This window comes from Mauremys reevesii, linkage group 6 (genome assembly GCF_016161935.1).
Source record: "Mauremys reevesii isolate NIE-2019 linkage group 6, ASM1616193v1, whole genome shotgun sequence".
NCBI lineage: Eukaryota > Metazoa > Chordata > Testudines > Geoemydidae > Mauremys > Mauremys reevesii.
Genome location: NC_052628.1, coordinates 13,464,873 through 13,586,768, shown reverse-complemented (window position 1 = coordinate 13,586,768; position 121,896 = coordinate 13,464,873). Strand labels below are relative to the sequence as shown.

Sequence of the window (121,896 nt, the reverse complement as noted above, 5' to 3'; positions counted from 1 at the left end):
GTTAATCCAGTACAACTGTGGTGCGTAGATGAGGCCTTCAGTATTAAGTTATTTGCGTATCTTAAGATGGTTGTATTAATTTACCCACGATAATTTTACAGTATGAACTGGGAATGTGAATAAATATACTCAGTTATTTTAGCTACATTATGCCTTTCTTTTAATAGATGCCACCTTTTACAGATAATGTCTGGCTGTTTTGTCTAATACCTTGATATTCAACAATTCATTACCTTTTTCTTAGGGCTTACTGTACATTGTTAGTCTCCAACTGGTTCATATTTCAGAACTTCAGTGAAGTAAGTCTTTGTTTTCTAAATACACACAATAATAATTATACAATTATTCAAATAAAATATTTATTAATAATAATACTTTTAATATAGTGTTCTTTACATGTGCATGGTGCTTTATAAATAAGGGAAGGACATGATTTTATAATTTGAGCATACAATCCTGCAAAAACGTATTCAGGTATGTAACATTACATCTATTTAGACATAAATAGGAGAAGGGGCATCAAGACTTAGATAAGGGTTCTCAGTTTTTTCACTGTGTGACAGTTTCCGTCCCATCTGCGATCACATAGACTACCTCTTCTCTAGTTTGCAATCATATAATAAACTTATGGGCAGCTTCAGCAAAACTGTTCATGTGAAATATTGGGAAAATATTTATATATATTTTTAAAAGAGCTGGTTTAACATAATGTTGCAAACTCTCGTGAATAAGGAGATTTTGGCCCCTGCCACAGGTAGTCCTGTAATAACTTGAAACGTTCCAACCTTCACGCCATTAGGGTGGCCAGATGTCCTGATTTTTATAGGCACAGTCCTGATATTTCGGGCTTTTTCTTATATAGGCACCTATTACCCCTCCACCCCCTGTCCTGATTTTTCACCCTTGCTATCTGGTCACCCTACACACCATTGGGAGGGAGTAATGAGAGAGATACTTTTCTCACATAATTCCAGCTCTTCCAATAAACGATGTTAATGTTTCTAGGTGTTTCACAAGCCTTAGCAACCTTTGGGTGGGGAGAAATTACCTTGCAACTCTCACAGATAAAATATCAGAGAGCTTCCGTAACATCACTTAAGTCAAGTAGGTCATGTCTACACTACAACTTTGGCTGCCACAAGTTATGTCGTTGAAAAGCTGCAGACCTTTGCATATCACTCAGGTGCATGAATACTTATCTGCTTGCGTCAGTGCTGCAAATACTAATCCCGAATGCTTGTGTCAATGTAAAGAGCATTGCACCACAGGTAGGTAGCCCTGTGTGCCATGTACCGTTGTCCAGTAAAATGCCTTTTGGGTCATATTCACAGTGTTTTGTTGGACAATAACCATTCACACAGGGATGTTCCCAGCATGCAAGTTTCTCTACCTCATAATACATTCCACATCCCATAATTTTTGTGCTGTTTTTTGAAAATCCCACAAATCTGCACAGCGCTTTTCAGTTTCTGCTATCTCTGCCAGAAGCACGGAGCCCACAGAACTCATGAACATTCCAAATACAGGAGACATGATTCTCCTGTTCTTGCAGACTTTCAGGAAATACCGCAACAACTGTCATTGCAATGGGGGTGATGAGGAGATCTTTGAGGACATAGCAAAAAAATAAATAAAAAAATTCCAGGTTGCTAGTAGCATTTGTGGACTGCTGCTTCTGGGCTGGGGAAACGAGCAGTGACTTGTGATATTACATCACAGTATAGATCTGGGTTGATGAGCAATGGCTGCAGGACTTCTGGATGCAAAAGACCACATTCCTGGATTTGTGTTCTGAGCTCGGCCCATCCCTCCAGTGCAGGGACACTAGAATGAGGATGTGATGTCCTGGGTCTGTGAACCAAGGCCTGTGAGTCCCTAGAGAGCTGCCACATCCTAGGTTCCACCCAATAGCTACTGAAACCAGCTGAGCTGGGAAACTGCTAGGGCTATAGCTCCAACCAAAAGACCACCCACAGAAACTCTGATTGGAGGATTGCCTGTCTTCACCAATTGATTCAACTATGCCATTTAAGCCAGGAGGAGGAAGCGGGAGTTTGTGTGAGCAGCAAGGTGGTTTCCTGTTGTGGCTGCACTGGATCCTGTTTGTGCCTGCCTCCTGCACCCAACCCTGTTCCTGGTTCCCACTCTGCTCCTTGCTCCTGCCTTCACTCCTGCTGCTCCCACTATGTTCATGCTCTGTGCTTGAGCCTTGCCTCTCCTCCTGCCCTTACACCTCGCCTTCAATCCTCAGTGACCAGTCCTAGCTCCAACTTCTGACCTTGACCTGGCTTGACCCTTGCTTCTGGCATTTGGTATTTGACCTCAGCACTGACTCTCAGTTTCAATTCCTGGGTCTGATTCTGGCTTGCCCCCTGGCTCTGGTAACTGGCAGTTGACTCTGGTGATGACCCTTGGCTTCGTTCCCCACCCTGGATGCCTGCTCTGACTACTAGGCCAGACTGTTTGTATATTGGTCCATGACAGTGGAGAAGCAAGTGGCAATCACACTCTGGAAACTTGTAATGCCAGAGTGCTATGGGTCAATGGGAAATCATTTTGGAGTTGGATTCATTCAAGTGACATTCAAGTGGGTAGGGCCATTAATCATCTCCTTCTACACAGGGTTGTGACTCTGCGCAATGTACAAGAAATAGCGGATGGATTTGCAGTGGTGGGGTGACAGATGGAACACATTCCCTATCATGGCACCAGCCCATCTTGCAACTGAGTACATCAACAGAAAGGGATAATTTTCCATGGCTATGCAGGCACGAGAGGATCACTGGAGATGATTCATCAACATCAATGTTGATTGGTCAGAGAAGATGCATGACACTGTCTTTAATAACAAAGGATTGTTAAGAAAGCTGCATGCAGATAAATTATTTTATCAGTGGGTTGCTGTGGCTGATATGGAAATGCCAATAGCATTTCTGGGAACCCAGCCTATCCTTTGCTCCCCTGGCTCATGAAGCCATATACTGGCCATCTTGACAGTGTCAGGGAAAGATTCAACTAAAGGCTCAGAATGATTGTGGAATGTGCTTTTGGTAGATTGAAGGGTTGATGGTGTTGTTTACTCACTAGATGAAATCTCGGCAAGAAAAATATCCCAATGGCTATAGCTACACATTGTGTACTGCATAATATATGTTAGGCAAAGGGGGAAAAGCTGCCGCCAGGGTGGACATAGAGCATCAGGCTGCTAAATTTGAGCACTCAGACACCAGGGCTGTTACAAAAGCCCAGGGGGAAGCTATGCATTTGAAGGAAGCTTTAAAGGTTCATTTACACCAGTGGCTCTCAACCTGCGGCCTGCAGGCTGCTTGCAGCCCAATCAGCACAGAGCTGCAGCCCATGTGACATTCTCAGGGCCATACAGGTAGTATTGGCTGCAGCCTACAATGGTAAATGGGTTGAGAACCACTGGTTTACACCTTCAGCCACATTAGTGTTCTGTCTTGAGATAATGTCTGTCTTGTGTTATGTAAATTATGGGTTGTTGGTTTTTTTGCCATGAGTATTTATTCTGTTGTGCCTGTTGCAAGTTTATAAATACTGTTGGGGCTAGGGCCTTGCCTGCCAGTATGAGTTATGTGGTGCTTGCAGTTCACTTATGAATATGACTGAGGGTTTTCCTGAGGCTATGAACTCTGTGCATTTATAAATACTGTTTGATTTCTTGCTTACTGCTATGCATTCTTAAATATTTGTTGTAAGCTAACAGATTTTGATTCTCCAAAAGTATAAATTTATTGAGTGGAAAAATGCAATGCACACAAAGTGCAAACAAACATACAATGTCATACAAACTTCAAGCTCTGAAGGCAGCAGCGCAGAAGTAAAAGTTGGCAATACCACACCATGTCATCCTTACTGCTGCTGGCAGCAGTTCTGCCTTCAGAGCTGGGCTCCCAGTCAGCAGCCACCGCTCTCCAGCTGCCCAGTTCTGAACGTAGCGCTGCAGAAGTAAGGGTAGCAGTACTGCAACCCCCTCCCCCGCACAATAACCATGCGACCACCCCACAATTCCTGTTTGGGTCAGGATCCCTGTGAAATTTCAGATTTAAATAGCTGAAATTAAATTTACTATTTTTAAAATCCTCTGACTGTGAAATTGACCAAAATGGACTGTGAATTTGGTAGGGCCCTATTTATGACTCTGCCACTGGTTTGTAAGAGAGCTGGTTCTTTACCTCAATTAGTACAGAGCAGGGATTGGTAACTTTTGGCAAGCAGCCCGTCAGGGAAATCCGCTGGTGGGCCAGGTTGGTTTGTTTACCTGCAGCGTTGGCAGGTTCGGCCAATCGCAGCTCCCACTGACCATGATTCGCTGTTCCAGGCCAATGGGGGCTGCGGGAAATGGCGGCCAGCACAACCCTTGGCCCACGCCACTTCCTGCAGCCCCCTTTGGCCTGGAACGGCGAACCGCGGCCAGTGGGAGCTGCGATTGGCCGAACCTGCCAATGCTGCAGGTAAACAAACCGGCCTGGCCCGCCAGCGGATTTCCCTGACGGGCCACGTGCCAAAGGTTGCTGACCCCTGGTATAGAGGCTTTTTATATCCCTAGGTCCCAAGTTCAGTCCCACAGCCCTAACAGGGATGTTCCTACATTTGACTGTGCTGTTCGTAATCACTAGATCACAATCTGCTCCCAGAACCAGGAATGGAATGGAAAGCACATGGAGGGTAACAGCATGCTTTCCCCCAAAACCAGTTATTCCCAGAGCTGAAATAGGAGCAGTCTCTGTGGTGGATCTAAAGGTGTGAGTTTAAACTTCACACATGACTAGAACTGGGCAAGAAACTCATTTCCTGTCCAAAATATTTTTGGAACTTCCTCAGTTTTCTCATTCTACGTTGGGACAAAGCTGAACTTTTGATGTGTTTAATGAAAGATATATATTAGCTAGGGAGCCCAAAGTATCCAATAGCATAGGAGTATGGCACTCACCTCACCTTGGATGTGGAAAACCCAGGTTTACATCCCTGATTTTGATACTTACCTGGGATGTCAAAAACCTGGGTACAAGTATCCTAAGCCTCTGGCTATTGGCTACTCAGGAGCAGGTCTGTTTCAATCGCTCCTGTTTGAGCTGTTCCACTTTTTACAAGTACCGGTAATTAAATATTGATGAAGCCAGAGCGACTGACTCTATGACCTGGAGGTTAGGGCACTCGCATAGGTGTGGAACTAGGTTCTCTCCACTGCTCCAATGAATAGTCTAGTCTCTGTGGTTGTCATATTCTGATTTCATTTGGGTTAGCATGCTGGTGTTGGTGGCCTGTGCTATACAGGAGCAGGCCTTAAGCTTTGACTCTAATATTTAGCTTTTGTAGTTTGGTTAATGACAGCTGTCTCTTTAAGAACAGGGTGTGCCAAACTAAGAGTATTTGAGATCAGCCTGTGTGGGGAGATATTGCCTTTTTGTCCAGCATTGCAGAAGGTCAGAATTTGATTTAATACATTTATCTTTCAAGACAGCAAGGCTCATTCTCAACTGTGTTATATTTGGGTCTATGGGGGGACCATATACATCGGGGCATTGCTAATTAGCTGCAGAGCCTTTCACCTGTAAGTCCCTAGTGTAAATCCTGCCCAGCTCAACACAGATTACATTTTATTGTTCCCATTTAATGGATCTCATGCAATTTAACAAGATTCAGAAAGAGACTGGATGCTTCCCTGGATATCAAGAACAGCCAGGCTTATCAAAATAAATGATAAGAAATTTGGAAAGCAGGATGAGGAGGGAGTCAGATTATTCCACATCTGCCAAGAATGGGAGTTTTACACCTTAAGCAACAGGCTCTGGGCCGTGTCAGGGACAAGATGGACTTGGGGTCTGATCCACCGTAGCGATGCCAGTGCTCCTAGGTGGTCAGGAGATGAGATGAGTTGGCTGAGTCCTGGTTCCATCTCTGATGGCACAAACTGGCCCCCGCCCTGTTGGGCACGTGCACGTCCCATCGTAGCATGGTGGCCTCCCCATTGGTAATGTATTTCCCAACTCGCCCCCACGCCGTTCGCAGGGCTAGGGCTGCCCGTCGAAGGGGGTCGTGTAGCATCTGACCGGCGGGGCAGGCCCCCATCCCGACACTTGCTGTGTGAGGTAGTGGGTGCCACAGGTGCGCGTGGGGGAGTTTGGAAAGCACAAGACACAGCCCCCCCTCATTGAATCGGGGGGTGGGGAGGGACTAACACTTTGGGGCCCATGCTGGGGGAGGCCTGACTCCTGGCTTTTAACTCGTGCAGTGCCCAACACCGCGAGCCCCCCCCCCCCATCACTTTTAACCCTTGAGCGGCCACGGTGTGTGTGGGGGGGGGCGTGGCTGGGAGCCGCGCTTCCCTCTCGGTGGCGGGTTGTGGGGGGAGGGGTATCAGAGGGCGCCGACCCGGCTGTGGGACTTGAGTACTGACGGGGGGGTGGGGAAACTATTTCTCTCTGCTGGAATCCGCTGCCGCGCGGAAGGTTACTAGCTCGTAATGCGAACGCCCCGACCGCTTGGCGGAAGGATCAGCGCTCTGACTCAAACTCGGTTATTCGCTCTCCTTTCTGCGCAACCTCCCCCCGGGCGGGGAGTGACACAATTGTAGGCCAATCAGCGAGTGCCGTTCCCGTCACGCTGATCGCGCACTCCGCCCGGAGGTCTCCATCACGACGTTTCTCGCCGCCTTTCGCCGATTGGGCTTAAGGCCCGCCAATCGCTCAACTGGGCGGGACGTAGCCGCTCTCGTCCATCCGCCGCCCGCTCTTCCGACAACTGACTTAAGGCAGAGCCAACCTACGGGGTCGCTGCGTGCGCCTCGTCGCCTTCATTAACCAATGGCGCGGGGAGTGGGCGGCGGCAAAGAGGAAGCCACTAGCCAGCGAGAGAGGCAGCGGTAGCGGCGCAGCTAGGCGAGGAAGAGGTTGGTCTCTGGCCGGCTCTGGCGTTGGCCAGGCCGGGGCGGGGGGTGGCCTCGCCAGTCAAGGCGCGGATGCTGACCGGTGGCCCTTGCATGTGTGGGGGGGCTCGGACCCGGAGCTGGGCATGGCAGCGCCCCCCCTTTGTTGTGGTGGGAGGAGGCGGCGGCGGCTGCTGTGGGGTTGGGGGGGGAGAGGCTCGGGTTGGGGGGGGGCTGAGGCTGGCGGGGAGTGTGTGTGTGGGGGGCCAGGCTCCTTACACTGGGCCCGGTTCTCTTTTTGCCTCCCCCTGTCCCCAGTACGGTGAGCAGTTGGGCCCTGTTCCCAGGAGATAAACATGGGGGTGCGCCTGTCTCTCGGGGACAGTATGATTTGTGCGGGGCTGGGGTTGCAGGTCAGTATCACTTAGCCACTTTCCTCCTCCCCCAAAAGCCTTGGGAAAAACTCTAGCTCAGACTTTGCTAAACAAAGATCTTTACACAGATTAAATGTGGAAAGTTACAGCCGCAGAAGCCAACGTTGTATAAAATTGTGAGCGATCTGAAAATAAAACTGGGGGGATGGAAAGTGACTTTCAGCCTTAACTCCAGTGGGTGTTACCTAGGGGTTGACCCTCTCTCCCCTGTTTGTAGGCAGTGAATGCTCATCCTCTTCACTTAGATGTAAGCAAACGTCTGTGAAGTATATAATCTCATACACAAATAAGCACATCATACCCAGTTGGTGCTATAATTGATGTACTGTAATTGCAAGTAGTGGTCATTTTAGCAATTTTGCAAAATTCCCACTTGTAGCACTATGTATATGTGTGAGGGGGGAAAAATAGCTAAGTAAAATCATTAGTTTATACCCTGTATAAAAGATGGTTTGGTAAGAAGACTTTCTTACAAGGCTGTTTGAAAGTTGAGTTTGGGATTCAATTTCAAATCTAAATTCACTCTTGTTTGTTTGTTTTTTGTACTCTCCTGCTTCACAAACCAAGCTTACAGCTTTTAGGAAAACATCCTTGACAATTACAATATGGAAGTTTAGTTAAGATCTATTCCAGATACAAACATCTACGAGACAAATACTGTTTGTATACTGTGGGTGACTGGAAACATTTTCTTAAAGTATATCTTATGTGAGTGCTGAGATGTACATATCTCTGATGCAGTGTTTTAAAGCTATAATAAGCAGCTCCTGAGTGTATAGAAAATAATGAAGATATGGTCGTATCAAGAAGCTTACAGTGAAATAAGCCATTTAAATTATTGCATTTGATCAGAGAGGGTGTCTTTAAAAAAATAAAATCTTAAGCGACCTTCTCTTATCTAACAAATGGCTGCAGTAAGGACAGTTTTATATACTTCCAATTGTTTACAATTGGCTAACTGTTTAATTGTGGGGTGATCACAGTGTGTCAGATTTAGCAAAATGCAAACTTAAAAAGTGTGTCTTTAAAAAATATATATATTTTTTATATATATAAAAATATGTGGCCACTCATTTTTCACCCCAAACTGATCAGGTTCCTGTAGCTGAGAGAAAGGGGCCCTTTCAATCAGATAAGATTCCTGTTTTAAATGATTTTGAGACTTTCCTTCATAGATATTTTTGTTCCCTATCTGGCATTAGAAAAAAGAGGATTATATTTTGCTCTTCAGGGGTTAATTCTTCCACAGAATTATTAACTGTCTTCCAAGAATCAAGGGAGGTAAAAATCAGTTTGATATATTACTCTAGTTATAGCCTTAAATTGCTAGGATTGCTGTTGTGATGTTAACTTTATCATGAGGTTAACTCTATAGTAAGAGAGTGTAGAAGTGAAGTTCTTGGCAACCCCCACCCCAAACCAATTTATAGTGCACACTCCTACCCCTCTCCCCCCCCCCAAAGAAAAGTAAAGGTGTAATATGGTATTAACCCTCAATGAGACTCAATTCTTAAAAAATAATTTGATTATTTAAACCCAATTGTAGGCATTTCAAATTGATGTTTAACAATGTATTGGAAGATGTGGTAGCTTACCACTGCACTGGATTTCCTTTTTGAAGCCCCATACAGTTCAGACTCAGAAGTGCAGATTAGCAAAAATAGTGTGCAGAATTTCAGAGTTCTTTTGATAGTGAAGACTAGAATTGTGGATATTCTATGTAGTGTCAAACTTACAGTAGGAATAATCAACTCTAATGAGGTTTAGAAGGTCAAATGGTAATTAAAAAGACTTGCACTTTGTAAGGGTTTAGTTCCTGTCTAAATTGACCTCTTTCTCTTTTCTCTCCCCTTACCTCTCCCCCGCCCACATCTTGTTGATTTTAATTTGTTCATACAATGAGAATTTCCAAACTAAAAGCCCTCCTGGATCCTTCTCAATCCTCTTATGTCAACTTGATCTTTCCAAAGTGCTGAGCACCTGTAGTTACCATTGAGTTTAATTGGGGCCTGTGAAGACTCAGTATGCTGAAAGCTTGAGTGATGTAAACTCTTCCCATCCCCCTGCCCCCCCCCCCCCCCCAAAAAAAAAAGGCTTAGGAGAACCAACCTTGCAACATGTCTGAAGGGTGAGGAATTGGAGAGGGAGAAGAGAGTTCCAGATTCTGTCTCAAAGAACAGTACATGATGAAACTTTAGTTATTGTAAAAGTATTTTAGGTTTTCAGATGTATTAATATTGTGTTAATGGGCTGCGTATGTAAATTCTCTGTAATTGAAAGCATCCATTTATGAGACTGACTTACAAAGTGAGCTGTGAATTCCAAATTGGATGTAATGACTTTTTTATCATAAAGCCACAAACTGCTTGTGAATTGTGAGACGCAAACAATACCTAAGATTACTTTGCCAAAATATTTGTAACTGTTAATTTGTTAAACTGAATTGCTGCAGGTCATGCGATGGGATTAGTGGTTTTTTGTAGTAGAACAGAGGGTACAGACAGTCCTGTGTTCAGTACTATCTGGGCTAGAAGAAATTGAGGGAGTGCAGGTAATTCTGAAAGCTGAAAACAACTGGTTTCTTTGAAATGTCACTGTAAAAAGTGCACTACATAGGCTAAGGTTTCATTCCTCTTGACATTTTACTATGGTTTATGGATAACTGACAATAGCACTAATTATACTGTGCACAACAAGAGAGCAGTTAAGGGAGTGATTTCTTGCTATCTGAGCGGCTTCAGTTGGAACTTCTGTTTCATCAACAGATCTCAACTATCTATAAATAATGACTGAAGACTCAGTCACTTCAGGACAGTGTGTGTGTGTGTTGATGGGGGGAACTTGTTCACTTTTATAAGATAAACCATAAGCGTCATTATTTTATCTGTTTGATCCTTCTGTTACTGCATTTTGTTGGCAGACTTTGCTTGACTTGCATGAAGAACTAGGTAGGGTTCTTTTTGGTATTACAGTCTGCATTGAGGGGGATTTCAGTGACTCCTGCCTACTAGTTGTCAGCATTCTACTGGTTTATATTTTATAGTAGAATATTTATATATTTTATCATTTATATAGCTTAGCAGACTTTTCTTCACTCTTGATTTCTTTTGTTGTTAACTCTTGTTACTTCTAGTGGCCATTTTAAACACCATTCTCTGATAAATGTGCACATCAGTGCATTTTTAGTATCAAACTGAGATTTGAATAGAATGCATAAAAGCCTCCATGAAACAGGCAGAGCAAATATGAAAAATACTTGCATAATTGCCATAACATTTGGAACCATAACTCTGCTTCTGCTGAAGTGTGGAGACGCACGCGCACACAACATTTCAGCAGAAGCAGAGTTATGGTTTCAAATGTGCACGCATGCTCTCTCTCTTTATTTAGCTTTGATAGCAAACAATGTAATTCCGAAAAACTTGCTTAGAGTATTGGGTATACATGCAGTGAGTAACTTAAAACAGATGAAGTGATGAATTAAGTGAAGTGTAATATTTGCTCTCTTTATAACTTTACCTAGGTTGCTAAAATACTTCTGCTCTGTTAGTCATATTACTAAGGGTATGTGTATACTTAATGCTGCTACTGCACCACTACAGTGTAGATTCTGCCTACTCCAATGCAAGGAGCTCTCCTGCTGGTGTAGGTAATCCAGCTCCCTGAGAGGTGGAAGTTAGGTCAATGGAAGAATTCTTCCATCAGCCTAGTGTTCTCTACACAGGGATTTAGGTTGGCTTAACAGTGCTGCTCAGATTTTTCACACCCCTGACCAATGTAGTTAAACAACCTAATTTTATAATGTAGACCAGGCCTAAGATCACTAAAAGTGACTCTTCTCCTTTCTCTTGCCTCCAATTTTTAATACCACACAAAAATGGTCATTTCTATCAATACATTAAAATTCCTAATAGTTAACCCCGTCTTTCAACTCTAACTCCCCAGAAGAGCTGACAATATAGCTAATAAAACAACAAAGGAAAAAAGTTAGGCTCATGTCTCTAATACTTTAACTTGTAATAGCCCGTAGTATTTGAAAGAAAAGATTTGGCTTCTAAAAACATTCATGATTCATGGTAGGCACTTGAGTTTCTCATAATACCTTCATTCTAAGTATATTAAGCTTTATAAGACTTTTTCTCATTTGTTTCATGAAATGAGTGATAGGAAAAACAGGCTGTCTTGCTTCTTAAAAAAAAGCAATGACGTGGCAATGGTGGCTCTTAAAGTCATCACTCTATGCAGAGTTCTAACTTTCAATCACTTTAAGGCTTCAGAGGCATGTACATAGTGTCATGGGTCTACCCTCACTTGAAGCTGGGGGGTTTCAAAGTGAGGACCAGCATGTCTTCCCCCACCCCAAAATCCTTAGGGTAGGTCTCCTTCAGGCTGCCACCACTCGGTCGATTACGTGGGCCGAGACACCCCTATATTCCCCCTCCCACTCCCCTTTCCAGAGACGTTCCCTGGGGAAATACAGATCCACTCATCGGAGGGAAACCTCCCCCCCTCTCTCTCTCCTAGCCACTGGAAAGAGATACCTGATTCAACTGTTTGAATCAAACCCAGGAGGAACCCTCTCCCCCCTCCCTTCTCTGCCCGGAGATAAGCCTGTCTCACCACCGAGAGAGTGTCTTCGCCCCTCCCCCTATCCACAGTGGAAGGGATTTAATCAAGTCTTTATAGAAAGAATTTATTAAAAGAAAAACAAGAAAATACAGAATCTCTATGAGCCCAAGCTGGCCACTCATAGGGTATAACCTTGCTAAGTTCTGGAGAGAATCCTCTCTCTTTCTCAGTACAACAACACAGCAGAATAAGAATAATCAATAACAAACACACAGAATTGCAAGCATAGGATTATTAGGTGAGGACACAACGTATCTTTCTAATACTCACTATCTTGACTAGAAGAACTTAGTTCAGAAAGGTGGAAACTTGTAGACTTGATTAAAACATCTGGACTCTTGTAACTCCAGACGGCTAAAGACAAAGACCCCCCCAAACAGAGGGAAAAGTTCCTCCTAGGAGTTTCAAATTCTCTTCCCTGATTGGTCCTCAGGTCAGGTGCCCACCAGGTATTATACTTTAACCCTTTACTAACTATTCATGACACGCCCCAAATCGTCACAGTGGGATCCACTGGCGCGATTTCCTCCTAGAACTGTAAAACAACCAGAGTAATAAAACACATGCACTATTACATCGACTACTAAGCATGAAAACATTTTAAGAAAAGTTTTTAGCCACTTGATTCTGGGAAACTTTCACGAGAGTGCATCAGCAACTTTGTTGGAAGCTCCTGAAATGTGTTGAATGTCAAAGTCAAAGTCTTGGAGAGCTAAGCTCCAGCGGAGAAGTTTCTTGTTGTTTCCCTTGTTGGTGTGAAGCCACTTTAGCGCAGCATGGTCAGTTTGTAGCTGGAACTGCCGCCCCAAACGTATGGGCGTAGCTTTTCCAGGGCATATACAATGGCGTAACATTCTTTTTCACTGATGGACCAGTGGCTTTCCCTCTCAGACAGTTTCTTGCTGAGAAATACGACAGGATGGAAGTTGTGATCCGGTCCTTCCTGCATGAGTACCGCTCCTACCCCACGTTCAGATGCATCGGTGGTAACTAGGAAGGGTTTGTCAAAGTCTGGGGCCCTTAAGACAGGGTCCGACATGAGTATCGCCTTAAGCTGGGTAAAGGCTTTCTGACACTCATCAGTCCACTTAACTGCATTTGGCTGGGTTTTCCTGGTCAGATCAGTTAGTGGGGCAGCGATTTGGCTGTAGTGTGGTACAAATCGCCTGTAATATCCGGCCAAACCTAAGAAGGATTGGACCTGCTTCTTTGACCTTGGGACAGGCCACTGTTGGATAGCCTCAACCTTGGCCTGTAGGGGGTTGATGGTTCCTTGACCCACCTGGTGTCCTAGGTAAGTCACTCTGTTTTGGCCTATTTGACACTTTTTGGCCTTGACAGTAAGTCCTGCCTGCTTGATGCGCTCAAAAACCATTTTCAAATGTTCTAGGTGTTCGGGCCATGAATCAGAAAAAATGGCCACATCATCGAGGTATGCAACTGCACAGTCTCCCAATCCCGCTAGTAGACCATCCACCAGCCTTTGGAAGGTGGCAGGTGCATTCCGTAATCCGAATGGAAGCACATTAAACTCATACACCCCTGCATGGGTGATGAAGGCAGATTTTTCCCTGGCGGGTTCATCTAGTGGTACTTGCCAGTACCCCTTGGTTAAGTCAATGGTAGAGATGAACTGGGCACGTCCCAACTTTTCCAATAGCTCATCAGTGCGTGGCATTGGATAGTTGTCTGGACGAGTTACAGCATTTAGCTTACGGTAGTCCACGCAAAAGCGTATTTCCCCATCTGGTTTGGGAACCAGAACCACTGGAGATGCCCATGCACTGGTAGAAGGGCGGATGATACCCATCTCCAACATGTTGTCAATCTCCTGTTTAATAGCAACTTTGGCATGAGGTGACACCCGGTAGGGTGGGTCCTAATCGGGTGAGCATGACCTGTGTCAATGGAGTGGCAGGTTTGCTCAGTCCGTCCTGGGTTGGCTGAGAACAAGGGCGCGAAGAGAGTGCACAGCTCCTTGATCTGTTGCCGCTGCAGACGTTGCAGGGTTGAGGAGAGGGTCACCTCTTCCACACCACCATTTCTTTTACCTTCGTAGTAGACACCTTCAGGCCACTCGGTGTCATCTCCTTCCTGAACTGTAAAGTGACAGACCTGTAATTCTCTGGGATAAAAGGGCTTTAGAGAGTTAACATGAAACACTTTAGGCTTTAAAGAGGAATCAGGGAATGTTATGAGGTAGTTAACAGCTCCCAGGCGCTCCTGGACCACGTATGGTCCTTCCCAGGATGCTTCCATCTTATGGGCCTGTTGCGCCTTCAAGACCATGACCTGGTCTCCTACCTTGAAGGAACGCTCTCTGGTGTGTCTATCATACCAGACCTTTTGCTCCGCTTGAGCATCCTTTAAGCTCTCTCGAGCAAGGGCCCAAGAGTCTCGGAGGGTGTTTTGAAGGTTGTTTACAAAGTCCAGAATGTTAGTCCCTGGGGAAGGTGTAAACCCCTCCCATTGCTGCTTTACCAGCTGTAATGGCCCCTTAACCTCATGGCCATACACCAGCTCGAATGGTGAGAATCCTAAACTGGGATGTGGAACAGCCCTGTAGGCAAACAGCAACTGTTGTAACACTAGATCCCAATTATTGGAGTGTTCATTGACGAATTTGCGGATCATGGCCCCCAAAGTTCCATTGAACCTTTCCACTAGGCCATTAGTTTGGTGATGGTACGGGGTGGCAACCAAGTGATGCACCCCATGAGTTTCCCACAGGTCTTTCATGGTCCCTGATAGGAAATTTGTTCCCGAATCTGTAAGAATTTCAGAGGGCCAACCCACCCTGGTAAAAATGTCAGTTAAGGCCTGGCACACAGTGTTAGCCCTGGTGTTGCCTAGAGCTACTGCTTCCGGCCATCTGGTAGCAAAGTCCACAAAAGTCAGTATGTACTGCTTTCCTCTGGGGGTCTTTTTTGGGAAAGGACCCATAATATCCACAGCTACTCGCTGAAATGGGACCTCAATTATGGGAAGTGGCTGGAGAGGGGCCTTGACCTGGTCTTGAGGTTTCCCTACCTTTTGGCATACCTCACAAGACCGGACATACTTGGCAATGTCCTTGCCCATCCCCTCCCAGTCGAAGGACCTTCCCAACCTGTCTTTGCTTCGGTTCACCCCAGCATGGCCACTGGGATGATCATGGGCTAAGCTTAAGAGCTTTTCCCGGTACTTCGTCGGAACTAGCAACCGTTTTTGAGGATGCCAGCCCTCCTGGTGTCCACCATAAAGACTTTCCTTGTATAAAAGTCCTTGGTCCACCACAAACCGGGATCGGTTAGTGGAGCTGAGAGGCGGTGGGTTGCTGCGTGCCGCCGCCCATGCTTTCTTGAGGCTGTCATCGGCTTCCTGCTCTGCTTGGAACTGTTCCCTTGAGGCGGGAGACACCAGTTCCTGTGGAAGCGATGTAGGTGATGAGGTTGTTTCCGTTGACTGTGAACCGCGCCCCGCTGGTGCACAAAGTGTCATTTCAGGCTCCGGCTGAGCCTCTTGGGTAGGGTTGTCTGCTGCTTCTGCCAGTTTTGGCCCGTTGTCGCCCTCCGGCGGTGGAGTTGTAAGCGCTGGCGTCGGTGCTGGCGCTGGTACTGCCGCTGGTTGCTCTTCCAGTTCCGGTTCTGGGACTGGATGTAGTATGGCTGCTGTAGGTGTTGTCATGGGATCCGGTTCCACCACCTCTGTCTGGGTCCCTGTTAACACAGACGGGGTCTTGGTGGATGGCTCAGGGACAGGGATGGCTGCAGCAGCTCGTCTGGCTTGGCTGCGTGTAACCACTCCCTCTGTTTCTGGCGGCTCAACGTGATGGGCTAAGTGGTTGCCCAGAATCATGGGGACAGAATAATTGTCATAGACAGCAAAAGTCCACGTCCCTGACCAGCCCTTGTACTGGACAGGTAACTGCGCGGAAGGTAATGTCACAGGTTTTGACATGAAGGGTCGAACAGTCACTGTGCTTTTCGGGTTGATGAATTTGGGGTCCACGAAGGTTCGGTGGATAGCTGACATATGTGCTGCAGTGTCTCTCCATGCGATAACTTCCTTTCCGTCCACTCTCAAAGTTTCCCTAAAGCATACGGGTATTTGAGATATATCTAATTCCGGGTTTCCTTGGTGTGCAGGTGCAAGGAGTTGGACCCGGTTCAGGTTCTTCGGGCATTTGGCTTTGATATGCCCCAGTTCATTGCATCCAAAACATCGCCCACTTGATGGGTCACGGGGTTGTGTTGGTTTACTGGAAACTGGTGAGGTAGAAGAAGAAGTAGGGTGTGACTGTGCTTGGGTTGTAGGTGTGGGCTTGATTGGCCCTCGATGGTAAGGTTTAGTCTCGGTGGCTACCTTGTGTGATCCGCTCCCTTTGGCCGTAGCTTTCGTGTTGTCTACCGATGCCATCCATCTGGCTCCAATCTCCCCTGCCTCAGTGAGAGATTTTGGTTTACCATCTTGTATGTAGCGTCTAATGTTCTCCGGAACACCATCCAAGAACTGCTCCATCATCATCAGGAGGGTTAGCTCGTCCATGGTTTGAACATTGGCTCCTGCTAACCAGGAAGAAAAATGCTTTTCAATGTAGGAGGCGTGTTTTGGAAATGACTCCTCCGGTGTCCATTTCTGGTTTCTGAAACGCTGACGGGCGTGATCAGGGGTGATGCCCATTCTGAGTCTGGCCTTGGTTAGGAATAGTTGAAAGTCGTTCATTTGGCCCAGAGGCATTTCAGCTGCCACCAGGGATAATTGTCCGCTGAGCTGTGACCTCAGCTCCAGCATGTATTGATCTTTAGGAAGATGGTATCCAATACAGGCCCTCTCAAAGTTTTCTAAAAAGGCCTCAACATCATCCCCTGCCCTGTAGGCGGGAAATTTTCTCCGAGAAGGTTGATCAGTAGGTTGAAGAGGGATTGGATTGGGTGGAGTTTGCTGTTTAGCTTTTTCTAATTCCAAAGCCTGTGTCTGGATTCGTAGCTCTAACTCTTTGGTTGCCCGGTCAGCCTCTTTGGCTGCCATTGCCCGCCTGTGTTCTGCCTCTTTGGCTTTCTGGTTAGCTTCTAGTTTTTCCATCTCTCTCTGATGGGCAGCTTCCTCCTTCTCTTTTTGTGCCTGTAGGATTTTTAAATTTACTTGAGCAATTTCCAGTTCGGTCTTTGAGTCAGTCATGTCTGTGCCTTCAGGTGCTGGCCACACCCCTCTGCAGTCAGTGAACTGTTTGTGTTGCTTGACAGTCCCTACCCCTGCCTATGATAACTTGAGTAAAGAAAGAGAAATCAATCCTTTGTATAGCAAATTGTGGTTTGTGTAATGTTACTGGTTTGTACTGAGAAAGAGGGAAAGAGTAAAAAAAAATATTCTCTGTCCCACTCTGCTCTGAGTAGCTGTACTCAGCAGCCCAGCTGAAAGGCTGCTGCTAACAATACCCCTGAGAAAAATCTGGTCTATTTCCTCAGAGATCTGTGTTCTCAACACAGGGAGAAAAAAAAACCTGGCTGGAGGGTTTATCTCTCCCCCCCCAAACCTGTTTTTCCTGTTGGATGGGAATGTACTTTGTTGAGCACTTCCCCCCACCTCAGGAATCCTGAGTGATATCTCCTCTCACAATGGACGAAAACAGCACTCCACAGGGGCTTTGTAACAGAAAGCCCTGGAAGAAACTGAAAATCTTCTAACCCTGAACCTGCTTCAAAACCACCTTTTCCTCAAGCTGCCTGTCCAAGCAACAAGAAAGAAAAGAGCTCCCTTCAGCGTAGCCCAGCTGAAAAAACTCCTTCGAACAATGGGTTCGAACTCCGCTGCCACCATGTCATGGGTCTACCCTCACTTGAAGCTGGGGGGTTTCAAAGTGAGGACCAGCATGTCTTCCCCCACCCCAAAATCCTTAGGGTAGGTCTCCTTCAGGCTGCCACCACTCGGTCGATTACGTGGGCCGAGACACCCCTATATTCCCCCTCCCACTCCCCTTTCCAGAGACGTTCCCTGGGGAAATACAGATCCACTCATCGGAGGGAAACCTCCCCCCCTCTCTCTCTCCTAGCCACTGGAAAGAGATACCTGATTCAACTGTTTGAATCAAACCCAGGAGGAACCCTCTCCCCCCTCCCTTCTCTGCCCGGAGATAAGCCTGTCTCACCACCGAGAGAGTGTCTTCGCCCCTCCCCCTATCCACAGTGGAAGGGATTTAATCAAGTCTTTATAGAAAGAATTTATTAAAAGAAAAACAAGAAAATACAGAATCTCTATGAGCCCAAGCTGGCCACTCATAGGGTATAACCTTGCTAAGTTCTGGAGAGAATCCTCTCTCTTTCTCAGTACAACAACACAGCAGAATAAGAATAATCAATAACAAACACACAGAATTGCAAGCATAGGATTATTAGGTGAGGACACAACGTATCTTTCTAATACTCACTATCTTGACTAGAAGAACTTAGTTCAGAAAGGTGGAAACTTGTAGACTTGATTAAAACATCTGGACTCTTGTAACTCCAGACGGCTAAAGACAAAGACCCCCCCAAACAGAGGGAAAAGTTCCCTCCTAGGAGTTTCAAATTCTCTTCCCTGATTGGTCCTCAGGTCAGGTGCCCACCAGGTATTATACTTTAACCCTTTACTAACTATTCATGACACATAGACACAAGCTTGCAGTGTGTCAGGTAGATGGAGATATTCATGTCTTTATGATTGGACAATAGATTAAAGTGTGACATAGCAGCAGGGTTGGGATTGACTTCTTACAGTGGTATCCTGAGGTGCCAACTAGAATCGCATGCCATGGTGCTAGGGAGTCTACAGGGATGACATTCATGCAGCCTCAAGTGGATTTGCTTTGTAGCCTTAAGCAAACTGTACAGTTGGATCATATCTTAACAGGAGATGGGGAATGTGCTTCAAGACTTTCACAGAAGCTACAAAAGTACAGTGTTTCTACTGATGAACAAGTATTTTGGGAGGCATGGTTAATGCTCCTTTGCATAAGAATGCAAAACTTACTTTTAAACAGTGGGTGTTTTAAATTGGTGGTACTTGCAGAATCACACCTTTTAAAGTTACCCTTAAGTTAAACTGTCTTAAGAGCAGGAGGGGTCTGCCTTAAGCCTCAGCAGCTGATGTGGAAGCCAAGGAGGGTCCTTGGCTCTGCCACTTGGGGCACTGGCCCATTAGCTAGCCAGATGGAGCTTGGGACCAGTTAACTGACCAGATGGAGCTTGTTGGGAGGCGAGCAGCTTTAGAGCCATTCCCCACTGCTGGCCTAATTGGCTGAAGAGCTGAAATGGGGCTGGAACTGAGTCCATTGCTCAGCAGCCTGGATTCTCCCCTTCCCCCGTCCCCTCCCCTGCAGTGGGGAGGGAAGGGTGTGAAACTGTTCCACCTGCCTAAGACATGGGGTGTGGGAGAGGGACAGGAGAGAGCTGAGGCTCTTGCTTAGTACATCAATCTGTTCTTACATGTGCAGTTGCTGTTCAGAACCTATGCAGCAGCACTAGAAGGAGGCAGGCTGAGTTTGTCCCATGTCATGAATCCAGTGTTGAATTAGATCATACCCACTTCACCTCTCCCTTATTGCATATGCTAATTAGTGTCCCAAAATTCCAGAAGTAGTGGAGAAAGATAGATGTGAATTATATGGCTCTAGGGCTCAATTGTTTTGTTTTTCTTTGGTATCCAACTATTAACATTAGATTGGTAGCCAATGTGAAGAGTGTCATCAGATTAGAGGCTCCTTTCATTTCGGTTCGTTTTCTGCAATCTAAGGTGAATGGGAAAAACTTCCATAAATTTTAAAGGCCATGTGTTCCTAGTGGAATTTAACAAAATATCTTCCATGTTTGCGATAGAAACATGGTTCTATGAACTTGGAAATCAGTGTTTTGTTTAAATGATTCTTGTTTAAGGTAAGATTGGGGGGGAAAAAAAATCAGATTCACTGTTTACTTTTTGCAAGCTTCTCACTCTTAATGCTGTATTAACATAAGATACATTGTAAACATTTTCCTTTGTTGAATGCCCTATTAAAGCCTCAGCTTTCAGAATTATGTAAGCTAACTAAAGGATTTTTAACTCGTCTTACATATATTAAGCTTCAGTTAATTACTTAAACGTGACAGTGTACTGAATTAATATTAAAGTTGACCTATGAAGGGGACAGGGGAGCTGCTCCTCCTGCCTACCTCACTGTTTCTTATTAATTGAAAGAGGCCTAAAACTTAGCATCACCTTCCAATGTTAAAAGTAGACTTTGTCTATTGTGGTCTTCTATAAAAGACTGATCATATGACATCAAAAAAAGATTTAGAGAGGCTAAGAGTCCATTTTCCTCAGATTTCACTTCTCATCTTTTTTGAACTCCACAATGAGTCTTGAGAGAGTGTTTCTGGAGGTGCTCAACACCCTTGCTTTCTTATCTAAGGGTATGTATACACTAGTACTTATTGTTGTATAGCTTTCATTACATTGTCCTAAGTGCTGGTGTAGACAATGGTATATTGGAGGGAGAACTTCTCCCACTGACATAGTTACTGCTACTCATGGGGCTGGAGTAGTTAAGTCAGCTTAGAGTGGTTACATTACACCAGTGGCTCTCAACCTTTCCAGACTACTGTACCCCATTCAGGAGTCTGATTTGTCTTGCGTACCCCTAAGTTTCACCTCACTTAAAAACTACTTGCTTACAAAAGACATAAGACAAGTGACAGCACACTATTACTGAAAAATTGCCAACTTTCTCATTTTTATCATATAATTATAAAATCATTTAGAATATAAATATTGTACTTGCATTTCAGAGTATAGTATATAGAGCAGTATAAACATATAATTGCATGACACTTTAGTAGTACTAACTTTGCTAGTGCTTTTTCTGTAGCCTATTGGAAAAACTAGACAAATATCTAGATAAGTTCATGTACCCCCTGGAAGACCTCTGCATACATCCAGGAGGATACATGCCCCTGGTTGAGAACCACTACATTAGAGAGTTTACAGTGGCACAGCTGCATTGCTTCAGCTCTGCCGCTGTAAACTCTCTAGTATAGCTGTAGCTAAAGAGTGCTCACAAACCAGATTCCTTAGAATTATAGTAAATCCTCCAATAAAACTAGGGAAGATCAGATTTTTATTTCATCTTGTGATCTGAAATTTTTCAAACCTTGTACATCATGAACAAAGTGCTTTTGTTTCTAGAACATCTCTAGTGCTACTATAAACAGATTTTCAGACATTCAAGAAGGTACAGCCTTTGTCCTCAGGATTTTAGTCTCTTGCATGTCAGCTGTAAGGGTCCCTCTTCATCTTCTATGCTTGGTTGTTGCCAGGATCACTGGCTTATCTTTAACACATGTGCAACGGTACTGCAGCAGAATGAAGTAAATTAGGGTTTAGAATAGCAAACTTGACTTCAAAATAGTGACTTAGAAGTACCACAATTATCAGCTTTTATTCTGCACTGTTAATTCATGTGTATGTCAGAAAGCAGAAATATATTTGCAGCTAGATAAAATTGGAGTTCTTTCAACTGATAAAGTTTGCGGATGACACCAAGTTGGGGGGTATTGTCAATTCGGAAGAGGATCGGGATATTCTCCAGGGAGATTTAGATGACCTTGTAAACTGGAGTATTAGTAACAGGATGAAATTCAATAGTGAGAAGTGTAAGGTTATGCATTTAGGGATGTCTAACAAGAACTTTAGTTATAAGCTGGGGACGCACCAGTTGGAAGTAACGGAGGAGAAGGACCTAGGAGTCCTGGTTGATCGCGGGATGACTATGAGTAGGCAATGTGATGTGGCCGTTAAAAAAGCTAATGCGGTCTTGGGTTGCATTAGGCGAGGTATTTCTAGTAGGGATAAGGAGGTGCTAGTCCCGTTATATAAGGCGTTTGGTGAGACCTCATTTGGAGTATTGTGTGCAGTTTTGGCCTCCCATGTTTAAGAAGGATGAATTCAAACTAGAACAGGTACAAAGAAGGGCCACTAGAATGATCCGAGGAATGGAAGGCCTTTCGTATGAAAGGAGACTTGAGGAGCTCGGTTTGTTTTCCTTAACCAAAAGAAGGATAAGAGGAGATATGATTACACTCTTTAAATATATCAGAGGGATAAATACCAGGGAAGGAGAAGAATTATTTCAGCTCAGTGCTAATGTGGACACGAGGACGAACGGATATAAACTGTCAGTCAGGAAATTCAGGCTTGAAATTAGACGAAGGTTTCTAACCATCAGGGGAGTGCAATACTGGAACAGCCTACCGAGGGAAACAGTGGGGGCAAAGGACCTCCATGACTTTAAGATTAAGCTAGATAAGTTTATGGAGGGGATGGTATGATAGGATAACGGGCTTAGTCAATAGGTCAATTAAGTGCCACACTGGTAAATAGTACAATGGGTCAATGGTATGATATAGCCTTTTCCAGAGGGTTTGGCTGGAGAGTCTTGCCCGCATGCTCGGGGTTCAGCTGACCGCCATATTTGGGGTCGGGAAGGAATTTTCCTCCAGGGAAGATTGGCAATGGCCCTGGAGGTTTTTCGCCTTCCTCCGAAGCATGGGGCAGGGGTCGCTGGCTAAGGAGTGGGTGGATCGGCTTATGTGGCCTGCATCTTGCAGGAGGTCAGACTAGATGATCATAATGGTCCCTTCTGATCTTGAATTCTATGATTCTATGAACTCCACATTTAAAGAAGGATAATTTACCTCAAGTAGGCTAACTCTCCTGGTAACCTGGTTTTACAGCACTTAGCCTAGAGGAGCGCTTGCTATTACAAATGCATGCGTAGAGTGCTAGGTCCTGCCAACACAGCAGGATGGTGGCCATACCCTTAGGTCTGGTCCAAATGGGGGTGGTAGTGTTGGATCTGAGGGTATGGCTACACTTACAAATCTGCAGTGCTGGTAGTTGCAGCGCTGGTCGTCCAGCTGTGCAGTGCCAGCGCTGGTGTGTGGCCGCATTTGCAGCACTGTTTGGAGTGATGCATTATGGGCAGCTATCCCAGCATTCAAGTGGCAGCAACGGTGCTTTTCAAAAGAGGGGGGTGGGGTGGGGCGGGGCGTAGTGTGACAGGGAGCGGGGGGAGAGAGAGTGGATTTTTGGAGCCAACACTGTGTGTTAGCTTCCTGACTTGAAAAATCAGAACATGTTCCCGATCCCTTACTCTTAACTCTTAACTGCAAACAGCCTGCATCCAACACGACTCCCTTTCTCCTCTCTGCCCCTGCTGTTTCTGTCAAGCCTACACTCACTCCCTGCCTGCCTCATTATCTCATTTGATTGTTCACAGATTGATCACAGCAAACAGGAGCTGTGTTTGTAGATAAACAGCACGGAGCTCGGAGTTCACAACAAAACAAAGAGGCTGCATAACAAAACAGAGTAATTTATAAAAGCATTCTGGGATACATCCTTATACCCTGGAGGCCAATCACAGCGCTGGTGTGTGGTCACACTTGATGACCAGCGTTGCAGCACCAGCGCTGGAATCCTTATTCCCCATGCTGAGTGAGTGAGGTGTACGGCCAGTGCTGCAGCCAGGGAGTTGCAGCGCTGGAAGTGCCCTGCAGGTGTGGCCACTTACTAATTGCAGCGCTGGTAGAGGCTTTCCAGTGCTGCAACTCGCCAGTGTAGCCATACCCAAAGTTACGCAACTTCAGCTACGTGAAAACCTGAGACAATTGACTTGAGCTCACAGGGCTCAGGCTGTGGGGCTAAAAATAGCCCTGTAGACCTTCAGGCTCAGGCTGGAGCATGGACTGTGAAACTCACCGAGGGGGAAAGGTCTCAGAGCCTGGGCTTCAGCCTGAACCCAAATGTCTACATGGCCGTCTTTTTAGCCCTGCAGCCAAAGCCCCCTAAGTCAGTTGGCCCCAGGCTCTGAGACTCAGTGCTGTGGGATTTACTTTGCTGTGTAGACATACCCTGAGACACAACAGAAATTGCAGTTTGAGACGCAATGTGCAAAGGATGTGGAGAGGAACAAAATAGTTAATGTAACTTGCTTATTCCTAATTGCCTCTGTACTTGACCAATATTAATTCAGTAATTTTATTGTGCATGTTTCAGAAGTGCATCTAGTGGCCTGATGCCTCGTTATAGGGAGTGTGTTCAATGTGTTGGGGTAGTGTCAGAATGTAGCTAGTTATGTCAGAAGAGGACAAACTTTGAGGATGTAATGGTGGGAGCAAGGGACAGACAATGGAATAAGAACAAATGAGTGGGAGATTTGGTGGAAAAGAGTTGCGGGTGGGAGGGAGGGTGAGGCAGCTTTTAGTTGCATTTCTTAGAGTGGAATAGGCAGTGTGAGGTATTATGCAAGCCATTGATTGAAGATGCAACCAACAGCATGGGAAATGGTTGCATTTTAGGTGTGGGCATAGGTGAGATTCTAGACACTTTGGAGGGAAGCTGTATGAAGCTTTTTAGACATGGGGGTAGGATGTGGAGCATGGCACTCTAAGGGGGAGAGTAGTTGAAGATGATGCCTAGATCATGAGCCAGTGACAAAGGTTGACATTAACAGTGACTGTATAGAATGAGGATATATTAAGAGGAAAAGTCAGAAGTTCCATTTTTTTAACCATATTAAGCTGACACCAGGACTTCAAGGAGATGTTGGGCTGACATGGGACTGGCTCTTTGGCGGTGGGTTGGGATTGTAATAGACTTGAATCATTGGCATAGTAAACATTACTATGTCCAAGTTGAGAGTGCTAAACAGGGCAAATAGTGAAGTGACAGTGGTCTAGAATAAAGCCAATGGACTCCCTATGAAGGAATGGAAAAGTTGAGCTTTTGCCAGAGTAGTTTGTCAGCACAGCATAGGATCAGCATCCATATTGTTGTTAACTTTGTTTGCATCAGTTTTCCAGCCACAATTGTGCTTCACTTGTAACTCACCTTAATGTGCACCAAGCAAAAGGCCACAACATTAATTCCTGTTTGGACAACTTTTGGATAATGTGAAAAGATGTAGGTAAAGAGGTCTGGATCACAATCTGATGGCACTGTTTCAGAATTTGCAAAACTTACAGCTTCTGAAAGCTTCCATGCTTGGCCTCAGCCTAAAGGTGGCTTTTTATTTTTAAGCTTGCAAACTTCTTTCAGCCATTTTGATGGTGGCAAATACACTTTTCTTTACTACCAGTTCCTCATGTGCACCCCCACCCATCAGAGTTGACATCTGTGCGGTCAGACTTCATGTGGTAATAGCCTCTGCTTTGTGGTGTATCTGATTTTGGGGGACAGTGTAGCTTTACAAATAAAGCTAATTGAGCATATTCAAAAGAGACTTGAAAACTTCAAACCAGATCTTGATGGTTTTTTTTTTTAAATCAACACTCCTGCCCTACTCTTGTCACACTTCTCTGTGCTCTGCATGACAAATGTGTAGGTCACAGGTGGAATAACTTGCAAGTAGACAAACTGTTGTTGAAACACAACTAAGCTCTGATGTAATATAACAATGGCTAGGAGCAAGAAGCTATCTTAGGAAAATTAAGCATCCCAAAAATTTAAGAGGGTGTCATGAGTTTTGGAATTCTTCAGTGTTAAAATTCTGAAGCTTTTCTGTTCAGAGAGAGCCTTCACAGTACAAACTGATACTCTAGAAAAGCCGTTCGCTCATTTTTTCATTCTTTCTTCCCTCCTTCCCGAATGTGGCTACTCAAAGCCAGTTGCCATTGCATTCAAAATCAGGTACTGTTGAGACTTGAGGGTAGCAAGTGTATTTATATTTAAAATTAGGCCCTGGAGGACTGGACCAGTGAGCTTTCACTTGTACCTGATGAACTGTTTGAAACTATAATTAAAAACAAGCTAGAGCTAGAAGATCCTGTTTGGTTAAGGTCTAACCAATATCCTTTCTGCAAAGGAAAATTGTCTAATCCTTTCTTGGACATAGCAGAATGGATAAAGGAGTCTGATTGATTAGCTTAATGTTGATAAATGTCAGGTAAAAATTATACTCAAGCACAAAACAGTTCTAAGTCAACGAAAGACTCAAAGGGACCTGTGTGTTGTGTGGCAGAGAGTGAAGATGCACCTCTACCCCTGTATAACACCACCTGATATAACAGGGTAAAGCAACGCTTAGGGGGAGTGGGGCTGCGTGCTCTGGCAGATCAAATCAAGTTCAATATAATGCGACTTCAGCTATAACGCGGTAAGGTGTGTGTGGTGTGTGGTTTTTTTGTTTGTTTTGCTCCCGAGGGCTGCGTTATATTGGGGTAGAGGTGTATAAGCTAAATGTGCAGCTGTCTTCCCAAAACAACAAACAAAAAACCCCCACCAAAAATAAGGCTGAATAAAGAATAGCAGTGATTTACAATGGCATGTCCTGATGGAAAACACTGTGCGGTATTGGTTACCCATCTCAAAAAGGATGTTTCAAAATTAGAGAAGAGCAACAAGAATGATTAGGGGCAAGTAACAATCCATCTCTTCTTAGAGTTTTACCTTACAGGCAAATAAGAGTATGTTTGTTAGTGAATTAAAGGTAGGTTGTTTGCACACTGTCTTGTAACACAAGAGCAAGAGAACATTGGTTTAAATCAAGGCAATTAAAATTGGTGATTAAATCAGGAAGCAGAAAACCTTGATGTAAATAATTGATTTGTCTTATTTTTCATGTGTGGTGGTGGTGGTGTTTTTCCCTAAAGAGAAGTTGATTCTCACTGAGTGTGATTTGCAACTAAATACAGCCTTTATGCTAAATTTGGTGCTTCTTTTGGGTAACCAGGACAATACACTCATTCATATATAGTTTAGTTTAGTTTTTATTCAGATTCTTAACTTTTTTAAATTTATTTGTTAAATGGTGAATGATGGATTTTTATTGTAGTTTGTGTCACTATCTAGTTGAATTGAAATGCTCAAATACATGAGAAGAATACTTTAAAACTTCTATTAAATAAAAATGTGCCAGATTAAAAAGTTTCAGAACAATGGTTTGCATAGCTAACTGATGAAACAAAAGAAGTAGTTAATGAATTGAACAGATTATTTCTTGTGGTCATATTCGTCAAGATTTTAGAACTTGTAGATCTTATCCTCACACCTAATTTTTATGCACATGTTGGAAGGGGGGGGGGAAGAAGATTTCCAGTCTTTTAAGCTCCCTATTAATTTCTTAACTTTGACTGAACTAGTCATTGAAGTGAACTAGTTGAATAAACTGAACTCAAGAGATTCTCTTGGCACCTGCAGCAGAATCTATAGCTGTCAAAAACGCTGCTTTAGTACTTCCACAAACTCTGGTTCCTGGTGCTTAGCCTATGACTCCCAGCAATTTCGTGTTTTGACTTTCTTCAGAACTTCAGCAGCAAACATGTATTGCTCAATATTATTTAAATTATTAGTCTAGTAAATTTAGGCCTTAACATGGGTTGTAAATTTCCTATTTAATTTTAAATGGCTTTATTTTTAAAAATAAGCCCGTGTTTGTTTCAAATAACCATAGACTTTTAGTCATGCTGCTGACAGGTGGCAAATTTTAAAAATGATTAAATTCACTGCAGAACGTCCAGGACAAGAACTTGGCAAGAGTTAGAGGGGTTGGAGCCTTATTTGAATGTCAGTTTTAGCTAGCTAAAGTTTTGAAAGGGAGATAAAACCTTATGATTCAGAGTTTGACAATGTTAATGATTAGGATGAGACCGTCACGGGAGTCAGATTATCCCTCATCTGCTGATTTAGATTTCTTGTACCTTTTCTGAAGCATCTGGTTGTGGCCGCTCTCAGACTAGTTGGACCTTTGGGCTGATCAAGTATAGCTGTTCTTATGTGAAGTATAAAGAAGGCCAAACTAAGTGCCCTATTTTATGTGTGGTTTCTTTTCCTTTTTCCTTATCAGATGATGAATTCAGTCTTCTGGACTCTCAACTGGAAACCTAGCTCCAGTAATGGCTTTATTTTATCATAATACGTGGAGAAGATAGTGCTGCAAAATTAATGCACTAATGAATTAATTTCAAATCAAGAGTAGACTAATGGAAGGACAGGAAATGTTCTCCATCTTTATATATACCTTATACAGAGCTCAGTGTGTACAAGCCAAAATTGGAAGACAGGGTTTTCCTCAAATCTGTTTTCATCCAACAAAGTCAGTGGAGCTAGTCAATGGTACCTGTGTAACTAAGATTGTAATTTATAATTTAAGTGTTGGGAAATTGATCCTGGTGAATATTCACCAAGTATAATGGTGTTAAATTGTAACGTAATAAAAATGCATGTTCAGTGAAAGCAAGTTTTCTGTATCCCTGTAAACTCATTGTTTTCAAAATGTGAGATGTGAAGCTTTCATATTGAAGTATATGAAATCAAACTAATATGGTTGTTAGCTCACATGGGAGAAAAATCAATTTAAATCAGTTTTCCATTAATATAAGGGGAGTGGGTGTGCATGGAGGCACTGGTTGGGGATAATGTAGATTATCTTAAAACCTCTGATTTAGTGGACCGACTTTTAGGTTTGGGAGCCAGGAGGAAATGCTGAAGTCCCACAGCTCTTTGAAGTAAGGAAACATTACAGGTGAGGGAATTGAATCTTAGTAGTTAAGTGGTTTGCTGAAATTCAAACAGCAAGTCCCTGCTGAAAACACAATTAGAGCCTATAGTTTCTGACTTTCCAGTCCCATGATTTATTTACAAGACTGTCCTTAGGAAAGTCACAACACTTGTCTGTCTGCCCCCCAAACTGTGTAGTTGGTTCTGAATTTATATGGATTATCCAAAATTACTAAACACGAATAGAAATTAAGAATTCTTTACAATAGTTAAAGCAAATACAGAATAGTCAAACAGCATCAGGCAGGGTGACTTCTAAGTAAGGCATGCATTTTTAGTGTCCTTTCCAGGCTTGCAGCTATATAAACCCACAGACATCCTGTTGACTTCTTTTTGAACTGATAGTGGATATCAGATGAAAGACCATATGATGCAAAGATAGATCAAACTACTTCTGTTGCAAGCACCAGTGGACAAAAGCTTGGATTAAATACAAATAAAGTTCTTGGTATTCTTACTGAATGTTGGCAGACTTCATTGCCCATGTTTACACATAGCTTGCAGAAAACCAATAGTATACCACCCCCTTAGAGGTCAGTTTATAAAACAACTGCAAATTGATTGCATCCCTTGTGCAAATAAAATTTGGTAGCCATTTAAATATTCTGGTATGGCAGCAAATGGCTAGCTAAAAAGTTGGCAGAAGACGTCTTCTATGCAACAATGATAGTGACATGTCCAAGTCGTGAATTAAGTAAGCGACATCTTACTCCAAGATGGACAAAATGTACCTTGGTGTATATCTTGCTGTCAAATTTATCAAAACTTAAAGTGAACAAATGAATTGGGTTTGTATAATCCGCTCAGTTTGGAGGATTATTCTGTACTATGTCCTCTTAGTAGCATCTAGATGAGTCGCTCCTTTAAAATTCCATTGTATTTATTGAACTGCTACCTGTAAAATGAGTGGATTAATTTTTTTAATATTAACTTAACAAGTGGTATCAAAGTGGGAAAACTATATAGATCTAATGCAAAAACAAACAGATTTCTGCACTAGTCACAGGCAAGTTATAGAATGAGACATTTTTCTGTTTAAATCCCTTGCCTTCATTTAAAGAGCTGAGAACAGGAGTGTATTGTGACTTTTAGAACTTTCACAATATGGTATGAGAATGTCATAGGCATATGGTGTGGGTTTGGAGGGAGAGGATGGATGGTTAGCTACTGTTTACATATGGGGGGGGGGGGACTTGTACCTGACTGGAATCTAGTCTGTGAAGGTAACATAGAAAGTTAATGCTGTCTTCTAGTTAAAAAAAACAAAAAACAAAAAAAACCCAAACACTTCAATTGTTGGACTAGGCATTCTAGAATATCCCCAAGTTCTGCTGCATCTGGGTGTAAGAGTCTTACCAAGGCATCCACCCCACTAAAAATGAGGTGCTAATGTGTTGTTCTTTCTTTCCCTAGATTGGATAGGGCAGCTAACTTATTGGACACAGAGTGCTGTTTTGGAGAACATGTCATCCATATTGCCATTCACTCCACCAGTTGTGAAGAGACTGCTGGGGTGGAAGAAATCAGCTGGTGGTTCTGGAGGGGCTGGTGGTGGTGAGCAGAATGGTCAGGAGGAAAAATGGTGTGAGAAGGCAGTGAAAAGCTTGGTCAAGAAGCTCAAGAAAACAGGACAACTAGATGAGCTTGAGAAAGCAATCACCACTCAGAACTGCAATACAAAATGTGTTACAATACCAAGGTAAGTGCAGTTGGGTTTGAAATAATTTCAAACTACTTAACGAGTGACTGATTAGACACCTATTTTAAATCATCCCTACAGACCATTAACTGTGTAAGTAACATGCTTCAAAATATTTAACCTTTTTTCTTTGAAAACTAGTAGCTTAACATGTCTCTCAGTGCTTATTTTAATATTTACAGTTGAACAGTGTGTTCTTCATAAAATCTCAATCTTCCATAGGACAAATATTTTAAGACGTGCCAATTAAAATTACTATCTTGATCCCCCACTTATGCAGAATGGTTCTGTGAGCTGTTAGTTTGTAGCATTTTCTTTTGATTCTTTCAGTTAACAGCCCTGGAAGGGCCTATAGAACCTTCACTTCCAGTGTAAAATTGACTGTTTTTCCTTGGTCAACACTTCAGTCAGCTAATTGTGTGTAAAGGTCATCTTTAGGTGTATGCTAAACTCATGTCAGTTGTACAATTTGCAGCGCCGCCACCACCCCCTCTTGGATGGGAAATCTCATATGCCCTGAGGCATTTTGCTGTGAGAACTTACTGTGTACTTAACTCTTTCTTACCAGTTAATGAAAGCAATTCCTATTAACTTGGAGTACATCTCTTGTGCTTTATATTGATATATGGGTGAATTACTTGCATTTTTTCTCCAACTTTCTCAATTGTATTCATAGGAGCTCCTGTGCGAAAGGATCATACTTTTGTTGTAGATCCATATTATGTGTAATACCACTGAGGCATGTGCATTATTTTCATTAAACTCTTTTCAGAAAGTCAATATGGGAGCACTTCACAGGTGCCTTGTTTTTCTTGCTCTGAAAAACTTACTACAGGACCTTATGAAATGGGAACGCTCTAGGCACATAGGAGCTCTATTAAGACTAAGGAGCTACTTAAGCAAGAGTGTTGCTCCTGTTTTTGAGAGGTTGAATTCTGTTGAAGTAGGTCACGTGGGCTGGAATATAAACTTAAAACTGCATACAGCTCTTAATGCACAGTAGAACTTTGACTGTTTAATGGATGGCTATCACACCTCAACAGCAGATTATAACCATTATGTCGTAATAGCTTTTACATCCCTTGTTGCATATGGCATAGCCTTTTGCTCACATTTTAGGCCTACTACTATTTTTATCCCCATTCTTTTTTCTTCCCTGCAGCAACTCACTTCTGTGGACTTCATTCCCATCCCTTTCCTCATGCAAGTTAGTCTAATGAAATGTATCTTGTCTTTAGTAGGCTCGGGTAGAATTCATACCCTTTGGAGCAATTAAGTGGCTTTTTTTTTTTATATCTGTTTGGCAATTTGCAATCAGTTAACTTTTGGAAAGTCCTCTGCTACCACAAGGCCTAGAACTTTTTTAAAATGAGCTTTGATTCTTCAAAATCTGATTATGCCATATGGGTCTACATTGATTAAAAAGTTGGATTCAACTTTTGGCCAAATTATTAATCTTTGAGACACCTCTGGTAGATTTCTAGAAGGCCTAACACTTAAAACGTAAAATGAGTTGTCCAAACCTCTTGAACTAGCTTGCATTTTCTAGCTTTGGGTTTATGTACTTTCATGTAAGATGAGTATTTTAAGTAGCATGTCAATTTATCACTGCATTCCTTAGGATCTGCTTGCACCCCCATTCAGATAACTTCTCGTGTTTGTGCACCCTCTTTGTGACAGAGTAGTAACTGAAATTAGTCAGCGCTTAATGAAATACCATGGTAACGCTGGGTACAAAATATATAGGAATGGCAAAGTAGGTTGTGCTGCTGGGGCAGTGGCACTATGCTATATTTGACTCTGCTTTCTTTTAGATATCTTAAATTAATCAAACAGTGCCATAGAATCTCTCTAGCTAGAAATTACATACATGAGTATAACATGTATAAATGAGTATAACAGTCAGAATATGCTAGTGACCACCTGACCAGGATAGTGATGGTGATTGTGAAATGCTCCAGGAGAACACCCAATACTGTGGGATTTCTACTATCCCTATATTGACCAGGTAAATATCACCTCAGGACAGGATGCAGGGAACGATTCTAGACACCATTAATGACTGCTTCTTGGTGCAGCTAGTTCTGGAACCCAAAGGGAGAGGCAATATTTTGATTTAGTCCTAAGTGGAGCATGGGGTCTGGCACAAGAGGTGGAGATAGCTGAACCATTCAGTAATAGCAACCATATTGTAATTTAAATTTAATGTCCTTGGAAGGGAAGATACCAAAGAAACCCACCACAGAGTCATTTAGCTTCAAAAAAGGGAACTACCAAAAATGAGGATTTCAGTCAATTATAAATTGTCAAGTGAAATGTCTGCAAACTGCATGGAAACATCTTAAGAATACTGGAATAGAGATTCAAACTACATGTATACATTTTTTTCTTTTTTAAAAAAAGCATGAGGACTAAAAATACCACTACAGCTAAAAAGAGGTTGTCAGACTTCCTTTAAAAATTGGAAGTCAGATCCTAATGAGGAAAACAGAGGAGCACAAACTTTGGCTCGTGAAGTCTGAAGGTATAATTAGGCAGGCCAAATTTTTTTTTTTTTTTTGAACAAGTAGCAAAAGACAATCTAACTGCAGTGTTTTTAAGTACAGTTCATCAGAAGCGGGAAGACTGCTAAACAGTCAGCGGGGCCACCAGATAACTGAGGCGCTAAAGAAGCGCTCAAGGAATTCAAGGCCTTTGTGGAGAAGCAAAATGAATTCTTTGCATCAATTTTCACTGCAGAGTACGTAGGAGAGATCCCTCCCCCTCTGCCCCCGAGCCATCTTTTATGTGACAGATCTGAGGAGCGGTCCCAGACTGAGGTGTCACTAGACGAGATTTTAGAACAAATTAAACAGTAATAAGCCACTGGGACCAGATGGTGTTCATCCAAGAGTTCTGAAGGAACTCAAATATGAAATTGCAGAACTAACACTTAACTGTGATATGTAATCACTTAAATCCGCTTCTATACCAGATGACTTGAGGATAACTAATCTGACTCCAGTTTATATAAAAAAAAACACACCAGTTCCAGAGGCAATCTTGGCAATTACAGGCCAGTAAGCTTAACTTCAGTATCAGACAAATTGGTGGAAACTATAGTAAAGAACAGAATGATCAGACCTGTAGATGACTACGATATGTTGAAGAGTCAGTGCTGCTATTGTACAGGAAAATCATGCCTCACCAATCTTAGAATGTCAACACACACGAACAAGGGTGATCCAGTTAGTATAGTGCAGGGGTCGGCAACCTATGGCACGCGTGCCAAAGACGGCACACGAGCTGATTTTTTTCTTTTAATGGCACGCTGTTGCCTCCAGGAGTCCCGGCAGGCAGCAGTGTGCCATTAAAAATCCTGCCTGGCCCAGCCTGCTCTTCTCTGCCCTCCGTGCCCCTCACCTCCCCCCCGGGGGGGTAGGGGGCAGAAGCTTGGTCCTGCCAGCTCCCCTGCCTCTTCCGGTAGTGTGCTGGGTTCCTGCCCCTCTCCGTCCGCGCCCCCTCCCTGTAGGCTGGTCGGCTTGCAAGGGAGGGGGACAGGAAGGAGCAGAGTCAGTGTGCTCGCTGCTCCTGGCAGAGGCAGAGAAGAAGTCGTCAGGGAGGGCCTCGGGGAAGAGGAGTGGGGGGTGAAATAGGGGCATATCCCCTCGGCCTTAACCCCCCCAACACTCACCACCCAGGCCTGAGCCCTGTACCCCCTCATACACACTCAGCCCTCTGCTTGACTCCTTCACTCCCCCCATACCCAGCCTCCCCACTCCCTGCCCTGACACCTGCACCCCTCACATGCCCCCAGCCCTTTGCCCTGACTCTTGCACATCCCTACCCTAACCTAAGCACCAAACGGGAGCTCCTGCACCCCCCCATTCCCACCTGCACCTCTTGCACCAAATGGGAGCTGCCCAGGTAAGTGCCCCACACCCAAACTTCCTGCCCCAACCCTGAGCCCCCTCCCTCATTCTAGCTCCTGGCCAGACCCTTCACCCCCAGCCCTGTGCTCAGTGCACTCGCACGCCCTCAGCTCAGTGCAGAGAGAGGAAGAGAATGGGCCAGAACCAGGGAGAAGGTAGGTACCCACTGTATGTGGGCAGGGCCAGACCTCAGACCGGCAGCGGGCTGAGCGGGTCTGGCAGACGGGATCCTGGCTGGCAGGAGCCGGCGGATGGAACCCTTGAGCGCTCAGCCTGCTGCCGGTCTGGGGTTCTGGCTGCCGGATCTGTGCCAGCCGAAGTCCCGGCCGCAGGTCCCGCTCAGCCCGCTGCCGCCCTAGGTGAACAGAACCCCAGACCAGCAGCGGGCTGGCGGCGTAAGATCAACATTTTAATTTTAAATGAAGCTTCTTAAACTTTTTGACAACCGTGTTTATTTTACAATACACCAATAGTTTAGTTATCTAATATATAGACTTAGAGAGAGACAGACCTTCTAAAAAAACATTAAAATGTATTACCAGCACGTGAAACCTTAAATTAGAGTGAATAAATGAAGACTCAGCACACCACTTCTGAAAGGTTGCTGACCCCTGATATAGTGTACTTGGACTTTCAGAAAGCCTTTGACAAGGTCATTCACCAAAGGCTGTTAAGCAAAATAAGCAGGCATGGGATAAGTGGGAAGGACCTGTCATGGATCTGTAACTAGTTAAGATTGGACCATTTATTCCTACTCTTTGTTTCCTTTCTCAGAATGGAGAGAGGTAAATAGTGCAGTCCCCTGAGAATCTGTACTTGGGCCAGTGCCCTTCAATAAAACAATAAATGATTGGGAAAAGAGGGTGAAGGTTGAGGTGGGAAAGTTTGCAGATATAAAATTAGTCAAAAGGGTTAAGTCCAAAGCAAATTGTGAAGAGTTAAAGGGATCTCCCAAAACTGGGTGATAAAATAGTGGATCAATTCAGAGTTGATAAATGCAAAGTAATGCACTTTGGAAAATATAATCCCATCTATATATACAAAATGATGCTCTAAATTAGCTGTTAGCACTCAAGAGATCCTGGAGTTATTGTGGATAGTTGTATGAAAACATCTGCTCAATGTGCTGCATCAGTCAAAAAAGCTAACAATGTTAGGAACCATTAGGAAAGGGATAGATAAGACAGAAAATATTATGTCCCTGTCTAAATCTACAGTATGCCCACATCTTGAATACTGCCTGCAGTCGTGGTTGCCCCCTCTTAAATAAATATACGAATTGGAAATGGTTCAGAGAAGGGGAACAAAAATGATGAGGGGTACTGTAACTATGCTGATTCTGGTGGGACCCAACTGAGTGCCAATTCAGGACAAATTGCTTAGCGCAGGGCAGTTACAGCCCAAAGCTGGGGTTTTCCCACCTCTAAGGCAAACCAACCCAGCCAGACAGAGAGGACTTTGGTTTTACCCCACTGGCTAACCACAAGCAATTCCCTTTAGACGCACCAGTTTCCCAGTATCACCACCAGTGCCACTCATTATGGGGATGAATGATTTTGAAAACTAATACCCCAGTAAAAGAGAGAGGTTCTCCCAATCCCAAAGGACCAAGCTCCGGACAAAGGTCAATATACAAATTAGATCTTACCCACAAATCACACTGTTGCCAATCCTTTAGAATCTAAAGGTTTATTCATAAGAGGAAAAAGATATGGATGAGAGCTAGGATTGGTTAAATGGAATCAATTTACATACAGTAATGGCAAAGTTCTTGGTTCAGGCTTGTAGCAGTGCTGGAATAAACTGCAGATTCAAATCAAGTCTCTAGAGTACATCCACAGCTGGGATGGGTCCTTCAGTCCTTTGTTCAAAGCTTCAGTTTGTAGCAAAGTCCCTCCAGGGGTATGAAGGAGTATTGAAGACAAGATGGAGATGAGGCATCAGCCTTTTATAGTCTCCTCCAGGTGTAAGAACACCTCTTTGTTCTTACTGTGGAAAATTACAGCAAAAATGGAGTTGGAGTCACATGGGCAAGTCACATGTCTATGTGTGACTCAGTTTTTACAGGCAGCAGCCATTGCTCACATGATCCCAGGAAGACTTTTTATGTGGTTTGGAGTTTTCCAAGATCCATTGTCAGTTAAGTGTTTCTTGATTGACAAATGACTGCAAGAAGCTGGGACTGGATGGTGGGATGGATCACTTGATAATTGCCCAGTGCCAGAAAAGAGGGTACGGGACTAGCTGGAGCGCTGGTCTGACCCAGTATGTTCCTATGTTGTTAAATCCTTTGTTGACTTGAGCCAGTGGTCCCCAACCTTTTCCGGGTGGCAGGCGCTGGACGACGGGCCACTAAGGACCATGGCTGGCAGACAAGCATCAGCCGAAATGCTGCTGAGAAGCGGCAATGTCAAGAGGCGTCGCTGCCAAAATGCCACTGAATCGGCAGCATTTCGGCAGTGACGCCGCTTTTCAGTGGTGTTTTGGCGGATGCTTGTCCACCAGCCAGTACCCAGGCACACATAGATGCCCTGGTGGGCGCCATGGCACCCACATGCACCACGTTGGGGACCTCTGCCATAAGCAGCCGTCAATCAAACTGAAGTGCAATCTCTGTATTATTGATACCTGGCGCATTCAGAATGTTCCAAGTTTGTTCTTTAGAGTACTGCCTCTGTGCCTCCTTGTTGTCCTAGCACCAACTCAAAACTCACTGGGAAGCAGTATCCATGCACTCAGCATCTTTGCTTGTCTGATTATAAAAATAAATAAGACTGAATAGTTGCATGGTCCCTTCTGACTACCTTAGGAGTAAGAATCTGGAACCCAGAGAGATGTTCCATACTGTTTAGTTTCCTAAACCCTAGTTTTATGAAGTACAAGTGGCCCATCCACTTCTGGGACTAGAAGATTGCAGGCTTATGGGCACTGAGGATGCTCTACTCCCCAGAAAGTGTATTCCTTACTGGAAATACCTCAGGTCTCCCCCACCTACTAAATGTGGTCATCTTAGAGTCCCAGAACACTGCAGTTGCTGAGATGTCTGAATTAAAAAAAACAACCAAAAAAACCCCTAGACGATTATACTAAAACTGCTGAATAAGAATTTCTTTTTTTAAAAGTTGACTTTCTGAATTCAGCTATTCTGTCTTCTGTGAACTCTACCACTACAGTGTTACAGTTCTTCACTGCAATGCATTGTAACAACCTCCTCTGCAGAATCTGGATCTTCAGCTTTAAATTGGGGAATGGGATGACTGCCTCTTTACACACTGATATGTAATGTGGAGAAAGAGCTGCATGATCATGAGCTTGAGTGATATGCTGAAGGTCTCATGTGGCCAGTACTAAAATATCTTTGGAATATCTAAACATTATAGAGGTTTCCTTATGCAAAACACGTTGTTGTAGCCAACACAGGGGAATTCTTTTTTAACTCTGTGGTCGGTTACTATTTAACTGCTAAGACAAGGCTAATAAAACAGTATCTTAAGCACAAGTGAATAGGACGTGATCATGTGTATAATGTGCAAGTAGAATAAAGTCATATGTGTACTTTGAAACTGGCCGTACTAAAACACCAAGCTGAAAACAATTGAGCCAGATCAGAGAGGAAGAACACATTTTTCTGAATAAGAACAATTGGAACCATATAACACTTACCTCGATGCCACAGTTGAGGAAGGAGGCCGCCATATTGTTTAAAAAACTGACCGGGGGTTAGAGGGGAAGTGAAGGCAGCTTTTGGAAGTGTGTGGTGGGATGGGCAAAAGGTGTATAACAAATGTAAGAAAGGGGAAGTAATGAATCTAAATCAGAAATTGGGAATTATTGAAGATTGAGGGAAGCCAAGGGCCACAAGGAGAAAACTATGACCACTGGTCCATTGCAGTGCTCGCACAGCCTCTTCTTCCCATAGGCAGAGGAGATCCAATATCTCCTGTCTACTCCAGACGCACTTGGCTTTGGCACATGTAGTTAGCATGGTTAGTTGGGCAGTTGCTCATGACGACAGAGAGCTGCTAGCTGTGCTTGCCAAGCTGGATAATCAGGAAAAGGCGTTTAAAAAATGTGGTGGGCTTTAAAGGGGAGAGGGAACTTCTGGTGTCCAGGACCTCTGGGCAGTGGAGTTTACATTTGTCAGGCATTGTGATACAGCTGCTGGAGGGCTCTTAGGTTTGACATCAGTAACACGGTGTGAACTCTAGTGTTGCCTTGACCTCAGTACAGCAACCCTGGCTAAATGCTGTTTTGGGAGGTGGTCTTACTGTGCGTGTAATGGGGATGTTTACGTCGGTGGGAGACATGTTTAAGTATAGAAACGTGCACAACTAGGTCAATGCAAGGTGGCTTACCTCAGCCTAACTTTGTAGTGTAGACCTGGCTGAGTTTAAATAACTTTTTTTTGTTTTTGTTTTGTCAAGTAGTATCACAAGACTGCATACACTTCTCAAATCTTGTTCCTGGAACCAATTTTAATTCTTACATCTGGTCTGTCAAGGTGGCTGTATACTAATTAATCTTCATATGAATGTTTTATAACGTACAATGTTCATTGAAAAGCTGTTTATGTAATTTAAAATAAGTTCTATCAAACTTAAGAGTTCTGAGAAAGCAGAAACACATGTAATGCATATTGGGATTGCACAGCGGGGATGCTTAGCCCTTCGTAAGTGGGTCAGTAATCTAGAGCAGAGGCTAAATAAGTGCAGAGTTCCTTATGATGCTAGTCACCTAGTAGTTTGTGGCTAGCTGGCTGAATACTCCAAACAAATCAGTGGGATTTTAATCTTTTTAGTCTTTAAGGAAACAGTAGGTATTAAATGTTGCCACCTGTGATCTTTATTTTCTAAAATCCATAAGCGTGTTCTGCTTTCAAGAATTTGGTTTACAAATATGCCTGGGCTTGGCAGTTTTAAACTAATGTCAAACAGCACAATGTAGTACCAACAGTAGTAACAGTACAAATGTAGAGTGCAAGAGAATGAATTTTATATGGAATTCTTGTGAAGAAGCAGTTTCTTCATGGTATTCAGAAAGGATTTTTAAGTGACATGGATCAAGTGAAACCAGTGTCATAATATAAGAATGGCCCTACTGGGTCAGACGAAAGGTCCATCTAGCCCAGTATCCTGTCTTCTGACAGTGGCCAGTGTCAGGTGCCCCAGAGACAATGAACAGAACAGGTAATCAAGTGCTTCATCCCCTGTCGCTCATTCCCAGCTTCTGGCAAACAGAGGCTAGGGACATCATTCCTCCTCATCTTGGCTAATAGCCATTGATGGACCTATCCTCCATGAATTTATCTCGCTCTTTTTTGAACCCTGTTATGGTCTTGGCCTTCACAACATCCTCTGGCAGGGAGTTTCACAGGTTGACTGCGTTGTGTGAAGAAATACTTCCTCTTGTTTTTAAACCTGCTGCCTATTAATTTCATTTGGTGATCACCTAGTGCGTGTTATGAGAAGTAGTAAACACTTCCTTATCTACTTTCTCTACACCAGTCATGATTTTATAGACCTCAAGCATATCTTCCTTTAGCCGTCTCTAGTCCCAGTCTTATTAATTTCTCCTCATAAGCTGACCAAAACTGAATCTTGTATTAGTGTTAGCTATAACTGAAATCAAACCTTTAACAGACCAAAGCATAACACATGGTGAACAGTCCAATGGCTTATTCCCCTACCTAAACTGCATTTAGACTCGGTATGTCTACACTACAAAATTAGGTCAAATTTATAGAAGTTGTTTTTTAGAAATCATTTTTATATTGTTTGTGCATGTCCCCACACAATGCTCTAAGCGCATTAAGTCAGCAGACTGCGTCCACAGTACCGAGGCTAGTGTCGACTTCTGGAGTGATGCACTGTGGGTAGTTGTGAGTAGCTATCCCATGGTTCCCACAGTCTCCACTGCCCATTGGGATTTTGGGTTGAGATCCCAATGCCTGATGGGGCAAAAACAGTGTAGCAGGTGGTTCTGGGTAAATGTTGTCAGGCCCCCCTCTCCCTCCCTCCCCTCCGTGAAAGCAATGGAAGACTCTAGTTTCGTGCCTCTTTTTTTCCTGGGTTACCTGTGCAGATGCCATACCATGGCAAGCATGGAGCCTGCACAGCTGACTGTCACTATAAGTCTCCTGGTTGCTGGCAGACCTGGGACTGCATTGCTACACAACAGCAGCAGCTCATTGCCTTTTGGCAGCAGACAGTGCGTTATGATTGGTAGCTGTCGTCGTATTCCTGGGTGCTCTTTTAACCGACTTCGGTGAGGTCAGTCAGGGGCGCCTGGGCAGACATGGGAATGACCTCGCTGAGTCACTTCCATCTTCTGCCGAGCACCGAGGAGATGGCTAGCAGTCAAACGGCACCATCTGCTGCCACTCTAAAGATGTAAAAGCTAGATGGAGTGGATCAAAACAAGAAATAGACCTGATTTTGTTTTGTATTCATTTGTTTCTTCCCTCCCTCCGTGATATCAACCGCTTGCTAAACCGAGGGTTTTGAGTTCGATCCTTGAGGGGGCCATTCTGTGTGACAGTTGTCTGTTTCTCCTTGATGCAAAGCCATCCCCTTTGTGGACTGTAATTCCCTGTAAGCCATGTCGTCAGTCGCCCCCTCCTTCTGTCAGAGCAGACAATCGTTTAGTGCCTTTTTTCAGCCCAGACGCCATAGCACGGGGATCATGGAGCCCGTTCAGATCACCGTGGCAATTGTGAGCATTGTAAACACCATGCGCAGTATTCTGGAGTATATGCAGAACCTGCCAAAGCAAAACCAGGCAAGGAGGCGACAGCAACGCGGTGACAAGACTGATGAGGACATGGATGTAGACTTCTCGCAAAGTATGGGTCCCAGCAATGTGCACATCATGGTGTTAATGGGGCAGATTCATGCTGTGGAACGCTGCTTCTGGTCCCAGGAAACAAGCACAGACTGGTGGGACTGCATAGTGTTGCAGGTCTGGGACAATTCCCAGTGGCTGCAAAACTTTCACATGCATAAGGGCACTTTCAGGGCAGGGGAAAGCAAGTCAAAGTTCCATTAAATGCCAGAATACCAAGATGAGAGCAGCCCTCACAGCTGAGAAGCGAGTGGCAATAGCCCTCTGGAAGCTTGCAACGCCAGACAGCTACCAGTCAGTCGGGAATCAATTTGGAGGGGGCAAATCTACTGTGGGGGTTCTGTGATGCAAGTAGCCAAAGCAATCACTGAGCTGCTGCAACCAAAGGTAGTGACTCTGGGACATGTGCAGGTCATATTAGATGGCTTTGCTGCAGTGGGATTCCCTAACTGTGGTGGGGCGCTAGATGGAACCCATATCCCTATCTTGGCACCGGAGCACCAGGGCAGCCAGTACATAAATCGCAAGGGGTACTTTTCAATGGTGCTGGTGGATCACAAGGGACGTTTCACCAACATCAACGTGGGATGGCTGGGAAGGGTTCATGACTCTTGCGTCTTCAGGAACACTAATCTGTTTAAACGGCTGCAGCAAGGGATTTACTTCCGAGACCAGAAAATAACCGTTGGGGATGTTGAAATGCCTATAGTTATCTTTGGGGACCCAGCCTACCCCTTAATGCCATGGCTAATGAAGCCATACACAGGCAGCCTGGACAGTAGTCAGGAACTGTTCAACTATAGGCTGAGCAAGTGCAGAATGTGCTTTTGGACGTTTAAAAGCGCGCTGGCGCAGTTTACTGATTCAGATAGACCTCAGTGAAACCAATATTCCCGTTGTTGCTTGCTGTGCGTTCCACAGTCTCTGAGAGTAAGGGGGAGACGTTTATGGCGGGGTGGGAGGTTGAGGCAAATAGCCTGGCTGCAGATTACGCACAGCCAGACACCAGGGCGGTTAGAGCACAGCAGGATGTGCTGTCCAGAGAAGCTTTGAAAACCAGTTTCATGACTGGCCAGGCTATGGTGTGAAAGTTCTGTTTTGTTTCTCCTTGATGACTGCCCCCCTTTGGTTCACTCTGCTTCCCTGAAAGCTAAACACCCTCCCCTTCCCCCTTCGATCACCGCTTGCAGAGGAAATAATCATTCTTACTTCACATTCATGCATTCTTTATTAATTCATCACACAAATAGGGGGCTAACTGCCAAGGTAGCCCGGGAGGGGTGGGGGCAAGGGAAGCGTGGGGTGGGGAAGGGAAGGACAAGGCCACACCGCACTTTAAAACTTATTGAAGGCCAGCCTTCTGTTGCTTGGGCAATCCTCTGGGGTGGAGTGGCTGGGTGGCCGGAGGTCCACCCACCGCGTTCTTGGGCATCTGGGTGAGGAGGCTATGGAACTTGGGGAGGAGGGTGGTTGGTTACACAGGGGCTGTAGCGGCGGTCTGTGCTCCTGCTGCCTTTCCTGCAGCTCAGCCATACGCTGGAGCACATCAGTTTGATGCTCCAGCAGTCGGAGCATCGACTCTTGCCTTCTGTCAACAATCTGACGCCACCTATCCTCTTCAGCCTGCCACCTCTCCTCATGTTCCTGTTGTGCTTTCCTGCACTCTGACATCATCTGCCTCTGCACATTCTGGTGTGCTCTGTTTGTGGGCGGACAGCAGTAGCTCTGAGAACATCTCATCCAGAGTGCAGTTTTTTCACCTTCTAATCTTTGCTAGCCTCTGCGAAGGAGAAACATTTGCAGCTGGTGGGGAGGGAGATTGGTAGTGAAAGACACATTTTAGAGAACAGTAGGATCACTCTTTCCCGTTAAACCTTGCTGTTCACATTACACAGCACGTGCTTTCGTTACAAGGTCTCATTTTGCCTCTTATATTGAGGGCCTGCCGGTGTCGTGTGAGAGATCACTCACGCAGTGCCAGGCAACAGAATTCGGCTTGCAGGCAACCCTGGTAAGCCAGTCTTTTGGCTTCTTTAACCTTCATAAAGTGAGAATGGTTTCAAACAGCAGCGCCCTCATTTCCCATACCAAGCGGCCGTTGGGTTGGCCATTTAAAATGGGTTTGCAGTTTAAAAGGAGGGTCTGCAGTTTGCAGGTTAGCATGCAGCACAAACCCAAATTCTCCCCCCCCACACACGCAATTGTCTGGGATGATCACCCCTCCCCCCCACCGCGTGGCTAACAGCGGGGAACATTTCTGTTCAGCACAGCCGAGCAGGAACGGGCACCTCTGAATGTCCCCTTAATAAAAGCACCCTATTTCAACCAGGTGACAATGAATGATATCACTCTCCTGAGGATAACACAGAGATAAGGAATGGATGTTGTCTGAATGACAGCAAACACCGGGACCATACGCTGCCATGCTTTGTTATGCAATGATTCCAGACTATGTGCTACTGGCCTGGCGTGGTGGTGTCCTACCATGGCGGATGGAATAAGGCAGCTCTCCCCAGAAACCTTTTGCAAAGGCTTTGGAGGTATATCCAGGAGAGCTTTCTGGAGATGTCCCTGGAGGATTTCCACTACATCCCCATACACATTAACAGACTTTTCCAGTAGCTGTACTGGCTACAAATTCCAGGGCAGATTAATCATTAAACACGCTTGCTTTTAAACCATGTGTAATATTTACTAAGGTACTCACCAGAGGTCCCTTGTCTGCCCTCAGGCTCCAGAAGCACGCCTTGGGTGGGTTTGGGGGTACTGGCTCCAGGTCCAGGGTGGAAAGGTATCTTGGCTTTTTGGGGAAACCGGTTTCTCCGCTTCTTTGCTGTGAGCTATCTTCAATCTCTTCATCTTCCTCATCCCCAAACCTGCTTCTGTGTTGCATGATTCTCCATTGGCAGAGTCAAAGCACAGGGTTGGGGTAGTGGTGGCTGCATCCCCCAGCATGGCATGCAGCTCAGTGTAGAAGCAGCATGTCTGCGGCTCTCCCCTGGACCTTCGGTTTGCTTCTCTGGCTTTGTGGCAGGCTTGCCTTGGCTCCTTAATTTTCACGCGGCACTGCTGTACATCCTGTTATGGCCTCTGTCCTTCATGCCCTTTGAGACTTTTTTTCTAATGTTTTGGCATTTTGTTTACTGCAACGGAGTTCAGCTAGCACGGATTCGTCTCCTCATATGGTGAGCAGATCCCATACCTCCTGTTCGGTCCATGCTGGTGCTCTTTTTGCGATCCTGGGACTCCATCATGGTTACCTGTGCTGATGAGCTCTGCATGGTCACCTGTGCTCTTCACGCTGGGCAAACAGGAAATGAAATTCAAAAGTTCGTGAGTCTTTTCCTGTCTACCTGGCCAGCACATCTGAGTTGAGAGCGCTGTCCAGAGCGGTCACAATGGAGCACTCTGGGATAGCTCCCGGAGGCCAATACTGTCGAATTGTGTCCACACTACCCCAAATTTGACCCAGCAAGGTCAATTTCAGCACTAATCCCCTCATCGGAGGAGGAGTAAAGAAATCAATTTAAAAAGCCCTTTAAGTTTTAAAAAAAAAAAAAGAGGGCTTCATCGTGTGGACAGGTCCAGGCTTAAATCGAGGTAACGCTGCCAAATTCGACCTAAAATTGTAGTGTAGACCAGGCCTCAGTTTGCACTATGCTGCAACTGCAGTAATAGGTTACAACAATAGAGGAATGGTCAAATCTGAAATATTAGCATTCAAAGCATAGGATTGCCCCTGGGGTACTGCCATTTGTCAGAACTATTTGACAGAATAAATGTCCTTGAGAGAGAGAGAACGAACAAGCAGGAATATTTCTGGTATCAAGGATTTATTTTATAAAGCTGAACTGTCTGTGGACCAGCAGAATTCATAGCACCAACATCGAAGTGCTTGATTAAAGCAAGCTGGTGTTTCTCAGGTGAAGACTCTCCATCTAATCAAAACTCCTTTAGGAGTAGAAACCTACAATGGGACTTTAAGGGATGCCATAAAACCAACATTGCTTGGTATCTGTTCCACTGCGTGCTCAAGGAGTATGAATAAAAGAGGTGGTGGTGTACTTAAAGGCTACCCTGAGTAGAATCTGTTGTGCTCAGGGATTCTACTTTTTGGATTCTAAACTTGTATTTTCCCTATCTAGTCTGCATGACATGACTTTCTAGAGGCAGTGGAGAAGCTTCATTATAGTAGGCTCCATGGCTTTGAGATTACACAGGATTCTAATGAAGTGTCAACTGGTCTGGTACAGACTCAAAAGTAAACCGCCTTTTACATAAGGATTTCCCAGTAAGTAGCAGAGCTAGCCACTGCAAACAAATTGAAGTAGGTTTTATAGAGTACTAGATCAAATGTCTCAAGCAGTGGCACTAAAGAATATTTTACAAGTAACCCTGTAAAAATGGCCATTGAGGCTCTTGTAGGACTCTCTTTACACAATCGAGCTGTTAAGTAGTCACAAGTCTCTCTTCAGAATCTTGGTCTGAATATAGATGTGGGGGTGTGTGGGTTTTGCTAATAGCCACAAGCTTTGTGTGAAGTAAATCTAGGCATCCAGAAGCTTCCCAGAGCCACACTTGTCTTGAATCTCATTCTAAACATGTGCCCTTTTTCTTCCAGGCATAGATGTTGGTTCGTTATGATAGCTGAATGTCGTAGATCAGAGATTAATGTTTCACTTCCAGTTCTGTGAAGTTTCCTCTTTATGCAAAATGTGGGTTTTTTATGGAAGTTTAACCAGTGCATTTTAATTCTGTTGTGTTTCTAATATGCCCTATGCAAGGGTTTATTAGCTAAGAACTGTAGAATCTGGCCTTGTTCTGTGAATGAATTCACAGAACAACAAAAGGATTTGGACAATAACTATCCAAAATCTTAGCATATGCAATAAGTTCTCAAGCACATCCATGTATGCTGGTACTCTACACCTGTAGTTCCCAATGTCTCTCACACTGCAACCTTTATCCCCTTCCAATCTGGAACCCTTTGCCTTCTAGCTGTGATACATCCCTTCCTTCCCATATTGCCAATTGAGGGAGTTGGAGAGGAGGAAGGGCAGGCTGGTCACTCTCTCAACACCTGTAGCTGACTCCCAGAGTGAGAGCCTATGTCATAGTCTATTCATGTGGAGAAGTGTCTGGAGCAAGCAGTGATGGTGTATGATAAAATCATAGCCTTACTACTTTAGTCCATTTCAGTGCAGGTGGTCAGGGAAAGATCATGTCTCTGGATGGGGTGGTTGGAGAGTGAGACCAGAGGGACAGGGAAGAATACATGCAGCTGCTGAACAAGCCTCTCCTGGCCTCTGGGGGTGGGTGGAGAGATGCATGGCTAGCAAGCGAGCCCCTCTTGGCCTGGAGGAGGAATATATATGCAGCAGGTGAGTGAGCCCCCCCTTGCAATGTGGTGGGGAGAGGGAGTGGAGAGACACACAGCTGGCGAGCAAGCCCACCCTGTCCCGTTGCAGTCAGAGAGAGGACAATCCTGGTTGGGGAGAAGAGGCTGGCGCAGAACAAGTGCGGCTGGTGAATGAGCCCACCTTGGCCCTGGGGAGGGGGTTGGTACGGAACATGCGCTGCTAGAGCATTATGCGCTAGGTTGCAGGTTTACTCAGGTTAGCGCATTTTTTGTCCCCCATCCTAATTTCCATCTGCAGAGGGGCAGATGTGCCAAAATAGAGGGGCGCTGCAACAATGTGGGCCATGTCGCAATGCCCAGAGCTGGGACCACAGGAGCTGATGCTGCAGGGGTCATAATTTTTTTAAAAAAGTCTAACGATTACTATGAACATGCCAAAATTGCAGCCTTACTGATTAGTGAAAAATACATATATATGAGCAAGGGCAGAGTCAGATTTGGCAAGGAAAAAGTCTTTACAATTAAACAAGCAATTCAGAACTGCCATGTTAGTGTCAACAACCTTTGTGGAAGAGGAACTTCTGATTCTGAGTGCCAACTTGTTCACATTATGGTGAAGAAGCATGCTTATAACAGGCTTAGTTTTAGTGACTGCACAACTTTTACAGCCTTAAAGTGCCTCTTCACGTCTTGTAGCACTCTCGTGTTCGGTTCACTAGGAAGCTTTGTCAGCCAAGTGGTCAAATGGCATGGGATCCCATAGGCTGGATTCTAGTCACTGGGGTGCTATTGTCATGTCAGTTTGGGTACCATGAGTGCAAATGAGTCTACAGAAAATACCAAGGCTTGTAACTGGGGTAATAGTTTACCCCCTGTATCTTGATCGTGTTAATATTATTTCAGAATCTAATGTGACCAACGAAGTCAAAACAGTCATCCGTTCTGTCCCCACCCACTTTATCACCTGACAAATTCATGACATGATGTAAATGTCAGAAGACAGCAATTTAGAAGAGTTCAGGAGAGCCAGTGGCTCTCATTACAACTAGATGAAGTTACGAACACACACTTTCTGCCCAATTTAAGATTTGTTGAGAAGGAAAATTTGGCGTATGAGGACTTTATGCATTGTTGTCCACTGACAGGATGCATTTTGGGAAGGAATCGTTGGAGCCTTCCAACAATCTGTTCTTGCAACTAGACTAGACAGGCACATCAGTGATGCCAGCAATGGTGTTTGGAGAACTTCAACATAAAGTAGACACAGAAAACATTGGGTACCCAATTGCAGCAAAATGGCCAGTTCCATGGCAAAAATACTGAATTGTATAGTATATTTGTGTGTGTGTAATGCCATTTTCCATGGCTGAAGAATTGCATAATCCACAGGGCCTTGATTGACATGAACAGAGCACTCAACACTTTTTTGGATCTTTTTGTTTCTGGCTTTTTTTCAGATTTGGGTGAGGCACCATTGCATTGGTTTACGATCAGCTGATGTCTGATCACTTTTAGCAGTGAAGAGAATTTCAAACAATCTTTTCCCCTTTAAATTTAAGCATAAGAAGGGGAGCAGGTGGTCACATCTCTCTCCCACAAACAGCCTTTTCAGTATCCTCGGAGGGCATCATTACACACTGATTGAAAACATACACTCTAAACTGCACTGTAGATTACAGGTTGCTGGGTGAGTCTGTGATGGAATGCACCCCTATATTCACCCCCCCACACACTATTGTAATAATTGTACAAAATATGCCTTGTGCAGTATTTGAAAATGTGTAACTTCCTGGTCAATAATATCATGTTGCTACATACTTTTCACCATGTGTAAAGTTATCAGTCATAGTTTCAACTTTATGTTGATATGTGGTTACCAGACAAGTCTGGGGAGTGGATAAAACCTTTCTCAAAAGACAAAGGACAAACGGAGACCTCTAGTCAGGTGTCATCAAAGTTGATAGGCAATCACCTGTCAAGTGGCCATTCTTTGGCAAAGAGGTGGGGTGGAGGGCAGTAACAGATCAATCTGCATTTTAGGGAGCAGCATGGAACCTCTTTCACTACATGACTCCAACCCTCACAGCAGGAATTAAGTTTATCTAGGGGTTACCTTCAGGAAAATGCATTTCAAAGGGTGACTGGACCATAAAGTGAGGGCAAAAACACCCCCCAAGATGATCTTTCATCTAAGAAAACAAAGGAAGGAGCCATTTGACTTTCGGTGCAAATCCTGAATTGAGAATTAGGTCAGTAATGTTGCTGGGAACCTGTAGTAAGAATTTTACTTTCAACCAAGTTTAGTTTTTTAGAAGGCGTCTTATCTTTATTTCTCTAGTAACCATTTCTCACTTCAATGCCTTGTACTCGCTTAAAGCCTTATATGTGTACTCACTTAAAACATATCTCTTTGTAGTTAAATAAACTTGTTATATGCTTGAATCAAAACTAATCCAGTGTTGTCTTTAAACTGAACTGTGTGTAACTCCATTTAAAGTAGAAAACTGTTGTGCATTGGGGGGAGGGATAGCTCAGTGGTTCTGAGCATTGGCCTGCTAAACCCAGGGTTGTGAGTTCAATCCTTAAGGGGGCCATTTAGGGATCTGGGGCAAAATCAGTACTTGGTCCTGCTATTGAAGGCAGGGGGCTGGACTTGATGACCTTTCAAGATCCCTTCCAGTTCTATGAGATAGGTATATCTCCATATTGACTCTTCACAGGGGCAACAGACCTAAAATACCTGAACAATCCAGGAAAGGGCTGGACAATGCAGAACACATTTTGGGGTGGGGGGAAAAATTCAGGACTAGGAGTGTGTTGCTATCACCCTGCAAGTGACAACCAAGTCTGGTGGAAGCCAGTCACTGGAATATGGTGGCAGGCTGCAGCTATACACACACTTGGAATGTGAACTGCATGCTCGTTGACTGTTTGAGCAGCCCAGGTTGAGAGCTACAGCAGCAAAGCATTGAGAGGCACTCCAGGTTGCAGGACAGATGGTGACACAACCCTTCTCTGGTCTGGATTGCACTCCAGCATGTGACAACATCTGTAAATGCTGAGTGGACATTTGGTAGGAACTCTATGTAGTCTTCTATATCAGGTTTTGCCTTCTAATCTGTGGGAAGCTTAAATTCTGAACTTAAGTTACCATTATGGATCTGTTGGGGAGAAGATGCTTAGAAATAAGCCTAAGCACTTGGAGTTCTTCCTTTTGGAAGGCTGTAAAACGTGCATGCACCCTTGCATTTCAAAGCTATTTAAGTTGTTTATGAAACTTCCTCTGTCTTAAAACTGAGACTCTGAAACTAAGACTGCAGTGACAGTTTTGGTATAGAGGAGTCTCAAGGGGTTGGTATGCTAGTTAGGAACTTACTGAGAGAACAGGAGCTTAAACAGGTTAAAATGAAGTGAAAATAACCACATGGGGAAATAATTGGCATAGCTGGCAATAAAATCCCCAAACTAACTTTTCAATGGCTTCCTGAAGTATGAGGATCCTTAAGTTCCCTAATGCCCTTGTCATTAGAAACTGGCTTTTTTAAAAAGCTGCAAAATAGCTCTGTTGCAACATTCCTTCAACAAAATACTATGTTTGGGGTATGCTGCCATTGGAAATGGTCAAAACTTGTTGGGAGGATAAAAAGCATCTGGAATTGGGACTACAGTATGGACTGCCACATTTATGTTGCTACGGCTAGCTTCATATGTCAACCTTTTGGTATGTGTCACAGCCCTAGCTGAGCTCTCCCTTCTGGACACTCACCAGGCTGCTGTATTTGGGTCCCAACACACTGGGTCCATATGTTTTCAGCTTCCTGAGTCTGAGCAGAATCCAGACATTTGCCTCTGCCTTTTAGGTGCACATTCAGGGTATGTCTAGTCTGCAATTAGACACTCATGCTTGGCCTATGTCAGCTGACTCACGCTTATGGGGCTTGGGCTAAAGGGCTGTTTAATTGTGGTGTAGACATTTGGGCTTTGGCTGAAGCTTGGGCTCTAGGACCCTGCAAAGTGTGGGGAGGGTGCATTCCTAGAGCCTGGGCTCCAGCATGAGCTCAAATGTCTACATTGCATTTAAACAGCCCATTAGCTCAAATCTCACAAGCCTGAGTTGGCTGGTGCTTGCCAGCCGAGTCTAATTGCAATGTATACATACCCTCAGGATGCAATTCCACTTTTGTAATACCTCTTTTTGAACTGAGACCTGCCCCTCCCCATTCCAGCTGCCTAGATCTTGTGACTAGCCCTGCTTCCATTTTGTATAGACAGCCCTCCATTGTGTCACTACCTGCTGGAATTTCAGTCTAAAGTGGAAGTAAAAAAAAAAAACATCAGAGAAGGCAGACCCACCTTACAATGAAAGTGGAGTTTGTAGTCTGCTACAGGTACATAGTTAATAAGCAAAATCCATAAGTTGTACATAGTTCCCCAGTCATCACATCCCTCTATTGCAGTCATTTCTACTATTCAACCAGTTTTCCCCATGGTACAGCTAAATGTGGCCCTTGGTGTTTCCTTGCAGGAGGGGATAGGTTTTAAGAACAGGAGGCATAAGTTCAAAGTTCAGAACTGCATCTGGGGGATCCTTGATGCTGACCTGAAGAAATTTACTCTGGCATCAATATCTGCAGTTTGCTCTGCCTTCCTCACTTATGCTGCTATTTTTGTTTGTTTCTAAACTCTGTCTTAATGGCCACACAGGAGGGGGCAAGGATGTGTTGGGTGCCCAAAGCTTAGAGATTGGGAACACCTAATAAACTTTTGTTAATCCAGATAGGCAAAGACTTCATTAAAGGAATGCCATCTTTTCTATCAATTATGTCTTTTGATTTCCTATCTTCTGCCCTGCTTCTCTGCCAAGGTAACCAGTCACATTATATGTAGTCCAAAGTTGGGTGTTTGATCTCCATTATGCTTACCTGATTCATTGGAATGTTAGTGCTTACACACAGGTGTGTAACAGTGTTCCTGCAGTGGGATATTAGTGTCTCATGCCATGTTCATTTTATCTTCCTCAATCATTCACTATTGTAATTGCAGCTTTTGAATATGTATTTCAATTGCCATATTTTTCTGTACACCTCTTGATGTATTTGCCAAATACCTGTCTGGGCCACTTCATAATAGGGCTTTCAGCCTGATGAAACAAAGCAGAGGGTATATGGATTGAGGAATTGGACTTCACAGTGCAGTAGTCAAACCATGCATCCTTAGATGGTGAGTTGTAAAAAGTTGTACAGTTTCTTATAGGCAGCATCCAAAGCATTTTTATTGTAACAGCTGTTAGAAATAAAGTAATGCTGTCTGCTTAGAGGTATTCTTTCCTTTTTGGTTCTGTGCAAGGCTATGGCTGCAGTTAACATTCTAATCTTGTCTGGCTGGAACTGTTGAATCCTCTATATTAGGGGACCATTACAGTTTAGGTTACACCATCATGTAACATCACTGTTCAGGCAGTCCTGCAAAAAAAGGAAATCTTAGCGTTAAATCAGACTGAAGTCTGCCAATTTTAAGATCCCGCTATTCAGGAAGTCAGGTGATTAAATCACCACATCTGCTACAGTGCTCATAGATTCAAAGGGCTAGTGTAGTAATCTAGTCCAATGGTTCTCAGCCTTTCCAGATGACTGTACCCCTTTCAGGAATCTGATTTGTCTTGCATACCCCAGAGTTTCACCTCACTTAAACTCCTGTATTTTTATATCTGATTTTGTAAGCAAGGAGTGTCATAGCACACTATTACTGAAATTGCTTATTTTTCATTTTCACCATATATTTAAATCCAATTTATTTTGCACATCAGAATAGTCTGTAGACCAGCATAAATAAGTCATTGTCTGTATGAAATTTTAGTTTGTAGTGACTTTGCTAGTGCTTTTTTATGTAGCCTGTTGTAAAATAAGGCAAATATCTAATTGAGTTGATGTATCCCTGGTTGAGAACCACTGGTCTAGTCTGACCTCCTGTGTAATGCAGGACAGAGCTTCTCCAAATTGGTGTACCAAGCAAGCAAGAAGGCATTGGCATGTCAGTTAAACTAATTTGCATGCAAATATATTTTAAATCTATGAACTGGTATTTAGCTGTCTTACCTTGCACTATTGACAAAAAACCTTGTATTTTGAGTCAGTGGGAAGCAAGGATCTGATATTTCATAGTAAAAGATTAGGCCATTTTTCTGTCTCAGATGAAGTACCAGTTCCTGTTTCTTTAACAAACAAGCTTTAAAGTATTGCTATTTCTGTCTCCTATGACTGGGAGTTGCTGGTAGAGGGAGGATTCTCCTATTTAAAGAACCCAAAACTCTTTCCCAGACTTAGAACAGGTGGTAGTCTTCACCTGGGAGATGAGAGGATCGACAGTATTTTACAGTAGTAAGAAAGAAAAGAGGGTGTTAAGAGATAGGAGAAACACAACTACATTTGGTATCTGTTTGGCTAACAAGATGGCCTACTGAAAATATAAAGGAATTGCCAGTGTCTTCCTATACAAGTAAATGCTTGGAAGTGGCTAGTGATAAAAACAAATCACAGCTCCACTCTGATGCAGTAACTGCTTGTGATCCCATTAGTGGCAAGTGTCTTCCTAACCGTAGCAGATGCCAGTGAAGGAGTTGTACTCTAGCCAGGAAGAAGTGTAGATGCATCTTCAAGCTATGACTAATACAAGGTCAGTTTGTCACTCAGAAGCTGACTACTGTGCTTTAAAGCCCATACTGGAGCCCCAAATTACTCCATAAGTAACACTTGGCTATTTTGATGCAATTTGGGATTGAAAATAAGGATCCAATATGCATCTACGCTGAATCTGTATCTATAGCTCAACCATGCACTTAGTCTGATATGAAGACACTAGTAGACAGGATTCTTGTGTTTTACTACTCTGCCATGAAAACCAGATCATCAGTTTTTCACGATACCATGGCAACAACTCTTGAGCATTATCTATGATGATGTTTGCTTTCACTTGTATGGATGCATTGAAAAATGTTAGTGTCATCACATCTTCCCAACTCTCTGTAGCTCCATGCACTGTAGGGCTAGTCTACACTAAAGTGCTACATTGGCGTAGCTGCACTGATGCAGCTACACCGCTGTCGTGCATCTGATAGAATCTCTGCTGGTGGGAGAGAGTTCTCCCATTGGCATAATAAATCCACCTCTGTGTCAGCAGGAGAAGCTCTCCTGCCACTGTAGCCCTGTCCACACTGGCGCTTAGGTCAGTGCAACTTGTGTTGCTGAGGGGGACGGCTTATTCACACCTCTGAGCAATGTAAGTTATACTGAAGTAAGTGGTGGTGTAGACCTGGCCTCAGGTCAAAAAAGAGCTCTAGTGTAAACAAGGCACTGGTATTTTTAGGGCTGTCAAACTATTAAAATAAATTTATCTCTATTGCACGATTAATCGCAGTTAATAATAGAACACCATTTATTTAAATAGTTTTGGATATTTTCTACATTTTCAAATTATTATAATGTAAACAATGTAATAGTTAAAATTACAACACAGAATATGAAGTGTACAGTGCTCACTTTATATTTATTCTTGATTACAAGTGCAAACATTTGTAATAAAAATATAATATCTTTCAGTTCACCTAATACAAGTCAAGTACTGTAGTGCAAGCTCTTTATCATGAAAGTTGAACTTACAAATGTAGAATTATGTACAAAAAATAACTGCATTCAAAAATAAAACAATGTAAAACTTTAGAACCTATAAGTCCACTCAGTCCTACTTCTTGTTCAGCCAATTTCTCAGCTAAACAAGCATTACAAGTTTGCAGGAGATCATGCTGTCGGCTTTTTGTTTACAATGTCACCTGAAAGTTTTTATGGCAGTGTTGTAGCCAGCATTGCAAGATATTTATGTGCCAGATGGACTAAAGATTCATGCTTCAACCACCATTCCAAAGGATGTGTGTCCATGTTGATCATGGGTTCTGCTCAATAACCATCCAAAGCAGTGCCAACCGATGCATGTTCATTTTCATCATCTGATCATTTTATCATTCAGGTGCCACCAGCAGAAGGTTGGATTTTTTTTTTTTGGTGGTTTGGTTTGTTTCCACATCAGAGTGTTGCTCTTAAGACTTTTGAAAGCATGCTCTACACCTCGGCCCTCTCAGATTTTGGAAGGCACTTCAGATTCATAAACCTTGGGTCGAGTGATGTAGCTATTTATTTATCACAAATCTTACATTGGTACCTTTTTTGTGTTTTTTGTCAAATCTGCAGTGAAAGTATTCTTAAGAACAGCATGCTGGGTCATCATCCAGACGACTAGAACATGAAATATATGGCAGAATGTGGGTAAAACAGTAGGGGACATGCAATTCTCCCCCAAAGACTTCAGCCATAAATTTAATAAATGCATTTTTTTTTTAAATGAGCGTCATCCACATGGAAGCATGTCCTCTAGAATGGTGGCCGAAGCATGAAGGGTCATACGGATGTTTGGCGTATCTGGCACATGGATACCTTTCGATGCTGGCAATAAAAAGTGCCATGCGAATGCCTATTCTCACTTTCAGGAGACATTTGTAGGTAACAAGCGGGCAGCATTATCTCCTGTAAAAGTAAACAAACTTGATTGGCTGAATAAGAGGTAGGACTGAGTGGACCTATATGCTCTGAAGTTTTACATTTTTGTTTGAGTGCAGTTATGTAACAAGTCTACATTGATAAGTTGCACTTTCACAACAAAGATTGCAGTAATTGTATGAGGTGAATTGAAAAATACACTGTAAAAAATGGCAAAGAAATAGTAATAAAAATAATATAAAGTGAGCACCGTCTACTTTGTATGCTGGGTAACCGAAATCAATATATTTGAAAATATAGAAAAACATCAAATTTAATACATTTTAGGGCTGATTAATTGCAGTTAACTCTCACAACTCAAATCGTGATTAAGTTTTTAATTGCGACTAATCTGTTTTAATTGCACTGTTAAATTTCAATTGGTATTGTTAAATATTTTGGATCTTTTTCTAAATTTTCATATATTCTATGTTGCAATTGAAGTTAAAGTGCATATTTTGATATTTGCATTGTAAAAATGATAAAAGAAATAGCATTTTTCAATTCACCTCATACAAGTACTGTAGTGCAATCTCTTTATCATGAAAGTGCAACTTACAAATGTATATTTTTGTTACATAACTGCACTCAAAAAATAAAACAATGTAAAACTTCAGAGCATACATGTCATAGAATCATAGAATTCAAGATCAGAAGGGACCATTATGATCATCTAGTCTGACCTCCTGCAAGATGCAGGCCACATAAGCCGATCCACCCACTCCTGAACTAATTCTCTCCCTTGACTCTGCTGTTGAATGCTCCAAATCATGCTTTAAAGACTTCAAGTAGCAGATAATCCACCAGCAAGCGACCCCTGCCCCATGCTTCGGAGGAAGGCGAAAAACCTCCAGGGCCACTGCCAATCTACCCTGGAGGAAAATTCCTTCCCGACCCCAAATATGGCGATCAGCTGAACCCCGAGCATGTGGGCAAGACTCTCCAGCCAGACCCTCTGGAAAAGGCTAACAATATCCCAACATTGACCCTTTGTACTAATTACCAGTGTGGCATGTTATTGACCTATTGACTAAACCAGTTATCCTATCATACCATCTCCTCCATAAACTTATCCAGCTTAATCTTAAAGTCATGGAGGTCCTTCGCCCCCACTGTTTCCCTCGGTAGGCTGTTCCAGAATTGCACTCCTCTGATGGTTAGAAACCTTTGTCTAATTTCAAGCCTAAATTTCCTGACTGACAGTTTATATCCGTTTGTCCTTGTGTCCACATTAGCACTGAGCTGAAATAATTCCTCTCCTTCCCTGGTATTTATCCCTCTGATATATTTAAAGAGTGCAATCATATCTCCTCTTATCCTTCTTTTGGTTAAGGAAAACAAACTGAGCTCCTCAAGTCTCCTTTCATACAACAGGCTTTCCATTCCTCGGATCATTCTAGTGGCCCTTCTTTGTACCTGTTCCAGTTTGAATTCATCCTTCTTAAACATGGGAGACCAAAACTGCACACAATACTCCAAATGAGGTCTCACCAACGCCTTATATAACGGGACTAGCACTTCCTTATCCCTACTAGAAATACCTGGCCTAATGCATCCCAAGACCGCATTAGCTTTTTTAACGGCCACATCACATTGCCTACTCATAGTCATCCTACGATCAACCAGGACTCCTAGGTCCTTCTCCTCCGTTACTTCCAACTGGTGCGTCCCCAGCTTATAACTGAAATTCTTGTTAGTCATCCCTAAATGCATAACCTTACACTTCTCATTATTGAATTTCATCCTGTTACTAATACTTCAGTTTACAAGGTCATCCAAATCTCCCTGGAGGATATCCCGATCCTTTTCCAAATTGGCAATACCTCCCAACTTGGTGTCATCCGCAAACTTTATCAGCCCACTCCTACTTTTGGTTCCGAGGTCAGCGATAAATAGATTAAATAAAATCGGACCCAATACCGAACCTTGAGGAACTCTACTGGTAACCCCCCTCCAACCCGACAGATCACCCTTCAATACGACCCTCTGCAGTCTCCCCTTTAACCAGCTCCTTATCCACCTCTGGATTTTCATTTCGATCCCCATCTTTTCCAATTTAACCAGTAATTCCTTATGCGGTACCGTATCAAACGCCTTACTGAAATCAAGATATATTAGATCCACCGCATTTCCCTTGTCTAAAAAATCTATTACTTTCTCAAAGAAGGAGATCAGGTTGGTTTGGCACTCAGTCGTCGTCCTCGTTCAGTCAATCGATAAATAAGTTTGTCATTTACAAAAGATTATGGTCTTGGCCTTCAACATCCTCTGGCAAAGAGTTCCACAAGTTGAGTGTGCATTGTGTGAAGAAATACTTCCTTTTTTTTTTTTTAAACCTGCTGTCTACTAACTTCATTTGGTGACCCCTAGTTCTTGTCATGAGGAGGAGTAAATAACACTTCCTTATTTACTTTCTTCACACCAGTCATGATTTTATAGACCTCAATCATATCCCCCCTTAATCATCTCTTTTCCAAGTTGAAAAGTCCCAGTCTTATTAATTTCGTCTCATACAGAAGCCATTCCATACCCCTAGTCTTTTTTGTTGCCTTTTTCTGAACCTTTTCCAATTCCATCTTTTTTCAGTGGGGCAACAACATCTGCACACAGTATTCAAAGTGTGGGCGTACCATGGATTTGTATAAAGGCAATGTAATATTTTCTGTCTATCTATTCCTTTCATAATGATGCCTGGTGTTCTGTTAGCTTTTTTGACTGCTGCTGCACATCGAGTGGATGTTTTCAGAGAACTATCCACAATGACTCCAAGATCTTTCTTGAGCAGTAACTGTGAATTTAGACACCATCCTTTTATATGTATAGTTGAGATTGTTCTCCAATGTGTATTACTTTGCATTTATCAACATTGAATTTCATCTGCTATTTTTTTGCCGAGCTATCTAGTTTTGAGAGATCCTTTTGGAGCTCTTTGCAGTCTGCCTGGGACTTAACTATCTTGAGTAGTTTTGTATCCATCTGCAAATTTTGTCACCTCACTTTTTACCCCTTTTTTCCAGATCATTTATGAATATGTTGACTAGGACTGGGCCCAGTACAGACCTTTCAGGGACACCACTATTTAGCGCTCTCCATTCTGAAAACTGACCATTTATTCCTACCTTTTGTTTCCTATCTTGTTACCAGTCAATGAGAGGACCTTCCCTCTTATCCCATGACAGTTTACTTTGCTTAAGAGCCTTTGGTGAGGGATGATTTCCCTTTACAAAAACCATGTTGACTCTTCCCCAACAAGTTATGTTCATATATTTGTCTGACAATTTTGTTCTTTACTAAAGTTTCAACGAGTTTGCCCAGTACAGAAGTCAGGCTTACTGGCCTGTAATTGCCGGGATCACCTCAGCCATGAAGACTGATGCAAAGTATTCATTTAGTTTCTCTTCAATGACTTTATTGAGTGCTCCTTTAGCATCTCAATTGTCCAGCAGCCCCACTGGTGGTTTAGCAGGCTTTCTGCTTCTGATGTACTTAAAAATGTTTGCTATTATTTCTTGTCTTTGGCTAGCTGTTCTTCAAAATTTTTTTGGTCTTCCTAATTATATTTTTACGCTTCATTTGCCAGAGTTTGTTTATGCTCCTTTCTGTTTTCCACACTAGGATATAGCTTCCACTTTTTAAAGGATGCCTTTTTGCCTCTCACTGGTTTTTACTTTGTTGTTTACTCTTCTTATTTAGTGTCACCAGAAAGTGAGAACTAGCATTTGCATGGCACTTTTGTAGCTTGCATTGCAAGGTATTTATATGCCATATATGCTAAACATTCATATGCCCCTCCATGCGTCTATGCTGATGACACATTAAAAAAATGTGTTAATTAAATTTTGTGACTGAACTCCTTGGAGGGAGAATTGCATGTCCCTTGCTCTGTTGTACCCAAATTCTGCTGTATATTCCATGTTATAGCACGTGTTGTTCATTTTAAGAATACTTTCACTCTAGATTTGACAAAACGCAAAGGTACCAATGTGAGATTTCTGAAGATAGCTATATCATTTGACCCAAGGTTTAAGAATCTGAAGTGCCTTCCAAAATCTGAGAGGATGAAATGTAGAGCATGCTTTCAGAAGTCTTAAAAGAGCAACTCTCCAGTGCGGAAACTACAGAAACCAAACCACCAAAAGAGAATCAACCTCCTGCTAGTGGCATTTGACTCGGATAATGAAAACAAAAATGTGTCAGTCTGCACTGCTTTGGATTGTTGTTGAGCAGAACCCATCATCAGCATGGATACACGTCCTCTGGAATGGTGGTTGAAGCATGAAGGGACATATGAATCTTGAGTGCATCTGGCACATAAATATCTTGCAATGCCGGCTACAACGGTGCCATGCGAACGCCTGTTCTCACTTTCAGGTGACGTAAACAAAAAGCGGGCAGCATGATTTGCTGCAAACTTGTAGTGTTAGGCTGAGCAATTGGCTGAACAAGTAGGAGTGAGTGGACCTGTAGGCTCTAAAGTTTTTTACATTTTTATTTTTGAATGCAGTTATTTTTTGGTATGTAATTCTACATTTGTAACTTCAACTTTCATGATAGAGATTACACTACAGTACTTGTATTAGGTGAATTGAAGAAAATACTATTTATTTTTTACAGTGCAAACACTTGTAATCAAAAATAAAGTGACCACTGTACACTTTGTATTCTGTGTTGTAATTGAAAACAATATATCTGAAAATGTAGACAACATCCAAAAATATTTAAATAAATGCTATTCTATTGGTTAACTATGCGATTAATCACAATTTTTTAAATTGCTTGACAGCCGTAATTTCAATTGGTATTCTATTGTTTAACAGTGTGATTAAAACTGCAATTATGATTAGGTTTTTTGAGTTAATCGCGTGAGCTCATTGTGATTGACAGCTGTAGTATTTCTACCACTGGGAAATATTGGAAAAACACCAATTACTCTGGCCTAACTGTGCTTTTGACAATCTTCCCCACTATCTAATTTTGCTCATAGCAAACTTGGAGCACTGACTGTGAGCTGCCTTTATTTTTTTTACTACAATGTTTTGTCTGCAACTAAACAAGTGGTAGCAAGTAATAATGTTCACTGAGGGAAAACTTTAAAGTTCATTGAACGCAGGGTCTGAGTCCTCTCATCCTGAAAGACTTAATCTGTTTTCCTGTCATTCAGCATTGTGTGAAAGAGGTCAACAGGATGTAAAAGAACAATTATGAGCTGCAATGAGTTAACACCTCATTGTATGTTTGTTAGTTGTATCAGAAGAATGCAGCATAGTAATGTGACTTTAGAGTTCATGCAGAAACCAATCCAAAACATTTGTGCAGTTATTTTTTTAAATATATATTCAGTACCCATTTAAGGGCACAGGTAGTTGTTTCCAGTTTAGGTTTTGTGTTAATCCTTGAAGTTTTTGCATTTAGTTGTAGAAATGAGAATTAGGGTAATTTATTATTAACCAGAGCTCGACATTCCCCTGGGCAACTCTTCTCTCTCCCTCCCTCCCTTTTTATCTTTTCCTTGTCCCGTGGCAAGATAGGAAGTGGGAATCCGGAGCCTGACACTGCAGGTCGGCTGCGGCTGTGGCTGGTGCCATGGGGTAGGCATCTATAGCGCTCCCCATCTCCTGTTGCTGGTGCCTGGGGCTGCTCCTCAGCTCCCAGCCCCCTTTGACTGCTTGTGCAGCTAAACCCCTCGCTGCACATAGCCCCTTGTTACCTCTTCTGTGCACTCTGAGCTTCACCCCTCATTGTACATAGCCCCTAGCTACCCCCAACCTGTGCCCTGAGTAGCTTTTAATCTTTTTGAGCTGAGCACACCCATTTGAGTCATAATTTTGGTTGCAGACCACCCTCACCACAGGCAGGCTGGGTGGCCTGCTGAGGTGAGTTGAGAGTGGAAGAGCCACTCCCTCCCCAGGCCCTGTTGTGCAGAGCTGGCCCAAGCCCCACCAGGCCTGACACCCAAAATAAAAGTCAAACTATACCTCTACCCCAGTGCTATGTGGGGCAGAAGGCCCGGAGCCTCAGTGGGCACACATTCCCCTGCCCCTCTGGGCTCTGGAGTTTTTATAACATGGGGGTAGGCGGGTCCAAAAGAAAAAGGTTGACATCAACTGTATTAGGAAATAGATATAAGGTAACCTGAAATAAGGCACTTAAATAAAAATAAGTGCCCCAACAGGGGTTTTCACCAGTTTAGTTAAAACCACAAAAATTGTCTAGGCCTAGGACTGTCATTGACTTCAGAGGTATTTATCTCCACTTCCTCTTCCTTTGGAGGCGTGCTCTCCCCACCCCCATACCAATGCAGTTTAGTTTACATGAACTAATTATAATCCATGACATAGGCTTTTAATTCTTCTAAACAGGAAGAAGGTTGACTAAATGACACTTGGAATCTCTTTTTGCTTCAACTGCTGATGGCCTTCCACTAAAATACAAAAGCCAAGTCCCATAACTACCTGGTGTTACCCTGAAAAGGCAGAATCTACTCTGTAGATTTAGCAAGGACTTTGTTGAGCAGATTACTAAAATGCCACTTCTGAAAGGACTCTAACTGCATTTCCAAAAAGTACAGATTGTTGACACTATTTTAAGCATTTACAGGGTCCTCAGCACTGTCATATCCAAACATCTCAGAATTCTTAATGTAATTTACACTCTCCCCAACTCTGTGAGGTAAGAAAGTATTACCCTCATTTCTAGAGATGTGGAATTTGGAGAATAGACTTAATTGACTTGCTTAAGGCTACATTGGATGTCTATGGCAGAGCAGGAATTGAACCTAGATCTCTGAAGTCTAGTCCATGGCCTTGGCCTCAATGCTATCCTTCCTACCCTGGCTTAGTACAGCTGGGGAGAGGAGTACAAAATTTCTCTGATTCTAGGATTGTCTGGTTGCTGGAAGTAAACTAAAATAGCTCTGACATGTTCTTTCGGTAGCTACCAGCAGCTCCATAGGAACTGTCCTGGCTGTTGGTATCAGGGCACAGCGAATGTCCCTAGCTCATGGAAAATGGGACTAGATATAGTGTCTCCTGTAGCAGATCTATGCTACATGAAGTTAACCTTATCTTAAACAAAATGCTAATAAAAAGTTCATGACATCTAACTAGGAAACATGATATGAGAACATGAATTAAATTAATTGGATGAGGCATTTCAGGCCATTGTGGCCTCTTCTGTATTGCAGAAACTGTGTGAACTGACTACTGTTTAGTTCTCCTACCACTCATGTCAACACACACGTTTCTAAAGATACAGGTATTGCTTTGAGGACCTGTAGTCCTTAACTGTTATGTTGTACTTGCTGTTAACTCTGGTGGGGCATTTAATCTCCCCACTACTGTTCCACAGTACACCGCTCACTGCTTAAAGCAACCTCTCTAATTTACTTCCTGTACTGCACCGGCTTCATTTCGACCTGAGGCTACTTAACTGTACGAATATGACTGCATGTCCCATGAAGCTCAGTTGCATTCTGTTTTCAGAGATGGACTCTTTGGGTTGACTGACATCCATTACCGGGATTATCTGGGACATCACATAACCGAAGATATATGCAGATGCTGGTGGCTATTATGGAAAAACTATTTCACTAGGAAGGTGGTTGAGCACTGGAATTGAGTTACCTAGGGGAGGGGGTGGAATCTCCATCTTTAGAGGTTTTTAAGGCCTGGCTTGAGAGAGCTCTGGCTGGGATGATTTAGTTTGGGGTTGGCCCTGCTTTGAGCAGGGGGTTGGACTAGATGACTTCCTGAGGTCTTTTCCAACTCTAATCTTCTATGGGAAACTAGGAGGTCCACGCCCAGCTGAACTGTCATTTGCAATACTTTCTCATATGAACAGCTGGCTGAGATGTTACTTGGAGTGACCAGCAGTAACACGATTTAAAGACTGAAGATTCAATATGATAAGGTTGGGATAATAACAGTAGTTCCAACTTGTTACCTACACAATTATTTGACTCTCTAGGGGCACCCACCCGTAACCTGTTCCTAGGGCTCAGGTGTAACCCTGTTAATTTAGGCACCCACCCTTGCCCTTCCATGGGGTCAGGGCATAACCTTACTCTCTCTGGATTTGTGTGGTCTTTTACCAGTGAAAGAGCCTTACACAGTAATAGCCTACTTAACCTCTGTTTATTAACAGTTACCAAAAAACAAGAATGCATACACTAAACATACAGCGCTCACCACTCCAACGCCCATTAAGGCACATTAACTTCTTGATGGCCAGTCAGGATCAGGTCATCTGGGGGACTCCAGTTTCTGCAGGGTGTCATTGGCAGTGTTGAGGTCTGGCAGCTCTGATCTTGGGGCTGTGTCCTGGAGTTGGTTCCCCATAACTTCCTTTTGGACCCCAGTTTATATTCTGAAATTTGAGTCCTGCTACCTGTACTGTAGCCAATCATTTTATTAACCAATCCTAACACATTGTAACAAAAAATACTCTAACCTAATCATATCCCAACACCTTAATTAATTTACACCTAGCAAAATTATCAATGTAATGGAAACAATCAAAGAACCAGACAAAGATCATAGAATATCAGGGTTGGAAGGGACCTGAGGAGATGATCTAGTCCAACCCCCTGCTCAAAGCAGGATTAATCCCCAGACAGATTTTTGCCCCAGATCCCTAAATGGCCCCCTCAAGGATTGAGCTCAACCTTGAGTTTAGCAGGTCAATACTCAAACCACTGAGCTATCCCTCCCCATCTTACAAACAGTAGAGAAATAGGGACCAGAAAGATAAAACAATAAAGAAATGAGGATTTCACAACCACAAACTATTGATAAGTGATTTCTTGCCAGAGAATGCTATCAAACTCAGTTTTCTTTAACCATCTTAAGATGTTTCTTTATCTGGTGATGGTGGGCACTATTAGGACAGGATAACCTTCTTAACAGCCTATTACATTTTTTTGATGTAATTTAGATGGAATGTGAGGATCTGACTTCCTGCTTCCTAGCTCATGGCTGCTGCTGCTCTTAATATGGCTGCAGACAAAGGCCTTAGGCCTTACAATATGTCTACAGGAAAAGGCCTCATCTTCTCAAGCCCAGGGCAGAAAAGGTGAGAGCTGGACTCCATTTAGGACTGTCTTCCACCCAGAGGTGCTTTTGGATAGCAATGAGGCACAGTGGTAACTGACTCAGAATGCTGATGCCAGTGCACTGAGTGGACCAGCGAGTTAAGAAGCAGGAGCAGGAGAGACCACACATTGTGTGAGGATCTCAGGATCTACTTTCAGGGTACATCTACAATACCTGCCAGATCGGCAGGTAGCGATCGATCTGTCGGAGATTGATTTATCACGTGTAGTATAGATGTGATCAATCGCTCTCCCGACGACTGCTGAACTCCACCTCGGTGAGAGGTGGAAGCAAAGTCGACAGGGGAGCCGTGCTGTACCGCGAGGATGGGAAGTAAGTAATTTTAATTCAATCTAAGATACGTTGACTTCAACTACACTATTCTTGTAGCTGAAGTTGCGTATCTTAGATTGATTTCTTCTCTTCCTCTCTCTCCCCTCCTCTCCCCCCCCCCCCCCCATGTGACCAGGCCTCAGGTAGCAAGGCTCAAGAGAGAGTGGCCCAGTTGTGTTGTCTAAAAGGAGTTTGGGTACAAGGGTCCTTTACTCTGGGTATGCAACTTTTTATGTAAGTGGGCTGACTTTTTTGCAGAATGGCTTTGAGTAGTTGCTTCTTGAGTTCTTATGCTCTCAATAGCTCCTTTAGTTCATAATATTCTCCCCCTCCATCTCTGTCCCTCAAGTGCCACCTATAAAACTTCTCCTCATTCCATTCAGTCTTCCCTCACCCCCACCAGGGCCTGGCATACCCCATGGTGACCTCCCTTTCAGCTGTATGGGTTTCTGAGTAGTGGCCGATAAACAGATTTTAAAAGGCATATTGAGATGAAGGGAGGGATTTATACTTTAAAAAAAAAATTGTTGTTACTAAAAATCAAACGTATGGCAAGAAATTACACTGATTACTATGGACAAAGTATTTAGTACACCTCTACTCCGATATAACACTGTCCTCGGGAGCCAAAAAATCTTACCGCGTTATAGGTGAAACTGTGGTGTCGAACTTGCTTTGATACGTTGGAGCGCGCAGCCCTGCGCACTGCTTTACCGTGTTATGTCTGAATTCATGCTATATCAGGCCGTGTTATATTGGGGTAGAGGTGTATATATCTTTTAGCCCATATGAGGAATCGGGGAATATAATTAGCATCAATCTGTTCTTCCTGGAATTAAATTTCATTATCTTGCTATTTAATGTATGAAAATAGGCCTAAGCAGATTTTTTCCAGGCAAGTGATGTACGAATAAGAGCAATGATGACACTGCTTTATGCCTGTTGTCAGATGTGACTCAGGCGTCTATAAATCTAGTAGGACACCAGTTGGTTATGGTTGCTATCTTATCTCAACTCTTTGGAGGTATAGCAAACTCAAAGCAAGTTCTCCAGCACTGCAATCAAATTTTGGAGAAATGCACTAATACAGTAAGTACAGCAAACTAACCAGCTTTTCCATTACTCTGACAGTTGTTTCCCACTCCCCCACTGATGGGCTCCTCCACAAAGATGTGTGCGGGTTCTGCTTGCTTGCAGCAAGTAACCTCTGTTAATTCAGAGAAAGTGACAGCCACAAGCCTTATCTCCATTCTACTATTGCAGTAATCGAGCATTCCTATGTCCCAACTCATTACAAAGAGTGTGAATTCTAATATCCTTACCATCTCTGGTCCAATGAGTACCCTTCAGGAAAGAGTAGAATGAGAACTTAAACAAGCTGTTACTTTCATTACTGTTTCCTAGTATTTAAAAGGATGGCTAGGGTACTAGTATGGTTAACTGTTAACTTTATTTTTCATTTCCATTTCTGCTCCTGCACTACAGGTTACTCTGAATAGGTGTGGGGACAGGCAAATTGGATTCACATGGGTGGAAAGGCTCATGAGCCTAATGTCTGGGAAAAGTAAAAGCCTGCAAGAACTGCTCTTGGGACATAGAGACATTGACAAGGTGTACAGGTTCAAGAAACACAAAACAAGGGTCACCTCCAAAGGATATGATAAGTTCAGGTATGAGGATAGGGAAATAATATAGGACTGTTTCAGAAAGAAGAGAAATGCAAATGGATAACACCATTCTGAAGTGAAATTTAACAAATAAGCATGCTGGGAAACTAATGACACACATACTGGTCAGCTGTATCGCTGTAGTGTCTATTCTCCTACTCAATACTGCCACTTCAGCTAGAGCCAATACTGCCTGTTGAACTATCCCTACTGTCCCTCTTCCCTGCAGCCATTCCACTCCTTTGCAAGACTGTGACAAGGAAAGTGGAACCCAGTTATGCCTTTCATGAACATTTAAGAGATCTACAGTCCATTGTAGTGTACTTAACTTATTTGATATGGTAGCTGTCCTGCAACCTCATACATGTATAACACTTCTTGAAAAGAGAGGCTCTGTGTAGCTTGCACCTAAAGTGTGCTGTGTTCTAATACCAAAACCACCATATTCTTGCACCTCAACAAATCATAGCTAAAGCATAAGATACAGAAATGCTTAAAACCATCAAGTCAAATGCTGCCATCATTAGACTGATGTGGTGGCATGTCATGCCATCAATTTGAATTGTCACTTAGAATCATAGACTATCAGGATTGGAAGGGACCTCGAGGTCATCTAGTCCAACCCCCTGCTCAAAGCAGGACCAATCCCCAGACAGATTTTTGCCCCAGATCCCTAAGTGGCCCCCTCAAGTATTGAACTCACAACCCTGGGTTTAACAGGCCAATGCTCAAACCACTGAGCTATTCTCCTTAGGGGTTGATATACATGATATTTAAGAAGAGACATGTAATACCCAAGGAGAAATCTGACACAAACTGAACTATGACCATCACTGCCTCCGCCCAATGCCACTATGCTGACTGCAGGCTCTTCTAAAAGTAATAGCCAAGATGCAGCAGCTTTTCTGTCCAGCTGTGCACAGGAAAGTCCTGTTCCCTCACTCCATAATTTGTAGTCAGGAACTAATATTAAAGTTGCCACTTGGTGGTGGTAATCTCATAAAGCCCTAAAGGATAGTGGCAGGTTCATCACAATTTTTGCATGCTTCCGACTATTGATATGCTAAGAATTACTTCAGGTGTTTTTTTTATCCTGCTAATTGCTCTTCAATATTCTCTTCTCCCTACTGACTTATCACTGCTTGTTACATTCTGTTGGTTATTTCTTCAGCTGGCTTCTAGTCTTTAAGACTCCTGTTTGGCTCAAATTTTATCTTATGTCTTGCCATTTCATCACACTGCCCTTAATACCTTTTGTTTAGGAGTGTATCTACTCTCCAATTCTTATAACATGTCCAAGAAACCTCCATGCTAAGTTAAGGGATTTTAATGTTACATTCTACTTGACCAGTTTCTGAAACCTCCTCCCCTTCTAAATTGTATGGTCACAGCACCAAACACTAGCACGAGCCTTCTTGCAGGATGCTTACTAGTTACTACTCAAACAAATTCCTTTGTTTACAGCCAGTGTATATGCAGATACTTGAAGTTGCACATTAGGTGTTTCTGAAAGTGCTTGTAATGTTCTATGCACTCTTCCAAATGAAATGCAGTATATTCTGCCTTGAAATGAATGTTAAAATTGAGTTTTTGTTTTTAAAAATCCTTCAACACTGCACTTAGTCACTTTTTTTCTTGATACAGCAGCTGGTAGGGTATGACCTTACTAGAGTATTTGAATTATGACCAGGGTTTGGAGCCAGATGCTCTACGTAGGGTCTGTTCCATTCCAGAACTTACTTTGGAGTCTGTGGACTCTTGTTTGGTAAGAGCTGCTTTGCCGCCTAATACTAATGGCTCTTTCCTATATAGGTTATATAAGGTAATGCAAAATAGATTTCTGAAACACTGATGTAGGGCAGTATCCCTGCCCACCTTACTGAATGACAAGAGGCCGCTTTGCCCACTTTACCATTATAGGTCAAACCCCAACTGTCCTCTCCTACTGTCCATATTTGCAGGTAAATCATTCATCATATTCAAATCAGAAACTAATCTCTTCCAGTCCATTACCCTTCTACAAGTCCACTGATGCAAACTAGCAGTTGTTTCCCTATGTCCAGATTTAGTCAATACAGCCAATGAAAAGTGTGTTTTGTTTTTTTTTCTTACCTTTTTCTAGTTAGGCTCTTCCTTTACCCACTCCTCCTGTGCTACATTCCAGGATACTTTCTTCACTGAAAGAAGCAGCTTTAGCATTCTGTCACAAATTTATGGAAGCTTTACTGCAATTGTTGGCTCCATTTGGACAATTTCTAGCCCAGAACAGCTTCCTTTGGAACTCTAATCTCCATTTAGGAGGAAATGGAAGGGCTGAAAGCACACTGCCTGTGGTAGCAGAATGAGGGTCACACTTAAAGAATCTCACTGCGCTGGTCCGTGACACTTTTGGTAGTCGGAGAAAGAGGCAGCTTGCAGATCCAGCTTTTGCACCTCATTCTGTGGAAAGGTTTGGGCATCCAAAGATCCCCAACAGAAGCGTGTATTTAAATTCTGAGTTAAAGAAGGGAGATCTTGAACTGAAAGGATCTAACCCTTTATCAACCGCATCTGTCCTGCGGTCAGTTCAGAGGTTTGAGTATACAGGACCAAACTGTCCATGGTGTTTTCTGGCTTAACAGGTATTTGTTAAGGCTTTGTCGATTCCCTGAAAATTCCCCATTTACCCAAAATAATGTTAATGCAAGGAATATGCTAACTCCAGAGGGTCTGCTTTCTCTTTCCAGGGAATGACTTTCCCTTCCTCCTAACTCCAGAAGCCTTAGGATTTAAGGGCTCTCATGCAACTCAACTTGGCTAGCCTCCCTCCCTGATGGAGATTCTCAGTTCCATCTGATGCAGAAGAAGCACTCCCAGTTTCTTCAAGGAGGACTTTCCATGAAGACTAAAAGACTTACTTGGCAATTCTCTAAAATCCAGCCACTTTAAAAATCATGCTCAGCTTCTACCTGTTTACAGCTACATTTCTGACTAAGGGCAACTATACAAAAGCCCTATCAAAATTCTCATGTAAGCAGTTATACTGCTATAGCCCCTGGTGTGGATATTTTTATTAAGGTACAAGAGTGCCGTTTTTTCATTTAGCTTAAACTCCTTCCCAAGAGACAAACTAAACTGAAAAAAGACACTTGTACTGGAATGTGTCTGCCAGGGTGCTGGTGCTATATTGGTTTAAATTCACATCTTAGGTTATACCTAGACAGAAAAGTCCTTAAGTAACTGTAAAGAGAAGATGAGAGTACTAGGAAAAATGCATACATGAATCCTAGGTTGAGACTGGGGCAATCAGTTTACGTTACCCTTTTAGGAGTCATGTGTTACAGGGGTGATACCAGGACTGTAGAAAAACAAGTGATTTTTAAACAATTACGGCATTTTGACTAACTTATCTCTAATCTTATGGGGAAGGGGGAGATGGACCCACCTCATACCAAAAAAGTGAGGACATCAGAGTCAAATTAAGTGGCTAAAACAAATATGGATCACTCAAGCAGTGGAGTGTTTGGTCACAGCTCCTTTTGAAATTCTTTGAAAAAACAAATCAAGTCACTCTTACAGAGGGCGAAGCCCATACCAAGCTTGAATAATTGTTTTTTAGAATTCAGTATGCCTTCCAAAGGAACAAATGTCTTGCAATCTCAAATAGTGCAGTAGATCGTTGTTTCGCCAAAATTCCCTGTTTACTGAGAGTGATTCTTCATCCCAAAATAAGTTATGGGAAAGCTGATGCTGTGACAACACAGGCTTGGTCTGGACTGGCCCAATTTTATATGTGGGGAGTGATTCTACTTTTTGGCATTGGAGCCAAGAAGGCTAGCAGGTTGGATTATCTCAGATTTTTATCATCAAGCCATTGCTTCAGAATGCAGTCTTTTTTTAATGTCTGTTCCATTTTGAAAGATTTTTCATTCTGTTAAACAGTTTATCTAGAATAAAAGTGAACATTTAAAATCTTATTCCATTTCTTGGACTGGTGGTTTTTTTGGACACCATCTGGTCTGAAATCTCTGGATGGGGCACAAAAAGGGAAACTGCTCTGGATGCAGCTTTGATAGTACGTCGGTATAGGTTTGCCACAGTGAGCAGTAACAAATATGGTAATGCTCACCCACTCTACTGATCATACAAGTTGGTTTCAAGCAGGTTCCATCCATGCAAATCATAGGTTCCCTTGAATATATTTGATATTTGTACCAGGACATCTACATCAGTGGCTTGTCATAGATGGTTGGAGTTGAGGTGAAGACCCAGTGTAAGCTAGCCCCAAATCTCATTTTGATGTTACCTCTCTTCTAAGCAAATGTGCCCTGGATCATAATGGGTGACATACTGCCTGCACTCTGGACCTGTTGAAAGATAAAGGACCTTATAACTGTTGTGATTAAGTATTCTCACTTTCTGAATAAAAGCATCCTTCCCTCCTTAGAACAGTGTTCATTGCAAAATAGTGTCATATATGATCAATCGGGAATGCCGTTTGTCTGAGATCAGTGGACTATACTGTGTTTTCCAAGCCACTTGGGAAGAGCTAACAACTTGGGATCTCCACAAGTGTTTGGAATTAGCCGTTAGCCATTTAGACGAAAGGGCTGCTTGCATTTATCATGCTCTAAGTAATCCATACAATTTAGTATAAGGTTTGAAACATTACAGCTGTATTTGAAGGAGCCACATCTCAAAGATAACCAACTCCAATCATAAAACCATAAAGGCTTCGTATGTCAATTAATACCCAGCACATGGTATGTACTAATGAGTCTTTAGACCCAGGCATTTCGGCAATAGTGATGCATATTCAAGAAAATGATCTAGCCAGAAGACTGTAAAATTTCATTAGTAAAGTGTCTGACCACCAAACCAAAGGTGATCCTTCACTCAGATTCCTTATCTTGTTGCTTTTCCATGACACACAGATGCTAAATAAAATTCCAGTAAATTGAATGAGACTTGGTTGTAAAGGGTGTGTATGTGAATGGTTGCTGTTTGAGTTTCTTTATGCAATAGAGAGCACTCTTATACAATTTGTGCGAAAATGAAATGTTGCTTTTTATTTTTAAATTGCTCATTAGCACTTACCTCTGACTTCTTAGTATAGGATACGTTACGCTAATTTTAATAGTTACATTTTAAATATCAAAGCTTGAGCTTGTAAATAAGGGTTTGGAGATCTTGGATTTCTAATCCTATGGTAACATTTTAAAGGTGTGTTAATAACATTAAAGAACTACAGCAACCATACTTCAGACTGCTTTATAACTGGCGCCTGGCATTTCAAAGCATTGTATCCAAACATTAACATTCTCTTAAGTTTCTGAGGTGCAAGGGTTATTCTGTTTTTATAGATGGGAAAGCAAAATTGTTGACTTCCAAAGGCCACAGAGATGGTCTGATAGAGCTGGGTATGGAACACTGAATATCTCGCTCCCAGAAACATGCTACCCAGTCTACAACATCACGCTGTCGCCTCTTCACTTAAACCTGTTGTAATTATTATTGTGGAGGCTCTCTTTTTCACTGCTGCAATCCATCCGTTAATCTCAGAACTGATTTAGCAAAAAAAAAACAGTCTTTCACAGAATGGTAAGGGAAGGTGGGGGGTTTTCCCTGCCCCCCTCTCCCCAGCTTATTTATGGTTTTGGTAGTCATTAGTTATGTAACTCTAAGATGGGCTACTTTGAAGCTATTGTGTTGGACTGTTTTTTCTTTTATGTATACACTGTGGGAGCAGAAAATAGTATTTGATACCTGCTTTAATTAAGATTTCTCATTTTCTGTAATTGTCTTAAGAAGACAGGCACTCTTCTGAAATGAGTTGAAGTTTTTTGTCATGGTGATGTCTAAAAGTTGTTCTCCTTATGCTGTGGCAGTTCAACTTAAGATGCACATGGCCTTACTTTATGAACTCCTTAAATAGGTTTATTTTAAAAAAATAGTTTTTTAAATTAAATCTTTTTTACAGCCAGGTTGATGAAGTTTTGCGTGTTTTAAGGGACATTACAGCTATGTTGATTTCTTAAAGCCAGAGAAATTGTTCACCTTTTAAAAACATTACCATTTACCTTGAGTCACATGTTCCATTTTATTGGACTCCTTCATATAGAAAATAGAGCATTTGTGTTAGGTTTAACTGATATCTAATGCTATATCTTCTATGTGAAAGGAAGTATTATGTACACTTTTCCATGTTTTACATCATGGTATTTTGAATAACCATGTTTCCATATTCACATCAATTTTTTTGTATTTTGTTTTGTTTTCAATTTATGCACAGCACTTGCTCTGAAATTTGGGGACTGAGTACACCAAATACGATAGATCAGTGGGATACAACAGGCCTTTACAGCTTCTCTGAACAAACCAGGTGAATATGCTGCCCTGTCTCATCATAGAGATCTTGTGGGAGGGATTGGCTTTGGAGGGTCTGTAGAGGGATTTTGCTGTAAATTATACTAAAATGCTTCCTAGTCATCATATGGTACAGCACTCTAAAAACAATTGCGTGCCACTATTTTTAAAAAAAAAGTTCTCAGCTGATGTTTTGACCAATGAAAATTCTAATTCTGGAATAATCCTCTTTCCACACCAATGCCATTGAAAGAATGGGAAGACTTGGAAAATGCAAGCGCTAAAGTGTTTTGTTATTTATAACAACCAGGTTAGCACACTTAACTCCTTAGGCCTAATTTTACAAAGTTTTAAAATTGCTTTGTATGTCATAGATTTTTGAATATCTGATCAATTAGCAAGATTTAAAAAAATTATTCTTTAAAAAGGCTTTTTATTTGTTCATGTCACCTTTACTTTGTGTATTGAGGTTTGTCTCGCCCATCCCATAACAATCATAAACATCTGCATTTGTGTAAGCCTATGCAGTCTGTCTTAAAACTAGCAAAACACTTTCAACTGGTAGCACGGAACATGAATACTCAAGTACATAATGAAATTGCACACTTTTACAAGATGTGTTTTGATGCTTTTGCATTATTGTTATACTGCCATGTGGATCACCTGAGCAGCTGACTGCTTTAGGTTTATTTGAAGTCCTCAGGAAATTACTCTTCTTAACGCATCCATGCTACAGTGTAGTCCTGAGGGGTAGAAATTGAGGGAGTGTTCATGGTGTGCAGTGTTACAAATGTCTTGTTCATGTCAAATTCATATGAAGAATTCATTTTATGTGCTTAGAGGTATAATGGCTTTTTAATTAATCCCAAACTCATTGGCATTAACTTATTCTAGAGCTTCTCAAGTTACTTTAAAAGTACTACCTTCTGAAGTTCTCCAGCAACAGCAATTTAAATTTTGTAATCCTTTTGTTTTCTGAGGGGGTAGAGAAAACACTCAACCCCCCCCCCCATTCCCCAACCTTTTGATTATGATGATTTTTAAGATACAGCCTGTAAATATTTTTGAACATCTTCCCCATATAGGTCTCTCGATGGCCGTCTACAGGTATCTCATCGTAAAGGATTACCACATGTTATTTACTGCCGCTTGTGGCGCTGGCCAGATCTTCACAGTCATCATGAACTTAAGGCAATTGAAAACTGTGAATATGCTTTTAATCTTAAAAAGGATGAAGTATGTGTAAATCCTTACCACTACCAGAGAGTGGAGACACCAGGTAGGAAGACTGCTGTTAGACATTGTAAAGAAGCCCCAGTACAATGTTTACCCAGAAAACTCTTAATAGATTAGTTGGAGTCCATTAGTAATATTTAGGGCACAAAAGTGAGCGGCAAAGGGTTGTCCATGCGGTTTTGCCAAAATGGCAAGATTTGGATGAAAAAATAGCATAGATTTTTGCAAACTCAAATAATTTGACTATTGGTTAACTTTTTTCAGTTGTGGTAATATAGTAAAACTTCTAAAATGTATATTTTATTTGTGTTGGACAGTTTCAAATCCTCAGTTTAGCATGAAAATGTCTGCAATTAATGTAGTGAAATCCACCTGCCTGAGACTACTGAAAACATAAATGACCATGTCCAAGTTGACTGATATGGAATAGTCCTATTAAACAGGCTTTTTACAAATCTGATACTTCTGATAACTGATTTAGAACTGTGTAATTGCCTGAGTTTCAAAACAGCTCAGCACATCTGAAGATCTGGTTTTCGTAGAACATAGAGAAGTAAAATAGATATTTATGGGATCTCACTAATGTTTTATATTTTACTTTCCCAGTTTTGCCTCCTGTGCTAGTGCCACGACATACTGAGATTCTAACAGAACTTCCACCTCTTGATGACTATACTCATTCCATTCCTGAAAACACTAACTTTCCAGCTGGAATTGAACCACAGAGCAATTATATACCAGGTATCTTTCTTTTTTAAAAGATACTCTCTATATTAGTGGTTAATGTCCATGTAATAAGTCAAAGGTAGAAATTAAATTAAATCTGTAATTGTTCAGATTACTGGAAAGACAAACTCAGGATATGCTTTCTAAACTTCAAAGTGAGGATTTTTTAGCTATAATAATTCAAGTGAAAATATTTATAAATATGCTTTTTGTACAAAACAATTCTGTATGCTTTTACTAAACTAATAAACCAGCTTTGTTTGTTTAAAACAAAAATATTACACAGTGTATGTGTTTATTTTTATTAGACAGCATGCCTAGGATTTGAGATGCTGTTGAGGACAGTAGTCTGACTTGATAAATGATCTGGAAAGGGGGCAGTGAACATTGAAATCTGCAGACAATACAAAATTTCTTAAAATAGTTAGGTCCAAATCTGACTGCCAGGAGTTACACTACTGGGTAACTGCATGACAAAATGGCAGATGAAATTCATTTTTGGTAAGTGCAAAGTAATGCACATTGGAAAACATAGGGTATGGCTACACTTACGGTTTGCAGCGCTGGTAGTTTGCAGCGCTGGTCATCCAGCTGTGTAGGAGCAGCGCTGGTGTGTGGCCACACTCACAGCTACCAGCGCTGGTGTGTGGCCACATTTGCAATATTAGCAGCGCTGTTGGGAGTGCTGCATTATGGGCAGCTATCCCAGCATTCAAGTGCAACAACGTGCTTTTCAAAAGAGGGGGGTGGAGGGTGGTGTACTGTGACAGGGAGCGGGGAAGATAGAGAGAGTGGATTTTTGGAGCCAACACTGTGTGTTAGCTTCCTGGATTGGAAAAATCACAAAATGTTCATGAGCCCTTAGTCTTAACTCTTAATTGCAAACAGCCTGCCTCCGACACGGACTCCCCGCTGTTTCACTCACTCCCTGTGGTGTACTGTGACAGGGAGCGGGGAAGAGAGAGATTGGAAAAATCACAAAATGTTTGCGAACCCTGCATCCAACGCTGTTTCCCCTGCCTCTCATTTGATCGTTCACAGCCAGGTACAGATAGCTCCTGTTTGCTGTGATCAGTGTTTGTTTTTTTAGATAAGCAGTTCAACAGAGCTCCGATCGGCTCCGTTCTGTTTTATTCACTCTCCCTGCCTGCTTCTCATTTGATTGTTTACAGCCAGGTACAGATGATCACAGCAAACAGGAGCTCTGTTTGTTCGGAGCTCGTTCACAACAAAACAAAGAGAGGCTGCATAACAAAACAAAGAGAGTAATTTATAAAAGCATTCTGGGATACACCTTATACCCTGGAGGCCAATCACAGCGCTGGTGTGTGGCCACACTTGATGACCAGCGCTGGAATCCTTATTCCCCATGCCGAGTGAGGTGTACGGCCAGCGCTGCAGCCAGGGAGTTGCAGCGCTGGAAGTGCCCTGCAGGTGTGGCCACTTACTAATTGCAGCGCTGGTGGAGGCTTTCCAGCGCTGCAACTCGCCAGTGTAGCCATACCCATAGTCCCAGCTATACGTTCAAGGTGATGGGGTCTGAATTAGCTGTTACCACTCAAGAAAGAGAACTTGAAGTCATTGTGGATAGTTCTATGGGAACACCTTCTCAGTGAGCAGCAGCCACATCTTGAATACTGCATACAGTTCTAGTTGCCCTATCTCAAAAAAGATAAATTAGCATTAGAAAAGATACACAAAGGAAACAATGATGGGGGTGAGGGGGAAGGTGAGAAGATATGGTAGAAGTCTTTAAAACCATTAATGGTGTGGAGAAAGTGAATAGGGAAGTGTGTTATGTGAGGGGGTAAATAACAAGAACTAGGGCTTACCCAGTGAAATTAATAGCAGGTTTAAACCAAACAAGGAAATACTTCTTCACCCAACATACAGACAATCTGTTGAACTCATCTGCTAGGGGATGTTGTGAAGGTCAAAAGTATAACTGGGTTAAAAAAAGAATTAGGTAAATTCGTGGAGGATAGGGCCATCAATGGCTATTAGCCTACATGGTCAGGGGATGTAACCCCATGCTCTGGATGATCCTAAACCTCTGACTGCCAGATGGTAGGACTGGATGATATGCATATGCAGAACTTCAGTTTTCAAACTGTGTAGTAATGAGGGTCTTCAATACCAAACTTCAGCTTTCTGTTTTGGGCTGCTTTGGTGCTAGGTAGGGAGCTCTGTGTTCTGAGGCAAAGACCATATATGGAAAATTTGAATGACAAAGGTTGAAGGTTAGCAACTGTGAAAACAGGAGGGATTGATTAGATTAGAAACAGTTATTGACCTTAACTATAGCTGTTGGCTCCAGGGCCGCAGGGGAGGGGGGAGGAAGGGAAGAGAAAGGCAAGTGAGGCAATTTGCCCCAGGCCCTGGGCGCCGCAGGGGCCCCTACGAGAGTTCTTTGGGGCCCCTGGAGTGGGGTCCTTCACTTGCTTCGGGGCCCCCGGAAAACTCTCATGGGGCTTCTTCCGCTCTGGGTCTTCGGCGGCAATTCGGCGGTGGGGGGTCCTTCCACTCTGGGACCCGCTGCCGAAGTACCCCGAAGACCCACGGCGGGGGGTCCTTCCGCCCCGGGACCCACCGCTGAAGTGCCAGGTCTTCGGCAATTCGGCGATGGGGGCCCCCCCGCCGCCGTAGACCCCAGACCCCCTGAATCCTCTGGGCGGCCCTGGTCGGCTCAACTGTAATAATGCATCAGAGGTGGGAAGAATCTACTTTTCAAAGTGGATTGAGTTTATATTTAAAAACAAACACAAAAAAATTCTCTCCTAACAAGTACTTCTTGAAACCATTCTTTTCACTACTTAGAGTTACTTTTAATATAAATGTGGCTAGTAATCTGATGTGATGTAATGATAGAACAGTTCAGAAAATAGTTACCTTGGGTACTTTATTGTGTGCAAGCAGAACGTTCATTTCTGGTATCTACAGCTGTGATCCCATTGAATATGTGTGAAAGATTTCCACAATACATGCTAGCTTTTTATGACTTCATTATAAATTTGTTTGCTATATGTGAAAGTTGTATTTCCTGTCTGACTTTTAGTCTTGTTCAATTCCTTTGATCCCCCCAAGTGCAATCTTGGATTAGTGCATGACTTTAAAATCTTTTTGCAGTACTTATTCTAAAAGTAGAAATTCAAAGTTGAGGGCTTTTTACTATTCATTTAGTTACAATATTAACAGTCTCTCAATTACCATGGTAATATATCTATTTTAATAGCAATCAAGTAACCCTCCAGTCATTTAAGGTTCATTGAAGATATTTAAATCTTTTCACTTTAGTTTGTAAGCTTTAAAAAGGGAAAGGCATCAATAGGTGCCTTGACAGCAAAAGGCTTGCCTGGCTCAGAGATTTCATATAGAAAATGGCTTCCCGAAGTGAAGTGAGTTAATGCCTTCAAGGCAGTATTAAAAAATACATATTTTTGAGGGCAGAGGAAGCCAACCGTAGTCTCCTGTATGTTTTTATTTTTTAAACCCTTGCCAGTCAAATTAGACTTCTAGTATCAAAAACCCTCTTAAATTGTTCATGTAATTAGTAGGGCTGTCGATTAATCACAGTTAACTCAGGCGATTAATGCAAAAAAAAAAAATCAATCATGATGAATCGCACTTTTAAACAATAGAATACCAATTGAAATGTATTATATTTTTGGATGTTTTTCTACATTTTTCAAACATGTTGATTTCAATTACAACACTGAATACAAAGTGTATGGGGCTTATTTTATAATAAATATTTGCACTGTAAAAATGATAAAGAAATTGTATTTTTCAATTCACCTCATACAAGTACTACAGGGGTTTTCTTTTTTATTACAAATATTTGCACAGTAAAAACAACATAAAGTGAGTACTGTACATGTTGTATTCTGTGTGGTAATTGAAATCAATGTATTTGAAAATATAGAAAACATCCAAAAACATTTAAATAAATGGTATTCTATTATTCTTTAACAGTGCAATTTTTGTAATCGCTTGAGAGCCCTAGTAATTAGTTAACATTTAACAGATTGAAATTTTCTTTAAAAAGCCAAGGAAGGTGATAAGCATAAGAACTTTTGTGGTGCTTTGAAAACAAGTTCGAATTGCCTAGAATCCGAGAGGGGAACTGGCATGGATGGGATCATTGTCGATTGGAAGGTATAGCTAGTTGACATAAGCTTTCCTTGGATATTGAAGAAGGAGATGACTGGAACTGTGGACTGTTGTAGTGAGGGCTGGTTTTCTGTAACGTAGAAAATTCTAAAATGTGGGGAGGGTAACTGATAACATGGCTATCCTACATGAAAGTGGCTAGTTCATGGATTTTTCAGTGTTGAATTCACCAGAGGGCTTCTCACTTTTAATTCTAGTAAATGTGAAATCTGTTGATCAATACTGCAAAATTCTGCAACTGGCTGAAATGCAAGCATGCTATAGCATGCTACAAACAAGAATCGCATGTGAAGTTATATATACATTTATGTAGTGAACACTTGACAAACGTGGAAAAAAAACATACGTAGACAAGATTACACACAAATTTCACCTAGATAAGGCACAGACTTAAGGCTAGAAGGTGTTGCAGATGCTGCTGTGACAAATAACACCCACCAATATGAAGTCCTAACTTACTGCTCAAATAGTGTATGGCACAGACTGTTTAGAATGAAAATCCTAAAAACTTAATCAGTGAGCTAACATATGTAATATTGATACAATTTGTTTGCTCTTTGCAGAAACGCCACCCCCAGGATACATCAGTGAAGATGGAGAAACAAGCGATCAGCAGTTGAACCAAAGCATGGATACAGGTAAAACATATTCATCTCTTCACTATGTGTTCAGAGTTGGGATTTCTAGGTGTGATCATCTAACACAGGCCTGCACAACTCGTAAAGCAGCGTGGGCCATATTACTCCAAAGAAAACAGCTGAGGGCCGAACCCCACCGGCCCTGCCAAAACCCCCAACCCAGCACCGCCACGCCCCCCTGAAATACTCCCCCGCCCCCCCACAGCACCGCCCACCCCACAGAAACAAACTTTCCTTCCCCAGCGCTGCCCCACCAAAACAGTGGTATTGAACCTTGGTAATATGGTATAGCGGGCCCCTAAGGTAGTATAATTTAGGTAAAAGAAAAATGTCTTCTTGCTAGAAGTAGAATAAGCTCTTCCCCCAACTTTGTAATCGATTGCCCTGTTGAATGAATGAAGTGTGACTGAGGAAGGCGTGGAAGGCAGCACCTCCAGACAGCTGCAACCCTCGGAGAGGGGATGGGAGCCAGACCAGATCAGTAGAACAGGTCAGCCACTGACTTCTTACTTGCCTCCTCAGCCCGCCCACCCCATGCCCTCTCCGCCCCCTCCCCCGCCTCACCTCCTTACCCCCCGCCACTGCCCGACGCAGCTTGCCTCCTCACCCCCTGTGGGCTGCACAATGAGCCCACGCGGGCCGCATGTGGCCCCCAGGCTGCATGTTGTGCAGGCCTGATCTAACACAATGGGATGACTTCTTTCAACCATGGTTGTAATAATGGAGGTCTGACAGGCCTTCTTTAATTGTAAGCCTAACTGTGGAAAGTGGGCAGGGGTTCATAATTTGCTACAGTGTGCTGTTATATAAAATAATTTAAAAAAAAAAGTAAAGGGGTGAGGGGAACTGAATTAATTAAAAAAGAAAAGGTTTATTGATACCACTCAAGCACTGTGTTGAAGATTATGACTGATAATAGGAGTAGGGGACCAGAAGGCAGTGGACCATAAGAACATAGAATGGCCATACTGGGTCAGACCAAAGATCCATCCAGCCCTGTATCCTGTTTACTGACAGTGACCAATGGCAGGTGCCCCAGCGGGAGTGAACCTAACAGGTAATGATCAAGTGATCTCTCTCCTGCCATCCATCTCCATCTTCTGACAAACAGAGGCTAGGGACACCATTCTTTACCCATCCTGTCTAATAGCCATTAATGGACTTAACCTGCATGAATTTATCTAGTTTTCTTTTAAACCCTGTTATAGTCCTAGTATTCACAACATCCTCAGGCAAGGAGTTCCGCAGGTCGATGGTGTGCTGTGTGAAGGAGAACTTCCTTTTATTTGTTTTAATCCTGCTGCCCATTAATTTCATTTGGTGGCCCCTAGTTCTTATATTATGGGAACAAATAAATAACTTAGTTTTGTGAGATCTTTTTGAAGTTTTTCACAGTCTGCTTTGGTCTTAACCATCTTGAGCAGTTTAGTATTGTCTGTGAACTTTGCCACCTCACTGTTTACCCCTTTCTCCAGATCATTTATGAATAAGTTTGAATAGGATTGGTCCTAGGACTGACCCTTGGGAAATACCACTAGTTACCCCTCTCCATTTTGAAAATTTACCATTTATTCCTATCCTTTGTTCCCTGTCTTTTAACCAGTTCTCAATCCATGAAAGGATCTTCCCTCTTATCCCCAGAGGGACATTGTCAAAGGCTTTCTGGAAATCTAAGTAGCTATGTGCACTGGATCCCCCTTGTCAACATGTTTGTTGATCCCTTTAAAGAACTCTAATAGATTAGTAAAACATGATTTCCCTTTACAGAAACCATGTTGACTTTTGCCCAACAATTTGTTCTCCTATGTGTCTGACAATTTTATTCTTTACTATTGTTTCAACTAATTTGCCTGGTACTGACGTTAGACTGATCGGTCTATAATTGCCGGGATCACCTCTAAAGCCCTTTTTATATATTGGCGTTACATTAGCTATCTTCCAGTCATTGGGTACAGAAGCTGATTTAAAGGACAGGTTACAAACCATAGTTAATAGTTCCATAATTTCAATGCCATCTGGTCCCGGTGACTTGTTACTTGTTACGAAATTGGTACTTCAAAAAATAGGCCTAATGTAGCAAAATAATGAGGCTAAACCACTCTTCCCATTATCCTTTTTGGGGCCTTTAAAAAGAAACTTGAGGAAAAAAGAACTTCTTACCATCCTTGTGGCAGTAGCAAAAGGATTGTTGCTGTGACACCAGACCTTAATACTCAGGTTGGGATGCTTGACTATCATCACTTCATCAGAGGGGAGCTCAGCTTGATACATGTGAGATCCTGCTGTCTTGCTTCCCTCATTTGTCCTTTGCCTTCCCCACCACTATCTTGCGCCTGTTCTACGTCTTCCTCTCTTGGCTTTTCACCTGATTGTAAAATCAACTGCGCTGCACAGCACCAGCATAGTGAGATGAGCTGGCCCAACCAGCTCTGCTTGGCTGAAGGACCAGTGAAGGAAAGGGATCTCTAATCAGACCAACCAAATTATGTTCCTGGCCAGGGAGGTGAGCTGGGGTCCAGAGGTGGCCGATCTGTCAACCAAAAGCATCTGTCTGAATGACCAGCTGGCTTGTATCTTGAGTACATCAACAAAAGCCATATTTCCCCCCCATTTATACTATCCTATCTCTTGTCTATCCTGTGGCTTTTTTGTCAAAAGCAGGAAAGTGACTGTCATTCCTAGCTCAGAATTACACAACAGAACTAACCCTTTTTCCCTCACTAAGGAGGACTATTTGGCAGAATAAGAAAGAGACTGTAACCACAATTCATCCTTTTTAATTTTAAAAAAAAAAGTGTTGATAGATTTTGACTGTTTATTTTGCATCATCACTCAATTTCAGTTTCAATTTGTTTTGCCTTGTTTTAAATCTTTTTTTCCATTTGTGTATGTTAATCAGTACATTTTTAACCTTCTGGAGTAAATTTTATAGTACATTAGTTAGGGTTCAAAGCAGGCTGAGGTCTCTCTCCTCCAAATCCTTGGCATTATTTTAAAGCTGTTCAACTTTGGACAGTCTCAGGGTCCTGTTAACACGTTTGACTCTTTGAGCCCTTTATTCCATCTAAATTAACAAAACACCCTTTCACCACAAATCATGATGGAATTCCCCTGGTATATACAAGCATATTATTCCAATCTCTTCTGAAATTTCAATACCAATTTAATATGAACAATGGCTATATGGAAATGACTTCTTACAAAAGAACATAACTATCCCAGGTAGTTTCAAGGATGAATCAGACTGGGGCATACTTGCCACTATCTTGCCAGACTATCCTGAAAAGAGCATCTTGTAGATGTTTATATTAGCCAAAGAAGTTGACACATCCTGCTTTTGTTTCCAGAAGTCTAGGGGGCTGCTTGATCTGGTCTGCTTAATGAAATAGTATGACCATTTTGAAAACCTTATTCTATATAACATTTTTTCCTGTTGTGCTCATCACCAGGGTGTGAGAGCATCAACAGTGAATCTGTCTTCGCAAGTACCTCTGATGTAGAGAAGTATTCCCATTTGACACATAGGGAATGGAGGCAGAGATTAAGTGAATTTGGTCAAGGTCACACGGGAAGACTGGTAGAGCTGAGAGTAAAACTCTGATCTCGTTGGTCCTGGTCCATTGCCTTAACTGTAAGATTCCCTGACTGGCAGTTAGACGTCCCCATAACTTTGCATGATTAGTGCTTGATGCTACCAGTGCTGATGATAGAATATATGTAAAATCAGTTGCAAAAGGCAATTGCTAATCTCATTTAGCCAGTAACATGGGGCAAAAGACTAATCCAGTCTTGCTCACTATGTACTCTTGGAGGAATTCTGTGCCAAAAAATGAATTCTGCACACAATTTTTTAAAATTCTGCATATTTTTGTCAAAATAACACTACATAATCATGCCAGTTTCAATTATTTTGGTAACTTATTTCAAAATACCTGTCAGAAACTGTCTGTAACAACACAGACAAAGAGAAATTTTCCCCCAGGAATAGAGTTAAAGAAACCTCTACAACAACTCAGTTCCTGTTCCTGTCACACATCACCTCCATATTGGTGCACATAAAAAAAATTCATTCCGCACGTGGACGTAAAAAATTAGAGGGAACCCTGGTCAGCACTGTTACCTCTGGATGAGAAGTTCCTGCTGATAGTTTATCCTGGCAGTCTGTGTTTAATGTTGGCAGTCTTACTTAAATTGGACTCTAACTGTGCTAGTTTAGATAAGGGCTGCAGTGCCTCAGCAGTATATACTTGATGCCTTAGTTAAAAGGCTAACCTGCTAGAACAGGGGTTGGCAACCTCTGGCGGGTGGCTCACCAGGGTAAGCACCCTGCTGGGCTGGGCCGGTTTGTTTACCTGCCGCGTCAGCAGGTTTGGCCGATTGCGGCTCCCACTGGCCGCGGTTCGCTGTCCCAGGCCAATGGGGGTGACATGGGCGAGGGATGTGCTGGCCGCGGCTTCCCGCCACCCCCATTGGCCTGGGACAGTGAACCACGGCCAGTGGGAGCTGCGATTGGCCGAACCTGCCGATGCGGCAGGTAAACAAACCGCCCCGGACCCTGGCGAGCCGCGTGCCAGAGGTTGCTGATCCCTGTGCTAGAAGCAACCTTGTGTTTTGTGTCTTTGCCTCTTTCCCCTGTATTTCTTCTCTAGTCCATAGTAGACTGTGCAGGAGAGTTCGTGTTTCTTTTCTCAGTCTTTCTTCATCCTTCCATAAAGAATAGTCTTTTAAATATATAATCCCAGTTATGTCATTTCCAAAGACATGCCTGGCCTCCAGTGAGAGTTTGGATCTCAAAGCTTCCTAAAACCTCTGTATTTGTCACATCTACCTTCTTTTCTAGCTGTCCTCACTGGAAGTCAAGCTTGAAGCCACTGGTTTCCACAGTCGATTAAAAATAAACAAAATATACATGAGGATTTAAGATATAATCACATGCGGTGAATGTAATGTGAGTTCCTGCCAAATACTTAAGATTTCACCATTAAAGGTGTTTAATACAGTAGAACCTCAGTTATGTACATCAGAGTTACAAACTGATTAGTCAACTACACACCTCCTTTGGAACTGGAAGTATGCAATCAGGCAGCAGAGACCAAAAAGAGCAAATACTGTACAGTACTGTGTTAAACGTAAACTAACAAAAAAAGGGAAAGATTTAAAAAAAAAATTTTTTTTGACAAGGTAAGGAAACTGTCTATACTTGTTTCATTTAAATTGAGATGATTAAAAGCAGCATTTTTCTTCTGCATAGTAAAGTGTCAAAGCTATATTATGTTAATGTTCAGTTGTAAACTTTTGGAAGAACCACCATAATGTTTTGTTCAGAGTTCTGAACAGCCTGGGGAACAGAGGCCGTCATAACTCTAAGGTACCTACTGTACTAACAAAAAGCAAAAGTAGCTTCTAAAGTGTGTATACAGTTGGGCAATCGTGTATTGATATTTTAAACTAAGGATAAGGCACTTCATTTCTGAGTTTTATTTCGACTACGGAACACCATACTTCTCCATATGCTAGCATTATATTACAATATTATTCTTGGTAATGAACTACAAACACATCTGATATCTTGCAACCAGTTTTCCAGATTAAAATTATCTAAAATATTCTGAATTATTTCTACAGGATCTCCAGCAGAGCTATCTCCTAGTACTCTCTCCCCAGTTAATCATAGCCTGGGTAAGCTGGAAATACTTCACTTTTAACTGTTTCCTAAATCATGTGCTTTGTATATGTATCAGCATAAGTCTTTCTCCTTTTTTTGGGTGCTGATCATTCACAGAAGGGTGGAATCTGTATTAGAAGGAAGCAGTGTCATGGTTAGCTCTCACTAATGGTACCTTTGCTAAAACTCAGGTTTAATTGCAAAGATGTTAAATGCAAATAAGTGTGGTACTCTTTTTCTTGTAACTGCTGGGACCTTGGGAAAGGGTAGAATGGCTGAGGCTATGCAAGAATGATGGGAGCAGGAAGGGAATTTTACTTGTAAGAATAAATTACTGAAGACATCAGTTGGTAGCTGTAATGTTTCCATATACATATAGCTGCCAGATAACAGGGGCTGCTAAAAATCTCTCCAGCACTGTAGTAGCTGCCTAGACTTGACTGCTATCACACTGCTGCTTTAGTATGCTAGTGCACTTACACAGTAGTGTCACCTGTGGCTACAAGGGAACAGCTGCTTCCTCCTACCTCTGTCTTGCTGAGGTGTCATCAACTGTCTGCTGCATAACTATTAGGAAGAATTACAAAGGGCCACAGACTCGCCTGACTTGGCCAGGCATGGGGAAGGGCATGTGGCAGGAAAATCAAGAGAAGCTGTGTTGGGAAAAGCAACCTCTGAAGGTGAAAATGGGAAAAATAACTCAGGGCGATGACTCGGAAGGTACAACGGAAGAGATTTGGGTGGTGAAGAAGAGGCTAGAAGGGGAAAACTAACAATCAAATGGGACAGTGTAGAAAGGCAAAGGTTTTTTCCTAAGACCCCAATATTCTTATCAGTGGCCCTGTGTTTTGGACATTCAATGTAGAATTGTAAACTAATCCTCCTACTGGATTATATAGTTATTGGTTCAAATTGATTTGTCTTGGCAATAGCTCATGAGCTATAATCAATCAGTAACTAAGTTTTCATTTTCTATAGATCATGCAGAGAGAATTTCCTCCTCACAGCCCATATTCTGCACAGGAACATAACACTGTTATACTGTGGACTAATTGTCTATCCAGTACAGTATCCTGTGACTGAGTGGCAAGTAACAAATGCTACAGAAATAGTTATGGCATAGCCTGACCACAAAAAAAAAAAAAGTTTCCTCTCAAGCCAACCTTTAACTATTGGTCGTTATGTTCTGAAACAAGTGTTTTTAATATCCCCTCACCCTGCCCTTCCCCCACCCCAAGCATGTACTGTAACACTGAGATACTCCTGTTATCCATATGAATGGGTAATGCCTTATCAGTTTTAAAGCTACTGCTTTTTAAAAGGAATATCCTCTTATCCTTGTATTATGAAAAGTTAATAGATGCTCCCAATGTATCTTCCATATAAAATCTTTATTTTGTATACTTTTATAACGTACATTGTTTGTCTCCGAGAACAAGCCCAGTCCCTTCAATCTCTTTAATTAGTTTTTCCATGCCCCTCATCATTCTCACCCATCTCTAAGCCCTTTAATCCAGGAGAGGGAACACCCTCACACGATCACTGCTTATTCAGTAGATTTGAGCAACTGCTGTTTATAACTGAGGAAATAAAGAGCGGGGTAAAAATTTTTTTTAAACATCTGTTTCATTATCACAGGAATTCTCACTTTTTCTTGTTTTCAGACTTACAGCCAGTTACTTATTCAGAGCCTGCGTTTTGGTGTTCAATAGCGTATTATGAACTGAATCAGAGAGTGGGAGAAACCTTCCATGCATCACAGCCTTCCCTGACTGTGGATGGTTTTACAGACCCGTCAAATTCAGAAAGATTTTGTCTAGGTTTGCTCTCCAACGTTAACAGAAATGCCACGGTGGAAATGACAAGGCGACACATAGGTATGTTCTAAATCTTGTAACCATCTCTTTAAGGGTAATGGCACTTACCTGAATAGAGCTGGATGGTTTTTGCTAAGTTCTGAGTGTTGCAGCTTAAATTGGATCAGCATAGGACTTGGACATTATTAAATGAGAACAATAAACGAAACAAGCAACGTTTAATAAAATTCTAGCAGTACTGAATTGTGTTGTGACTCTGGCCTTTCATTAGAGCTGTTGGTGGTGGGGGAGGGGCAGAAGTCAACTTGCAAAGCTTAAACTTCTATTTTGCTGGATTTCAATGTGGATTTTTTTGGTGAAATCTTTCATGTTAAATCAAAACTTTCAAAAAGCAATTGTGGTTTAAAAGTCAGTTGTTTATGAAAACTTTAGATTTTTGGTAACTACCAGCATACAATTTAACTGCTCAAGCAAAACTGTCAGTAAAAAGAGATCCAATTGGGAACCCCTAGAACAATAAGCAAATATTTTTTTTAAAGAAATGGAATTACAAAAAAATAAAAATCACTTTTCATAGTGCGTCTCCTTGCTGAATGAGCTATTACATTAGCAATAGCTTGCCATTAGAAATATGTTGTTTATATGAAAATAACTAATTCAGATCAGGTATTTTTCTAGACAGGAGAGCTAGTTCATATTAAGTAGGAGCAGGAAGAGGCTGCCTTTTTGTAAGAGCCAAATGAAGTCTTGTGGTGCCTGTGACAAACTGGGGTAGGGGTGGGGTAGGAGTCTATTCAGTGTGAGGAAGGCCTTGGAGGTGAGAGGAAGTAGCAGACTATCCATGAGCCTTGTTCTTCTTCAGAGTATTGTGGCACATGCTGCTTCACCTACCACACTAGTATTTATACTAAAATCAACAAGATTTAATAAGAAAGTTAATCTACTTGTTTTAATTGCAAGTATTGCTTCAAGAGAGAGAGTATGTGAGGAATCAGCATTGCCTTCAAACTTTGATTCTGATTGCTTTGCTTTGTCTCAAAGTACTAAATAAAAGGAAGAAAGTCTGTTCTTGACAATAAATTCTTTCTTCTCGTTCAAGAACAATACATTCTAGGGTTGTGGGAGGAGGAATTCTTCTTACCACATCCTGCTCTCACTACAGGTGTCAGCTGGCGATATGGCCATATTGCCAGCTTAACTGATTCACCTTGCAGTTCTGGGGGGGGGGAGTTGGCCCTCAGTGAAATAAAGAAGTCTTCTAATGTGTCAACCAGTTCAGATCATATCATTAAGTGAAGCTTCTACTAATCTTGTTTCAGGAAGGGGAGTCCGTCTGTATTACATTGGTGGGGAAGTTTTTGCTGAGTGCCTAAGTGATAGCGCAATCTTCGTTCAGAGCCCCAATTGTAATCAAAGATATGGCTGGCATCCTGCAACGGTATGCAAAATTCCACCAGGTAAGAGCACAAGTACAAGATATACTAATCAAGAAATGGAGTAAATTTAAATGCACTGTCTTCCTATTAACTTCTAGAAGTTGGCTGTTCACATTGCCCTTTTAGGAAAGCCTGCAAGTATGCATGGGCTGTAGTTTTCTAAACCTTTTTTTTCCTCTTCATAGGATGCAACCTGAAGATCTTTAATAACCAGGAATTTGCTGCTCTTCTGGCTCAATCTGTGAATCAGGGTTTTGAAGCAGTGTATCAGCTAACTAGAATGTGTACCATAAGAATGAGTTTTGTTAAAGGATGGGGGGCTGAATACAGGTATGAAACATTCATTTTTACTTTTAAATTTACTCTAATCAATTTTCTCCCCTTCCTCCTGTCTCACTAATGCCCCAGCTTGAAAGGCAGATGATTAGACTGCCACCACTATTAGGAATACACGGTCAGCAAATAAAACAAGAGAATACAGTTATGTTTCTTCTTCGAGTGTGTTCCACAATAGGTGTGCATGCTCGCCATGTGCACCGGTGCCGGAAGTTTTTCCCCTACCAGTACCCATAGGGGAGCGCCATAGCGACCCCTGGAGTGGCGCCTCCATGGTGCAGTATAAGGGGTGCTGTGTGCTCCCCCCACCCTCAGTTCCTCCTTGCTGTCAGTGAAAGTGCTTCAGAACTGCTCTGCTCCAGCTTTGCTGTAGCTCATCCCCAAAACTGCTTGTTCGTTCAGTATAGAGTACCTGTAGTGAGTGAATGCGTGTGCGCTCGGACTGGGGTCTGCCCTGTGCCCCGGGTTTTAAGTCATGTGACACTTGTAGACAATCTATGCCAGTGAATGATCCGCACGCAGACTGTTTACACTGTTTGGGGGAAACCCATCTCAGCGATCACTGCAAGATTTGCAAGTTGTTTAAGCCTTAGACTAAGAGAGAAAGGGACTTCAGGCTCCGGGCTATTCTGATGGAGATGGCTCCGGCGTGCCACACTGAGTCGGCCCAGGCACCGCGGTGTCAGTGTGCGGCGACCCTTCGGCGCCATCGACTACTCGGCACTGCTCCCCATCCACGGGGCACGCCAAGAAGGTTAGGAAGAGGCCTTCTTCACTGCAGCACTGGAGTAAACCTGGGACAGAGGCTAGACCCATGTTGGGCAGTCCTCACAACTGTTCATCGCCTCGGCCAAGCATATGAAAGGTCAGCTGATCTCCACTCAGCGGCTCTCCAACTGGACCACCTTGTGCATCTGTACCTGTTATGACCTAGTGGGAATACCTCTGCCACCAATTGTGAAGGCCACCAATTGCGCAGGCCTCGTCGGCTGCCTTTTTGGCCCATGTCCCCATTCAGGACATTTGTAGGGCTGCCACATGGTCTTCCGTACACACGTTCACCTCTCATTATGTGATTGTCTCTCAGTCCGGGGAGGATGCCAGGTTTGGCAGGGCCGTTCTCTGTCCTGAGAGTTTGTGGACTCCTTCCCACCTCCAACAGATATAGCTTGGAATCACCTAATGTGGAATACACATGAGCAATCACTCGAAGAAGAAAAGACACTTTCGAGATGTGTTGCTCATGTCTATTTCACATCCTGCTCTCCTTCTCCTCTGTCGGAGTTGTCTGGCAAGAAGGAACTGAGGCTGAGGGGAGCTCGCAGCGCCCCTCATACCGTACCATGGAGGTGCCACTCCAGGGGTTGCTAGGGCGCTCCCCTACGGGTACTGCTAGGGGAAAAACTTCTGGCACCGGTGCACGTGGCAAGCACGCACGCCTATTGTAGAATAGACGTGAGCAACACATCTCAAAGAAAACCAGTTACAGAAAAGGTCACTGTCTTTTCTATGGGAGTGAGTGTTCTCAAACCCTTATGGATCAATATGTTAATTTGTCTCACATTGCAGTAAACTAGCTTTTCTGATAAAAGTGTGGTGTTCTAGAAATTAGATTTAACTTCTTACATCTGATCTTGCTTACTGTGGTGGAACCTCTCTCCACCATCTGGTGACTTTGAAGTTTGTGCTGTGATTACTTGCCTTTTTGTAAGATCTACATAAAGCCATTGTGTCTCAGTGCTGCTCCATGTGGAGTGTAATGAGCTGCTTAAGATGTGATGTTGTTTTCAAATGATGGTAACCAAGGAATAAATTTGGAATGACTCTTTCAATAAGTGTATTATAAAGAATAGAACAGCTAGAGCACGCATGTTTGGGAGATGGGAAAGAGTTTGGAACTCATTGTGGAAAACGTAACTATGCAGGAATATGATAACTTTGTATGTGTTTGTGTAGTAAAACTGCTAAGAACAGTTTTACGAATGGAAATTTTTTTTTAATTCATTGTTGAATTTATTCCAGTTATGTTCTCAATTGGGGCAAATTAAATCTATAGAGGAAAGGGTTCTTTATAAAGTACAATATGGGAATTCAGGAGGAACAGCATCTGACTTATATGAGCTGAGAAGCTCTGCAGAAAAATTTGGATTACTTTGTCCCTGGGGGGAGAGGTGTGCGATCAATTTAAAAAAAAACCCTCAAATGTCTGAAGTTTTCCACAGAAAGAATAGGGAATTGATATATGAAACATCTCTACAATATGTAATTACTGTAAAATGGAATTATTTCAGGCTTTGAAGGTGTATATTTAATGCTGCCTAGGTTCTACTGATGCTTTGTCACCATTTTGGGTTTAAAAATGGATCCGTCCCAAGTTTCAGATCGGGATCTGAGATAAAACGAGGAATTTGAGTCATGGAATAAACTGGAAGTGCTTCTGTTAGGAAGAGGTAAACTAGAGGGAAAACTGGCCCAAGTTTAGAGCTGGGAGTTGGCTCAAAGGGATTGTGTACATTAAAGCAAAATTAAATACAACATTATTTTTAATCTCATTTAGCTATACTGATTTTAGTGTTCAAACTGCAGAGAGCCAAAACTTGAAGCACACAGAGCTTCATAAAGAGAGAAGGGCGTGCCGAAGGTTGCAGTGGTAAGGGTATTTTGTGTGTGTGTGTGCGCGTGTTGAATTTTAAATGGCTAATAAACGTTGGGTCTGCAAGATCCAGTGGAGCTATTGGTAGAGTGGCTAAGTAACTATTCCTTACTGAAAAGGAAAGGATGCTAATCTAGTTTCTCTGCATCTGTATGTTTTGACAGAGAATATTAAGTTCTTGGTGGCTTATGGATAATAAACACTTCTAGGCAAGATAACTGGCTAATCTATGTTGTCTAGTAGCAAATTTAAGCCGTTGCCAGTTTTTTATGAGCTAGGTAAGTTACAAAGCTAGGTTAGATGAGTGAACAAAGGTGAGTTAGGACTATTTGTAGGTAAAAGTAAAAACAGGATTGTATGTAAATGATTGGTCTTGGAGAAGTCTCTTGGTTATCTGTAATATTTAGTGTCATCTACAAGTTTCATAATTTAAGTGGTGTAGTTAAGGCAGGAGGATATTTACAGCTATACAGGATAATCTTGATTCAGGTAAGTGGTCTGAGGTGCCTAAATGTAAGATGATGAAATTAAGTAGAATTTATCAGCCTTGTGAAACTTCCAAAATTACATCCCTGGGAAGGTCAAGATAAGCAAGGATGAATCAGTGCCTAACTTAAGAACAAAAGCTTGCATTAACGCGTTTCTGTCTGGTAGTAGGACTGGCTGTTTTGGTAGACAAAATGTTTGTTCTTTGCTTGACATGATGGTTTGTATGTGTTGCATGAATCTAAAGAAGCAATTATAGGGCCCAGGTTAGAACACATGAACTTGCTGTCCAATTTTAGTACCTTTTTATTTGAAGAAAGGTAGTCCAGTTGAGGAGATATAGTAATGGGCTACATGGAACTTCTGTTCTGTTTTAAAGAGGACTAAATGGATTGTATTTCCTTGAGATGAGAGAGGAGATTTTTATGCCAGGTACATTTTGTTCTGGCATAAATATATAGCAGGGGTCGGCAGCCTTTCAGAAGTGGTGTGCCGAGTCTTCATTTATTCACTTTAATTTAAGGTTTTGCGTGCCGGTAATACTTTTGAATGTTTTTTAGAAGGTCTCTCTCTAAGTCTATATATTATATAACTAAACTATTGTTGTATTGTAAAATAAACAAGGTTTTCAAAGTGTTTAAGAAGCTTCATTTAAAATTAAATTAAAATGTTGATCTTACCCCGCCGGCCCGCTCAGCCCGCTGCTGGTCTGGGCTTCTGTTCACCTAGGGCGGCAGCAGGCTGAGTGGAGCCTGCAGCCGGGACCTCAGCTGGCAAGGGTCCGGCAGCCAGAACCCCAGACCGGCAGCTGGCTGTGCGGGGCCGGTGGCCAGGACCCCAGACCGGCAGCAGGCTGAGCGGCTCAGCCCTCTGCCGCTCAGGGGTTCCATCCGCCGGCTCCTGCCAGCCGGGATCCTGGCTGCTGGACCCGCTCAGCCCGCTGCCGGTCTGGGGTCCTGGCCCTGCCCACATACAGTGGGTACCTACCTTCTCCCTGGTTCTGGCCCATTCTCTTCCTCTCTCTGCACTGAGCTGAGGGCATGCGAGTGCACTGAGCACAGGGCTGGGGGTGAAGGGTCTGGCCAGGAGCTAGAAAGAGGGAGGGGGCTCAGGGTTGGGGCAGGAGGTTTGGGTGTGGGGCACTTAGCTGGGCAGCTCCCATTTGGTGCGAGGGGTGTAGATGGGACTGTGTGTGGGGGGGGTACGGGTACAGGAGCTCCCGTTTGGTGCTCAGGTGGGGGTGGGAATGAGGGGGTGCATGGGATGGGAGGGGCTGGGGATGTGTTGGGGTGCTAGAGTCAGGGCTGGGGTCGTGGGGCAGGTGAAGGAGTCAGAGGGCTGGGTGTATATGAGGGGAGGCACAGGGCTCAGGGCAGGGGCCTTGGGGGGTCTGCGGGGCTCAGGGCGGAGGGCTGGTGTGTGTGTGTGTGTGGGGTGGGGGGGTCAGGGCAGAGGCCTGGGATGTGTGTCTGGGGGGCTGGTCAGGGCAAGGGGCAGGAGGGGATATGCCCCCTATTCCACACACACCCTTCCCCAAGGCCCTGCCTCTGCCTTCTTCTCTGCCTCCGCCAGGAGCAGCGAGCATGCTGACTCTGCTCCTTCCCGACCCCTCCCTCGCAAGGGCCATCGACCCCTCCCTCACAAGGGCCATCAGGAGGGACGGAGAGGTGGAGGAGGGGCAGGAACCCAGCACACTAGGGAAGAAGAGGCAGGGGAGCCGGCAGGACCAAGCTTCTGCCCCCGCGGAGGGGAGAGCGGAGGGCAGAGAAGAGCAGGCCAGGCCGCGCTGGGCTGAGCAGGGCAGGATTTTTAATGGCACGCTGCTGCTTGCCAGGACTCTGTCAGGCAGCAGCGTGCCATAGGTAACCGACCCCTGGTATATAGTATCAAGATGGCGAAGTAGTCCAGAATGCACTTTGATAGAGGGTGGACATTGCCTCATTTCTTCTACAGAATGTAAAATCACAATAAATATCACCTTGGTCCGTTGGGATGCTGGTCTAATAACTTTTTTCTGCTTTTACACTTCCTCTTATTTATACAAATAAAGTTGGAAAAAAGCATGTTGTAAACTCGTAGTGGTGGTCCTGGTGACAAAAGTAGAAGTCATCAGGATTGCTTGCTTAACTGCTGGCTCTGTTGCATTATGACTCCTCGTTCTGAGTGTAAGGTAGCTATAAATACCAGGGGGAAAAAAATCTATAAAACTACTTAGCAACAGTGGACCTAATCCTGCAGTCCTAGGTCAGGAAAACTCCCATGGATTTCACCTGAGTCTGGCCCTCACCCACTCAAGGCCTGATCTCCTACAGACCTGTGAAGTGAAATAACTGCTCAAGTATAATACATCTTGTACTTGGATACCACCTTTTTCTCTTAAGAAATTACTTGAGAGAACCTCTTTTGAATAGCACAGGGGTCCCCAACGTGGTGCCTGCGGGCGGTGGAGCATCCGCCGAAATGCCACCGAATTTCTGCGGCGTTTTGGCAGCGATGCCTCTCGATGACGCCACTTGCCACTGACAAGTGACGTTGTCGAGAGGCACCGCCACCGAAATGCCGCAGAAATTTGGCGCCCACCAAAAGAAATGGTTGGGGACCACTGGAATAGCAGGTCTCTAAAATAGGAGTATTGGGAGTTAAGATTGTTACTTTAAAAATTTAATGAAGCCTCAGCAACAGAGTGCCATAAATAAAAAGCTTGACATGTGAAAAAATGCACATTTCCCTAGTCTATTATAGAAGTATAAAATTTTGAAGTTGTTTGAGGAAATTAAAATACACTACAGAGAAGTTACAGGAAATCAGCAGAGATGATGTTTGGTGTTTCTGCAAGATAACACTTAACCTGTGTAACCACACGCTCAGTTATGATGCACTTGTTTCTAGCACAGCTTCCTTAAAATTTTCTCTGCAGCAACTTTTATAATCGGCAGATCTGACACTTTCTTTTGGTTACAGTATTACTATTACTTAGCTGTATTGGCTCTGTTGTTCTAATCCTTGTGCATAAATAATAAACTAGTTTGTCAAGTTCCAGTCAACTACCTGTGCAAACCCTTTGAAGGCAAGGGGGGTTACTTAAGCTTTTTCCTGTGTGCTTAATGTCACCTTCAGGACTTTTTAATATTAGTGAGTTTGAGAAGTTTAAATATCAGCTTGACTCAAATATGGGTATCAGGTTGAGTTTGTAGGGTGGACAGTCTGGTTTTAAAAATAAATCTATATACAAGTAAAGCTGATCTCCTTCTAATGTGACAGTTGGACCAAAAGCCACAAAGCCAATTTAATCTTGGTGTATGTGGAGATTAATATTGAACCCCTAAGGTACAGCTGTAGCTTGTACATATTTGCGAAGAATCTTTTTCCAAGAAGTTTCATTTTTGTAGTGCTTTAGTCTTCTCTCTCACTTTTTGTTTTTTGTTTTTTTTGTTTGAAACACACCTATACAGGCGTCCAAAGTCTCTTGGTAACGTCTTTTCCTCTTTCTTCTCCAGACGGCAAACAGTAACAAGCACTCCTTGCTGGATTGAACTCCATCTGAATGGACCTCTACAATGGTTGGACAAAGTATTGACTCAGATGGGCTCTCCTTCAGTACGCTGCTCCAGCATGTCGTAAAACACCTTCCTCTGTTACCAGTGGGCTAAATATCAAGTCCAGTCAACAGACTTAATATAACAGCTCGTCTTAGTATTTGTGTGTGGTTCCCATGAACTGTTTACTATTCAAAAAGATTTTTAAAAAAAAAACAAAAAAAAACAGCACTTGAGGTCTCATCAATTAAAGCACCTTGTGGATTCTGTTTCCTGTACTCTGATACTAGATGAAAATTTAGTGTATAGAAACACCTTCTGAAGGAGGAAGGGACAGTCCTAAAGACTCTTAATGGTGTTTTCATTGGGTGTATAATTGAGTGTCCTAAAGGTTTATCAATAACATGAATAGTTGCGTATATGTACAGGTAATGTATCATGATCTCCAATATCACAGTATTGTGCTGTTCTACATTTTTAGTACCCATAAACAGATGTGTGCTCTTTTTAATTTTGGGCAAACTTCTGATAAAATTCCAAGTTCTCTCTAATCCTATATTCTTTTTATATTTTTTATATATGCAGGTTTTAAAGTTCTCCTTAAAAAAAAAAAAAAGAGGTGGGGTGGGGTGGGGGGAAGCCGACTTTCCTTGTAGAAAAAGCTTAACTTTTTGCTGCCTTCTTGAAAATCCCTCCTTTGGAAGGGAAAGAAATGCCTGAGTTTCATCTCTGAAATCTTAAACACTTTGTATAGTTAATGGGGCCCAAAATGAATTTATATTGTAAATTCTGAGTCTACCCATCACACTAGGAGCCTACTACTTCCCCTCCCCATCCAAAGTAATGCATCTGTTGCCGGCAATAGATGCATTGACACTGCCGGCACTGAGGCGTTTGTGACTTTTTTTGTACTTCAAATCATTAAGAGCAAATACTTTATTCAGTGCTACTATAAATTTTCATTTCATGAAAGAGACTTATGTAAACCTACAAGCTATTGGCTTACCCCTTTACACCTATATTTTAAATAGATGTCACTTAAATCTTGAGTTTACTTTTTGAACCCAAATACCTTTAAACAGCTTTCCCCAGGGATAAACTAGACTCTTCCATGTAGGTTTTAAATAGATGCAGCTTTTAAACATATTTAGTGATGGAATGTAAACTCTTTGATCTGAGTGGCTTTGTATGGCTTAGTTACATACCAGATCATATGCATTCATTATGAAATAATGAGCCTTGTAAAAGTAGGTGCTTCTGCAAAACCTCTAGGGTAGTGGTTGCTGAGGTATGACCAGCAAAGGAGGATTTTTAGGTTCTTCAATACAGTGCATGTTATTGTGAACCCTTGGACACTACATCTGCACCATACTAAAAATATCTGAATTATATTCTACAAATAAGTCTGGGTTGGGGAAGGGTTGGGAAACTGTATAGAAGGGTTATTCTGACTTGAAAAATATACATCTTACTAACAATCTTGTGATCTAGCTGTCTGTCATTCTTTTGTTATTGTGGCAGTAGCAGGATTGCCTTTGTCTGGTTTTCCTCTCCCCTCATTCTTTCATTCATTACACTAGTACTGTACTTTGTAAGTACAGCTAGTGATTACTTAGCTTTGAGAACAAAATGTGGCCAGTGTTACAGCTTTTAATCAGTTGACTGAATTGAAGATAGTGATGGATATTTTTATGCCATAATAAATAGGGCATATAAGCAATACCAAAAATTAAGCCTTGAAAAAGTGGGCCAGGCAATTTTTAAAAATTTGGAAATGCATTTACCAGTTTGTGGTAGTTTTACCAGTAGACTGATGTATTGGTAGAACTTGTGAACCTAAGAAATAAGCTTCATGCGTGTTGCATTTGCCTAATATGTGAATACACTAATAAAAGTTCTAATTCTCATGATGGTGGTTTTTATTAATGTTTGACAGCGGCCATATCCCACAACCACTCTACTTAGTGAATTATCTTATGGAAGAGAAGTCATTTCAGTCTCAACATTCACACTAGCCCAAGTTTGCTCTAATTCATTTTAGAGTTTTCTGCCTTATCTCCCCTTCTGGGAGAAAATAAAGTAATGCAGCATTCAAAATGAGTTCAAAAGCAAAATTACTATCTTCTGTATTGTGTTGAGGGGGAGAACTAAATTCAAGGAAACCAGAATTAATGGCAGGAGAATTTGCACTGTGTGAGATTAGTTAGGTACATATTAGACGGAGCTTAAGGTAAATCTGAAGTAATATCCTTTATTGGAACAACTGTCATACTTAATCATGTTTTGTATCATCTGTTTAGAACTTGAAGATTTCTTAGTCTACATTTAACAAAGAAAACTTTCCAAACTGTAAATAAAAGTGGAAGTCACTTTTTGTGGCAAATATCCAAATTGGATCATAAGTAGTAGGTCAGAGGTTGTCTTTTTTCCAGAGAAGTAGCTAGAGAAAAGTGACACTCTGGGTGAAAGACAAAATGGTTTTGCCATCACATAAATTGCACTTATGAACAGTCTGAAACTTGGATAAGCTATGTGGCCTGATGCTGAGGTCATACGCTGTGCATTTGTGGTTTTGTCCCTTCCAGCTTTGACACAACTATTGCTCACTTCATTTTGAACACTACAGTAACCCTGATTAGTGTCATTTTTTTGGCACATCCTCCTATCCAGTGTACAAGGAACCTACAAATACTTATCAGTGGACCTGTGGAGCTTAAATGAAAGCTTAGACTTCCACATACATGATTCCAGTAACTTCAAGAAAAACATGAAATATCCTGAGACTCACAATTTAATTTGTAAGCACTGGCAACACAGCTTTATATCTGTGCCTCTGTTCCCCTCCCTTTGTATATGTTGTCTATTTTTATATTGTAAACTCTTTTCAGCAGGGCTTCTCTTGCTATAGCTTTCTATGGTGCCTTGCTCAAAGGGGAGTCCCTAGTTCCTATTGGAACTTCTAGGGATATGTCTACACAGCGCATGGCAAGCAAGTCTCTCAGCATGAGTTGACTGACTTGGGCTTGCACTTGTGCTCTAAAAATACCTGTATAGACAGCGCTTTGAAGTTGCAGCTCAGGCTGCAGATTGGGCTTCAAAGCCTGAGCAGCAGCCCAAGCTGCAGCTTCAAAGCACTGTCTACACTGGTATTTTCAAAGCACCAGTGCAAGCCCTGCAAGACCAAGTCTGTTGATCCAGGCTGGGAGGCTGTGCGCTGTGGGTTATGTCGCCATATACCCTAAGTGCCACTGTAATGCAAATAATTTGGAGCATGATGGAAGTTTTTAATGGTGTCTTGCAGTTAAGGCACTGGATTAAAAGTGAGGACATCTGGCGGTCAACTTCTGACTTCCCCCAAGGGCACCGCCTGTGGATGTTACGTAGTCATTGTGCCTTAACTTCTAAACACAGGTGTTTATAAGATCACCCATGACAGTAGAAGCTGAGCACCTTTTCATGTGTAAGAAGAAAAGAGTAATCTTAGGTTAATTCATATAACAGAATCGACATTATGTATACATAATATACCTCACTAAGCCTCTTATTTTCAAGTATCCAACAACTCCATGTTGAGAGAGAGCCTGATGTTTTCTGGGATTGAGCTGACTATCACATAATAGTTCTAAATTCTGGGTTCAGTGTGGCATGTTTTAACCTTTGATCTTTCAAACTTAGTTGTGGTGTCAGCTTTTTTTCACAAAGTATACTGAGGTTTTACTGCAGCTGGGTTTTGAGTTAAAGTATGGTGAAATCAATTTTCACTTTACTCCACCCAGACCAAATGTTTATTTTTTATTTGAAGTACAAAATTTGTTCCAGTAAAGGCAACACTGCTTGAGTATAACCAAATTCCGGATACTTGGATATTCAAGATTTTATCTCGTTATGTGCATTTTAATAAAGCACTGTTTCATTGGAAGAAATCTCCATTTAATAGATAATAATATGCATGCCATGTTAAAAAGCACTTCTAGGAAGATATACGTGAAGAATTTATTTTGACTGCTTCCAATTTAATGGCCTATTTGTAGCTATGAAATGCATTAGTGAAGTGTATATCTCCTAAATCTAAACGTGTAATTTAGAATATGCACACTATTCATATTTTAAAATGTTCATATAACCAGTGCTCATATTGTACTTCCTACTTGATATCTTGTCTGTCTTCAGATTGTGATCTCCACAAGGTAGGGAGTGTGCCTTCTGTTTGGAAAGCACCTAGCTCATTGTAGAAGTTACTGGAAAGATCACCAGATTTACGAAGAATGGAACCGGGGCTCCAAAACTGAAAACAGGTTTTGATGTGGCCTGATGGGCCGCATTCAGAATTCAGGACGCAGCACAGGCGACTGCACACAGCACAGGCAATTGCAATAAGAAAGGCGGATGATAACCTTTTGGTCAAACCTCAGTGCTCTTCCTAGTCGATCACAGGATCCTGCTGACCTACACAGAAGTCTTCGTGGAAGTGGATGGCAAAGAACCAGATTGGCATTTCTTTGAAAGGAGCAGTCGGAGCCAGAGTGGTGAGGGATGGCTGCTCTTCAAAAGACTGGAGTCTCACAAGGATCAGTCTTGTTCTTTCTCCTTTCAGTATGCGATCCTTGTGAGGTGTGATAGTGATATGGTAACTGCCCACAGCTGTACGTTTGTCTAAAGCCATAAAAGAAGGGCACGGCCAGCAGCAATGGAAGTAGCTATATGAAAATCTTAGCTGGCAGCTGCTCTGCCCAGAGGAGACAGAACTTTGCAATGTCAGGAAGAGGAGAAACTCTTAGAGGAGTTTGCGTAGAACCTGCCTCGGACTCCCATAGGTGGCACCTGTGGTGGATAGCTGTCAAGCAGCAGTGTAGCATTGGCTTTGCTAGATTAATTCCTGCTTCTTGATAGTCAAGTAGTGGTCAAGAAGCAACTCTGGATTGGCAAGAAAAAGGCTTGTTCCTCTTTGGATGGGGTTTTCGGAACAATTCTCTCCATTCTGGATTGTATTTCTGCAGCATGACGTCTCCCACGATTCTGATACATATAAGCTATTCTGCTCCTGTCTGCAGTTTCTGCAGGCAGTTCGAACCTCTAGTACAGCCTGTGCTAGCCATGCCCCTGCCCTCTAGCTTGTTGCCAGAACTGCCTCCTAAGTAGCGGTTCACTTGGCTCCTCATGTTGGAGTCACAAAACAGAGCTGGGAGGGCAATGTGTGCCCTCCCTATTCTCAGGCAGGTCCTGGCGCTGCTAGAGCATGGGGCGCCGAGTCAGACAGGCCAGTTGGGTCTCCCACGGCCCCCAAGAAGTCACGACTTCAACACAGAAAAGCCCGAGCAGGAGCTGCAAAGCATATAGATCAGGCCATAGATGAGGAGGACTTCAGCTAGCCGGGCTAGAGGATAAGTCCTAGGACAGTACAGGACCAGAAAGACACAACCCTTAAAGGGCACCACGTCCCCCTCCCATAAGTACTAAATTCCCTGGGGAGAAGCAGGATTCGTATTCAGCTCCCCTTCTTCCCAAATCAAACCAACTCTAGTAATGAGACCCTATCCCCTAGGGCAGGGGGAGTGGGACTCTGAAGGGAAGGACATTGGGGGAGACTCATCCAGAATGCTGAAGGTGCTGCATAAAACAAACGGCAAGAGACCACACCCTGGCCACAGCTGGGTGGCAGTGCCCACTAAGTAGGTCAAAATGGCTTAAAAAAAAAAGTCAAAGTCTTCCCCCTCCCCCAAGGTGTTCATCCTTGGGCTCAACCCCCTCCTCCCTCCACTAAGGAAGGAGAGTTCTCCAATTCTGGCTCTGAGCAGAACATGGGTGGGTGGGAATGCAGCAAAGGTTCTTCTCCCCCCCCGCCCCCTTCCCCCATTGAAATGTTTGAAATTGTGTGCAGACGGGTTGCATCCACAATCCAGATCCAACCTGAACAGGCTCACAAGGACAAGCCTAAAAGCAAATATCATCAGCCTTCTAAATTCTGCTGCACCCATCCTTTGAGAATGTGATCACACTCAGAAATGGGAAAAATCTGACACCAGTGAATGCATAAGCAGGCATGCACTTAGATATTACAAGTTGTGAGACCAAAAAAATGCCATCCCAGTTATACCAAATATTGATGCTCCAGGGACATCTTTCCCAAAGATGCAACTGAAGGGAAGGCCCCCCTCAGAAGGGACTTGGAGGCTTTTTCAGCCAGCCTTGCCCCTAGCAGCTGCACAAGCGTCACAATGTCCTGGCCGGACGACCGTAAAGCCATGAAGGATAAAGATCTTCCAGATTTCTGGTCTTCACTTAAGAAAATTTACCTAGCAACAGCCTTTGGGGCAGATGGCACAATGGATGCAATGAGATTTCCAGTCAAGACCATGGGATCCTGCTTAGCCAGAAGCCACATCTGGGTTTGCCCTGGAAGATCAATGCTCTGAAAACTACAGACTGGGGGGAATAGCCCATTTTTATCAGAATTGTAGGAGATGCTGCTAGCAGAATTGTAAATTTCTCCTCCTCCTACCCCAGCTCCAGGAGTGTCCAATGGGAGGAAAAAACACCTAGTAGTTAGCCAGGCACATGGCAGAACTGGTGGGGGAGAGAACACCTTCCTAATGAGGTAAGAATATGTGCTTAGACTCAGAGGCACTATGCAGTGTAGGATGCGAAGTGTGGGAGGTGAGCTGGCGTTGGGGACTGGAAAGGACTAACAAAACGATGAGAGTGGAGTGATGGGGTTGAAGGAAAGGAGAGAGAAAGTGATATAGTTGCTGGAAGAACCTGAATGTTTGAGAGAGTTTCCTGCAGCAAGTATGAGAACTGAGAGTGAAAGCCAAAGCTCCCGATACAGAAATAGGTAAGTATAGTCATCTTAAAAACAATTTGCACTAATTAAAGAATATAGAACCAATGCAATTGTAACTTGCGATGGGAGCATAACTTTGGAATGGAAAGAATCTGTGGTACCCATCCTAAGCAGAGGCTTTTTACAAAGCATCCATCCCAGGGCCAATGTGAAGAGAGGTCTGGTCACAGTCCTCCACGACCACTGATCCTGAAGAACAGGATTTTGCTGCTGCTTTGCCTCACCAGAGAGTGCTCAAAACAATCAGCCCAGTTCTTGGAAGAATTCCAACACTTGCCCAAATGAGACTTTTCTTATTTGTTTATAAATATTTCTCTTAACATGGGGTTATCAGAATTGTAGAAGAGGGACCTCAAGAGGTCATATATTCCTGTCCCCTGCACTGCAGTGGCTTTAGGAACTGCAGTCCAGGGTCCCACACCGCTCCCAAAAGCGGCTGGCTGCTGGCAGGTCTCTACAGCCCGGGTGGTGGTGATGGGGGTGGGGAGGTGGCTCCACACGCTGCCCCCATCCCCAGCACTGTTCCCACAGCTCCTGTTGGCTGGATGGCACTTGCAGGTGTGGGCAGCACACTGAGACCCGCTGAACCAAACGCCCTCCCAGCCCCCGCATGCCCTCGTGCCCCCCAACCCCCTTCCCCAGCCTGGAGCTGCCTCCTGCACCCAAACTCCCTCCCAGAAAGAAACTAAAGATAACAGCTGTTCTAAGGTAAAAGTAGGCTACTTTGAATTAACATAATATATTCGACATGTTTTAAAACTGAAATGTAACCACAGGATGGCGTTGTTAATTAAAAGGCAAGTTTAGTATAGCGTTAATTGTGATCATTTTGTTTTAAACTAGGAAAAAGACTATACAGGGTCTCCACAAAATCTAATAGCCCCGGGCCCACAGCAAGGCAGGACTATGTAATAACTAGACCATTCCTTACAGGTGTTTGTTTTAAACCATAGACCGTTCCTTACAGAGATTTGTTCTTAAAAACCTCCAATGATGGAGATTCCACAACCTCCCTAGGCAGTTTATTCCAGTGTTTAACTACCCTGATGATTAGGAAGTTTTTCCTCATGTCCAACCTAAACCTCCCTTGCTGCAATTTAAGCCCATTGCTTCTTGTCCTATTCTCAAAGGTTAACAAGAACATTTTTTTCCCTCCTTCCTCATATGTACTTGAATACTGTTATCGTGTCCCCTCTCAGTCTTCTCTTTTCCAGACTAAACAAACCCAATGTTTTCAATCTTCCTTCATAGATCAGGTTTTCTAGACCTTTAATCATTTTTGTTGCTCTCCTCTGGACTTTCCAATTTGTCCACATCTTTCCTGAAATGTGGCACAGAGTATTCCAGTTGAGGGCTAATCAGGATGAAATAGAGCGGAAGAATTACTTGTGTCTTGCTTACAACACCCCTGCTAATGCATCCCAGAATGATGGTACACTGTTGACTCCATATTTAGCTTGTGATCCACTATGACCCTCAGCTCCCTTTCTGCAGCACTCCTTCCTAGGCAGTCATTTCCCATTTTGTATGTGTGCAACTGATTGTTCCTTCCTAAGTGGAGTACTTTGCATTTGTCCTTATTGAATTTGATCCTATTTCCTTCAGACCATTTCTCCCGATCATTTTGAATTTTAATCCTATTCTCCAAAGCACTTGCAACCCCTCCCATCTTGGTACTGTCTGCAAACTTTAGAAGTGTCCTCTCTATGCCAGGGGCTCTCAACCTTTTTCTTTCTGAGCCCGCTTTCCCCAACATGCTATAAAAACTCCAGGGCCCAGCAGGGGTATGTGTGCGCCCAGGGGGTGGGGGAGATGAGACTCGGAGCTCCAGCCACCGGGCAGGGGTGGAGGTCCCCTCAGACATAGGTGTAGTTTGATTTCTATTTTGGGGGATGGGCCCCGGGGAAGGAGCACTATCTCCATCCCCTGACTCACCTCAGCAGGCCACCCAGCCTGTCTGGGTTGTGGAGGGAGGGGTGCAACCAAAAATTCTTCGAGTGTTTGCTCGTCCATTCCATATTAGGTGTGCGTGCTCGCCACATGCACCTGTGCTGGAACTTTTTCCATCAGTAGTATCCGTAGGGGACCAGCTATGGCGCCGTCTGTCTCCCTCCCCCCCCCCCCCCCGAGTTTCTTCTTGCTGCCAGTGACGATGCTGGAGCGTCTGGTGCTTCAGCTAGCATTGCACTTCGTTCAGTGTTTCTTACGAACGTTTTCCTGCAAAAGAGTTGTACCTAGTTAATAGTTCCCTTACTGTTAGTTCTAATTTAGTCCATCCCGGATGGGACTTGGCCTAAAGACGGGGCATACCCCGGTCCCCAGACTTTAAGCCCTGTGATCATTGTAGGCGGCCTATGCCAATCAGCAACCCGCACAGTAGTTGAAGGTGTCTGGGCAAAGTGCACATAAGTGACAAGTGTCACATCTGTAAATCCTTTAAACCGCGGACAAAAAAGGAGAGAGACATCTGTCTCGGGGTGCTCCTGATGGAGTCAGCGCTAACTCCGGCACCGGAGCAGCAGTCTGACTGCCCCAAGCACCACCATGTTGGTGGGGAGTGCCCTGTGGGTGCCGTCTAAGCTGGCATCAGTCTTCCTCCCCAGATCCGGCCAAGAGCCGAAGAGGACTGCAAGGGGAAGATCTCCCACTTCCCGTAAGGTAAAGGAGAGGGCCAGAGGAGAGCTAAGGCCTGTGCTGGGCGGCTCAGCACCTCCATCAGGGTGTCGGACCCCAGCTCATGTCAAGTGGTCCAGCCCATCCCATACTATGCCTGCCACACTGGACAGTGATGAGGGCCTCAGTCAACCAGAAGTCCCGTGGACACTTGAGATCCTGCCATTACTGGTGCCACCCACACCGGCTATGGTGGCACCCAGGTCCAGGGGTAAACCCACCTTGGGACCTCCCCATGTGTCCCTGCCTCAGTGGCATCGCTCCCTATCGCGAGGGACATCCTGCCAGCGCTCGCCCACCTGGAGCCATCATGCCTCGGAAGTAGGGAGGCAGACTCAGTGAAGCTCTTTGGTCTCCAGACCCTGGGCACCAACAGCTGGATTGGGTGCGCAGCTCGCTGGTAATCTGGTGCAGACCTCCAGAGGTACGTGTCCCCTGGCAAGAGCATCGAGATCATTCCTTCGTGTCTCTAATGTCTTGGCACTGATCACACGACTGATCATTTGAGCAAAGGCACCGGTCACTGACCTGCCGACACTTGTCACCAAGATGCGGATCCCCATGGTCGGGGAGATCCTCCCGACCACTGGCCCTCTCCTGCTTGAGATCCTATTACCGGTTGAGCAGCATGAGGCGTAGATTGCTGGATTGCCGATGCACCAAATGCCACCGATCTCAGAGATCCTGCACGAGAAACTCTTCTTGGACAGTTCTACGTCAAGACGTAGCAGCTGGCACCGCACAGAGAAGGGCTGCTGGGTCGCCTGAACATGGTCACCTGACAGTCACCACCCTGGTTCTGGCTCCGGCATGGAGGAGTAGTCCTTGACATCGAGACAAGCCCTGGCACCGGTGGTACTGTCTACATCATTGGCACCGCAACCAACCCCCTGACCCCAAGGCCAGTAGCTGGCAGCCTGGTGCCCCTGAAAGTCTCTTGGGGGTTTACAAAGCCTTTGCAGGCCATCCAGGCAGTGTTGGGGGCCTCAGTAGGCCGCCCTCCTCTGGAGGTAGAGGCCCCAGAAAGGAAGGCCCCAGGAAGGAGGACCCAGGGGAATAGTCGACTGGATCACCAGGGGATGTGGCAAATCCCATGGCACCAGCTTCTTCCTCCTTGTCGCCAGATGAAGCGATTACGGGTCCCCCTCACCTAGTTCCATAAGGTGATGCTAAGTCTCATCAGGAGCTATTGAAAAGGGTCGTCTCCAACCTGGGGCTCCAGGCTGAGGAACTAGAGGAGCTGTCGGACTCCCTGTTGGACGTCCTCTGCTCCATGACATCTGCTAAAGTGGCTTTGCCCCTACGTGAAGGGCTAGTGAAAATCACTGATGCCTTATGGCGACCCCCTCCCCCGCCCCCCATTTCAAAAAGGGCTGAGTGCAAATACTTTGTGCCAGCTAAAGGTCATGAGTACCTGGACGCTCACCCGGCCCCAAACTCCCTTGTACTTGAGGCTGTTAATCAGGGTCAGCCAGGGCTATGCCCAAAAATAAAGACTCAGACTGGATCTGTTTGGGCGAATAATTTATTTGTCTTCCAGCCTTCAGTTGAGAGTGGCCAACCACCAAGCCCTCCTCAGCTGCTACGACTATAACGTGTGGCAGGCCATGGCCAAGTTCGAGGCATCGCTTCCCGAAGGGTCCGGGAAGGAATTCTGGGTGATCCTCGAGGATCCTCCAGGCAACTGCAGACACAGCGGATTCCGTGGCTCAAACCATGTCCTCAGCCATCTCCATGCGGCGGGCACCCTGGCTGCTCCTCTCTGGCCTGTCGACTGAAGCTCAGCAGTCGATGCAGGACTTCCCCTTCGACGGCCAGGCCCTGTTTGCAGGGCACGCAGACGGTAAGCTGCATGGACTATAAAAGACTCCCGCACTACACTGAAAACTCGAGGGCTGTACGGTGCTTTGGGAGGTGCTCTGGACTGCTTGTAAGTTCTTATAATGATCACCAACAGATGTGTTTCCATTTGCTTATGTAGCAAAAAGATGGAGGTCATCCCACTAAACAATAACTTGGGGGGAAAAACAGGAAATGGTTTGTATTTTTAAAAGAACTTTCCCAAGTACCAAAGGCCACCCTCCTTCTCCTAACACACAGGGATTTTCAGGAAACAATCCCATACAACAAAAAAGCCTCAAAAGAGAGTTAGGCTGTACTTCATTTACTTATTGTGGACCTGGCCAACTGCTCTTGCTATTTTAAATTAGATTTCATTTGAAGAAAAAATTGGTGGTAGCCCCGGGCCATGAAAATTTGAAATCAAGACCTTTTTTTTACAAAAGGAAAAACTGTGTGCAATTTGCAATGCAAAAGCTAATGAAATCCATATTCCATGGAGCATGTACAGTGAAATTTTATGAACATGAAAGGAAGTGTTCATAAGTAAGTTAATACTCACTGACAGAGGAAGAGTCTCTCTCTGCCACTGTGGTACAGAGCCTGAACAATGCACTGTTTGATGCTGTTGGCTAGGAACAGATATTTTATGTCAAACAATATTTTGTTGATTGTATTCTTTAAAGCGGTTCATTCCAGCACTCTAGGGCTAGATCCTGTGCTGGGGAAAAATTGGCATGACTTGACCGAAGTCATGGAAGCTGCACCAATTTACATCAGCTAAGTATCTGGCCCAAAGTGTCCATAGGAGTCTTTTCCACTAACAAATGTAAATCTAGTTAGTCTAATGCGGTGCTGCTTCTCATTGCCTGTGGAAGGCTAAAGTAAATATGCCGAAGGTTTCCTGGGAAATTTACTACACTGCAGAATGATGAAGCCTTGAAATGTACAAGCGTTATCAGTGCAGTGTTATAGATGGGAGAAGCCGTCAAACACAGCTAAATGCTAGTCAGGAGAGGTGATTTTAAAAATTCTTGTCAGCTGGGACAAAGTTATGTCTAGGCTTTCAATGGCCTTGATGAGCAGCAACAGCCTGCAGTGAAATTTCCATGTGGCAATAGCGCATAAAAACGTACCAGCTCCGATGGCAGTAAATTAAAGGAACAGGTTTGATCGTAAACCTCCTGGAAAATGGGAGGCTATCAAAGCGGGTGGGATAATTAGCATAATTACATCACAGCAAATGTGAAGGAAATCGTATTAAGGGATATTGTATTGCAGGAGCTCTGCTTCAACTGGTAGTACATGTTGAACGAAGGGCTAACAGACTGCTTCAGGGAACAGAGCAGTAACATCTTGTTATGAATTTATCAAGAATGCAGAGATAGGAAGGAACAATGAGGGCAGTTAACGGGCTGAATTATTGCTTTTTTAACCTTGCTTTCCCCTGATAGTCTTTTTTCAGTGCCCCAGCACCCTGTTTGATTAGACGCAAAGGAACAGCAAGAGCCGAGAGTAGGCTATAGGGCCCAGTCCACCAGAAACTAGGAATCTGCTTATATCGGTGCATCTCTCCTGCGGTCTTCCCTTGATCTCCTTACTGTTATTTATGCCGCTACCTTCATATTAATGATTTCAGCCGTCTCTGAGCTACCCTCTTGTGTGTAGAAAGCCAATTACACCAGTTTAAATTCCCCTCCCCTAGTCTGCTTCAGTTCATTGTCTCTCTGGGCGGAGCCGTGATTGTCTCATGTGATGTACTGAGAAGGGTCAAACTAGGTCAGCTGGGAGAACTCCAAAGACAGTGAAAGAAATTTAGTTGGTGATTCACTGTTCCCTTGGGGTCACTATTGAGCCTGGGATGTTTTGCTGGTAGGAGGTTCAGTCTTTCAGATGAGCTGTGGAACCAAGGCCTTGACAACGTGAGGTTGTTCAAAATCGATTTGCAGAGAGTGAGGGTGGTTACCTTAGGTCCTGACCAGTTTTGTATGATTATGCCATTCTGTCTAACTTAAAAAAAACAACCAAACAAAAAACACCCTCTTGGAGTATTAAGTAGATATATTTTCCTTCACCTCCTGTCATAGCTGTTGCGTTCCATCCCACATTTTGATGGTGGGTAAAGTGAAATGTCTAGATTAGTTTTGTAAACCAATAGGTGTCCTAGGGATGCTATACAAACATATAATAAGTGACAGTCCTTGCCCCAAAGAGCTTAGCCTTAACCCCTTCTATCCTATGTTCATAAATCACACCATATATTACACTCGTTTTGTTCATGTGAAAGCAAATCCAGAGCCCAAGTCCAAGGAATCCACATCTCATTCATGAGAGGGCTAAAATCAACAGAAATGGAAAAACAGATGGGAATTTAAAAAAATAAAATTCTGCAGCTTTCAGATGAGAGAAATGAAACAGCCACATGGTGGCAGCAGAGAATAAGGGATGAAAAGTTCCTGGGTTGGCTTTATAATGGAGTGACCCAACACTAGGGCACCAGAAGGCCAATGGTCACACACATCTACAATTTTCTTAAATAAAAACAATCCCGAGCCCATAATGTTTACTTTTAATTCTTCCTTGCCTGAAAAGTGAATGGATTTCATGTACTAGTTGAGTTCACCACCAGCAGTGGGAACACCACACAAATGTTCTCCTCCTGCCATTAGAGAGAAGTAGCTCGTTCAGACTATGGGCAGTTGGAATCACTGGATGGCAGGCTTTATCCATATTTTCAGATCTCTCAACAAATCTGTGCCCATCTCAAGGGCTTCACGGTCATTTGTGTTCCTCAGTGACTGTTCAGAACTTCCTGGTGGCAGCGAGGGTAGAACTCTGCTGCTCCTCCTCCTCCAAGAGCATAGGCCCCGGGCTCTTGAGTTAACAGAGAATCTCTAATAGAGCACAGTAATGTGGGATTTGTGGCCAACGGAGCAGTTCTGATTCCATCCAGCAGAAAGCAGTGGGGCACATACCCATCAGTCCAGTACACAGTAGTGAACATGGCAAGGGCGACTCTAGATCACATTCTAGGACTCATTGGGTTGTGTTTGGCCCATGTGGTATAAACTGGGCTCCCCTGCTTCTAGTGAGAGACTGAAGAAGCTCAGTCTGTTTAGTTGATCAAAAAGACATAGAGGTGACTTGATTAGTATTTTAGAACATTGTTTCCCAACCTTTTTGATACCAGGGACCAGTTTGTTGCCTTCCTAAACTGTGTCAGGGAGATCTTGAGGACTGGCGCTGGTCCATGGACCGATCATTGAGAAACACTGTATCTTCAAACACATAATGGAGAGAAAATACCAGGTACTAAAGGACTTTTTAATCTACCAGAAAAAGGCATGACAAGGACCAATGGCTGGAAGTTAAAATTAGATCAAAAGAGTTTCTTGCACATTACTGTGTAGACACCTTACAGACACAACCTTGGCTTTGAAGGTTATGTCTGCACACAAAAGCTCACATGCACATTTTGTAGAGTTCTTAGCCCAAATTCCGTCTCCTCAGTTATTCTGTAGCATGTGAGCTGGTTGCTACCCTACGCACCAGAAGTGGCTGCGTCCCAGTGGTGGGGTGTGTGTATTTTGCTTTGAGATCAAAAGTGCCGTAAGTGTAAATTATTATTATTTATTGTCATAGTGGAGCTTTCAGCACTGCCTGGTAGTCATGAAAGTCATCTAGACATGAATGAAAACCTATTATGTAAAAGGGAATTGAAGCAAGAGGTGGAAGGGTCTAGTGGTTAGTCAGACAAGCGGGGTTCTCTCCTGACTATGATGCTAGCTTTCTGTATGGGCTTGGGCAAGTCACCGTGCCTCAGTTTCCCCCTCCGTATAATAAGGTCGATCAGCTTCTCTGGATGAAAGGTGCTATGTAAGTGGAAAGTGTTGTTAATATTGTTGCTTGCACCCCAGCTCCACACTTTGCTATGATTGCCCGTAACAATGCAACTTTCCTTTATCCCAGATGGTGGGATGCATGATGTTCTTTCTGACAGGTCGCTGTCAGTGCCCCTCCCTGGATGGATGGATTGACAGAGAATGTGGGAGTGGCATGGTTCACATACTTCCCCCCTGGAGGCCTGGTTCTCCCCTCGGTTATGCACGTTTGACCCCAGTGAAAGTGAACCTGCCTGACAAAAGGGAGAATTGGTCCCTCAGAATGGATGTGCCTACACTGTAAAGAAGGGGGAAAAAAAACAACTCTGTGGTGCCAAGTCTCAGAGCCTGGGTTTACAGATTTGGGCTCGGCCGTGGTGCTAAAAATAGCAGCGTAGATGTTCCTGCTCGGGCTCTGAGACCCACCCCCTCAAAGGGTCTCAGAGCTTGAGCTCCAGCCTGAACAGGAATGGCTACACTGTTCTTAGTGCCAGAGCGTGAGACCTGCGAGCCTAAATCTGTAGACCCAGGCTCTGAGACTCTCTGTCACGGGGCGTGGGGGTGTGTGTGTTGCAGTGTAGACATACCCTTAGAAGGCTGGGCACTCTGCCCCCTCCACCTGGCGACAACGCAGCCCTAGCCACAATGGGGACCATAGCTCAGAAATTACATGCATGCTACTCTTAGCTTCCTGTGGGTATTACTGCAGGAGTGGATCAGAGGGCTTAGTGACTGTTTTCTTCTATTGAAGGAATGTTCTTGCTAACCTAGGAGTAGAAGCATTGTCTCTGCAGATCACCGGACTGTAATGTTTGTGCCCTTAACTTCAAGGCAAGTTTTTTCAACCACTCATACAGATCTTTTTGGTGGAAACCTGCATGTTGGCCTCTGAGCTGTCTGACTACACCCTAGCTTCACATTGCAATGTGTTCATTGGGACATGCATGTAACATCTGTGACTAGGATAGCTTCTGTTTGCTATTAGGAGCACTGTCAGGATTGAACCCGTTGAGAACAGAGCCTCCGGAGCAAGGGGAAACTTATTGCTTGCAGTTAAAGCAGTTTGAAGATTTGAACCGGAGTACAATAGCCCCCTAGTGGCCTGTTTCAGGTCGTGGTTCTAGTTGGCCCATCCATAGTTCTTTTGGGCCATTGGGAAATGCTTAAAAAGGATACTGAGTGGTGGGCGTGGGGGTGAGAGAGAGAAGAGGGGAAACAATCTAACTGCAACACAGAGAGATGCCAGGATAAAAAGCAGAAAGGGATTTGATAGTGGTGGCAGATAAGGGGAGTTCAGGTAGCCCTGAAGATTTTCCACTAGATCCGAACAATGTCTGAAGCTGGATCAGTATCTTCCAGAGGAAAGGTTCCTCATGGTGCTGCTTTGTGTTTACCTTGACAATGTGACCTTCTTAATTCTCTTTTTAATATTTGCTTATTGTAACTTACATCAATAGCCAGTTGCACGTTCTGAATAAATGCTGATGGGAAAGTTGAAATCTCTAACAGGTGGGCCATGTTAAACCTGTCTGGGCCTAGAATAAATTTCTTAGTCTCTAAGATGCCACAAGTACTCCTGTTCTTTTTGGGCCTAGAAAGGCCCCATCACTTGAGTCAAGCTGTGCTATCTTGTGGTGGCTCTTTATGTAGTTCCAAACAACGCCACTCGGTGGTGCTCACTCCATTCTAGGAACGGTACCGTTCCCTTGTTTGTATTTGACACACCAGACTTATCCTACATTGTGTTAGTGCATGATAGAAATAAACTTTGTCTTTTGTAATAATATGATTGGATTGTGGGGGACAGAGAGAAAATGCTGGTTAGTGCCGTAAAGGGCTTAGTCTGAAGCAGTTCCAGCAAGAAGAGCGGGTAGTGAAAATCTACAATATACATCCTCCTTGCACATACAGCAGATGAATTTCAGAGCGTAAAAGCAGTTCTTGTCTTTTACAGACATCTGATCTCTGATTAGCCCATGTTTAAGCGTGGCACCATTCTGAATGCTCCCAAGGATTGTTACAGCACTGTTCCTCCTAATTCCCTTCTTAATCAGACAGGGCTAGGCTGCGCAATCCTTCCTCATGCAGATGGCAGTTTACTCACAGGAGTAATCCCTGATTTCAATGGGATGGCTCCTGGGAGTAAGTGCTAACCAACTCTGATAAGAGTGCCACAATCTAGCCTAGAGCGTTGCCATAATAAGAACTAAAATCTTTAAGGAGAAAGAGAACTTTCCACTGTTCTCCGGTGCATCGGGAACATTTCTATATGGAGTTTCAGCTCGCTTGTCATGGATTAATAACTTGTTGTTCAACACCCTAAAGTGTGCTAGGCCCTGTACAAACAAACAGATACAATGGTGACTGGTGGGAAAGAATAGAATAAACAAGGGTGGGAGCATTTACAAGCTAGAAATATAAAAGCTTCCTGTGCTCAGAGTGCTGTTTGACCTTCACCTGATGCAGGCAGCAAATGGTGTCAGAACTAGGGAACTAATCTTCCCAGTCTCAAAATCGATCTTCAGCAATGTGTGTGAGATTTTCTTGGAACAGGCCTGGATTCTGCCACTTTTGCTTGTGTGGAGTAGTCTCTTACTCTGAGTTTAGCAGGGCTACTCATTGATTAAGGTGCTACTCACTAGGAATAAGGTGACAAAATCATGCCTTAATTATTAACTCTTTGAATGGAAAGGGACAAATTTTCATAGTCTCTGCAAACCTCCACAAAATGAGGGCACACAAATTGGACCATAAATGGTGGCCAAGTATTGTGTGTACAGATATGTACACCCAGACATTCAGATGTCACATTTTTGGGAGCAGTGTAGTTGCAGCTGTCTCTCTAATATTTTTGGGGGTCTCTTTGAAAACTGTAGAGAGGCAGCAGAGATGGTCCAGTGGTTACAGTGCTAACCTGGGACTTGGGAGATCTTGGTTTGTTCCTGCTCTGCCACAAACTTTCTGTATGACCATGGGCAAGTCACTTAGTCTCCCTGTGCCTCAGTTCCCTGTCTTTTAATGGGGATAATAGCACTGCTCTGCCCCACAGGTGTGCTGTGAGGATGAACAAATGCATTGAAGTGTTTGGGGGGGGGCAGGAGGAATAGCTCAGTGGTTTGAGCATTGGCCTGCTAAACCCAGGGTTGTGAGTTCAATCCTTGAGGGGACCATTTAGGGATCTGAGACAAAATTATCTGTCAGGGACAGTACTTGGTCCTGCTGTGAAGGCAGGGGACTGGTCTTGACTCAATTCAGTGACCTTTCAAGGTCCCTTCCAGTTCTACATTTCTATGATTCTAGGTGCTCAGATACAATGATGATGGAAAATTGTCTAGATAGACATGGAGTAGTGGTCTAAACATGGGACTGGGAGTCAGGAATTCCTGAGATGTGCTGTTTGATGCTGGGCCAGTAATTTAGGCCAAAGAGAGAGATGTCAATGCTTTCAAACTTGGTTGCCTAAAGTGAGGCATCTGAATCCAGATTGAGACACTTAATTGAAAGTGGTACAGAGCATTGTCAATTTCCATTAATTGCTGCCATCAGGCGACTTCTATTTCAGTGTCTAAAATAGTGGATGTAGGTGCCTTATTTCAGACAAACAAGTTGGCCTTAACGTCTCCCTCCCTCACATTGAATCATAGAATATCAGGGTTGGAAGGGACCTCAGGAGGTCATCTAGTCCAACCACCTGCTCAAAGCAGGACCAATCCCCAACTAAATCATCCCAGCCAGGGCTTTGTCGAGCTGGGCCTTAAAAACCTCTAAGGAAGAAGATTCCACCACCTCCCTAGGTAACTCATTCCAGTGCTTCACCACCCTCCTAGTGAAATAGTGTTTCCTAATATCCAACCTAAACCTCCCCACTGCAACTTGAGATCATTGCTCCTTGTTCTGTCATCTGTCACCACTGAGAACAGTCTAGATCCATTCTCTTTGGAACCCCCTTTCAGACTAAACAATCCCAGTTCCCTCAGCCTCTTCTCATAAGTCATGTGCTCCAGCCCCCTAATCATTTTTGTTGCCCTCCGCTGGACTCTTTCCAATTTTTCCACATCCTTCTTGTAGTGTGGGGCCCAAAACTGGACACAGTACCCTCTCTGCAGCCAGAGAGGATGATTCTTACCTAGTCCATAGGCGTGTTGAGAGCCCAATTCTTAATGTTTGGAAAGTGCTTTGAGAGCCTTGTATGGAAGGTGGGTTAGAGGACTGATGTATTCACAGTAACCTTAGAAAGTGCCAGTCTTTACTGAGACTTTTATTTACTTTTGTTTGTTTCAATACATCGTAAGTAATGGTGCACGAGGATCAATTCAGCACAATGGGTGAAATCTTGGCCCTAGAGAAGTCAATAGCAAAACTCGCATTGACCTCAAAGGGGATGGGTTTTCACCCAGTGAGAAATTCAAGGGCAACATCCTTTCATTCAAATTATTAATTTAATTCTTTCTTTAATCCAGAGTGAATTGATTAAAAATAAAAAGAAGACCAAGTGGCTTCGGGGGGAGGGGAGAAACTGTTCACACGTAGCAAAATATAGGGCCAAATTCTGCTCACAATTACGCTAGGGTAAATCGAGAGCAAATCCACTGCTGTTGATGGAGTTGCTCTGGATTTACATCGGCATATTTAACTGCATTGTCATCAGCGTTTATATGGCTTTGTACATCAGTATAAAGGAGTTGAATTTTGTCCAAAATGCTACCCCATTGTTTTTTTCAGTGACACAGATATGCATTTCAATTATTTGCATCCTTTGTTTCCGCATCGTGAGCAAACACACAAAAGTGCTGTCTATCCTACTCCTGCTACACATGGCCAGTGAGTAAACCATGGGTGTATGCAGCGGAAGAGCAATCTGAGCTGTAATTTTTGGAGGGTAAGAATCCAATTGAAAGTTCCTTTAAAGGAACTTTGCCGTTTTCTGTCTTTCACTCTTTTTATTCTTGAAAGTTGCTTTCTGAAACATTACCGTTGGTGCCATTTCAGTGCTGGTTCTTAGTTTAAAATCTGAAAACAAAAACACCTAAGGGCTATAAAACTTCAAATTTCTGTCTCAAACCAACCTCTGACTGGTTGGGTTGACGAATAAATTCACTCTATGGACAGATTTACACCATAATTGACCATTAGGGGGTCTCTTGTTCTTTCCTTTGAAGTAGAGCTGGCTGGAAATTTTTTGAGGACTTGTTTTTTTTCCTTGAAAAATGCTGATTCATTGAAACAACCTGTTTGTGAAACTAGGTTGGGTTCGATGAATTTCCTGATCCGAAGAAATGTCAAGAACGAGTCTTAAAACCGCCTGTCTCATTTTGACATTTTTGAGACAAAATGCTGACTTTTCTGGTTCAAAACAACTTTTTCTGTCAAAATATAAGCTGATTAGACTGCGAATTTTTTTAAAAGGTGTGAAATATAATAAAACACATTGAAATTATTGAAACAAATTTTTGATTGACCCAAAATAAAACAAAACTAAGTTTTTTTTGGTTCATTAGTATTTTTGAGGTTTTGACTGTTTGGCCCAATTTCAGGCAGGGAAAAATGGCGAACTCTTGAATATTCACAGAGTGGGGAAAATGTTTCCTGCTCAGCTCACCTCTGAAGCATCTGCTGGCAGCAGGATCCTTGACTAGATGGATTCTTGATCTGATCTGGTTTGGCAATTCCTAGGGTCCTACCTGCTGTGTATAGATAAGACAATGACGGAATGGGATAGTGGAGAGACAAGACAAAGGAAGAGGGATATTAGAGGTGCTCGCTAAGGCAGGGTGGACAAACTATGGCCTTTGAGCCGTTTTAAGCCAGTCAGCAAGCCGTACCACACGGCTCGGCCCCACTCTGGCTGGGGTGCAGAGTCACGGGCTGCACCACACGGCTCCCGGAACCTGCGGCATGGCCCCACTCTGGCTCCTACGTGCTCCAATGGGAGCTCCATGGGCGGTGTCTACGGATGGGCCTGCGCGCAGAGCCGCCTGGCCATGCCTCCACGTAGGAGCTGGAGAAGGGACATGCCACTGTTTCTGGGAGCCACTTGAGGTAAGAGCCGCTCAGAGCCTGCACCCTCTGAGCCTCTCCCCACACCCCAACCCCCTGCCCCTGCCCTGATCCCCCTCCCACTCTCCAAATCACTCGATCCCAGCCCAGAGCACCCTCCTGCATGCCAAACCTCTCATCCCCAGCCCCACCTCAGAGCCCGCACCCCCAGCCAGAACCTGCACCCCTTCCCACACCCCTGCCCCAGCCTTGATCCCCCTCCTGTCCTCTGAACCCCTTGGTCCCAGCCCCACCTCAGAGCCTGCACCCCCTCCCACACCGAACCCCAATTTTGTGAGCATTCATGGCCTGCTATAAAATTTCTATTCCCCGATGTGGCCCTCAGGCCAAAAAGTTTTCCCATCCCTGCGCTAAGGTGACGGGCATGGTCTAAGGTCCAAGATAAATAGGTGGTAGATGAGTGGGATGTGATTTTCAGAATTTTTTCTGAGGAGAAAGAGGAAGGTCTTTATTTCAAGTGTTGGTCATTTTTGCTCCGTTACCTTTTGGGTAAGTAGTATAGCAGAACAAACTTCCTACGCGGTTGAATGAGACAGGAATGACCTACTAAGTCAGTATTAGCAAGACAACCAGATGGAATCGCATTCATATTCACAAAGTACAAATAAATATACAGGGAAATATTCTGTTATGTCTCATAAAGGGCTGAATTCTTCCCCCAAATTATACGCTGGGCATTGATTTCAAAGGGGATGTCTTGTGCATTTTAACTCAGGGCAGAGTTTAGACCATAGTCCGAACAATTTCTCCCAGGACACATCAGACTCCAGCAGGCTCAGATTAACCAATGTGCACGTGTATAGTGCACTTATCTAATGGGGGGACCACACACACACACACACACACACACACACACACACACACACACACACACACACACAGAGCTAGGAGGGGATGGTCCCCGCCTGCACACTGTGACAACCAATGGGCTGAAGCGGAGAACCAGACCATCCCTGTAGGACAGGAGCTTGTGTGAGATGGGTTCACTTTCCAGTACCTAGCCCTATGGGGACCTGACACCCCCCTCTGCTGGGGCCCCCCACCTCTCTGGGGGCAGGGAAGGCGGGGGGGACGGGACAGGGGGGAATTTCCATTGTGCACAGGGCTTCAAAATTCTCTAGTCTGACACCAGATGCCAGTGACTATCTGAGGACTGGCTGGCTGGGAGCGATGTGATGAGCTGGTGAGGGCCTCGGCTGGAAGGACAACCTGCTGCTGAAGTGAATATTCTGTAGTGCACATCTGAGTTTCCTCATCGGTGAAGGTACGAATCATCTCATCCATTCAGTCTTTGACACTAGATGAACCAGGCTTTACCTGTGTCTGAATCTGAGCCCTGGCTGAATGGTTAAGGCAAACGGAAAGTGTTCTGAATACCTGGCCCAACTGGATTCAATGGGAGGATCAGGCCCATTTAGTTTAACATTTGGTACTCAGATGTTTATTTGTAGCATGATGATTCTAAATTGTTGCATCTAGTTACAGTCACAGACACAGTAGGACAGGGGTAATCAATTATTTTTTTGTCACGGGCCAGATTTCTTGGTCATGGTATTGTCAAGGTCCAGATTCCAGTGAAAATAATACAAAACCAGTAACAATATTGATAATAGTAAGTAAATAGATGTTGTGGTCCGTTCAAAAGCATCTGGCAGACTGAATTTGGCCTACGGTCTGCCTATTGACTACCCCTGTGGTAGGAGAATTTGAATAGTGCCCCGAACACCCAGTATTAATGATAACTTTGGAGCAGTCTTTTTATTTTGTGTTTTTACAGCAGCTACCATGCCAGGGTCCTGGTCCATGACTCCAACCGCTTACCAAACTCAAAGGTAAAACTTGCTTTTGTTTTGCATTGCTTATTAGCTCAAATTTCTTGAATGTAGAAATTTCAAAATCCAGAATCCAAATCACAGGCTGATTACAGAATCCAAATGTTAATTGGATTAGAATCCAAAAACTGGCCTTGACTCTGAATTCAGCTGGATTAGAATCCAAGATTAGGATTTCAATTCATGTAATGTTAGAATGCAAACCTCACACTGGACTGCACTCTAAAGGTACATCAGGGATTGATTTATCGCTTCAAGTGTGGATGTACTCCTCCGTGGTGAGAGGCGGAAGTGGAGTCGACAGGGGAGCGGCGGTAGTCAACCCCGCGCTGTGAGGACGCGAGGTAAATTGACCTAAGATACATCGATTCAGCTACGCTATTCTCGTAGTTGAAGTTGCGTATCTTAGGTCGATTTCCCCCCCTAGTGTATACCAGGCCTAAATCTGAGGCTTGATTAAGCAAGAGGAGACTGGTCCAGAGTCTCCGAAATGACCAGCTACAGGCAAAATAATTCAGACTCCAGCTGAATTTAAAAAAGAAAATCATAGAACTTAAGATCAGAAGGGACCATTATGATCATCTAGTCTGACCTCCCGCAAGATGCAGGCCACAAAAGCTGACCCACCCACTCCTGAAATAATTCTCTCCCTTGACTCAGCTGTTGAAGTCCCCAAATCCTGATTTAAAGACTTCAAGTAGCAGATAATCCTCCAGCAAGCGACCCCTGCCCCATGCTGCGGAGGAAGGCGAAAAACCTCCAGGGCCACTGCCAATCTACCCTGGAGGAAAATTCCTTCCCGACCCCAAATATGGCGATCAGCTGAACCCCGAGCATGCGGGCAAAACTCTCCAGCCAGACACTCAGGAAAAAGACTTTCAATATCCCAACATTGACCCTCGGTACTAATTACCAGAGGTCGCACGTTATTGACCTATTGACTGCTTGTGATTATTGCTACTAACATTAGCTTTAAAGACCACACGGAACTTTTGTCCAGGTAGCATTGTGCCATTTATCAGAATAATCTGACTGGTTGAAACTGGTATTCCTATTTAGAAGTGCCTGCTCAGTGACCAAGTGATCAGAGCCACAGCACGGTAATGATTTGGTTTCCAATGAAATGTTGTTGACACAAATAAGTCTGAGCTCAGAGATCTTAGAAGTAAGGACCTTGAGGGCAATGTTGTTTGAAGACCAGAGAAAGCAGAACAAGCTGATTTCAAAGATAAGGTTATTCTGCATTCAAAACAAACCTTTAGCTATTAATACTAAATGGCAACAAAGGAGAACCTGGTCATTTACGGGTAATAAACTATTAATTAGAGCTTGGTCATAAACTATTCCCGACCTCTGAGTCAAGACAATAACCAATCTTGAATCCTTTGTTTCTGTTCTCATGACTCCAGCAGTGTCAAATGTTGGATACAGGTGAGTTGAGTTCTTCTCTCCCTTCAGGAAAGGTGAAGCCTGGTAACTTGAGGATATTCACCAACTTAAAACTAATTAGTTTAAAATTAAATTTTCCACTCTGCCAGACCAAGCACAATAAGAAGGATCTTAAGACACAAGAGGCCTTTGGAAAGGAGGAGGGGGCGAGGGGGAAATAAAAGAATCAGCATGCACTTCAGACGTATGCTAGGACTAATTATCTATAGGCCAGATCCTCAGGTAGTTTAAAATCCAGCTGATTCCAATGGAGCAATGCCTATTTACACCCGCTGAGGATCTGGCCCCTCTTTTTTTTCTCCCCCCTCCCTTACCTCTCTTGGTAAATGTCAGCCAAAGGAAAAATAATGCTGCTGATCTTTCTATTTGGTGTCATTCGCATGAAACGCACCGAGGCCTGCAACTCCGCTGTCTGCCTGCAACAAAAGAGACCTCAAAGTTGCCTCTTGGTATTTGATGTACAGGTCTGTCTCATTTTACGCTGGGGTTACGTTCCGCAGTCAGCGCGTAAAGCGAAAATCGCGTGTAGTCAAAATTACATTGCGTGTAATGGCAGGCAGAATCACCCATGCTATAGAAACAGTATTTAAATTGTTTTTCTCTTTTTTGTTTTTGTTTTTTTCTTGTTTTTGCCGACCGCGTAAAGCTGAAATCGCGCATGTTAAACGCACCTAAGATGCGACAGACCTGTATCTGGTTTTGGAACCTTCCTGATGAATGAATAAATTAGGAGAGGGAAAATCTACTACTAGACTTCAGCCTCAATCCACCTGCCCTTCATAACCCGCTCCTTTCTTCCCCCTTCCTCTCCACCTCCTTCCTTCCTTCCCATGTCCCTTTTACCTCTCTTTGTTTTTCCTTTAACTAACCCCTTCCTGGCTTTGCTTCTCTCCTCTCCCTGGCCCTGTATACACTTCATAGGTAGAATAAAATGAAATAGTAAAATAACTAACCGTAGTGCTGCTAATAAAGCTACTGTTCCTAGTTAGCTTAGCAGATGAGCCCTAGAGCGTGTGGCGGTGGTTGAACGTGAGAGGAACTGTAACTGTTCGTAAGCAACAGTAGCCCTTCCCAAAGTACAGTATTGGTTTAATGGATCATTAAACCAAGATAAATAATGCTGAAGTGTACATGAAAGCAGCCAGGATTTAAACATAATTACCCAAGGAGACTTGGAGCTTGGTTCTCCTCTCATTTATGCTGGAGTACGTCAGGAGAAATGGCCCTGAAGTGAATGGAGTTGCACGGATAGAAAACCTGGGTGACCCATAGACTCATTGCTCCACACTACATCCTTTCTGTTTACTGGACTAATTCTGGGCCAGATTCTGAATGTATTTACGCTGAAGTGGAATAACTCCAGGGACATTACTGGAGTTACTCAACTTTACGCTGATGTCAGTGAAATAAGTCCGTCCCTCTGTTTTAACTTTACTGTTTTAGGAGCTGCTTTAAGGTCAGTTAATTAAGATTTAGAATGTCTGGGCTAAGTTTTTTGTATATTTCCATGCAGTCCCGGTTGTGTTTGGAATTCGTATATTTCAAGATCTAAAAGGACCATTGTGATCTTCTAGTCAGACTATCTGCATGACCCGGGCTGTAGAATTGCAGCCAGGGATTCCTGGGTTGAGCCAATCTTAAGGGCTTCAAGTGATGGAGAATCCATCACATCCTTTGGTAACTAGTTCCAATGGTTAATTAACCTCGCTGTTAAACATTTGCACAAATTCTACCCCCAGTTGGAATTATGCAATTGTAATTGAAATCTGTGTGGAATTTCAGGGCAGAATTTGCCCCTAAGACTCCAGAGGAGGACTTGAAAAATCTAATTAACCACCTTAAGAGATTTAGTATCAGAGTGGTAGCCGTGTTAGTCTGGATCTGTAAAAGCAGCAAAGAGTCCTGTGGCACCTTATAGACTAACAGACGTTTTGGAGCATGAGCTTTCATGGGTGAATACCCACTTTGTCGGATGCATGTGAGATTTAATTCACCTAAGCTAACTGAAACTGCATGAGTGAATTGGAGAGGAAGAATTCCAGACCTGCCTACCATACGTATGTTAGCAGGGTATTAAGTTTTATGCCATCATAATAGAGTCCTTTACGCTAATCATACCTTGAGGTTATGGCACAGTTACCTACCAACTTCTGAAAGTTCCTGGAATTACAAATTAAGCAGCCCCCTTCACTTGGAACAGCTAACCAAGACAAATACCTTTACCTGAGTTTGCAGAGAGTCTGAAACAGTTGTTCTTAGATATGAACCATTGCATTTGTATCAACGCTTGTTAACCC

The 121,896-nt window shown here is 43.3% G+C and overlaps 1 protein-coding gene across 4 annotated transcripts; it reads left to right on the top strand.

The window, feature by feature from the left end:
* Positions 1–6,651: 6,651 nt before the first annotated feature.
* SMAD2 (SMAD family member 2) lies at positions 6,652–96,935 on the top strand. Of its 4 annotated transcripts, none has more exons than XM_039544507.1 (11): positions 6,652–6,913; positions 29,914–30,199; positions 72,255–72,344; positions 73,414–73,607; positions 74,171–74,305; positions 79,024–79,098; positions 84,724–84,777; positions 86,428–86,640; positions 87,900–88,037; positions 88,202–88,346; positions 94,989–95,629. In XM_039544507.1, the coding sequence occupies exons 2-11, from the start codon at positions 29,964–29,966 to the stop codon at positions 95,110–95,112; spliced, it is 1,404 nt and encodes a 467-aa protein (XP_039400441.1). In that variant the 5' UTR covers positions 6,652–6,913; positions 29,914–29,963; the 3' UTR covers positions 95,113–95,629. The 4 variants fall into 4 exon arrangements, with proteins under 4 accessions (XP_039400441.1, XP_039400438.1, XP_039400440.1 ...); XM_039544504.1 differs by lacking the exon at positions 6,652–6,913 and adding an exon at positions 29,624–29,723; XM_039544506.1 differs by lacking the exon at positions 6,652–6,913 and adding an exon at positions 29,640–29,659.
* The last annotated feature ends 24,961 nt before the right edge of the window (positions 96,936–121,896 follow it).

Bases quoted from the DNA above. Each gene is read 5' to 3' on its own strand.
- SMAD2 (XM_039544504.1), top strand. From the start codon at position 29,657: ATGGTTAGCTACTGTTTACATATGGGGGGGGGGGGACTTGTACCTGAC. The intron at 74,306-79,023 runs GTATCTTTCTTT...TGCTCTTTGCAG, and splicing joins ACAGAGCAATTATATACCAG to AAACGCCACCCCCAGGATAC. The intron at 86,641-87,899 runs GTATGTTCTAAA...ATCTTGTTTCAG, and splicing joins AATGACAAGGCGACACATAG to GAAGGGGAGTCCGTCTGTAT.